Raw genomic sequence first — 140546 nt, 5'->3', positions numbered from 1 at the left:
GGGCACAAGAATCACAAAAGCATGCACAGAGCATGATTCCACTTACATAAAGCTAAAATAGGCAACGAGCAGTTGTGTGGAGGGATGTGTAGACAGGTGATGCAAACATACAAAGAAGCAGGGACAGGCTGTGTCTGAAAGCAGATTTGGTAGGTGACTCCTGGGAGACAGAAGGGCAGGCAGGGCCACCCAGCTGCTTTTAGGACCCAGATGACAGTCTATTTCTTGGTATGGATATGTTTTCTGTGTGTATGTGACATTTCACAGTTCTGAAGTCTGAAAAATAAAAAGCCTTGCCCCTCTGGGGTGTGAGAAAAGGGGGCACTGGGAAATGAGGAGATCAACAGGTGGAATATTGAATTTGGCCCCGTGCGGTGGGCATGCAAGACCACCATTAAACACAGCTCAGCTACCAGGTGGGTGGGTGGGGAGTGCTGTCCCTAATCCTGCCCGGGTTCTGCTGACTTCTGGACTTGGTCTCGGGAGTCTTGAGGGGAGCCCAGCTGGGCCATGAGCCCGCTGTGTGACTTTGGCCAGGTCTCCTCCCTCCTTGGGGCCTGCTGCTCACTTGTTCCCAGAGACAGTTGACTTGGACCGAGGGTTTGCAAGCAGCGCCCCCTGCACTCCTCTCCAAGGCTCGAGAAACAGAATCCACAAAGCAAGACCACAAGGCGGGGCTCCACTCCTGGAACCCAGCTCTGGCCCAGCCCTCTGCTCTCTGCTTCACAAACCGGACTTCACGTGCAGCCTTGCTGGAAGGGGAGATTTCGTTGCTAAAAAAACAAACGGAATCAAACAGGTTAACAGGCAACCGTCTAGATCTCGGCTCTGGCTCCTCAGAGGAGGTCACCCTCCAGTCACCTCTCTCTTCCTCATGTGTAAGGTGCAAGTAGCCACACCTGCTCCCTGGGGACAACATAGGGATGAAATGAGATGGTCTGGGTGCCGTGCCGTGTGTCAGAAAAGGGCGCACGTGACTGATAGATTTGCAGTCCTGGTAAAGGGAGAAGTTCAGGGCAGAAAACCCTTCCCGGGTTGATGGTGACAATAGCAGCGACACTTGTGAGGCCCTGCAGCCACCCTGCCCTCCTATTACAGAAGGGGAAACCTGAGGCTCAGACCCTTCACATGATTAGGTCAAGTTGCTGCCGCGGGTAAGTAGCAGGCGAGGCAGTGGGGGGGGGGGGGGGGGGGTGGTGGGGGGGGGAAGGAGGGGGGGGTCAGGCCCTGATCTCTGATATTTCCTGGCTCTCCTGTCGGCAACAGGTGCTCATGCACAGGTTTGTTAGTGTCTTGAAGCCTCAGTTTCCTCATCTCTAAATGCAGGTAACTGCTAATGCACAGGGCTGGCTTCTCTCATTCAGTCTTTGCACTATTACCATGGTGGTGTGCTTACCATTATTAGTTCCGCCAAGAGTCAGTGCTCAAGGGAATCTTCTCTAAAGCCTTGTTGCTCTAAGTGTGGTATACAGATCAGCAGCAGCAGCAGCATTTGGGAGTTAAAATGCAGAGTCCCAGGCCTCGTGCCAGACTTACTGACGTAAGATCTTCTTCTTCAGCAGGTCTCCAGGTAAGTCAATGCAGGTTAAAGTTTAAGAAGTTCTGCTTCAGGGCGCCTGGGTGGCTCAGTCAGTTGAGTGTCCGACTCTTGATTTCGGCTCAGGTCATGGTCTCACGGTTCATGAGATCAAGCCTCGAGCTGGGCTCTGTGCTGACAGCGGAAGAGCCTGCTTTGGAGTCTCTCTCTCCCTCTCTCTCTGCCCCTCCTTCCCACATACTCTCTCAAAATAAATAAACTTAAAAAAAATCAGCCTCAAAGCGTAGCAGTTATGCGGTATATAAACTCAGGCATATCTGTTAAACTGATTCTCATAATTATAAACCCAACCCATGTCCTCAACATCTCTCCCACTCGCTCACTGATGACACCAAAAACTCCCCTCTTAAGATCTCCTTACTCCGGCTTCAAGTGTTCTTTAAGGGAGGAAAAGCCTTAAGCCCTTTCCATCCTGCTAGAACATCGGCTCCACCCATGCAGGGATTTTCATCTGTTTTGTTCGATGATGTATCCTAAGTACCTAGATCAACACTTGGAATGTAGTGGGTGCCCAGTAAATAGTGGATGAATAAACGAGTTGGCCATTGATATATCCATTGGAATTAATGTATTACACGGCTCCGAAAATTTGGGAAGACAGGGAACTTAGGCCAGGGAAGTTTTGAAAGAGGCCTAGAGAAAGGGAAGAGACCAGGGTGTTGCGGGTTCCAGGGATTTGGGAGCTCATCACGGAGAAAGAAATGACCACAAGGTGGCAGCACACACGGGCTTTTACTGAGCCACTCTAGGACGGGTGTGCTTCCAGAGAAGCCTGTCCAGAGACTAGTCAGTAGTAAGTTGCTACTTAGGAAGAGAGGCAGGCATGGGGACTTGGGGGAGAGGGGACGCATGTGTCTGGGTGATGTCACTCGGCAGCACAGCGGGGAACTTCTGGGTCAGAGAGCTCCAAAGCACATCAGCAGCTTGGGGTCTTTACGGCCTGGGGCTTATCCATGGTTAGCAGATGTTGGGAACAGTTTTGTGGGGTATGCAAAGCAGGCAGGCTCTCACTGGCTAAAAATGTGCTTATTTGGGTGATGTTTAAAACTCTTAGTTGTGGAAACATTTGAGTTGGGCCTCAGGTGGGCTTTTAAGCTAATAGGTCTCAGCTACTGTGAAGAAATCAACTCCCTGGGGGCCAGTGAGCAGAGGCCACCGTTGGCTCATTTACGTGACACAGGGTCTGGGATGTGGCTCAGGAAAGGCCGGCCTGGGCAGCCTGTTAAGTGACAGTTTTGTGCAAGTAGGAGGCAGTCCCGGTGGCTGGGAGGTGGGGGGTTCGGGGTGGCGGGGGGGGGGGGGGGTGGAGTACAGAGCACAGGGAGGAAAGATGAACAAGCATCTGAGAGGAAGGGGACCTTTTCACGTTGAGGCCTGACTGGCCTGTAGGGCCGCAGCAGAGCAGAACAGCTAATTCGAAAATTCGAAACTGAATATACAGGCCTCCAGTCTTTAAGGCCTTCAAAGTCTAGCCAGAATCTCCCTACTAACTGGCTGGGTGACCTTGGCCACACGCCGTCTCCTCTCTGGGCCTCAGTGTTCTCACTTATAAGTGGACGGGATTAGACTAGGTCTGTGGTTCTCATTAGGCTCACCTGTGGAGCCTTACCAAAAAAATGATGGCAATGCCCAACCCCACCTCCAGCGACTGGTTTGGGGGTGGTCGGGGCATGCCCAGGTCAAGATCCCCTGGACCAGAAGGCTCCTGAGTTCAAGTAATCCGAGCGGCTCAGAAGGAACCCTGCCTAGTGGCATCTATAAATGCAAAGGAGAAATGGTCCTTAACTTCAGAGAAAGGCTCTTTACCAAGTCAGCACTGTATTTTGACTATATATATATATATATATATATATATATATATATATATATTTAAGAGAGAGAGAGAGAGAGAGAGAGAACCAGGGAGACGGGCAGAGGGAGAGAGTGAGAGAATCCTAAGCAGGTTCCATGCACAGCACAGAGCCTGATGTGGGGCTTGATCCTACAACCCTGGGATCACGACCTGAGTCGAAATCAGGAGTTGGGACGCTCAACCGACTGAACCACCCAAGTGCCCCTATTTTGACTATATTTTGAGTTGAAGGTAGGTTTTCTATCTTCTCAGTCTGGTTATGATCATCTTCAAACTTCATTTTTTTTTTTTTGGCATAAATTATGCCATAATAGGAGATGTTAAATTGAGGTAAAATTCTTGAAATCTTGGGGAAACCAAATAATTTTGTGTTTTCTCTTCATACAAGTGAAATCCCTAATCATAGTGGCAAATCTTAACATGCTTGATATTGAACCCAACTCTCAAAAAAGTTCGGAGATGGTGAAATATGTGTGTTATCTGCAAACCTGAGGGAGCCTAACTAGAGGGACGTTCAACTTGCAAAAGAATGTTTTGCCTCTGGGTCTTCTGTTCAATAAAGTATGTGGGGGTTAAAACAACATCAACAACAAAAAATCCAAATAAAAAAACAACCCAAGGAAGAGTTAAAAAAAAATGTCCACCAGAGGTCAGCATTTTACTGAAGATAATCCCACATGCCTGCCTGCCATCTCCACTCTGGAAAGAACCTCGAGATGATAAATAATTAGTTCAGTTCATGTGCTCAGGCTGGTGAAGGTCCACTCCTCAAAAACTCTCTAAGAAATAGCTGGGTTTTCATGCCAAGGGAAGTATATTCTCATTCAATCTATCAAACAAGCTGTAGGTCAGAACCCTGATAAGTATCCAACAAATGTCTATTTTTCCAAAGGGTGAGACTCAGGAAATTCTAAAGGTCCTCTTGTATCTGCTTGAAAATCCACATCCTGTGGTTCTGTTTCCAGCTGAGGGCCTGGTGGCCGGATGATCGGATGATCGATTGACATGTAGAATTAACCACCATGCCCCTGCCCCACTGGGGGGGAGGATACCCACCCAGCCCACCAGAACTCAACACAGGACCCCCGTTGACACTCTTTTTGTGCCGGAAAGGGGCTAATGGAGCTAACAAAAGACAGATAAACAAAAAAAGCCGGTGAGGAACGGATCCAGATCCCTAGAGGGAACAGCCCTGCCTTCATCCTCTCCCCAGGGAAAGCTGACCCAGAGTCAGAGGACCCGGGGTAGCAGCAGAGGTCACTGATCTTAGTGGTCAGTGACCTTAAACTGTGGCACCTGTTCTTCTACCTTCACTCGGAGGGTCTCCCTGCCAAGGGATGAGAATGTCTTGTTCTCAGAGTCAAGGCACCCTCTTCCTCGGGTCTTGATGGAGTCACTCTGGCATCTTCTTTTTTCTCCTTGGCACCATTCTTTATTAGTCATGGAAGTTTTCTTTCCTTTCACCGAAGGCCTGTGGCTGAAGCCCAGGGAGGGGGGGAGGTAGGCAGGGGCTAGATCCTGCCGGGCCTGGCCGTTCATGGAAAGGACCACAGTCTCTGTCCTAAGGCATGAACAGACCTTGGAAACTCAGCAGCTTACCCTGTCAGCACCCCATGTCCCATTTTGGGGCACACACTCTCTTCCTCAACACCACCGAATTCCTAGTCAACCTTCATATCCAGGTTCCTGGGCAACATTTTCCGTGAAGCCACGGAGGACCACGTGTAACCTATGTATAACCCTCAGTAACCCACTCTCTTGAAACCTCCGCAAGAGACTGGGGCTTAGACCCCTGGTCTGCATAGGACCGATGAGGCCTTTCCAAGTGTGCGTGTTTTAACCCTCCCCTGAACGCCTGAAGGCGGGGACTCAGCATTTTGTGACTTCCAGAACACTTAAGCCACTTACCTGAAACTGATGAAAATGCGTTGCAAACATGTCCGAAGTGTGTTAATTTCATAGGCGCTTCCCATTTATCTTTCCTCTTCTTAGACTACTCTACCCGGCTTGTTTCCTCTTCTTCCCTGAGGCCTCTGTACAAACGGCACCTTATCAGGTCTTTTCTGCCTGCCCCCTGCCCATCTCAAGTAGAATTCTACCCCCCAAAGCCACATGTATCTCCCTTACTTGCTATCTCTGTACCTTGTTTTATTTTTCTTTCTGGCAATGATTGCCTCTGACATGATCCATATTTTGCTTGTTTGCTTATTTAATCTATTGCCCTACTACATTTTAAGTTTCGTTAAGGCAGGGACATTTCCCCACATCAGTGCGCGATTATTAATTCAATAGTCTTCAGCAGCATCTACTCTATGCCAGTTCCTGGTGCTGGAGACAATACCCGGAGTGCTCCCTCATAAGCTTGGCCAGGACTAAAAACCAGTTCAAATATACACGCATAATTGGTAGTATTTTTACATGCTTAAAATTTGTATTCCAGTCCTTGTCTCCTTTCTTGTGGGCAGTGTTGTGAAACAACAACGCCTTTTCCTGGGGTAGCTATGGGGGCCCATGGATACCACTTGGGCATCTCTATGTCCTTATTGTGAGAGCCACGAAAATCTCAGAGATGTGACGGAATCATCTGGGAAGAAAAAGAAAGGCTTGAATCGTGAAAGAAGGGTCCCAGCAGAGACAGCGTGAGCCACAATGAGAACTGACTAGGAGACGCCATCGTCCTAAACATCCGCTGGCTTCCCCACCCCATAGTGCAGGATCCCAAGGTCCAGTCTAGCGCCTTGTTCTCGGCCCTTCTCTTTCCCTAAAGACCATTCCCCACCACTCTAGCTGCTGGCCCCCAGTGCACACCTTGCTGTTGCTGTCTCTGTAAAGGAGCTTGTATCTCCTGACCTCCCTCCACCCCAGGTAGGTCCAGAGCTCACCTATGCATTTCCAAACACATCCCAAAGAGCTCTGCTAAGCACAGGGCCCATGTGCTCCAGGAGGGCCAGAACTTTCGATTGATGGCTGTGTTTCACATCAAATTCTTGAGCCAGGGCTTCCAAACTTTCAGACCAGAACAAACTACCTGGTGAAAGTCCTTGTGTTTAGCCCTCTCTGAGGTGGTCAGGAGGACGTGTACTGCCGTCAGCAGAGGGGAGGGGAGCCAGCGGCACAGAGGGCTGGTGTCCAGGTGGGCCCTTTGCTGGTAGAGAAGGTGGCGTATCGATAGAAATCCCTGATTTGAAGCCAGAAGGCTCGGGGATAAGGTCCAGCTCCACCATTGAATAGCCAGAGGATTCTGAACAAGCCACTTACACTTCTTGAAGATCATTTTATTCATTTGGAAAAGCAAGATCATACTTCCCAGAGCCGTTTTGACGATTAAATAACATACGTAAACGTACTCCATATAAAAGCTCTCTGTAGAAAACCATTTTAGTAATGTTATAACCCAAGTATCTCCAGATGTCTCTAGGCTACAGAAACGAAGCAAATCCCACCATCTGCGGGTCTGGATCCCGTTCCAGCTTTCCCTTGAGCCCCTCACTGCCCCATGATGTGAAGCCACCCCACCCCCACCCCAGGACTTCTGGAGTGACCCAGTAAGGGGCCCTCACTCATTTGGTCACCACTTACTTCCCTCCTCACCCTATTCATCAATGTCTACACCAACGGCCATCTCTCTAGATAATCCCAGAGCCTCCAGTTCCCATGGTGCCCAAGTGGGTTCTGAGACAGAGAAAGGACATCTATTTCTCCAGCTCTTGTACCACTAGATGGCACTTGTCTCTCCAAAAAGCGCTCAGTGGCCCTTCCGTTCCCAGTGAAAAACCTGGTCTGTGATCATTTGATCCGATGAGACACACATTCCCAAGAAGCGGCAGCCAGTTTCCCAAAGTCTGATCCTGATTTGGGAAGGAAACCTACGGAAGCCATGCGCAGAGACGCCGTCCTGCCTCTCCTTCTCACACTGCCCAGAGAGCCTCGTCTTCGGAGGATGGTTTCTGCTTTGCAAATGCAAAATCCAACGATGCCATTCTTCACCCAGAGCGAAGGATCCATCTGCCCTCAATGCCTTTCCAAGCATTCATTTTTTTTTTCTCATGACAAAATCGCTCGCTGCTTTGCAACCACGGTTTCTCACTCAACGCAATGCTTTTGAGATTCATCCACGTGTTGTGAGCAATCGGATCACTTCTTTCTATTTGCTGAGCCCTATTCCAACTTAGGAATAGTTCGCAACTGTTCAGTCATGGCCTTTGGGGTTGTTTCCAGTTTTTGTATTTGATAAATGAAGCAGTTGTGAGTATCCTTTTGGATAAGTCTTCTCACTGACATTTATTTTTCATTCTCTTAGTAAACTGCTAGGAGTGGCATGTCTGAGGTCAATGGCAGATGTGTGTTTCGTTTTATAAGAAGTGGTCAAACTGCTTTCCGAAAAAGTTGCGCCTTTTTTCTACATCAGCAAAGTGACAGTTGTTTAACTTCCTTGCCAATAATTGGTATTATCAGTATTCGAATTTTAGCCATTCTTTTTGGGGGTGGGTGATGTGGTATCTCATTGTAGCTTTATTCAGCACGAATGATATGGAGCATCATTTCATGTGCTTTTTTGGCCATTTGCTTATCTTTCAGTGTAAAGTGTCTGTTCAAATCTATTGGCCTTTATTTTAATTGAGTGATGTGTCTTTTTATTGCTGATTTGTGGCACTTGATTTAACCTGGATACAATTCTTTCATCAGATATTTTCTCCCAATCTGGAATTTGCTTGTTCATTTTCCTAACAGGGTATTTTGGTGAACAGAATTTAAAAAGATTTAAGTCCAATTATTATTATAAGAAATCTTGGCAATCCCCTTACAAAGCTGCAAGAATTATCTCCTTGTTTTCTTCTAGATATTTTATAGTTCCAGCTTTTATAGTTAGGTCTATGATCTATTTTGAGTTCATTTTTATGTGTGACGAGAACTGAGGCACAAGGTTCTTTTTTTTTTTCTTTTGTGATAGCTTTGAGATATCATCATTCACATGGCATACAATTCAACCTTTAAAGCGTACAATCCAATGGTTTTTAGTACTGGGATGGTTAACTTTATGTGTTGGCAGAGCTAAGAGATGCCCAGGTAGCTGGTAAAACATTATTTTGGGGTGTGTCTGTCAGGGAGTTTCTGGAAGATGTTAGCATTAAATCGGTAGACTAAGTAAAGAAGATCGCCCTCACCAATGCTGGTGGACATCATCCAATCCATTGAAAAAAACCATAATGGCAGAGGAGGGGTGAATTTGCTCTCTTTGCTTGGCCTGGGATATCCGTCTTCTTCTCCTGCCCTTACATATCAGCTCCCCTGGCCTTTGGACTCAGACTGGGACTTACACCAACCGTGTTCCTGGTTCTCCAGCCTATAGATGGAGGATCAGGAGCCAATTCCTATAATAAACCTCCTGTTTCATGTAAGTCTTTCTCTATACCCTGTTGGCTCTACTTCTCCGGAGAACTCTCATATAAGCATTTGTGTAGCACTGTGCAACTATCGCCACAATGATTTTCATCCTTTTCTGTACCCCAGACACAAACCCCATATTTTTACCAGTGACTTACCGTTTCCCCTTTTCCCTAGTCCTAGGCAACCAAAAATCTATGGATTTGCCTATTCTGAACATTTTATATGAATGGCATCATGCAACGTGTGGTCTTTTGTGACGGAGTTCTTTCACTTAGCAAAATGCTTCTGAAATTAATCCATATTGTCGTATCACATATCTGATGGGCTGACTGATATTCCACTGTATATATATACTGCATTTGGTTTATTCGTTCATCAGTTGATTGACATGTGGGTTGTTCTACTTTTGGCGACTATGAATAATGTTGCTATAAACATTCCTGTACAAATTTTTGTATGGGTATATATTTTCACTTTTCTTGGGTATAAACCAAAAAGCATAATTGCTAGGTAATATGGTACTTCTAGTTCTAACCTTTGAGGGACTGCCCAACTGTTTTCCAAAGCTGCTAGATCATTTTATAATCCCACAAGCAGTATATAAGGGTTCTAGTTTGTCTACAGTCTCACCAACAGAGAGATTACCTTTTTTTTTCAATATGTAAAATTTATTGTCAAATTGGTTTCCATACCTGTCTTTTTTATTATAGTTAACCTAATGTGTGAAGTAGTCTCTCATGGTGGTTTTGATTTGCATTTCTCTGATGGCTAGTGATGTTGAACATCTTTTTTTTGTATGCTTATTAGCCATTTGTGTATCTTTCTTTGGAAAAATGTTTATTCAGACCCTTTGCCCGTTTTTTAGTTGGGTTGTCTTTTTGTTATTGTTTACTCTAGATACAAGTCCCAAGGTTCATTTTTTATCATAGGGATTTCTAGATGTTCCAGAACAATTTGTGGAAAGACTTTTCTTTCTCCATTGAATTACCTGGATGCCTTTGTCAGGAGGTGCCAATTGATCATATATGTGTGGATCTATATTTAGACAGTCTAATTCTGCTACATTAATCTGTTTGTCTGTCTTTATGCCATTTTGGTTTGAAGTGTTTCCTAATTTTCCCTGTGATGTCTTCTTTGACCCATGAGTTGTTTGGAGGTGTCTTGCTTGACGTGGCATTTTCTAGATAAAATACTGCTGTCGATTTGTAAATTAATTCCATTGCGATCGAGAAGATACCATCTATATGGGTCGACCTAATGAAATTTAGTGATTGTTTTATACCCAGTCTATATGGTCAGTCTTCATCCTTCTAGCCCAGAGTGCCTTGTCAATGCCTGACATACACGCAGCAGGTATGCGGTGAAAGTTTGTAGAGTGAACAAAAGAATTAATAAGTTGTAGGATTGCTGACCTGGCATCAGGCCCCCTGTAAAAAGCACCAAAGCATCAGCATTGCATGGTAATGTAGAGCATGGACCCTGGGTCCTTCTGACTTGGGCAGGTTACTTAACCTCAGTTTCCTCATTAAGTGAAAAGTTTCCTACCTCATAGGGGAGTTGCAAGGATTACATATGTTAAGACAGGTAGAGAGCTACTGCTCTCTAGTTAACACAGTATACATTAGCTGTTGTTCCTCGTGGAGAGCCTGGTCAACTCCATTTTAGGCAGCATCAGATAAAGAGGCAGTTTCTCCAGGTCGCCAGTCTCTACGAGAGTTAAGATATCACAGGCTATGTTGGAAGAATAGAATCACTTAACTCAGACTTTCACATATGGTGCCTTAATAGCTACAGAAATAGAAACTAGATCGTGCCATGAACTGGGATCCTGGAAAATAGAAGCTTCTTGCCAATGTCAACTTATGTCTGAGGATGTGTTTGCTAAAATATGCTCGTTTCAAAACACAACTATTTGCCATCATGCCACCAATTCCCAAACCAGCGAGCAGAAGTTCTCTGTAAGTGGACAGTCACAGCTGAAATTCTGGACTCCACTCAGACCGTTTTTTCCTGCCCCTGTGAAATACACACAAGCAGTGAGTTTGCAGGAATTCAGAGTAGCGCCCAGCTCGAGGCGTGCGCACATCTGGGTCTGGCCTCAGTTTCCGGTTTCTGGGCCCAGAGACCGAGCGGAGGGCTCCGCCGCGGGCAGCTCAGCGCCGGAGAGCGCAGGCGGGCGGCGTAGCCCGCGCCGCCGCCGTCAGACCAGTCGGACGGCTTCGCCCCCAGCCCGCCCCTCCCTGCCCGCGCCGCCGCCCTCCCTCCCGGAAACCCAGTCCCTCCCGCGAGCGCCCGAGCTGGACGCGCCCGGCCCCGCGCAGTCACCGCCCGCAGCCCTCGCGGTCCCGGCCCGCGCCTGGGCGCCGGGCCATGGGGCAGCCGGGCCGGCGGGAGAGGCCGGAGCAGGAGCCCGGCGGGAAGTGGGTAAGGGCACGTGGGGAGGCCGGGCGGGGGCGGCCCCGCCGCCCTCGACAGCGACAGTGTGCGGGACACGGGGCGCCGAGCCGGGGAGCACCTGCGCGGGGCTGTGGGGACTTGCGCTGAGGTCACCGGGGGTCTGCGGACCGGAAGAGCGGGAACAGGCCGCAGGAGGGTGGACAGTGAGCGCGGAGTGGGGGGGCGGGCTCTCAGAATCCAACCTGATCTGGTGATAGGGATGGCACACAGTGGCGACTGTGCCCCACTGGGACAGTCTGCCCGGGCCTGCCCTGCGGTGGCTCCACAGGCTCCTCCAGAGGGGCTGCATGGATCTCGGCTCCAGTATTAAAACTGGGTGACACGAGGGCTTTACTGCTAATTTCTATTGCCCTGTGCCTCCAGTGACCTCAGACCTCCTCCCTGCCCCCTTGGATGCCGGCCCCTCTCCTTGCCCTTCTGGGTGTCTGGCCAGAAAACATCAGAGATTTCTGGAAAGGTAAACAGTGTCTGCTCAGCTGACAAACTCATATCCCCACTCGGTTCCTTTCTGGTCTAGAATTTAGTCTGGCTTGTCCTTTTGGCAGGACGAGGGAGCCAGGATTGGGAGTTCTTTGCTGGTTTTTTCCATGCTGCAAGATGGATTTTGCTGCTCTGGTCAATGCGCTCACCCAGACCCCTGTGTCTGTGGCCTGCATGTCTAGGTCAGGAGGCCGGCATCAAAGTGAGGACCTGGGCAACTTGGGGCTCCACCTGCCCTTGAACCGCATTAGCCCAGCCCTTTCCCCAGCCCAGAGCTGATTGAATGTAATTAGCAACTAATTGAATGTCTATGAGTCCCTCTGCATAAGAAATACACCAAGGTCAAGGTTAGACGGGCGGATAGGGCTGAGTGATTCATTCTTTTCTTTCAGACCTTGTATATTCTCTATGTGGGGCCTATGAAGAAGAGTCATTCATTCATTCAACAGATTCATTCATTCATTCCACAGATATTTAGAGTGCCCACTACCAATCAGGCAATGGAAATAGGAGTTGTAGGAGAGAGGAGCAGGTGAATCACGTTATTTCAGAGACTGATAAATACTGTAAAACGAAAGAACCCGGCTGGTTGATGAGCATGGTGGTGAGACAGGTAAGAGCAATTGGCCGCTAGCTAGACAAGGAACTAGCTTTCTGAATGTCTTGGGAGGGTGGTACCATTTTCAGGCCCTCAAACTCTGGGGGCTCAGGATAGGATGTCCTCCGTTTCCATGAGCAGGGACTTGTGAGCTGCCTATGAGGGGGTCAGTGAGCGGCGGATGGGTAGTGAGTAGCTCCTCTCTGGAGCCCTCAGAGTATACTTGCTGGGGAGGGGATGGCTTATATCTAAGCTTCCCTAGAACACGTGCTCTGTTGGCTGGCTCGCTCATCTGTTCATTCAACAATTCCTTACAATATGTTCCAGGCACTATTCCAGGTGTTAAGGCTACATCAGTGAACAATACAGTCTTTCTTATCACAGAGCTTATTTTCTGGTGGGGAGAAATGGACAGTAAACCACAATAACAGTGATCTGAGTGTCTTGTCAGAGAAACGCTACGAAGAGAAGCAGAGCAACTTAAGGGGTTGAAGAAGATGATGGGGCTGTTGTGTTCAACAGAGTGGTCAGGACAAGCTGTACAGAGAAGATGAAATTGGAGTGGAGACCTGCATGTAGATAAGACATAGTTATGGGGCTATCTGAGGGAAGAACATTGCAGGCAGAGGGAAGAGCGAGTGCAAAGGCCCTGAGGCATAAGTAAGGCTTGAACATGCTGGGCATACTGACCATGCTGGAGGAGCGGGTAGGAGGCCAGTGTGGCTCTGGAAGGCCAGCAGGCATTCCAGAGGCTCTCTGAAATGGGGGCTTGGCCTGATGAGCAGAGGCATCCAGGAAGGAGATGATGCCTCCTGGCTGCTGTGGCAGGAAGATTCATAGGCTCCCCAGCAAACCCAGGGTCAAGCCTCGTGGTTTACACTGAGCAGAACAGGTGATCCCCAGACATGGAGAGTGTGTCTTTTGGCGGGAGAGGCATTGCTGGCTGTTCTTACGCCCAATATCTGTCTAAAAAAAAATCATCACGGGCCCACACTAAGAGAGCTAAAGTGGGAGGCAGATCCCAAGTTTTTCAGATCAGTAAAGACTCTGGAAACTGGATATAGGGAGAAAAAACTTGCCTTCTAGGAAGATTCCAGTAATCTTTCATTCTTTAATTAGGTGATCTCAATAGGTTTAAAAGGAAAACAGTATATAATCAGTGACATTTATTTATTTATAATATTTTTTAATGTTTATTATTGAGAGACAGAGCATGAGCATGAGCATGAGCATGAGCATGGGAGGGGCAGAGAGAGGAGACACAGAATCTGAAGCAGGCTCCAGGCTCTGAGCTGTCAGCACAGAGCCCCACGCGGTGCCCCAACTCAGGAACTTCGAGATCATGACCTGAGTGGAAGTCGGGCGCTTAACCGACTGAGCCACCCAGGTGCCCCATCTTTTGTTATTTTTAAGATAATATTTACAAGGGTTACAATTCTTTTAGAAAGTATTTTTAAAGGCACGACTTGCATGTGTTAGAACTTTTTATAAATGTTAATTCAAACAGCGCTTAAGGTGCACAGTGAAGAATCTCCCTCCCCCTCCTGTGCTCTGATCCTCTATTTTCCTCTTCAGAGGCAGTTTCTTGAGACTACTTCCAGAGAGATACATTCTGTTTGTAAAGGAGCATACAAGTATGTGTAACTTCTCTTTTTTTATGCAAATAGTACTAATACTCGGTTCTGCGCTTTCTCTCTTTTAAGATACTTGTTCTGATTCAGGACGCAGGGATGTACTTCACGCTTTTTAAATAAATGTGTAACGTCTCACTGAATGGATGTGCCATATTCATCTAGCCAGTCCTCTATGGCTTCTAGGTTGTTCTCATTTTTGTTTCTTTGCTTGCCATGCCAGACAATAATGTGTGAAGCGTACGTGTTCCTACATACCGGCTCACTTCTGTGACGATAGGAGAAAGTCATGAGCACAGAATGACTGGTTTGAAAGCCATGCGTAGTTTAGATTTCTGTTGATGGTGCCAGCCTGCTTTGCAGAGACACACACAGTATGACTGGGGGCTTCCGAGACAGCTTGTTTTTCCCGCCGATCTGCCAGCTTGGTGTGTTATCATCTCGCTGTTCTTGCCAATGTGACAGAGTAAAAAAAAAACAACAAAACTGGCATCACGTTGTAGTTTTAATAAGTATGCATAGCGAGTGGTGTTAGGAGTCTCATCTGTTTTTCGCTGTTTGTCTCTGTGAACTGTTCACGTCCTTGGCCTATGGTTTAAATTGGATTTTCATCCTTCTGTTGTTGTTTTGATTGCATTAGAAGGGGTCTTACGATTTCTTCTTCATGGCTCCTGTCTAGTCCCACCGACTGCCCCTCACTGTCTTCCCCTACCTACCCTGCTTGTAAACAGCGGCCATTCTGATAGATGTATGGTACGTTTATCCCGGGATCTGGATGTATTCTAGAGAAATATATGACGTTGATTTATATATGCATGTATTTTAAACCACATAAATTGTATTGTGCTACAAATCATGATCTTCTTACTTTTGAAACCTGACGCTGTTTTTTAAAAAGATTGATCTGGGGGCGCCTGGGTGGCTCAGTCAGTTAAGCCTCCAACTTCGGCTCAGGTCATGATCTCGCGGTCCGTGAGTTCGAGCCCCGTGTCGGGCTCTGTGCTGACAGCTCAGAGCCTGGAGCCTGTTTCAGATTCTGTGTCTCCCTCTCTCTCTGACCCTCCCCCGTTCATGCTCTGTCTCTCTCTGTCTCAAAAGTAAATAAACATTAAAAAAAAATTAAAAAAAAAAAAAAAAAAAAAAGATTGATCTGACTGCTGTGTGAACCTCGGTTCATTGCCCTGATTACTGGGCTGTGTTCCCTGGCTGGGATTATTGAATTTTCCTAATAGATGATTCTTTCATATTTTATTTATTTATTTTTGTTGATTTGAGAGAGAGAGAGAGAGAGAGAGAGAGAGAGCATAAGCAGGGGAGAAGGTCAGAGGGACAGAGAAAATCCCAAGCTGAGCGTGGAGCCCGACTCGGGTCTTGATCTCACAACCCTGGGTTCATGACCCCAGCCAAAATGGAGTCGGACACTCAACTGACTGGGCCACCCAGGCACCGCCTAACAGTTAATTCTTAGTGGCTTGGTCCACAGAGATTGGAGAAATGCTATTATGGGGATAGCCTCAGGGGAGGAGGAAGATTTGAGAGATGGAAAGGAGAGTGGGGAAGGGAACAGAGATGACCAAGAACACAGCGTGAGGGCACTGCGGTGCACAGAAGTACCAGGAACATTCAGGCAGAACATTCAGGTGGCGCTTCAGGCTGTGGATGTGTGGCCCAGGGAGAGGCTGGGGGTCTCAAATGCCGGTGTTGGACCTTCCCCGATGGCACCATGGGCGTAGGTCAGCAGGAAGTATTTTCAAAGGCAGGAGTGATCTGGAGGACGGGGGCCTTTTGTACACAAGAACCTGAGGGGCAGGGGGTCCCTGCGGTTCTCCTGGTGGCCGAGTGGGGAGAAGTGGCACCTGCTGGAGAGGGAGAAGCAGCAGAACTGGGTACCGGGGTCAGGAAGGGTCTGGGCTGGTGTCAGGGCTGTTAACCTGAGAAACCAGGTGGATGTGATGCCACAGACAGGACCCAGGAGGGGCAGGCGTGGGCACAGAGATGGGAAGGCATATTCACGGGCACATGGACGCACTGTTGGGCCTGCCACTAAATCGAAGCCCTGCTCATCCAGTAGAGGATTCCTGCTGGCAGTTAGGACTCTGGGCTTCAGTGAGTGAGGTCACCCTGGGCAAGAGAGGCCCGGGCAGAGCAGAGCCTGGGGCAGGCACTCTGGGAGAAGTGGATGGACAGGCTGAGCCAGACTAAGAGGCTGGGTGCACTCTCGAACTCTCCCTTTGCTGACTCCACGACTTTAGGAAGGCCTTCTCTCAGCATGGGAACCTGGGTGAGGTAGGAGGCCCTGCCTCCCCGATGTCTCCCGGTGCAGCCTTGGAGGAGGCATAGACACACAGAGGCAGACAGGAGGGAGACGGCCTCAGGCGGCGCGGGTCTGTGGGCTCTCTCTTCCCAGGGATGAGCCCTGAGGCCCTGGTGCTGTTCCCACGTGAAGCTGCCATGCCAGGCTGCCCCTCTGTCCCTGCAGGCAAGTGTGCATAGAGCATGGAAAGGTCCCTGCTAGCACCGAAAGAGCACCAAGAAGCCCAGGGCTTTGCTGCTATGGGCAGGGCTAAATCTGGGCACCCCCGGGGAAATCCGGGACCTTTCAGTGGCCCCGGGGAATGCCTTGCTCTAAGTTTTCTCACCCTCCTTCACGATGTCAGAGCATGCCCGTTCTCTGTTTTGTGTAACACCAGAGCCTTGCGCTCCTGCTAATTGTAAGCCTAAATTTCTATTCAGCAGTTAATGACTGATCAAGGCTAATTAGCGTTATAAGGAAGACTCCCAGTTCTTTCTCCAACAGAAATGCTTGAGAAGTTAGAGTCAGCGGTACACAGCGTCTACTCTTTTGTGTATCTTGTCATGATTTTTGACAGAAGAGTTTTCCACCTTCACTGTTTTAATATTTTTCCTTGACTACACACAATTTGAAAATAAAATAGGCATTATTTGCTTCCATGGGGTCCTAAGAAATAATATCTTATGCAATCATATGTCTGTTGCATCAGTTATATTTTTTAAATGCGTATTCAAATAAAATTTATTAAAAATGTTCATTATGTGTGCCACACACCTACTTAAGCGAGCCCAGCCTTAGATTCACAGAGTCATGGAGGAGGTAGGTAATCTTTGCCCTGTAGGAGAGGGAAAAAAAACTTTTCCTCTAGCGGCTTAGATTCAGGCCGCTGAGACAGGCAAATTAAACTGACAAAAGACAGATTAACAGTAGAAAGAGGTTGGGGCGCCTGGGTGGCTCAGTCAGTTAAGCCTCAGACTCTTGATTTTGGCTCAGGTCATGATCTCACGGTTCATGGACTGAGCCCCATGTTGGGCTCTGTGCTGACAGCGTGGAGCCTGCTTGGGATCCTCTCTCTCTAGAAATACTTTCTAAAACAAAACAGTATACAGAGGCTGATTGCCATGCCCAGGAAAGCCAACCAAAGAAGTAGGGGGCTTGTTAAGTGGTTAAAAGCTTACACACCTAACTTAGGGAGAGGGAGGCAAGGAGAAAAAGGCTTCTATGGGAAGAACAGATAGGTTTCTTTAGAAAGACAAATGGGTTTTTAGAACAAATGAAGGATGAGAAAGTTTGTGATAATGTCCGTCTCTAGGGTATGGGTGGTCTTTCAGTCTCCTTCGGGGGCCGTAATCTTTCCTAGAGAAGGGATTTGGGAAAGTTTTTATTTTCCCAAAAGAAGGAATTTATGGCACCCTTATTTTCCAGAAGTTGTTGCTTCCAGTCAGGTAAGGGGAGCTCTGAGAAGACTTCTTTTTGCACCTGTCAGACCTCAGATGTCTTCACCTTTAAACAATCCTCATAGCAACTCTGGAATTCCAAGCAGGTCCCCACAGCGACAGCAGAGAGGTCCCACTTGGCAGCCACTCAGGGTGTGGTGACAGTGCGGGGTCAAATACCGTAGACACCATCGTGGGCCTCCCCATTGTACCCTAGTTCCTGCCTCCCCTGGAAAGGAGGGATGAGGTTGGCAAAGAACCTCCCAGTCTTTAAAGTGTGCAGAAATATTCAATCATTATTTAATTCAGTGTATTTAATTGTCTAGTACCTTTGTTATTTTTGCTGATGGTAAACACAACACATATTTTTTAAAAATTAGATGCGTGCCAGAAAGAGCGTGAAGAGCTTAAAATCCTGTGTACTGTTGCCACGCACAGAAAGCCGCTGCCAACCCATGTTTTGGTATTCTGTGGCCTAAATACACACGGTCTCAAAACTCGAGATCATCAGGAATATATAACTGGTTTTCTTAATAATATGCCATGGGCATCTTTCCCCTGCATTAAATACTCTCTAAACATAAGATGGTTAAGGGTGGCCGAGGTTCACCATATGGCTCTGGGCTCTACCATAATCAATTATCCAATTCCCAATCGTGGGTGTTGAGTTTGGGAGCATTTTTGCCGTTAGAAAGAACTGCCTATCCCTGTACCGGAACAGATGTTTGTGAGTATCTGCTGGGTGCCAAGGGGGCTTGGAGACGGAGGTGACTAGCTAAAATCCCACTCACTGCTTACCTAAGGAGGGCAGACCCGTGACAAGTGGCTGCAAGGAAGGTGCCAGTCTACGAGCACAGAGCTGGAAGGGAGCCGAGGAGAGGAGCCTTGGAAGACAGAGTCCGGGGCCAGACTTTGGTCCCAAGGAAGAAGAGAGCCAGGGAGCGGTGGCCTGGGCGGCTGTCCGTGCATGTAGGGTCAGCCTCCCAAGGCTTCTGTGCTTACCACAGGATTGGGCAACCGAGTCCAAGAGGTAGAAGCTTGTCATCATCACTTCCTGCCCTTTGTCAGGAAACCAGGGGCAACACTGGTGCCCACATCTGTGTTGGGAGGTTGGTGGTAGCGTTCACCGCTGGACCAGACTCCCTTTCCTCATTGCCCTGCCTCTAAGAGATGTCTCCCTCGCATTCAAGAACTACAGGCATTAGGGAGGGAAGCCCTCACCCCACTCTGCCCCTCAGCTCTCCGCTCAGATCCCCAGGGGACCCATAGTCATGTGGGCCAGTGCAGCTATAACCATCTAACCTACCAGAGGAATGTCGAGAGAGGCAGGTGTCCTGTCTACACTCACTGAGGCCCCAGGCTTGTGGAGGCTGGAGAGCCGAGGGAATAGGGCCTTTACGGGAAGAAGGAGCGTGTGGCTTACTCCCAGGCCTCCCTAAAGGACAGAAGTATGTAACGCAGGCAGGCACGCAGGAGCCCACTGAGGTGCTCCTGGTTTCTGCTCTCACCCTGCCCAGTAGCTGGTGCACCGCCCCCAGTCCCCCCGGAAGGATGGGAGTGAGGTGTAGCAGCTCATGAGTTTCTAAAAGCTTTGAATTGGGAGAGTTCAGTAGCTCTGCTCGCTTGGAGAGAAGCCCAGCGCCTTGACACCTGCAGTATGCAGATGGTAACGGGGTGTAGCAGAAAGCGGATTGGCTTGGGTTTGGCAGTCCCGGGTTCAGATCCAGCCAGAGTAACCGCTCAGACCCACAGCATCCTCATGTGTTCTGCAGCATGGGGATAATAACACCCCATCCCCACCCCAGCCTCGTACGGATTGGAGGTGCCGCTTGTAAAGGGCCTGGTGAATGTCAGCACAGGGGGGCCCTTGGTGAGGGGCGGTCATAAGTCAGGTGCCCATTCCTTTCCCTGCTGCCCCCCTCCTCTCACAGCCTCTCAGGAGGGCAGGCTGTGTGCCGGAATCCCCAGAACCCCTGTCCTGGAAGGTGGGCCCCATTCCCTCATCTGTGCTCAGCTTGTAAGCTGCCACCTCCCTACCTGTGCCGAGCAGCTTCCTCTGCCGGCAAACAGGAAGTCACTCACCTCAAAGGAGGCAGGAAGGGGCTGCCTGGCAAGGCTGCGTGCCCAAGGGCTGTGGTCAGGTCAGGAGGCCGGCGTCCTCTGGGCCCTGGGGATGGGGGCGGTGGGCTGGGTAGGGATCCCCAGGCACGGGGAGGGGTTGCAGATCGAAGCTCCCGCTGGCATGGACTTGGGCCAGGAACCCGTTTCCCTCCGCCTGTCCTCATCCGAGCCACACAGCCACAGAGCCAGTGCCCTCCTGGGCTGTACCCAGGGATCCCCCATCCAGAATTTTGCGCCTGGCAGCCTTGGGAAGGAGATGAGCAGAGCTGGTGGCTGCTACAGTCAGGGAGTCTGTTCTTGGAGATAGCTGTGAGCAGGAACATCCCACACCCCCAGAGGCACGCCCCTTGCACACACCAGCCCCCTGGGAGGAAAGGGAGGGGCAGATTCCATCCCCTGTGGCAGCGTTGTCCTGAAGTGATTAAGGAGGAGATGATAGGTAGCCCTCGGGTGCTCTGGAGGTGAGTGGGTGGTCCTTGCCCTTGACAAGGTCACATCACAGGTAACGTGTGGACTCATAAACACATAGAGGAGGCAGATCACTGGTGCCCCACCTGACCAGCGGCATTGCAGCCACGGGGAACCATGTGTGTGCCAGGATCACTGGGGTGGCGGAGGGGCTGGACTGCAGGGGGCAGGCCCAGAGTCGGGGTGCAGGAGGTCCACCTCAGGTCCTCACCTCCTAATCAGTCCTCACTTTACGGCCACCTGGCTTCGGCCCCCATCGACCCCCCTGCTCCCCCAACCCCTGCTTGTCTATAACCTCCGTGTGGCCACGTTTCATGGTCATTTTGCTCCTGCCTTACCGTCCTAGACCTTCTAGTGGCATTTGACATAGCTGACCACTTCCTCCTTCTAAAGTTATCTCCTTCCTTATCTTCTGTGATGACACACTCTCATGTTTCTGTCCCCTCCTTGGTGCCCCCTCTCACTGTCCTTTGCCTACTTGTCCCTGTTAAAGCTCCGTCAGCCCCCAGAGGGGCCCCTTCCTGCTGCTCACACGTGGCTCACTTCTGCAGCCCAGTCCTCCCTTCCCGTCCCCTCCAGGCATGGTTTCAGTTGCTTGCTTGAGTTTCACAGGTGTCTTACACCTGATATTTTAAAAAGCAAACTCTGGATTTTCTCCCCAAAGCTTCATCTCCCTGATTGTGCCATTTTCGGAAGTGCCATTTGCACCCATCCAGGTGCTCTAGCCAGCAATCTAGAACTTGCTCCTGACTTGGCAGTGCCCTCCAAGCCACTGACCTGCCTCCCCTGGACCGCGGGAGCCCCCGGTGGTCTCCCTGTTGTCGGTGAGCCCTTGACTGTCTAGTGCCCATGCAACAGCAGATGATCTTAAAAACCAGTCTGGCAGTGCCCCCTGGCCTGTCATTTCTCCACTTAGCATGCACACTGGCTGACCACTGGGGACCCTGTGGGACCTGGTCCTGCCACGCCAGCCTTGTCTTCTCCCACCATCCCCTCAGCCAGGTGACCAGCTGGCTGCCTTGCTTTCCGTCCCCTTAACTCACGGAGAACTTTCCAGTCTCAGGCAAGGAATTAGACTGACTGGTTTTTCTTCCCCAGGGGATAATGGCCCCCATGAGCATTTCTGGTCTCCTGCCGCTGTCCCTGCTGTCGTCCCCCCCTTGCTCCCCACTCCTTCCTTCCTCGGCATCCATCACCACTTACAATCATGTGTTGATTACTTAGGCCACTTGTTTATTTTCTGTTTCTGTCACTAGATTGGAAGCTCCCTGAGGACAGAGTGTGTGTTTTATTCCTGAGGGGTCAGCAGCTTCTCGCATTGGGACCACTGAGGAAGGGGCGCTGGCTGGCCGGGGCCACATTCCGGAGAGGCCCTGTGAGGCTGGAGGCCCAGGGGGAAGGTTTGCATTCAGGCTGAGGTGACTGGGTTTGTGGCAGACACAGCTGGGCACAGCGCTGTAAAATCCCAAATACAGAAGGAGGGGCGCCTTGGGGGAGGTGATGAGCCAGGTTTGCACTGCGGGGAGTCCAAGGCACTCATGAGATAAGCCTGCCCCTAACATTTGCCAGCCCCAGGAAGTGAACAGTGGAGGGCCCCATCTGAGGTGTTCAGATATATAAAAATTATAACTGCGCCCGCCAAAGTGTTCTGTGAAATGTGTCCTCTCCTCTTACCTCCCAGCTTAATACTGACCTGGAGGTCCAGGTTTGAATGGGGATCCTCGGCCTCCTTCGAATGTGGCTGTTGCGGCAGAGCTCACGTCCAGCCTCCGACCCCTGCCCTGGACCGCCTCCCCTCCCTCTTCCCACCCTGCACCACAGGCGCATGCGGGGGAGCAGCCTGCTACAGGTCCAAGCCCTGTCCACCCGCCCCCGTCCCTCCCCGTCCTCCGCAGTCTAGGGCTGCACAGAGCAGTGATGCAATGCCTCATGGGAGGAACAGGCCATGGGGGCCCCCGAAGCCAAGAATTCCAGGCTCCTTGGGTGCTCTGAGTATGGTGGAGGAGGGCCTGGTAGGCCTGTCCTTGTGGAGGAGGGACACAGATGGCAGAGGGGTAGAGCTGGAGTGAGGCCCTCTAAACTGTGGGCCAGGGTGGCCTCGGTCAGAAGGTGCTCTCTTCATGGGACTTGCATGCAGTGGAATCTCCTGGGCCCTTGGAATTATGAGGGGCTCGGGTGGGGCGGGGGCTTTGGAGCCTCACCAGGGGAGGTGGTGGTTGTTGAGGCGGGAGGAGTAGCTTGTGCAGGGGGAGAAGAGAATGGTACAGGGACCATGGCTCCCCACCGGCCTTTGTCTCACGCTTGTGGACACCTGGGACCTGTGTCCTGCAGATGCATGTGGGGAACGCAGCAGTGGGGAACGGATGACAGTTCTCGTGGTCAGACACTCTGAGTTCCAATCTTAGCTCTGTGACTTCCCAGCTGTGCCACCCTAGGCAGAGGCGTAACCTCTCTGAGCCTGCCTCCAATCTGTAACGGGTATAGGGATGCTTCCTCAAGCAGGTGAGAAGAGCTGGCTGGGGTGCTATGGGGGGAGGGGGGGCGTTTCGTGACTGCAAGGCCTTTGTATCAGGCACCCCTGTTACCTACGTGAGAAGTAACGGCACACAGTTTGCAGTATCATTTGTGAAAAAACAGGCAAAGAAAAGCTGCAGGGCCCAGGGCCCTCTGTGTCCCACTGGGTGCCCTGCGAGGGACCGCCAGCTGGCGTAGAGATGAGAACCTGGTGACAGAACCACAGGGAGGAAGGGGGTGGGGCCTGTCCACAGTCCAGGGCACAGCACCTTCCCCTTTCTCTCCCGAGGCCCTTGACTGACAGTTCTCTCTGGGCCTGGTGGAGGGCCGGGGGGCCTCCAGCTAGCAGGGGCATGGGGAGGGGGGCCAGAGGCAGTGGGCCTGGGAATGGAGGCCCCTGTCTTGTGGGCAGGAAGTGTGAGGTGCAGAGCAGCTAGGGAGCCCTGGGGAGGTTGCGGGGTGGGAGGGTGAGAGTGTCGGTGAGGAGAGCGGAAGTCGGAAGCACCGGCAGCCACATTCTCCACTCACGGACAGACGGGTGTCCGGACCTTGCATCGGGAGGGCCCGCTTATCCTTTCCTGGGTCCTCTGGAGGTGAGCAGGGCAGACCTGCTTGGGGTGGCGGCTGGGACGGAGCCGGGGGCGGCAGAGGAGGTGGACAGTCCCGTGCGGGCCCTTGTGGTAGCTGCTGGGGCAGGTGGGCAGGAAGGAGGGCTCCGTGGGCCCACTGCGTGTGCACCTGCTGTGAGCCTGGCAGGGCGTCAACCCTCAGCTTCTCTCTCCTTTCTCTCTGTCCCCCTCCTCCCTCAACCTTCCCCTCCCAATCCGGCCCTGCCTCCGATCCCGGCTCTGGCTCCCACTCACCCTGGCTGGGGGTCTGCTGTTGTGAAGAGTTAAGGGGCAGAGCGAAACTCCTTCCTGAACCTCTTGTGGGCCTCCCCAGGCCTCTGGTGACCGCTATGGCTCGGGGCCCAGGGAGGACTTGTGTGGTCAGAGGTCCCAAGTGAGCCAGGAAGAGGCTGGAGAGAAGGAAGCCAGGCGAGCCTGGGCTTTGGGACAGCTTTGAGCGCAGTCGCTCAGAATCAGCCATTAGGGGGCTCCCAGCTGTACCTCGCCTTTCGGGCCCCACCCTGAAAGAGGCTGGGTTAGTGCCAGGGACCCTGGTTGCTGGCTTGCCTGGGCAGCCTTGGTTTAGGCCTGTTGACCTGACGTGCAGCCGCCACCATTTTACTCTGAGAAGCGTCCCTGTTGGGGACACTCTAAGGCCTTCTGCTCATAGTTGTGATCCTCGCGGTGAATGGAGTCTCCAGGAGGGAAGGTCCTTCCAGGGCCTCAGATCCTATGGCTGGTGTCACTCCTCTGCTAAAAAGCAGGGGAGAGTGACCTGTCAGCAGCAGGTAATAAATACCCCTCAGGACTGTTGGGCCTTAGCCAGGTTTGAAGCAATGTGCCTCAAAGGGGCACCGAGCACAGGGATTAGAACCTGGGCTGCTGGGAGACCCGAGAAGGGGTGAGGGTGCTCCGGCCTGGCCCTGAGCCCTCCTCCTGGTCCTTGTCCTTCTCAGGGAGCAGCTGCTCTGGAGACACATTGGTGTTCTGCTCTCATTCTCTCTGTCCCCCAACATCTCTGCCCCAACCCCTCTGCCCCCTATCTTCTCCATACCCCCATTCTCTCTTCCCCCTCCCATTTTTGCCCCCCCCGTTTCTCTGTACCCCATCCTGTCTGCCCCTCCCCCACCCTCCCTGCACACCCATTCCGTCTTTCTTCTCTGTTCTCCCTCTCTGCCTGAGCCCCAGCTGACCCCACCACAGGGTCCTCAGTACCACTGGAGCCTCTCTCTCTCTCTCTCTCTCTCTCTCTCTCTCTGCACATTTGCATGAAGGCTTCTTCCGTGTGGGCAGGATGTGGGGCTGCCCCTCGTCATGTCTCTCAGTGCTCTGGCCCCAGGTTCAGGCAGGAGCGTCTATCCTGCACCTCCAGACAAGGAACTCCTTTACTCCTCTGTTCTCCGGGGTGGCATCCCTAACCTGGCTCCTGCCTAGGGCTTCATGGGGACAGGCTACCTCCTAAATCCCTGGAGAGGCCAGGAGCCTTTGCTTTTTCCATAGGAAGGAAAAATTTCCAGGGCAAAAGGAAGGAATGTGTGCTGAGTCTGGAAGCTTAAAGGGAGTGAGAGACGGAGACATATAACCCAGATAGAAGGTTCAGGGCCTACTCCGGGAGGAGCTGAGAGCTGAGGGAGCCCACTGGGAGGGTTGTCTGTGTGCTCGTTTGTTTTGGCTTCTCTAAAAGGCCGGCAAAGCAGCAAAGGTCAACTGAGCGAGACATGCTATTTCCGAGCACCTACCGGGGGCCAGGCCAGCAGCAACTTTCAGACCCGTCCGGCTGTATCACAAATCTATAGAGTAGCTTTATTCCATCTTATTTCCTTGTTTTATAGCTAAGGAACCAGGTGAAGTTTCTTGACCAGAGTCATGCAGCTCTTTGGTCATAGTTAGGGCTTGAGTCTAGTCTGTGAGCCTCTGGACGCAGCTGGGGAGAGGTGCGGACCTTCAAGGCTTCCACCTGTCCCCTCAGGGCAGGCTCTCCCCCAGCCCCCTGCGGCCGCCCTGCACTTCAGGGTACAGGCTGTGTGCCCAAGCAGGGGGTGAAAAACAAGCCCAGCTCTCAAAAAGTACAATCCAGGTACCAACTGGTCTCCTTCTTGCCCCCAAGATCAAGGCAAAGTTGCACTGAAGCCCAGGGCGAGGTCAGGCAGGGGTGGAGGGACTCATGCCCCCTTGATTTCCTAGCGATCAGTGTCTGTGTCCCACACGCCCATCAGCCAGACCCAGCTTAGCCTCTGCAGGGCTCTCCATACAGGAGAGAGGGGGCACCACCCCTCTTCCCTCTGCCCCAGCCCCCTCCTGTTCCTTCCTCTCACTGTCTCCTGGAGCTCAAAGCATTTTGTTGGATTCTATAGAGCCATTCCACCAGAACTGAGCTTTAAATGTCCCAAGCCATTGAAGGGCCGCTTCATTTTGGAGGTAACAAAACCCACCTTAGGAAGCACCAGAGGCTTTCACCCTCCTTGGTTCTGGTTAGCATACCTGAGATGAGCGATCTCAGAAGAGATTTCACTAAACACCCGGGCTGAAAAATAAAATGAAATAAAAAGTAAAATAAGAAATTTCTAGGTGCAGGAGCCCTGGACTCTGCTCCCCAGTTCCTGGCCCACCTCTGCCTAAGAGGTGCTATCCTACCCCTGGGAAACAGGCCCTTGCTCCATTCTTGACCCTTGCCATGTCAGGCTGCCCTCACCCAGGTGATTGGCAGGACTCCTTGATGGCCATGGGAAGTGACCTCACCCCTGAGGTCATCCTACCCCTTCATTCAGGGAGGAGCAGTTCAAAAAAAGGAGGAGAGAAAGAGAGGGAGGAGAAGGGGAAGAGAAAGAGAAAGAGAAAGGAAGAAAGGGGTCAGGGGAAGAAGGACCTTCTTAAACTCTCAGTGACGTGGCTTGCACAGGTGGAGTACCAACAAGGTGCTTAAACATGTCTTCCTCAGGTCCTCTCTGTTGACTTGCTGCCTGCAAGCCAGGACCCTACCTCTGGGAAAGCTCTGCCCCAGGGCACTGGGCTTCCTGGGAGAAGGGAAGATATGATTGGTTCATGGGCAGAAGGAAGTTGTGAGGTCAAAACGATGCTACATATCATCCAAGCCTCAGTGTCTCCAGTCCTTTGGTAAGGTTGTTGAGGAAGGGCTTTCTGAGGATCTGTCCCTCCCACCCACTCATCCATCCATCCGTCCATCCATCCATCCACCCATCCCATCTGTCCATCCATCCACCCATCCATCCATCTATCCATCATCTATCCATCCATCATCCATCTGTTCCTCCCTTCCATCCATCCATCCATCCATCCATCCATCCATCCATCCATCCATCATCCATCCATCATCTATCCATCATCCATCCATCCATCCATCCATCCATCCATCTTTCATTTATCCATCCATCATCCATCCATCCCATCCATCCATCCATCTTTCCTCTCATTTCCACAAACATTTCTGGAGTACCACTTCTGAGTCAAGCAGGTACTGCACCAAACAGTGGGAAAACAGATGAATTCAAGAGACTCTGCTTCACAAGTAATTCATACTTCATTCAATTCATGAAGACCCAAGGGAAATAGATTTATGGGTGGGTAGATAGGGCGCCTGGGTGGCTCAATCGGTTAAGCATCTGACTCTTGACTTTGGCTCAGGTCATGGTCTCCCGGTTTGTGAGTTCAAGCCCCACATCAGGTTCTGTGCTGGCAATGTGGAACCTGCTAGGGATTCTGTCTCCCTCTCTCTCTGCCCCTCCCCTGCTTGCTCTCTCTCTCTCTCTCTCAAAATAAAATTAAAATTAAAAAACTTAAAAAAAAAGATTTATGGGTGGGAAGAGAGAATGATACTTAAGAGAGCCACAGACCTGGGATCGGACCCCAGTTCCCCCACTTACCAGCTGAGTTACCTGGGCATATTTCTGACACTGAGCCTTCACTCAGCCTTATAAGTAGTGGGGAAATGTTACCATTTGTCTTATTCTTGGGGTGGCTGGCAAGACAGATGAGCCTGTAAAGCACCAAACTGGATAACTGGCACCTTGCAAGGGCTTGGTACGTTCTTTTTGCCTCCCCCATGAGGTTGGGTTGCCAGATAAAATACAGAATGCCCAGTTAATTTGAATTTTTAGAGAGTAAATTTTTAGTATAAGTATGTCCCAAATATCGAGCATCCTGTATGCTTATTTGCTAAATGTGGCAACTCTAGCATGAAGTTGCATGCCACCCATTTGGAACTGCCAGCCTAGAACTGGGAACACCTCCCACTGGACTCTGTAACCCCAGGTGTCCCACAGGTGGTCCTGAACTTCTTGAGTCAACACTAACCTTTAACTAATCCACTTGAACCAAAGTATAAGGACATGCCCTCCGCCCTGAACTTTGTAGTTGGGAGTGGGCATAACACACACACTAGCAGGATTCTGTCCTTCAGCATTTCCATACTGAGACAGGTGAACAGAATCACAAAGAGCCTGACTTCTAGGTGCTTACATTCTGGGAACGGGAGGCAGATGAGAACCATGTGAGTAAACCACCCGCCATCACACAGTGGGGTAAATGTTCTGAAATAGAGAGTGAGGGGTGGGGTGTAACCAGGGTGAATTTAATTGATTCAGAGTCATGGCCTAGTCAAAGTGCATACCTCTTCCCCCATCAAATGCTTGATCTCTCAGTCTGTCTGTTTCCTCCCTCCATTTCCCAGTCTCCACCCCACCTCCCTCAGGCCCCAGAAATCTGCTCTCTTCTGTCTTTGGTCTCTGGAAAGCTGCTACAGCTTTTCTGATTTTTCTTTCCCCCCTCAAACCCATTGAGGAATGTCTGGTTTCTTCTGGGAAGGCAAATCCAATGATCATCTATGTCTAGCAGAGTCATGAACGTTTACCTGTATGGCTCCTTAATTCATATACATATTTATATAGAATTCTGTACATATTTGCCAAGAGGAGCATGGGGGATGTCCTTTCCACTGGCTGCTGCCAGCATTTCCCAGTCCAGTTATTGACATTTGAACGTTTCTTATCAAGTGAGTTCACTAATGGGAGTAGGAGAGTTGATGTCATCCAGGCAAAATACTCTCATGCCCACAGGGCCATGCTCTTGAGGCTGGCACGTGTTCACATACAATGTGTGGAGGAGTGAGGACTGGAGCAGAGGTGTGGGGAGGGGAGCCAGCTAAGCACAAATAGACCAGGTCCTGGTAGGGAGGGAAGGTCAGGGGAGGTCGGCCGCGGGGTCGGGGAAGTGAGCTGTAAACTGGGTGCTTCTTTCCACCTCTGCCCTAAATGGAACTTTCTGCCCGATGTTCCCTGTGCCCTGTGGGCTGCAGTGGTGGGATCTCACCTCCTCACTCATACTTGATCATTCTTCATACAGGCCTGGGGAGGGAGGTTTGGATCTGGCAGGTTGTCCAAGTATAAACAATGGGTTGTGAAGTTCACTCCTCCTTCTCCCTTGGAAGTAGGACTATGGCAGGTCTCTTACTCAGAGAGGACGGAGAGTAGAAAATGGACAGCCACCTAGGGGGAGCAAGGTAGTCCGATATCTCCTTTGGGGCCGGCCGAGGATTTAGGGAGCAAAGCATCTGAGTCCTCAGCCTATAACTGGGGCTGGTTGGGGGGAGGGGTGTGGGGTGGAGGCAAAGAACCAAGAAGGACCCAAGGCCGAGCTAAGAGACCCATAGAAGATCAAGGGGGAGACCAGTGCATATCAGTTTGATTCAGAGCATTGAATACAAGATTAAAAATAAGAAACAGCCCCATTTTGGGGGAAAGGTAGTCTGCACAGTCACCGCCAGAACTTGGTGGCCTCGAAGGCGGGACTGGGGGCCTTTCCCAGGGGCCACAACTTCAGGATCATGAGGCCCTAGTTCAGCAATGACAGATTCTTGCTCTGAGTGAGGGATGTGGCGGTTGGGGCAGAGAGGTAAAAGTCCAGAAGAGGATTCTGTTTTTGAGGGACTTTTAGGAGAATGCTCTTAAGAGGAACAAGAAACTGAAATTCATGGTGGTCCTGTGTCATTTCTGTTAGGTACCCTCCCAAAAGAGGGCACGGTGCCAAGCTGTGTTTCTAGGTGACCTTAAAGCAATAGGTTTAAACAAGAGGACCCCCACCTGACCCTGGTTTTCCAGCTCTGGGGGTTCCCATTTATTGAGCGTCTGATGGCAGGCTATAACATAGGCAACACGTGGTTACAAGTCAGGGGCAGGTGTGTGTTTATTTGTACCTTTGTTCCCCAAAATAGTTTAATACAGCACACAAGCACACACAAGACTTCACGATAGAAACACGCGAGTGAGGAAAGTGAGCCAAAGAGAGAACAAGAAAAGGTGGGATGAAGCCGGGGATGGGTTCAGTACTGGAAATCTGTGCTCCAAGGGCCTGTGCACTTGACCCCGTACTTCCTGAGAGCCAGTACCAAGAGCGGAACAGGTTATGAGTTTCATAGCGTCCACAGGATCAAAACCAGCCACTTGTTCTGAAGAAGCAGGGCCACCCAGAGAGCCACGTAGCTTGTCCACATGCAGAGCATGGAGACGCACGCTTCTGGAAAGTACCCTGGGGCATCCCTCAGCTGCACCCAACTGGCGCGAGTGTGGCCGATGCACCGGGCAGGTCTGATGTGGTGCAGCCCTTGGTGGTCACGGCCCTGTACCTCTCTCCTTCCCACGCAGCTAGGTAGGCCCGTGGGCTGCGGGTCCTCCATCAGGAGCCCAGGCTGGCTCTAGCCCAGCGCCCCCTCTGGCCTCCACCTGCACGGTGGAAGTGAGAAGCAGCCTCCTGGCCTAGCGAAGGATGAGGCCCCAAAGACAGGAGCCCAGGGAGGCAGAAATAAGGCAGCCTGCACCTTTCTCTCCTGGGTGCCTGCTTCCCCCCCCAGGTCTCCCCGCCTCTAGTGTTGTCTGTTTGGCTCCCACACGCTTTGGTTTACGTGTGTTTTGGCTTCCGTGGCTTGCGTGCCGTTTTGAGGCACATCCACCTTTGGTCCCTGCCAACCACTTCAGTCCTTCGGTTCTCCAGTCCCAATTCCCAAGTAAATCATCTGGTTTGTCCAGTTTATCTTTTCCAGCTAAGCCCCTGGGCCACCTTCAGCCGACAGACGGGGGTCTTGGAGCGAGCAGTTGAGACTGGGCGGGGGGGGGGGGGGGGGGGTTGACAGTGCCCTCCTCACCCCGCCGGCGGGGCTGTGGCTGGCAGCATCCCTTAGTCGGGAGCATGGATGCGGCAGGCACTCCAGACACATCTAATACACTAGACGTGTGTCTCCAGGGGCTCACAGCCTTTGCTAACCTGCATTTGCTCTGGGCGCTTACAGGGTAGATGTGGGTTCCCAGCGGCACCCCAGGCCAGCGCTCCCCCTCATCCACACGATGGGATTGTGAAGGCGGACATTTCTGGGGCCTCCTGAGCAGCTTGAGCTCCGGATGATGGGTGACGACAGCCTCTCTGAACACCCCAAACCCATGGAGTTTCTCAGCCTCTCCTTGGGAGACGACCTGCGGCCGTGCCTAGGAGCAGACCTGAGGGAGACGTGTGGCCATCCCGACCTTCCCGAACCTTGTGCGGAACAGACCTGGTCCTCTGAGCCTCCAGATCCCACGAAGCCAGATGCTCCTCCCGGGGCCTCCGGCGCAGAGCCTGTGCACCTGGGGAGCGGCTCTTCCCAGGGGGGGCCCAGGCACAAGGCCGCACCCCCCGGGTCACCCAGGAGCAGCCATCCTCTGGGGAGCCCCAGGCAGAGCCAGAGCACGTCCACCCAGGTGATGTTCTGGGCGGGCATCCTGCAGGCCCAGATGTGCGTCCTGGACCTGGAGGAGGAGCTGGAGAAGACAGAAGGGCTCAGGGCTGAGCTGAGGTGCTGCATCCCCACGGCCCCTGTGGAGCTCCCCGCCTTCCCCTCCAGCCCCGCAGGCCCCCGGGGCTCGGGCCTCCACCCCAGCTCGCCCACGGAGGAGGCCTCTGGGAGAGACAGCGGCGGGCCTGAGGGGGAGAATCCGAAGCCCGTGTGGCCGAGGGAGGAAAGGCCGGACTCTTCCCCGGAGTGGGGTGCCGAGGAGGAGAGCGTCTTCTTCGACAACCCCCTCTTTTTGGAGAGCCCTTGCTCAGACACCAGTGCTTCTGGAGCTGGCTTTTCCTGGGGGTTCTCAGACTCTCACACAGATGGGAAACCCGGGCCGCAGTATCCCCAGACCCTGGAGCCCCCGCTCCCAGGAGGCGGAGTGCCGTGGGAGCTGGGCAGTGAGCCGGATCTGGGGGTTGGCACGGCTGATTGCAGCGGACACACCACACCTCCATTCCCTGTGCCCATCTACAAACCTCACTTCTTCTCGTGGGCCGTGGCTGACACCACCGAGGGGACCCCTGAAGCACCTTCTGGCTGCGGGGAGAGTGAGGTAAGCCGAGCCCTGGGGACCGACCCAAGGCTGTGCATGGGGACCCGGAAGGAAAGGCCTTTCTCTGTGGTCACGGGGCCCAGAACACTCTTCAGATGCTAGGCCTTTTGCAATGCTGAAGTAATATAGCTGAAAAGCAGGTCCGGGGTGGCCTTCAGAATTAGGAGTCCTTCGTTCGTTTTATGAATGCTATGATGTCAACAGAACACGATGGCAATTAAATGCACAAATGTCTCCATCTCACCAGCTTCAGGGGGCTGTGTCTGGACACATTTGGAGAACAAACAGCTCCTCCAATTGCAGCATGTTCCAGGCCATTCTTCGTCTCCACCCCTCCCACCTCCAAGACCTTCCCAGCTGTAACAGGGCAGGGCTCAGCCTGCAAGATGACCTCTGCCCCTGGCCGGGAGATGTCTGTTTTAGGAGTCTTGTCCTCTCTTTTCTTGAGAGATTTTAGCATTTAGTTACTTTTAGTTCACCATCTTTCAACACCCCAACCCCCCCCCACCCCCGTGTTGATAGATCAGGCCCCTGCGACAATGGCAGAGGTCCTTGAGATCAACTAGGACAAGTTACAGGGACAAGTGATGTGAGACAGCAGGGAGCAGTTTTCCCAGGGAGACCTCTGCTTAAGAGATAAGGAAAGTCAAGATGGCAGAGCAGGGCTGTAACTTTCTAATCTCTGTTTGCAAAGAACAATGCAGAAGAGCCATTAACCCGAACTGCTCTTTCACCTGACCCCAAGATCAGAGATGCTGCTGGGGACTGTTGGAGTCCCCTCACCCGAAGGCTGGGGGTGCCCAGTGTGGGCCTTTATGGCTCTGTACGTGACCCTTGTTGCTCTAGCGCCCTTGGGGTCCTCAGAGGGAAGCCTGGGAGCCCCATCCTCACAGCAAGTGGCACTTGCTCTCATCCCAGTGCCTGGGTGCTGCCACTCTCCCTAGAATCCAGCCTGTCCTGGGGCCAGTGCTGCAGCCCATGGAGGGAGGAGGCTGGGGGCAGAGAAGGCAAGAAGTCAGTGAGCCTGGATGGGAGGCCCCGGAGGCCTTGTAGGGTGTGTTAAAGGCCCTAAGAACAGTTTCCCTCAGGTCAAACCTCTTGCCTCTCTTTTCTAAGACTTCTCTGGGAAACAGCTGTGACCCCACCGCGTCTGCAGCATCCTGTGTGGATAAAGCCTGGGACGCAGGACCTAGCCCCGCCATACATCCTTCATTACCTTGGGCAAGTCATTTCCCCTCTCTTGGCCTCCCCTGCCCCATCCGTATGGAGGAACATGAGCCCTGTGATACTAGGGCCCGGCACCAGCACTTCTGGGATGTGGGTCTTTTCCCATCCAGGATTCCTCTTCCGAACTGAGGACCCAGACTAGACTGGACTGGGGCCATGTTGTCTGGGTGGGAAGACAGCAGGGAGGGAGGGGCCCTGTTTACTCAAGTTATTCTCCCTTCCCCACCTTCCCCTCAGTGCCTCCAGGGCTCATGGAGATCCTGTGCCTCTCTCAACAGGCCCTGCCCAGCCCTGAAGGCTGGCAGACAGAAGAGGGTCCTTCCTGGCCCCGGGGGCCTCTTCTCTCCCAGGACAGAGGTGAGACCTATTATGGGCTCTGGGAAATTGGGTGATGGGAGGCTTTGGATCCAGGTGGGGACAGAGATCATCCTTGGATTCACAGGTGTCATTGAGAAGTCTCATTATATTTTCTTGGAGCCAGACAGACTTGGGGTTTAATCCTGCTTCTGCCTCTGTGACTTCATCAGGACCATGGGTTTGAAAATGCTCATTTCATAAAATAAATGAAGAAATGGACAAAAGACCCAGCGTTTCTGATGCCTGGGTCCTAGTCGTTTAGGAAGTCCTGAACCCCAGGTTGCCTCGGGACTGGAGTCTCCTGGGAGCTCTCTGGCCACTGCCTCTGCATGTGGGAGGTCACTGCCCGAAGGAGGGACAGAACGTGCTGCCCAGCTCCAGGGGAGGAGCCCCGGGGAGGGAGCTCGTGGAGGTGGCTTCCCAGGCTGTTTTCCTGGCTCTGCCGCACGCCTTTGCCCTCAGTCTGCCTCTCGCCCCGTGTCAGCTTCACTCCATGCTCTTCCTCAGGTGACAGTGATGCTGAGTATCCCCAGGGATCTGCTCCCTGCACCTTGGCTCCTGGCTCCCCAGGGAGCCCAGTGTCTTCACCGGAACCTAGCAGCCCTGAGTCTGAGAGCAGAGGCCCTGGCCCCAGGCCCAGCCCTGTGTCCTCCCAGGAAGGCAGCCCGCGGCTCTGGGGCCCCCACCAGGGCAGCAGTTTTCCCGAGTGGACACTAGATGCTTCACGCCCTTCACTCCTGGAGACAGATGGGGCAAAGCCAAGTTTCCTGGAGAAAGAGGAGGCCAGAGACGCTCCAAACCCAGGGACGGAAGTAAAGAGTGAAGGCCCAGCCAGGACTCCAGAGGCTGGAGCCGTCGTCCAGCCTGGGCCTCACTTGACTTCTACAGAAGGGTAAGTGTTAGACTAACCAGCTCTCTAATTGTGGATACATTTAGGAATGCCCTGGTCTGGACAGAGCGAGAGAAATGCACAGTGGGATTTAACACACTAATATCTATTAAGCCAGGAGTATAGGACTGGGTGCCAGAAGCTTTGGGAAATACTGAAGGGTTTGAAAGCACGAGAAACCAAGAAGCAGACAGTTACACACGTGGGGTGGGATTTGTGTGTGCTGAGGCAATGCCCTGAGAGTCTGGGCACCGGGAGAGGAGGAAGGGGAAGTGTTCGGGGAACCTGACTGGGGCCATGTGCCCAGAAAAATAGGAGTCATGCTAGGCAGGGCTGGGGAGTGTGAAGGTCAGAGCTTGTGATGTGGGGATTACACACCGCTTTGAATTTGAGATGTCTAGGAGAAATCCATCCGTGAGCCTAGGTCCAGGGTGCTGGCTAAGATCTCAGGGGAAGCCGGAACACCAAGGGGAAGTTTGACTGGAATCAAGGGGGTGGATGTTGGGGCCCATGGCAGGATTGAATAGCCCCAAAACTGTGGCCGGAGGCAGGAACAGGACACGTGGGAAGCCAGCCTAGATGTCTGCCTGCCCCGGGAGGCCGCATGAGGACTGTCAGCACCTGGGGTCTCCACCCAGGAAAGAGGTTTTGTTCTCTGGCTGGCTGAGTAGGGACATACTGAAGAGACCAGGAGACACTGGTGACAGTTCTGGTCGCACCAACTGGAAGTTTGGCCCCACTCCTAGCTCAGTGTTACTGGATGATGGGGACTGAGCCTCAGGCAGCGCCAGAAACCAAAGCATCTTCCTCATGCATCTGGAAAACTCCACTCTGGAGTCTCTGGAGGTGTTTGGAGGCTAGGTAATCAGGGGAGTCTCTCAGAATCTGAGAAGACAGGGCTTGTCATACCAAAACTCCAGTCAATTCAACCCAAAATAAAAGTAAGTAAATCTGCTTAAAATGAGAAGCATACTTTCATAGTAAATAATGAAACAAAGGCTTGATCGGGGCTTTCTTGCTATGATGTTAAATATTACATAAATAAATAAGTTTAATCTTATTTTTAGCACAATATAGGATTAATGTTCCTGGCCTGAGTCTGCTGGCCCCACAAGATGTCTCCTTTGGGCCTGTCACAGTGAGGTCACAGAGGTTATTTTTATTATATTTTATTTTACTTTTCATTTCATTTCAATTCATTTGTTTTAATGTTTATTTTTGAGAGAGAGAGACAGAGTGTGAGTAGGGGAGGAGCAAAGAGAGGGAGACACAGAATCTGAAGCAGGCTCCAGGCTCTGAGCTGTCAGCACAGAGCTGGAGGCGGGGCTCGAATTCAGGAACTGTGAGATCATGACCTGAGCCGAAGTCAGACACTTAACTGACTGAACCACCTAGCACGCCCCTCAATTAATTTATTTTAATAACAGCTTTTTTGAGAAAGAATTCACATACCATACAATTCACCCATTTAAAGTGTCCAATTTAAGTGCAAGCAGGATGCATTGCCCCATGTCAATCCTGTGACAGTTCATATTTGCCTTATTTTTTCTACCCCCAAAGTAACTCCCCATTGTAACAACGCTAATCGACTAGGTCGTTCCTATAAACGTATTTTAGGGCTTGCTCAGCTGGGTATTCACATAGTTCCGTTTAGATGTGACAAATGTGTCATTATTTTTCTTCTCTTCAGTTGTCCAGTGGACTAAATCCTCCAGTTCCTTGTTTGTCAGTGGCTTTCCATGTGATTCCTGGAACCTTCTGGCATCACTTACACGGACTTCATGAAATTAAACGTTTTTTTGGCGAGATTTGTAATTTCACTTTTCAGTGGGTCTCTGTTATGCTGGCCCCGCCTTGCTGGTTGCGTTAGAAGCCTCAGGAAGCAGTGAGGAATGAGCAGCAAAGACATGCCCCGGGAAGGGGGGTGGGCAGCCGGAGATGGACGTTTGTGTTAAGGAGAGAGTGCTGTCGAGTACAGCCTAATTTTATAAGTGGCCGGCTGATCAGTGAACATTTTCACGTTCTGATGAGTTTTGCTTACCCGTACAGCCCCCTAACCATGGTCACGTGGATAATGAGTGGGCATATCACGAGATACTCGCCCCCCCTCCCCTCCCCGGTTGTCATACTGCAGGGAACCGGAGGAGTCAGGGAGAGGCTGGGCTCGGTGACTTCCAGGGTTCTAGCTGCCAGGCTCGGAGTGTTCCCTGAGTCTGTCGGGGTTGCCTGGGCCCCTGTAAGCTCACCATCTGGGCTCCTGTGGTGACGGCTTCCTTTATCGCAGGACTGCCGGTGTGAGAAGGGAGAGGTCGGAAGCCGCCTCTTTGACTCCCGAGCTGTAGCTGTGCCTGAAGCCGGGCTGGCTTCCTGTGCTTCCCTCCTCCTTGCACCTTCCGTGGCTCCAGCTCTAGGAGTGAAGCCTGGGGCTGGGGCTGGCAGGGGGAAGAGGGCACGGAGGCGACACGGGCAGGGCAGGACAGGTGAGGGAGATGAGTGGCTGGTGGGGTTTGGAGAGACAAATGCCATCCCTCCTGGGGATGGATTAAATACCACTGATGTCTTCAAAGGGGACACCTGCCACCTCAGATGAACTAGGCTCAGAACATCCTGGTGGTTTGCCTGAGAAAGTGCCGGGTGCTAAGCTTGGCTCCAGCCCTTGCAGGCTGGATTCTCCTGGTGCCCAGGCCAGGCCAGGCCAAGCAGGCTGTGATGCTGCCTCTTTCCCCGGTGAGGCCCTGGTCCAGCTTCCCTCGGCCCCCACCGCTCAAGGCCCTGGAGCTCTAGCTCGCCTGATGAGCTCTGGGCAGGGACTCTGAATATCCCTTCCAGGACTGACCTGTAGGGACACTTGCCCCATACGCCTTCCTGTCCAGCCCCCGTGGTAGTCTGAGCACACTGTTGGACTTTTGCAGGCTTCCTGAGAGCCCCATGCCCCAAGCACAGTCCCCAGAGGAAGGCCAAAGGCCACAGGCTGGAGACAAGCTGGCGAATGGTGTCAGGACCGACAAGGTGGCCTGGAACTTGGCGTCTCGCCTCTATCACCTGGAAGGCTTCCGGAAGTCTGAAGTGGCTGCCTACCTACAGAAGAAGTAAGGGGCTTTGAGCCTGAGCAAGGCTGGAGGCCAAGTCAGGGGAGGGAGGAGTGGTTGGTAGACTCCATCCGCCGGTCGCCCCTCCTGTCCCTGTGTCCCTGCTGCCCTACTGCTGACCTTCATCCCGTCATTCCTGTCCCAATCCATGCCTCCCCCCATCCCCTTGCCCTGCCTGCCTCTTCCTCTTCATCACGCGTGTCACCGCTTGTCCATACTCTTGAGCCCTGCTTAGAGCCAGTGGACCGGCCCCCTTGTCTCCCCTACCCAACTCCTCGTGTCCTCCCCACTCGATGTTGGATGGTGCCAGTGGCAGACCAGAACCCTGCTGCCCCCTTGCCCCCTCGTCCTCTTGGGACGTGTGCAGGCCCTGGGGCCCCGACCCCCAGTGCAGGCTTCATGCCCATTTCCTGTCCACAGCAATGACTTCAGCAGGGCTGTGGCTGAGGAGTACTTGTCCTTCTTCCAGTTTGGAGGCCAGAGCCTGGACCGCGCCCTCCGGTAAGACCCCCGGGCCCTCTCTGGGGTGGAGGGATGGCTGGGAGGTGGCGGCACTGGCGAGGGCTGGAATCTTGATCGCCCCCCGGCTCTGGCGCCTGCTGGCTGCCCCAGCCTGGGCTCCATCCTGGACTCTGGCCCTCCTTCCAGGGTCTTCCTGCAGGCCCTGGTGCTCAGTGGGGAGACTCAGGAGCGGGAGCGAATCCTCTACCAGTTCTCCAAACGCTTCCATTACTGCAATCCTGGGGTCTTCTCCTCTGCAGGTAGGAAGGGGCTGGCCCTGAAGGCAGGGCAGGGGGGTCCTGGGGTGCCTGGGAGGGGGTTGCATAGAAATGTCCCCTGGTCCACTCAGGAGCTCACTGGGTAGCTGCTGGTGGGAGTGTCTGGGGGACTGTGGAGAACCAGAGAAGCATTTGGGGGTCACCCCACCCAGCACGGGCAGGTGGAAACGTGGGAGTCCCGGTTCCAATGAGCTTTCTCTGCACTCACCTCCCTCTGGAGCAGATTCTGTACACACCTTGACCTGTGCCATCATGCTCCTTAACACGGACCTGCATGGACAGGTGAGAGGGCGGGGGTGCAGGAAGAGAGGGGTTGAGGCCAGAGGCCTGGGGTGGAGTCATGGAAGGGCCCCGGGGGAGGTAGGTCTGGAGAACTGGAGAAGGTTCCAGAGTGTCCGCCTGGGGGGGTTATTCTGTTGGGGTGGGGAGTGTGTGCCAGCAGTCCCCCTCCTCTGCATGGGCCACAGAACATTGGGAAGAGCATGACTTGCCAAGAATTCATAACCAACCTGAACGGCCTGTGTGACGGCGGGAACTTCCCCAAGGAGCTGCTGAAGGTATGGTGGGGAGGGAGGGTGCCGGGGTCGGGGGGGCGCTCCCTGGTCTCACGGTGCCAGGGGCTCCCAGCCTGGGCCTGCCTCTGCTGCATTATCTTTGGGAGGACAGGCTTGTGTATGGAAGGTCCCAAAGCGTGGGTCCTAGCCAGCCGCATCAGCACCACCTTGGTATTTGTCGGCTTGTGGAAATTCACAGGCTCCCTGCCTCAGACCTACTAAATTAGAATCTCTGGGGCTGGGGCCCCTAAAATGTTCTCTTAGGCTTCCCGGCGATTCTGAGGCTTGGGGAATGCAAGGAGCACTGGTTTCTTGGTCCTCTGAATGAACAAAGGGCAGTTTGAAGTCTAAGACTTAGGAACCAGAGGTTCTAGGGTTTGAATTGTTGTCCCTTGGCCCACTTGGGCTCCTCCTGGGGTAGCAACTACTTTATGGTGTGGTTATCACAGTGAAATAAAGGTTGTCAGGTGCTCAGAGCGGGGCGAGGCACACAGCATGCTTTTCATAAGCAGTGTTGGCCCTGGTTCTTTTGTCTGTGGGGTGAACATTTCTTGCACCCTTGCTGTGTGCTAGGCATTGCCAGGGCTCCAGAGGCATGCAAGCAGGATGCATCGACACGAATACTCTTTGTTATATCATTTCAATGTTCTGGCACCTCATTTATTCATTCGTTCACCGTATATTTATTGCCCCCGTCAGTCAGCCGTTCCTGCTGTGTCCCATGGGCGGGATGGTATGTGGATGATTCATCTTCTCAGGAGAACTAGCTCAGGCCTCACTAAGCTCAGGTAGGGACTAGGATTGCTTTGCTCACCTTGTCTCCAGCATCTGGCATGGTGCCTGGCACACGGTGAAGGCTCCGTAAATGGTTGCACGCCTGCATGGGTACGTGGATGCATGAATGAGCTTCCCGCTCAAGGAAGGGCAGCTGTGTTGGGGGTGGATGAGGCCGACTGCGGCCTGCCCTTGTCCTACCGATGCCAGGTGGAGTTTGGGCCCCACAGGCCGAGGCTCCCTGCCCACTGTGTGCCTTCTCTTCTAGGCCTTCTACTGGTCTATCCGAAGTGAGAAGCTTGAATGGGCTGTGTAAGTGACAGCCCCCTTCCCCCCACTCCCCACCCCTTCCCCGTCTCTGGGCCTGTCCTCCCTCCACCTGCCCACCTGAGAGTTGGAGGAGCCCCAAGGCCCCGGACAGTGCTCCCCCACTGAGTGAGGGCCAGTTTCAAAGCAGGTGGAGGAACCTAGGTCACATCTGGAGGTGGGGCTGGGGATGACAGGAACGGATGAGCTGGCTTGGAAGGACTGACTCCTCTTGGGAGGTCCTGGGTGATCTGGCTCCCCAGTGAGAGAGAGGGTGGAGGGTGCTGAGGCTATGGGTACCTCCCGGTGGCCTTTGCCCGGCCAGTACCCCCAGCCTGATTCTCTGATGTCCAGGGACGAAGAAGACGCAGCCAGACCAGAGAAGGCCCAGCTGTCTCCTGCTGCGGGCAAGATGAACAAGCCCTTCCTGCAGTTGGCCCAGAACCCCATGGCACCCACCTACAAGCAGGGCATCCTGGCCCGGAAGATGCATCATGATGCAGATGGCAAGAAGAGTGAGTGCTGCCCTGTCGCTGTGCGGGGCTTACGTCTGCCATTGAACCAGAGTGTGTGCGTGCGTGCGTACTACAGTGGCTATGTACGGGTGTGCGGAGAGATCACACAGGTCAGGGACCGGCGCCTGTGTTCTTTCCTTGCTGGTGACCGTGTGCTGGGCGCTATGTAAGATGCCAGGGGGTGGGGGCGCAGGGACAACACAGACCCTGCCCTCCAGGGTCCCTGTGGTGAGGGGAAGTCAGACGGTCGCATCGGTGTCTGGGATAAAAGGTAGAGATTGGTAAGTGGTGTAGGGAGGGTAAGATCAAATACGGGGGGGTGTGGAGAAGGGCTAGGTTTTGGTTTTGTTTGGGGGATGAGATGTGGGGGACAGGGACGGGTCAGGCTTCTGGGACATGATGGTATCTGAGCTGAACCTTGGAGGAACGGAGGGCAAGAGGGCATTCCCTGTAGACAAAGGAGTAGACGCAGTTTGCTCTGAATGGGGGTGTGTGTGACAGAGAACAGAAGGAGGTGCATTTGGCCTCATCCCTCAGACAGGTGAAGGCTTTAGAGCAGGCCAGCAACAGGACCGGAGCCAGGCTGGGAGGGGACTCTAGGGAAGGAGGCCTTCTTCTGCTTGAGGACTAAGTCCCTGTGCCTCTCTGGATGAGACCAGAACGATGTCTAGTGGGACTGTGCTCGTGGGTGGGAGTGTTCGGAGAGGGGGCGGCCGGCGTGGACATCGCTTTTGTTGTTTGTTGATTGCCTGGGTGTGAGGCATGGCGCGTGCTTGCTTGTGACTGTGTTTTGTTGTGTTGCTATGCTGCGTGTTTCCGTGGACCCTGGGCAGGGACTGAGTTGGTGGGGGAGGGGGCCGTGTGTGTCTACGTGTCTGGATGGGGCGCCCACCTTTGTGTACTCCTGGGGCAGCGCCGTGGGGCAAGCGCGGCTGGAAGATGTTCCACACCTTGCTTCGGGGAATGGTTCTCTACTTCCTGAAGGTAGGAACGGGGTGCACACCCCTGACGGGCAGGGTGGGGGAACAGGGAAAGGCCCAGGATGGTTCGGAGGGTGGGCAACAGATGATAACCTCTTTTCTGGGCCCCTGGGCCCCGTGGCAGGGAGAGGACCACTGCCCTGCAGAGGAGAGTTTGGTGGGGCAGATGGTGGACGAGCCCGTGGGGGTGCACCACTCGCTGGCCACCCCGGCCATCCATTACACCAAGAAGCCGCACGTCTTCCAGCTGCGGACTGCCGACTGGCGGCTCTACCTCTTCCAGGCACCGTAAGTCCTCCCGGGGTGACAGCAGCAAAGCCCCCGCTCTCCTCTCCCCATCTCTTGCTCACCCTCTGATGGCTGCTGGCCTCTCCTCTCCCCATCCCTTGCTCACCCTCTGATGGCTGCTGGCCGGGGCCCGGCGGGAGTGGCCTTCTTCACCAGGAAGCCTGAGAATGCTGGAGCCTTTGGAAGGGGTCCTAGGGCGGCCCCAGAGGCTGGTGCTGCCTGCTGGCCTTCCCTGACCCCGGCTGCTTCCCCAGTGCATCTGCCTCCCGCGTGTAAGTCCCGGTCAAGCCTCCCAATTCCGAGCGGAGGATTCCAGGAAGCCTCTAGCAACTGAGCACTGGCTTGGACATTTGGTCTACAATCTATTGCTTTCCCAGATTTTCCTCTTTGAAGGATGACTAACACCACCAGCAGAGGTCAGCCACCTCGATCAGTGGCAGCGCTTCTGGCTTTTTGAGGCGCTGGGTCCTGAAGCAGACCTGGAAGACTGTGCAGACCAGACCGCAGGAAGCTGGGGGCGAGGGGAGGGGCGGGACCGACCCTGTGACCTTGGGGACCCACGGCCTCCTCTGCCCGCAGCACTGCTAAGGAGATGAGTTCCTGGATCGCGCGCATCAACCTGGCCGCCGCCACGCACTCGGCGCCGCCCTTCCCCGCAGCGGTGGGCTCCCAGCGCAGATTCGTCAGGCCCATCCTGCCTGTGGGCCCCGCGCAAAGCTCCCTGGTACAGCCCCCGGAAGGGCCGGGTGCGGCGGGGAAGGGCGCTGCACGGGACGCGGGACGAGAGGGGAGATGGGAGGGAGGGGCTGCGCACCTGGGCCCGGGAACGAAGTGGGGTTTGCGATGGGCTGTGCACCTGGGCTCGGGAACGGAGGGGAGCAGAGAAACAGCTTCCCCCTCTGCCTCCCGCTCCCAGGAGGAGCAGCATCGATCCCACGAGAACTGCCTGGACGCTGCCTCCGATGACCTGTTGGATCTGCAGAGGAACTTACCGGAGCGGCGCGGCCGCAGCCGAGAGTTGGAAGAGTACCGCTTGCGGAAGGAGTACCTGGAGTATGAGGTCAGGCGCCGAGTCTCCGCCCGCCAGGCTCGCTCCCGCTCCCTCGGTTGGGCCCTCTGCCGCCCTCTCGTGGCCGCATCCGTCCTTGCAGCCTTAGTTTCCCCGGCTGCCCTGGCGGAGAGAGGCCCTTTAGGCACCCGCGCGGGCAGGGGCTTGCGCGAAGTGTGCGTGTCCTTGTGCCCTCAGACCTCTTCACTTCTTGTCGTGGGGGCACCCAGCAGCTGCTTGGCTGTCCGCAAACACTCACAGGGGACGTTCTTTTTATAACTTTCTTTCACCCAAGAGTATACTGTATTTGGCTTTCCCTAAATAGAAGGAAAAACGATTTCAGTTGAATGATCTCCCCTAATACCTACCTAATACTAATAAGCAGTATTTATGGAGCTTGTATTACTTGCCTCTATTATCTTGTTTAGTTGTCTGACAACTCTGAGGTAGGGACTGTTGTCCTGACTTTACAGATGAGGAAACTGAGGCAAAGAGAGATTAAACAACTTGACCGAAAAGGATGAATTCACATGCCGCTCCAGTCAGGGCCGAGCCTCATTTATATTAGCCCAATGATCGATGCCAAAATGGCTTATCCCTGACTCCCGCCCCACCTTACACCCAGATTCTGCTATGGTCTCTCATCCGTGCACCTTCTGGGACCCTATGCCCGAGGGGTAGGTGAGGGGCACTGCTGTGCACACTGGGCCTCACGCTGCCCTCTCCCTGCCTGTGACCAGCTGCAACCCGTAGCCAAGCCCCTGGCCCTCCCCAGACCTCACTCCCCTCTGTAGAGAGCAGAGACAATGCTGCGTGGGCCCCCCAGCCACCCAGGGCTGGGCTGAGGGTCCAGCGGGGTGGAAGACAGGAACGCGCTTAGTACGCTGGGACCTGTATCCCAACGCTGCTAGTTACGGAGGCCTCAGGAGTGTTAAACAGATGAAGGGTAGTTAGCATCTCTCTCTCCAGATGCCAATTGTTAAAATGCTATTCAGACTCAATTAGGCTTCAGTACAGATGTGAGCTGTTTGTGCGCTTTGCTGCACAGATCAGGCCTAGCGGGTTATGGGTCTTTTAGTGTCTCAGAGATGTAGCACGTTCTGGAGACGTTAGTTACAGCCCTACAAGGCGGTGGCGGTTAGAATAGGGCTGGGCTGGCGGGGGTCCGGATGATACTATCCAGGTAACCCCAGGGCTCGGACGCGAGGCTGCCGTGTTCTGCAGTCTGGTTGCTGGAGCGTGGGACAGACATTGGCTGTTGGTCTAGCCCTCTTCCTCACACGTGTGAGCCGTCTGCCCCTCGAGATTCCAGCTTCCTCCTACCCTGCAGCCAGGGAAGCGCTAAGGTGGCGGGGCCCGTGTGTTGCAGAAAACCCGCTACGAGACGTACGTGCAGCTGCTGGTGGCCCGTCTTCACTACCCCTCCGATGACCTGGACCTGTGGGAAGAGCAGCTGGGGAGGGAAGCCGGAGGCACTCAGGAGCCCAAGCCCAGCCTGAAGAAATCCCACTCGAGCCCGTCCCTGCACCAGGACGAGGCCCCCACCACGGCCAAGGTGAAGCGCAACATCTCAGAGCGCAGAACTTACCGGAAGATCATCCCCAAGAGGAACCGCAATCAGCTGTGAAGCCGACGCCACCTCCCAGACTCTGGCCCCTGCTCGGGGTGGACCTGAGACCCCACGGAGGAGGCTTGTTTCAGTGGGTCCGTGGTGGGGGACGAGGCCTACCCCTTTCCCACGGAAGGACAACCCCCGTTCCCTTGTGGTCCTCGCTCCTTCCTGCGTTCACTGGAGCTTTCCCAAACTGCTGCGCCCACCCACACGGCAGCCCCCAGCTGCCCTGGTCCCCGGTCACTTCCGAGGGAGGAGGGAGGTCCGGGGTTTGGCTGCACTCCCGTGTCACTCTCTACCCTTCCACAATCCAGAGTGGCCACATTTCTTGGGCCTGGGGGCAGCTTAGCACTCATTTGAGCATCGGAGTACCCCTGGGCTTCCAGAGAGAAGCTGGGGCAGAGGAAGCCTCTGGGCAGTCAAGTTAGGGGAGCCATAGTCCTGAGGAAGATCTTGCTCTGGGGATCAGGTGACCTGCTGTGAGAGGTCCTGGGAGAACCCAGCCAGCCCCCGGTGACAGAGAGCAGGGTTGCTCAGTGCCACCCCCTGACAGGTAGGCTTTTCGGGCAGGGACTCAGCTCAGTGAGGCTGACTCTGGGGCCCTGGGCCTTTGTCTCCTTCCCCCCCGATAAGCATCCGTGCACCAGGGGCAAATGAGACAGGCCCACGTCACACACACAATTGCTAATCATCGGAGCAGAGCCAATGGTGGGCAGTGAGGGCCAGAAGGGGTTGGGGCCTCCAGAGCTCTGTGGAGAGGCCTGGGAACAAGGGGCCTTTGTTTCACCAGAGCAGGGAAGGAGGTTCTCCAGGTTGGGACCCTGAGAGAGGCTGAGGGGCAAGAGGTGGTGTTGTACCCCTTGGGGGCTCTCTCGGAAGGAGCTTGTCTGAGAGCTGTGAGGGCCAGTGGAAGCCTGGCTCCCTCCCACACACCCCATTCCTTGCATTTCATTCCCGAGGAGGGGCCCCAGGGTCCCTTCCGGGCCCCTCCCCCTCCTGCACCCTCTGCCCCCCTGCCAGCTCACAGGGGGCTTTGCTGCCCTCCCTGGGAAGTCCCCTTGTGCTGCCCTCTGGCTGCCTCCCAGCTGGGCTCTGGGGGAGGTTCCGGACACTCAGGGACCTCGGGCTCTGCCTGCGGGAAGGAGGCTGGGCTGGAGGAGCGGGCCACCATTGTCTCTGTTCAGCCAAGTGTGCGAGCAGGCCGCCGGCCAAGAGGGGCCTCTGCTGCCTGTCTGCCGCCTGCTGGCTGACGCACTGCCTCTCCAGCCTTCCCGCCGGGGGGGCCCCCCTCCTCCCGTCCACGCTTGTCACCAGCCCCAGGACCTGAACTCTACCAAGTGGGGCTGGCCCTTGGGGACTGTGAGGGGTGTCTGGCCAGGGCCCAGGGCTGGGCCAGGTACCCAGTGGGCACACACTAAACGCAGGCCAGTAAAGAAGCAGGTGTGCATGCATATGTGAGGAAGGGGAGGGCCATCCTAGGACACACCTGTGCCTAAGCGTGTCTGCATGTGAATGCGTAGGTCTGCGTGCATGTGTGTGGGACGGAGTCACACATTTATAGGCTGTCAGCGCTGGGGGGACCTCAGAATCATCTGTTCATTCCACTCATTCATGCATTCATTTCACAAATACTATTGACCATTTCTTATGGGCCAGTACTAGCAGATTCCAAAATCACTTGAACACGTCTCTGGCCTCAGGAGGTAACAGTCCTGTGGTCTTGTTCCCTGCTGTCCATACAGAACCACACTTTATCTTGCTGGTAAAGACCCATTCCCACCCTTTGCTCAGGGATTCAGATTCAGTAGGTCTGGGTCAGGGTCACGGATACGTATTTTTAAAGCAGCCTGGGTCACTGATGTGCAGCTAATAGGTGAAAACCTAGCATCAGGTGGATGTGACTTGCCCTGGGACTGATGCTTACAAGCTTGGCCTTGAGTGGATTATTTGACCTCACTGAACGTGTATCCTTATTTCTAAAACCAGAATAAAAGGCAGAGGCGTGCCTGCGTTTGTGCATACGTGTGGCCCTTCTATGCACCTTCGCTCATGTAGAACCGGTGCCTCTCTTTCACCCCGGGGAACATGAAGCCTTCAGAGAGATGGGGACTGCAGGGCCCTGCCTGGTCAATGCTGTGTAGGCTTGGCTTGGCCTGGAGGCCTGGGGAGGTGGAGACCAGGTGGTTAGGCTGCAGTTCTGACATGTGGCCACGAGAGGGCGGGCTTGCGTCTTTCAAGCTTCTGGAGCCCAGGGGCCCAGCTGCAGAGCACTGCTCCTTGAAGAAGAGGAAGTTAGTCTGTATGTCCCCGGGGCCATCACCAGAACCAGGACCTCCCACTTCCCTACACGCACAGTGGTCCAGGCCGGGCCTCCCACCTTGTGGAGAAGTTGGCCAAGCAAGGATTGGGACTCTGACATCTTCCTGCAGATGGAGAGGGAAAGGGTTTCTGGAGCTGTGTGGACGCGGCCTGGAGTTCCCTACACAGCTGTCCCTACAAAAGTGAAAACTGAGTGAGCTCCAAGTCCCAATCCTGAGGTGTGGGGCAGATCCAACGCACGGGCCTCTGTCTGACCTTGTGTCCACCCTCACTTCCTTTCCCACCTGGGAAGTGGGTTTGGTGGGTCTCTGCAGAAAAGACAGGTTCGTGGTGATGAGCTCGGGCTCCGTGAGGCTGGCTGAAGTTTGGTTCCTCTCCCTTCTAGGGGGAGCTCAGCCTCCGGGGCCTGCAGCGACCCAGGTGCTACCCCAGATGTGATCTCTTCCTCGTGTCCCAGCATCTCTGTGTGGCTTTCTACTGATAACCTTCATTTGTTGGTTGTTTGCCGGGCACCGGGAAAGAGTGAAAGGCCACTGAGGTCCAAGGCTTGGGTCCTTTCCTTTGGCGGCCAGAGTCAGATGGAGACGACAGGTGGGCTATGTTGGAAGGAGCTGGGCTGGAGGACTGGGATTAGCCAGGGTGAGGGAAACATGGCCGTAAGGGTGGGCCCAGGCCGGGTCATACGGGACCTTGCATGCGGCCGAGGAGTGTGCTTTACCAGCAGAAGAGGCAAAGGCTCGTGGCTTGGGGGGCAGCCAGCCTGGGAAAAGGCTTTAAGAAAATGAAATGACTTGAGTGAATACGGCTGATAAGTAGGGTCAGAATATGGCCTGGGGACATTCTCTATAACTATGCAACTTTTCTGTGAGTTTAAAAAAGAAAAAGAAAAGGCCTGGAAACTTAGGACAGCCTGGCAGTCCCACATCTGGTCCTTCTCCCTCCCTTGTCCCCCACCCCCACATGCACGCTGGCACGCACTTGCACGTACTTCTGGGTCTCCTCAATGCCACACTCTCCATAACCACTCCTCTGCCAACTTTTCTGGATGCCTCTGCCCGCTTGCTCACACCTTTATCTGTTTGCCTTGCGAACAACTTCCAACATCCTCTGTACCCTTCCGTGAAATGGGGACACACCAGAAGGACCACTGATGACACTCAGTCGTCAAATCCAATGTCTTCTCAGCCTTCATCCCCCTCACCTCTCAGCGACCTCTGACCCACAGACCTGTCTGACCCTGCACGATGCCCAACGCAATCTGGTCTCAGCAACCGGGACCTGGAGTCGGACTGCCCGGGGTTGAGTCCCAGCTGTCCCTTTTGTGGCTCTCTGACCACATGCCAGTTACTTGGCCTCATATGCTTTGGTTTGCTTCTCTATCAAATGCGGATAATGACACCATGTACCTCACAGGGTCCTTGTGAGGAATAAGTATAATTATGCACATAAACATCTCAGAACAATGCCTGGCACAGAAGGAAAGCTTAGCAAGTTAGCTATTAGTACGCGGCCTTGCCAGTCTTACCACATGAGCCCTCCCCTCCTTGGGGCCCTGCTTAGGTTCTGCTCTTACAATTCAAGGCCTTGACTTTCCCTCTGCCTGGAAGTTGCAAACAACAAATCTTAACTCCAATAGGCTTTAGCAAAAAAAGGACATTTAATGGCTCCCATAAAGGGACAGTCTCTATCCAGGTCAGATGACGCTCGAGCTAGGGCTCCACGCGGAGCAGGCCCCCCACTGCCCTCTGTTCTTCTGAGCTCCATCTCCCAGGCTAGGAGGCAGGAGCAGCACTCACGGTAGCAAGATGGCCCTCGTAGCTACCACCTTCTTGGTGCAAGCCTAGCACATAGAAACTATCTGCTCCTTGGAAAGTTCAAACTCAAGTCCAGGAACAGAGTCCCTCTGAGCTGCCCACTTTGAGCCATGTGCCCATCTCTGAGCCAATCACTAGGGTCAGGGGCCTAGGGTAATCAGAGTCCACCTTCTGAGATGGGGGTGGTGGTGAGGTAGTGTCACCCCAAAAGATGGGGACTGGGACCAGCGGCTGAGAAATTCTGAGTACTGCTAGTCCCAGGAAGGGGAGGAAACCAACGATCCGGAGGCCTTCTCCTCCAGGACCTTCCTTGAGCCCTGCTCCCACAGTTCAGTCTGTCTCCCTTCCCCTGTCCTCCTCTTATCCCCTGCCCTCTTCTTTCTGTCTCCGCTCCCAGTAGAACATAGGCTCCCCAAGGGTAGAAGCAGGGCATGTTGGTTTCCATTGCTCTGAGCCCAACTCGTACAGTCAAGAAGTGTAAATCTCGAAACTGTATCCTCCCTGGGCTTCCAGCCTCCGTGTTCTCCTGGCTCTCCTACTTTCTTACATGGTCTTTTACTGTCTTTCTTCCACTTGCTTCTCCCACCCCCGAAGTCAGCCTTCCCCAAAGGCGCAACCTTCTGGAGGCCTTCAGGATAGCTTCTGGGAAAGCCTCGTGATGTCGGCTTTCAGCTCTGATCTCTGTTCTGCTTTTCAGACCCGGGGGTCTAACTGTGCAGGACGCGGCCCTCAATCTTCCTGGAGATGGTAAGTTTCCATACAGATGTACTCCCCTGTTTCTAGTGATGATTCTGTGACAGTTCTGTGACAGTTCTGTGACAGCTGATTTGAGAGGCAACGTACCAGGATTATGAGGATATTTGAGCCAAATGGGCTTCTGCCTCACCGGCAGTGTCAGGTAGACGTTTCTGGTTTCCTGATGTCTTTGTCTCCGTCTGGTGAGACAAGGACAGGGTCTGGAGGAAGTACGTGGACAGAAAAGCGATGACTCTTTCATTCAGCGAACGAGGACAGGTGAGAGTGAAAGTCCTTCCACTTGGCCACCAAGGGGCTCGAGGCTCATTTACAGATCAACTGCGGTGGCCCAGGACCACTTTTTGTATATTTCCCGTGGGCCTGATGCTTTATTTCTTATTTGTATTTTCCTAATTTATTACATGCATTTCCTGTGAGCTGTCTCAAATCCTCTCTGGAACAAGGTGAGGAATACATTAATATTTAAAATAAAATAAACAAAATGTCAGTGTGTGTGTGTGTGTGTGTGTGTGTGTGTGTGTGTATGTGTCTTAGGTTGGAAATTCCTTAAGGGCAGGGACCATGTCTGTTTATACAGCACCTGGCACAGTGTCAAATTGAAGCTTAACAAATGCATTTTGATGAAGAGGGAGAAAGAAGCTGTCTGCAGGAAGATAGGGAGATTTAGACTGCACCCTCCAGCTACCCTTCCACCAAAGCCCCTTTTTCGCAAGGGGTGCCCTTCATACTCTCTGTTCCTGACCATCCAGGTTCCCTCCTGTCATCCCTACCCTGTCCCCACTCCTCATGACCAACCCTGTCCTCATCCACACCTGCTCTCTTACAGACGTGCCCCTTCCCCACACAAACACAGCTCCAGACACACCTCGCTCGGGGCTTCCCCCCAAAACACCCCGCCCACCCTTTCACCCGCTGCCCCAGCCCCACAGGCTCAGCCAAGGCTGGGCAGCAGCGTGTGGTGCTAGGAAATGCCACCGGCGGAGCCGTTGGAGGTGCTGTCCCTACTCGTGCCTTGGCCCCGTGGGGGCCTCCAGCCAGGCGGGGACCTGGCAGAGGGAGGGAGAGGATAAGCCGCTTCAAAACTCCAGATGCAGCAGTTAAAAAGAGGACAGAGGCAATGATCCTTCAAATTGCCACATCTGTATAATCTGCCTTTTATTTTCTGCTTCATGAAGTTTTATTTCCTATTATTTATTCACCTCCCCGCCCTCCCCTCCCCCGCCTCCGCTCCTCCTTAGCAGGCGACATGCTCAGATGGGCCCTGAGCCTTGGCCTGGGTCTCAGCCCACCCCCCACCCAACCCCCACCCTGGGCCGGCTGCTGGGAGAAGGCACCTGCTCCCCCCTTCTATGGCGCCCCCCCATCCTTGTGCTGCGGCCCCTACAGGCCCCTCCCTCCACCCTCCAAGGGGAGCTTGGCTGCAGTGTGATGGGGGGAAGGGATCAGGGATGTGAGGCCTGTCCCCCAAGACGGCTGACACTGCCACCACCACTTAGCAGGAGCTTATGGGAAAGAAGAACCCAAGGCCCTGGAACCCACAGCCAGGGGGTCTCCATCCCTATGTACCCTCTCCCCGCCCTCCTCTCCTGTGCCTCATTTCCCACCCTCAAGGCCTCTTCCTTCTGCTCTTCCAGGCTGTGATCAGAGAGCTGGGTGGGGGGCGGCCTGCTGAGCAGGGGCGTATTGAGATGGGAAGAAGGGGGACCAGCCAAGCCTGCACTGGGAGGGACAGCTGCCCAGCTGTTTAGGACCTGAGCCCCCTTGTCCTGCAGGAACAAAGAAGCCGCTCTGAGAAAGACCCAGGTCTTCTGGTCCCCAGCTCCTGCTAGTGGCAGGCCAGGCTGGAGTGCAGGGAGAGGGTGTTTGGGAAAGATCGTCTACATTTTGCATTCCCCTCACCTAGCACCCTCCTTATCCCTCCTGGGGACACACAAGCACAGGAGAACAGCCCTTTTCTGGAAAGAGAGGTTTGGCTTTTAGGCCCTGTGGGTTCAGGGTTTGCAGTTGGTGTTCCTAGTGGCTGCTTCCTGGAGAAGACAGGGATGCCAGAGAAAGGCCTGGCAGGGGCAGGGAGGATTTCGCAAATATCTGAAACCTGAAGGCACTTCACATCACCTCTCTCAAGGCCTTCATCACCTTCCCGCCTTGTTCTGTCATAGTGGCTTTCAGTAAAATCTCAGTTCTAAGTTCGGAGGGAGGTGGGGTGGGGTGGGGTGGGGGATGGTGTAATCCAATCGGATTCATCTTGTTTTCCAGTAGATGCCTGTCACAGTCTGGCACATAGTAGGTGGGTCGGGAAAGACTCCCAAATGAATGAATGAATCAATGGATGGGAGGGCTCAGCAGACTTTCCCTGCCCCAGCCTCTGTTAACTGTGGCTTATTAGTCTCACTCTGGTTTCTGCCCCAGCCCTGGAATCCTTTTGAAGCCTGGCTTAGTTCCTCCAGCTGAGACGGGGCCCCTGGGTGAGTAGGGCACCAAAAGCCACCCCGTCCCCACCCAACAGAGACGCAATTCCAAATACGGCAATATGGTGCTTCCTATGGGGTTCAGTGGAAAATTACCTGGGGAATTTGGAAGAAAGAGGGCTTCATACCTGAACCAGTCAGATGAGGCCGGTAATGCCTTTCACTGACCCAGGCAACCACTGAATCACAATGTTAGGGCCGGACATCATCTCGGCCCAAGCCACACATTTTACAGCTGAGGAAACTGGCCTCCCCTGGGGTCTCCAATGGGGAGGAGATGGGGAGGGGCCAGAGCCCCGCACCCCAGCTCTGGGCTCCTTAGCTCCATCACTGGCCACTCGCTCTGGGGGAAGGGTGGGAGAAACAGAGGTGATGGCCAGGGGCCCCGTTATGATGACAAGAACTAGCAGGTTCCAGTACGCCCCAGAGTCAGTCTCTACACTGGCAGGCGGAGCAGCCCTTTTCCTTGGCATCGGCAGCTAGTTTCACCAGCCCTTCTTTCTTTCTTAAGCTTTTCTCTTTCTCTTCCTTTCTTTCCGTTGGTGGGGAAATGAGTTTCCATTCAGACCAAGCTCACCCCTTCAGGGACAATTTCTTTCCCCGCGGGGGCATCAGATCCCCTGGAGGCCGATCGATAGATCGGGCCCAAGGAACTTTCTGGCCACACTCCTTGGGCTGGGGCCGCGGGGTGCTCTCATCTCCCCAGGGGGGCCTATGTTGGGGAGCCGAGGCCTCCCAGGAGATGGGGTGGGGGGCGGGGGATGGAAGGGTGGAGGGGTGGGGGGAGGCACAGGCTTGGAGGTGGTGGGAAGATAGGAGACCCGAACGTGACTTCCCGGTCCAAGCTCCGGGCAAGGCCCGGGGCGTAAGTTAAGCTTGCTAACAATGCCCCCCTCCCCAAGGCAAACAAACGAAAACCAAACAAAAAAAGATTTATTTGCAAATGAACAGCGGCTCCCGTAGGAGGCCTGGGCGGCGGGCTGTGGGCCCGTGTGCGTGACTGTGAGCGCCCGGTGGGCCCGGCTCCCTCACGCGGGGGAGGGTGCCTTGGCTGTGGGGGAGGAGGACGTGGAAGTGGGGGGTCTCGGAGCGGGTGGGGGCCGGAGGCGCGGCGGGGGGAGGGTGTTGGCTTCACGCTGGTACTAGTTTGATTTATCCCTAATGAGTTCTCAGCACATGGCTGCTCCCGGCGCACTCCGGGGGCCAGCGCGGCCTCCCGCGGGCCCCAGCCCGCCCCGACTCCAGAACAGCCGCCGCTCGCTCAGAAAAGAGCCAATTTCCACACTGCACAGTCCGCTTCACTCAAGGGGAAATCACATTTCCCTGGGAGAGCCGCAGGCAGTCACTCCACAGCCTGGCCAGCTGCCACCAGGCACAGATGCGGGGGAGCAGGGCCCCGCTTCCCCTCTCCCCTCGCCCAAAGCCCCGCTTCCCGCCGCCCGCGGGCCCCGAGCCCCTGCCCCAAATCTCCGGGCAGCCTCTCAGCGGCCTCTGCTGCTTTGCAAGACCAGGAGAGAGGGTGCCGTCCAGGGGAGGATGCTGGCCCGGAGGGGACCCGCCTTGCCCGCTTCCTCCGGCTTCTTAGAAGGCCAGGCGTCTGGTTCCGTCCAGGAGCTGGGGCACGTGGAGGCGGGGTTGAATGTGGTGGGTCTGCCTTCAGGAGACAAGGCCTCCGTGCCTGTGTCCCACGGTCCCCCAAACAGCCAGGGTAACAGAAGAAGGTAATGAGAAGAACAAGAAGCCAAAAGATAAGCAGATGGAGAGAAGAGACGCACGTCCTGGCATTTGTGGAGCAGGACGCAGGACCTCTAAGCCCTTCCCGAGCGGTCACTTCCTCTCTCACGTGTCCACACCCCTGCGGGACGCAAATGGGGGCGGAAGGAATCCTTTGCTCCAGACCCAGCGGAGGAGGAACTGGAATAAGAAACTAAGAGATGAAAAATGTCAGGACAAAGAGGTGAGAGAGGTTGAGGGACGGGGTTCTCCACAAGAATCACAGCTATGGTCACTCAGCTTGGTCACTCCCTGTGGAGGGTGACGCATGAATTGCGGGCAGAGGAACAGTTAGATCCCCTATAGATGGAAGTGCTTTGTGACCCTAAAGGTAGGACAGCAGCTGCCAAGGGATGGCCGGCAGAGAAACTCACGGCCAAGGACTGTGGAAACGGGGTCAACCCTGGTGCTCCTGGGCCCAGTCCTACCACCTCCGCCTGTAGCCTGACCTCTGGACCTTCCATCCAGCACTGTTTGCCCTGTCAGGAGAGCATGGAAGTGCCCTGGGTGCTCACGTGCCTGCCATCCCTCCCCACAAAGTAAAAGCCGCCTGAGGTCTCTGCAGAAGCCTGGCCACATCCAGGTATCAAGGCCCTAGATTAGGATGCAGAGTTGGCCTTAGATTAGGGGTTGGGCTGTGGTCCCTGCTCCTCTGAATGGCCTTGAAAAAGTCAAGTAATCGTTTGCTCTCAGTTTCTCCACGTGCAAAATGGGGCCGATGTTCAGAATCAGAGACAAAAGTTGATATGAATGAGCTTTATAAACAAAGACTAAGCCTATGTGGAGGATTAGGACGTCTTCTGAGGATGAGGGAAGATGGGGGTGGGGGTGGGGGGACAGTTAAGTAGGGAGTGAAGGGGGACCGGACAGGGACCTCCAATCCCCCTTGGCCTCCCTCTGCTCCTGAAGCTCAGTCCCACCGACCAGGGGGTATTGTGACCTCCAGACCCCTCCTCCTGCACCCACCCCAAAGGACAAGGACATCAGGAGTCTCCTAAAGAGGACCTAGGTGGGTACACGTGTGCATTGGGGGAGGGAAGCAGGAGGATGACGCGGGCCGGCAGGAAAGCAGCAGCCCTAGCAAGTGCCTCGACTTCCCTGGTCTCCTACTTCCTGTCTGAAAACTATGGCCACTGACTGCTCTTGCCTGAGCTTGTTGCCAGGGTGAAGCGCGTGCCCGCACGTGAGGGACAGAAAATTCACTTTCTTTGCTAACAACTCGTGGCAAGGATATTGGAGAAGGGAGAGAGGGGTTGGAACCCGCCTGGGGCTGGCCTTGGAGGCAAGACTCGCAGCCGCCCCTGTCCTCACCCCTGCAGGCTGTGGGGTCAGACTGGAGCGTCCACACAGCTCCAACCCACCTTAGAAAGGGGGGGGGGGTTCTGTCTGCTCCACCTGGTGGCCCCGGGGGGTTTGAGCCGCTCTGTGTCTTAGCTGGAAGCTGTTCAGCTGCCTGCAGGGGCTGCCTGGCCCACTCAGACCTCTCGGAGCTTCTGGTACCCTGGGCTGGCCCCCCTGCGCTAGGAGGGGCAGAGGGGGTGTGGGGAGGTGTGGTGGGCGGTGGGGGTCACTGAAGGGGATGGAGTGAAGACGAAATGATGGAACAGGAGCTGGGAGAGCTGCCTGGAAAGCTGAGGAGGCCTCCCCACACCGGCTGTGACTGGGATTGCTTTGGTTGTGAGGCAGGTGGGTGCCTCTCTCGCCCGCTCAGGCCCAAGCCTCACCTCAAATCCTCCTCCGCACACGCTCTACTCCCACAAGTCTTCGCAGAAACCAGGGCCTGACCTTGCTCCCCGGCAAACCGACCCCCTCACATGCAGCTACTCACGGGTGCTTCCCACATTCCCGCGTCTCCTCCCTCCTCACAATCCTTTACCCCCGCCGGGGCCACCCCAACTTCTCCCAACACTGCCCCCAGTGCTGGGGCACCTCCAGTCGTCGCTTTCCCCCAATACAGAAACGACTCTGTTTTCTGAGACCCAAAGGGGGGACCATGGTTTGACTGTGGATCGAACGTCTGGACAGGCACCGTCTAGTAGGACACATGGCCGTTGGCCCACACCACACACTAGCCAACACCCGCTTTGAGCACAGTGCCCTGAGACGCTCAGCTCACCTCAGAGAAAGGGAGGGGAGTTCAGAACCACGGTTACCTGCAGCAAAAAAGCACAGCCCAAGTCCCTTTGTCATTTGGGGGTTGGAGAGGTCCTGCCCGGAGCACCAAGTGTTCCCAGAGAGGGTTCTGTCTGCAAATGCAAAATCGCTCTGCAGGCTCCTTGGGGCGCCATGCATCTCAAAGTGATCTTGGAACCAGGGCGGGAGGGGGGGGGCACTGTCTTAGGGCACTCAGGGACCCAGAGGTTCGAGATGATGAGGAGCCTCAGATACGACGGGATTCAGTCCTGCTTCCATGCTCATAGCTAGAGGCAAGTGCTATTCTTGGAAAATGAGCCTCATCTCAGATCCCCTCAGAAAAGGAGACGGGTTTTCTCTGGGGGAGGGTCCCGTGGCTCTACTCTCGTACCATCCTTGGCGAGCATCCCTGGCCTCTCTTTAGGGAGGATGGTGGGGCAAGAGGCCTATCTCTCTGCCTCAGCCCTCCTAGTCTTGGAGTCCCTGGTGGGTGAGGAGTTTCCTCTCCATCTGACAACCTCCCTTTGCTGCCCTGTCGTCAGCATTCACCTGGGCACCATGCTACACAGAGCCCTGCCCCTAGTTCCAGCTGTGTCCCCGGTGGAGAGGGTCCCCACAGGCCAAGCACCCTCGTGGGGGCACAGCCTTTGCAGTCACCATTTTATGTGACCCTTGTTCTCCAAAACTTCTTAGAAAGGGATTGTCTGCCCTGCGGGCTCCCTCACCCCCTCCTGGCCCTGCATGCCCAGGGCCACCCATTGCTCGGTCTTTCCAAGAGGACTTGATTGAACCCCACCCCCCACCCCCACTTCCCACCTGGGGCAAGTTATTTCATTTTGCCGGAGCCTCAGTTTCCTCAAATCTCGAATGGGGCTAATCCCAGCTTAATTTATGGGAGGCCCTCCACACGGAGCCTTGCACACAGTAGAGCCCGGGAAATGTCTTCTCCCTCCTGTCACACCGCAGGGCGCATGGGAGCGGTTACCTGGGCTCCGGTTTACAGTGTTCCCAGAACCTTCACCAACCCTCCCCGCTGATTCTCTGGCTTCCTGTGAATAACAGGAGCAGCTGCTTGTGGGGAGTCTACGATTGGCCCGGCATCGTGCCATGTGCTCATTTTAATCTCACATTCACTCACAGTGGAAATCAAAGCTTAGGATAAGTGGCTGCCCGGAGTTAAACATCTATTAACAGAGGGAGAGGGAGAATGCCAAGTCAGGGCTCCTGGGCATCAGACGGTCTTTCAACCCCCGCCCCCCACCCCCCACCCAACATGAGTTCATTGTCCACAGGGCTCTGGGGTTCTCTGGAGAAAGCCCAGACCCAGGGTGCTTCCTTCCCCAGCTGACCCCAAAGCCTGAGACCAAGAGTAATGGTTTATTGAGTTATGTGGTAATGGTGGGTTGTCTTTAAAAAAAAGAAAGAAGCGTCAAGGAGAGAAAGCCCAACATGGCAGGGAGACAATTCACTGAGAGGCCAAAGTCTAGGGGTGGACAGAGGGAAGCTTGACCCAAACAGAGCTTCATTTACAGTATTTACAGTCAGGCTTCTGGGGCAAGGGCTGCGAGGGGGCCAGAGGGGAACCTCCATTGCTGGCTTCAGGGGGTCGCCTCAGGGTCTTTTCCGTTGCTGTGGGCTTGGGCTGTAGGCTGCATACCTGGCTTGGTAGGGGCAGTGGGGAGAGGGAAGCGGTCCCCGGCAATTCTGCCTCATTCTGCCCCCCGGGAAGGGCTGCAGCTCACTCCCCAGGAGCCGGGGCCCTGGGGAATGTCTGTCTCAAGCTGTAATAGGCCGACTGGCTGGCAAGGAATGATCCACCGGAGGAGAACCTGGGGCGTGCTCACACATTCTCAGCAGCAGGCGAAAGGCAGGCCCTTGACCGCCAGGTGGAGCTTCCGGCTGACTCCACCCGGCCCTCAGCCCGTGGCCGGGAGGGAGGCGCGGAAAGAGCCAAGCAAGCCGAGTGGAGGAGGTGGACGGCCAGAGCCTCGGCTGTGGGGCAGGCTGCAGGTGACGATCAGCGGGGCTGTGGGGGGACAGCCTCCGCGCCCGGCTGTGGTGTGCGGGCTGGACAGAAGTGCTTACAGCCCAGGACCGCCAGAGCGCGTTGATGGAGCCACAGACGCCTTTGCGGCCCTAAGCCCCTCGTGGGGCGCGAGCCGTCCCTCTCAAGCTCCTCGGCGGTTCCCTCCTCTCTGCACATTTCTCCTCCAATTCTGTCTCTTTTGGAATGGGGCAGTGCTCTCTCCCTGGAACTCCTGCCCCTCATTGCGGAGTCTTTAGAGGACAGTTTGGCCTTCTCCAAAGTCATCCTGTCTTTCATGGTTCATTAAATCAACCACACAGGGAGTGAGCCGCAATGCTGGACTTGTGGTTATTTTTCATGTAATAAATAAAGATTCCTTTGTGTGACTCTCTGGGGCCTGTCCCAGGCCAAGTCCTCCTGTTGCTCAGTTGCTCCCACTGTCCCCATGGCAACTACAGGTGGTCAAAGGCCGTGGCAGTGGTGGGCGGTGCGCTTGGCCTTGATGTGGAACTGTAATAATATGGGGAACCTGGACGTGTTTTAAAAAAAAAACAACAACAACAACACTGCTGGTCAGAAGGGGAAATTGCACCACAGCCTTCCCCTGCATCTGCTAACCTTTAAGACAACACAAGTTAATCATCTACCCCTCCGGCCTATCTGATCATCAAAGATTAACTCCTCTCTGGGCCTATTTCCTCCTTCCCTGGCCTCACCTTTGGGTTTCTGGCCAGAATGAGAACTGTTGGCTTCTTGCCCCTCCCCCCACGATGGCTTTGACCTTCAACACCCTCCTTTTCAGGGAGAGGGCAACTGAGAGCAGTTACATCTGGAACCTTGAAGAACCAAGCGCACCTGGGGATCACTGGGGCCTTCCCCAACCTTGCATACACAGTGCGAGGTCAGAGAATCTTCTCCGTAGGGCCCATTCTAGTCAGAAGGACTAGAATCCTGACTGGCCATGGGGGATGTGTGTTTGAGGATCTCCACAGGGAGGCTCCCTACACCTGCAGGATGCGCAGCCCAGGAAGGCTTGGCGGGGAGGTGCCCTGCCCCTGGCCCATCTCAGCACCCTCATCCTTTCTGGCTAAATTGTACGGAAAGGTGAGTTGGAGTTGACCCCTTGTGGCAAACAGAGCCCAGGTTAACCACCCTCCCAGTCATTTTTGGAATGCCAGAAGGTAATGGGAAGAAAGGGGGTTCTTGGGGGATGGCTGGTCCTGCCAGGCCCTTGGGGTGGGCCACACTTGCTCCACTGCTCCTCTTGGGCTCAGGTTTGTTCTGAGACCCTCAAGGTCATCACTCAGGGAAACTCTAGTGGGATTCTTCACGCCACTTATGGGGCTTGGTTTCCTAAAAAGCTTCCTTACCCAGCCCATGGCCCCAGGGCAAGAGAGGGGTGAACAGGAGCCCATAGCTCACTCTCTGGACCTCCATCCTGAAGGGTGTCCACATCTCAAGCCAAATATCAGGAAGGTACTGAACAAAGGGTCCCCGTATGAGGGTTCTGGTGCTGGATAATGAGTACCAGTGCGCCACTTAGATGGTTAATGTGTGTGACAGGACAGCCTTATTTGCACTCCTGTAGGGCGTCCTTGCCTCAGTGTCCCTGCTGCTGCGCTGTGAGCCCCTGAAGGCAGGAAGTCCACTCTTAGACTTTGCTGGAGTCCACCTTTGCCTTTCCAAGGCCTGAGCCCTGAATCTCACACAGAACCAAGATTTCAGAGACATGGCCTCAGGCAGTAGGAGGGAGAATGATGCCGAGAAGTCTCTTGCTTGTGTGCTCTCCCTCCAAACACCTAGGTACTTGGCCTTCCCTCTACCTGCTTGGACTGCCAAGAACACCTGTCTCCCAGAAGCCCTCCATCTAACCTGGGCCTCCGGGCTGCCTTTCAGGCAGACTTTTGGCCCAGTCTTGTACCCCAACCCTGCCCCACACAGCAGAGGGCCTGGGCGGCCCCGAGGGGACTTACTCAGCAAGCTGGAGTTGGGGAAGCGCCAGGCCTCGCCGTAGGAGGAGTAGGGGGTGTGGCCGTAGGCATTGCCAGAGTATTCACTTCCTGTTGGAGGCACACAGGTGAGAGGCCTGTGAGGTGGACGTACCAATGTAGGCTTGGGGGTGGGGGAGAAGGGTCTTCAGGGCTGGCACTGGGCCAGCCCTGGGGGCATGGACAGCCAGGGCAGAGACCATGTGAGCTCAGATGTCCCTCAATCCACCCTTTGGGGGCCCCTCAGCCTGCATCAATTTGGACAGGTACCAGAGGCGCCGCCCTGACAAGCTCAGTCCTCCCAGGTAGCCCAGGAGGGACGTGATATTATTGTGCCCATTTTTCAGGTAAAGAAGCTAAGGCTTGGAGACCTCTAGAAGCTCACACAGCTGAAGGGTTTGGTGATGTTTGGAAGCTGAACTGTGTCTCCGGCGCCCAGGTTCTACCACTTTTTCTGGGCCTGGACCTTCAACAGAAGACCTTTCCAGGAGGGGCAGAAGGGAGTGAGCGGGGTCACAGAAGCAGCCATAGAAAGAATTAGCACGTACAAACTTTTTAGCCTCCCTAGCTCTGAGTTTGTTAGGCACGGGTGTGGGGTGTGTGTGAGGCTGTGGTGGTGGGGGAAGGGGGCTGCTGAGGATTAGAGGAAGGAGCCCAGGGAGGAGCCCTGCAAGGCACCAACCTCTTGGGGACTTGCTCTGAGGACGTGGGGGTCCCATCCTAAGTGGGCCACTTGAAGCAAACTCAGTGCATGACTTCCAACACAGCAAATCAGATCACCTCTTTCTGTGAGTGGATTCTTGGCTTTACCAAAAAGGAATGACTTACCAAAGAAATGACATAAGGATTCCCTTAAGTAACAACAAACCCAAGCAGACCGCACCATTACCATGGGGACTTGGTGGGGAGCTTAAAGTCTGCAAAACATGTTCCCATACACTATGCTCCTTTGTCCTCATCAGCATCCTATGCAGCACCCATTAATATGGCCAATTGAGAGAAGAGGAAATTGGAGTGCCGCAGGATTAAGCAGTTTGCCTCACATCAAATGGCAGAGCAGAACTTGGCCTCAGGGCTCTTAACTCTGAATTTCGGATAATCCCTTTATGTGCTTCTGAGACAGCTTCATCTGAAAGCCAGGTTCCTGCCAATCCTGCCAAACCATGAATATCTGCACCGCCTTTCAGAACCTCATCTGCTATTGGGAGCTAAGAGCCTTCGGTGGCTTTTGGTCTCCTTCACCGACACTGGAAGGGAAGCCTGAAACTGCCTGGCTCTGGAGCCGGCCTGCCTGGAATCAAATCTCTGCTCCCAAATCTCCCACTTCCTAGCTGTATAACCTTGGGCAAATCACTTAACCTCTCTGAGCCTTGCTGTCCTCATCCGTAAAATGGGACGAATTATTGTCTCTATCTCATGGTGTTTTAGGGAGGATTAAATCGGATAATATACGTTAAACGTTTAGCCCCACTCTTGGTATATAAAAAGCACTCAAGAAATGCTAGCTTTTACTATTTTCCCATCAAGCAGGCGCTAGAATAAAGCTCAACCGAGGATCACGAGTGAAGAAACTGCTCCCCAGAGAGGGAAAGACATTTACCCCAGATCCCCTGTTCAGTTAGAGCCTGCACTAATCATGCGCCCTAGCTCCTACCCCAGGGCTCTTTCTTGTATCCCACAATGGAAACTGTTCCCCATTAACCGCTGTTGTATCCTCGATTTGCCTGGTTTCAGAACACCCTAGAAGGAAGCTGATTCTACGTGGGCTACACAGCCGGGGCCTCTAACCACTACCCCCACTCACCCCACCCCCTGCCCAGTGCCAAACACTACTGGCTTCGAAGGACAAGGAAGAGAGGTGGAAAATACAATGTGTTTCCTCTCTCATTTTGTCACTTATTCATGCATTCACTCACACGCTTACTCATATACTGAACACACATTCACCAAATACCTATGTGCTTCGATCACACGGAAGCTGGCGGAGGGGTTGGGGCACAGGAGGCGGCACGCACCTGGGTGCCGCGTCTTCCCACCACCAGACCCGTCAACCTGCATGCAACCCCAGTGGATGAAATGTTTCCGCATCCGTGAAAGGCCAACCCGTCGTCTTTGCTCCGCATCCCACCCCTCTCACCTTTCCAAGGACTTTCCCCCTACAATCTATCCCCTTTTTTCCTGCTTCATCAATCCCTCCCTTTCTAATTCACCACTTCTTCCAGGCAGCAAACATGCTCTGCCATCTTCTGTTTTAAAAAATTCTCTTCCTGCCGCGTATCCAGCTACCAGCCCCTTTCTGTGCTCCCTGGTCTCTGCCCTCACCTCCTCATTCCCCTCCAAACAGGCCAGTGCTGATCCCCTGAAATCCCCACAGCCTCCATCCTGATCATTCCAATGGTCACTTCGATGCCCACCCCACCCCCTCAACCTCCTAGCCAACCTTGATTCAGGTCATTGCTCCCTCTTTGCCTTTGGGTTTCACGATGCCTTTGCCATTAGATCCACTGTTCCCTCCCACTCACTCTCCTTGCTGGTGTCTTCTCTGCTCAAGCTCTAAGTGCTGAAGGCTTGGTCTGTGAGCCTTCTGTGATTTTCCATCCACATTCTCTTTCTAGTGATCTTGTCAAATCACTTGGCATTAAATAACAGCTTGGTACAATGGCTGAAATTTATGTCCTAGCCAGAATTCGTTCCTTCAGACATATATCAAGTGCCTACTAACTTATTAAACCGGGTATTTGGAGGTGTCTCAATCCTATTATGGCCCAGTAGAACTCTTGATTTCCACCTGCCACACATTCTATCCCTTCCTCTCCTGGTCTCCCATATATATACTCGCCAGCACCACCATCCACGCATTTTCCCAAGCTTCAAGCCTAGGAGTCATTCTTGCTTCCTCTGTTTTGGAACCCCCACAGCCAATTCACCAAGTGTTGTTGGCTGTACGGCTAAAATACCTTCAATGTCTCTTTTCTCCTCCCTCACTGCTTACCCCTCCGCCCAGCCCAAGCCACCAAGGTCTTGCAGGAACTATTACAGTTGTCCGTCCCCTAACTGGTCTCTGTGCTTCTTCTTTTGACTGTCTACCTTCCAGTCCCACTAAGCTCCTCCCAAGAATGAAAGAGCAGTCTGTTTCCCCGGCAGTTGTCTTAAAATTCGACCCAGCCACTACCAACATCCCCTCCTTTTGTAGTGCCTTCCCCATTTACTCGTTGTTCTTGGATATACTCACCAACTCCTTTTTAAGTGTGATCGCGCTAAACTAGTTCCTGCCTTGGGGCCTTTGCACTTGCTGTTCTTTTGGGCTGGGGGTGGTTTGCTCTAGTTTATCACTTGGCTGATCACTTTGAAAACCGTCTCAAAGAGGTCTCCCCTGTTCACCCAATCTAAAGTGGTTATCTCCTCTCCCCGTGGCTCTTTAATACATCATCCAACTTTACTGTCTTCACAGCACTTGCCACTATCTGAAATGATCTTGTTTACTCATGTGTTGACTTGTTTACTGTACTTTTTTCTTCATGATTAGGTTGTAAGCTCCATGAATAGAGGGGCCTCCTGCCTTCTTCACTGCTATATCCTCAGCATCCTATACCATAGATATTCAACCAGTATTTGTCAAGTGAAAAAGAGATGAATGGATGAAAGGACGCAAGAATGGTTTAAAGGCTGGAAACTGGATGATGGATGATGGAAAGGTAGACAGATGAAATGATGGATGTATAGAGGGATATATGGATGGATGGATGAATGGATGGATGGGTGGATGGGTGGATAGAAGGATAGATGGATCAATGAAAGGATGGATGTAAGAAAGGATGGATAGATGAACGGATAGAAGGAACTATCAATGGAAGGAAGAAATGGAAAGATGGATGATGGATGGATGGAAAAATGTGTATAAAGATGCATGGATGGAAAAGTGAGTAGATGGATGGACGGATCCATCTATCTGGAGTTGTCAGTTCAGCTCTAGAACTGGTGTGAGGGTCATCAACTCTGTTAATGGGGCAGGAAAAACAACAACAACCATGAGAAGGCAAAACAGATGATGAGTGGACAGGAGAAGTCTGTGTCCTGGTCCTGTTCTTGTGTCATTTTGCTATAGCTTGCGTTGTTATTTCTAGTATTGGGGGAGGCAGTATGGTGTAGTAGAAAGAACCCTAGATTTGAAATCAAAAGACCTGGGTTTGAACAACTCAGTCACAGGGTATAGTTAATTAAGGCCCTGAGCACACTCCTTTGCTTTTCTAAGCTCGTTTCCTCATCTATATTAAACTAGAATGATACCAGCTTCCTAATTTTATGGTGAGGATTCAAAAGGAAAGTTATATCTATAAATGGCCAGGCACACAGGAATTAATGATCTTTTCCTTCCTTCCACAAATGATTGAAGAATGCCCACTGGCATGCCTTGTTTTAAGCATGTATTATGCATCTAACACACAGTCGGCACTCAGTGAAGTTTTTATTAATTTTAATAGAAGGAATCACCGTTTAGTCAACTGGGAGATTGCGGCTACTATAGAGATGGACAAATAATTTTTGTGCAAAAAAATTCCTTAAGGATTAATTTGTACCACGGAGTTCCTAGGAACCAGAGGATACATTTAAATAGTATTGCATTTTCTGAAACCTGATTTACATATGACTTACTGGAAAGTCCATGCACTGCGCAAGGCAAGGCCCACCCCTTTTGTAATTCACTTGAAGTTGATGTTGTAGTTGTGCTATTTTTTTTTTTTTTTTCCACAACACTCACTCAGGATGAGATCCTTCTGGAAACACCTGCGGGCCTTTGATGAGAGGCCCAAACCTTCCAGCTACCTCACGGGTCATACTCTGGGCCCCAGGACCCCCTTGCCCTGGGCCTGGCCTTGGGGAATGATTCATAATTAAGAGAAAAGCCCTGTGCTTTCTGTTTCCTCCTCCTCCTCTAAGCAGGCGGCAGGGAAAGGTGGAGAGGTTGGAAGGGGGATGGGGGGAGCCGACTGAAGCCTGGGATTTTGATTGAGAGGCCCCATTATCCACACTCTTAAAAAAATAACCGAATCTTTTCCTTTTTTATCTTGACCAATCTCATTTCACGCTCCAGAAGAGGAAGGGAGGGAGGGAGGGAGTCCAGGGCCAGGAGGGAGAGAGGAGTCAGTATTCTGTATTTTCAACGCTGCATTAAGCACATCGCCACGGTAACCAGGCAGCAACAAGTGCCAGCTCAGCAGGTTCCCAGGGAGCGCAGAGCCTCCTTGCCTCCTCTCTTCTCCCTCCCCTCCCTCTGCCCTGGAGAGCCCAGCCCACCTGCTTCAGCACAGGGCACCCAGAGTGGGTGGCTGGCAGAGAACAGCCCCTGCCAGGGAGGGAGGGAGGGAAGCAGCCTGGGTGAATGTAATGTGTTAAGTCTCTGGGGTCAGGGGCGTCTGCATGGGGGTCACAGATGTCCTGATTCAGAGCTCGTTCCAAAAGCTCCACGTCCTGGGGCCTCTTGGGGCAGTAGATATGACTCGATTCTGCCCTGTCCTCCCTTGGGTCCTTTCTATACGGTTCCTAAAAGAGTGAGTGAGATTCGCCCAGAAAAACTCCTTGTCCTCACTTGTCTAGACCTTGACACCCTGGGTCACTATTGGGTGATGATCACGCCGGTGGATAAAGAAATCCACATGACTGGCAGGCAGTATTCCAGGACAATGCCAGTGATGATGGAGAAATCCTTCCAGCTCATGTCCCTGCAGTACCTTTGGAGTACCTAGAACACGGGTCCTGCCCATGCAGGGTTGAGTGCGTGTGGGGTGTGAAGGAAGGTATATTTCAACCATCTTCATCATCATCATCATCATCACCGACCCCATTCATATTCAAGTTTTACAGAAAGGGTGTACAAATGCATCAGAGTGAAAAAACTGGGAGACAATGGGTTGCTCAAGGGCCAGGCTCGTGTTTAGCTCACACTGTCCTGCGGACCCCTAAGGCACCCTCCATCAAGCCTCACTGAGTCAACGGAAGAAGTGGCAGAGTTTGGGTTTGAACACTGGCCAGTCTCAGCCCTGCCCATTTCATCACAGGGAATCTGGGAGCAGGTGGGAAGAAGGAAGCTGAGCCGGGGAGAGTTAAGGAGCCAGGACTGCAGTGAAATCTTTGCTCCAAGCGTTTCCAAGAAGATGCACCCTTTGGTGGGTCTTTCAATGCCTTTTGGGAAATCTGTGCATGGGACGCACCCTGCCTCTTGGCCCCTCTTGCTCTACCTTTGGCCAACACTTCCTGTTTGCAGTACTCCCCTCCTGCCCAGCCCCTCCCCTTACCTGCCACCATGCCTGCGATGGCAGAAGAGGCATAGCTGCCCTGTCCGCTGGTGGGGATGTGGGGTGGGTATCCGGGCAGCGTGGGCCCCACCATCTCTCTCCCTGGAAAAATACAGCAAGGAGTCATTAGTTAGGCCACTGTGGGCTTCTGCGCTTTCTGTCTTGCTTCCCTGAGGCTCAGCGAGTCTTCCCTCATGCCACCACCACTCCTCAAAGCCAGTCTCCAAACCCACTCCCCCTCCTCCCTTCTCTGAGCTCAAGCTTCTCCCTCTGTCTGGCCGACAGGACACAGGCTCCACTGTGCAGGGAGCACTTGCTATTGCAGTCCTGTATTGTGGCCCATCCTCCAGTGATTTTATTGGTGTGCATCTTATTTACCCATAACAATGTCATGGTTTTGAAGGCAGGGCGGGGGCTATCTCTTCTGGGTCTTTGTTATCCCCCCCAGCATCCAGCGTAGCAGTGTGTGTAGCTGGCCTAAGTAATACATTAGGGGCCACTGGACTCAGAGCTCACCTCCTTTCAGCTCCGCTTTGAGGATCAAGAACGAGGTCCTACAAGGGATGGCAAAGGCCTTTGGGCCACTACCTTTCACTATGCTTTTTTGGACCCGTGGCAGACATCGCTAATCAATCACTGAACTGTTTTCCAATGGGCCAGGGAGGGTGGTTCCTATTCCTCAACGTGGTCTTCCAGGTGGATACAACCTATCAGAATTGTAAAGGACACAAAACCTACAGGCTATCCCTGACCTAGAAAGGAGACACAGGCTGAGAGATATTTGGTGTTAACACCTGAACATGAACCACACGTCTGTCAATTCCATTCCTGGAAAAAAAAAACCAAACAAAAACCAAAAAACAACCCACATTCAGCAAAACAGACATCCAGCTCTCTCTTTATAATCTACGGGTAATGCCCTTGTCTTGGTGGCACGTGGAGACAGCCCTAGTGACCTGATTTCCCTGGCTCTACCTCTCCTCTACATCAGAAAGTTTGAACCTTCCCATTCTGGAGGCCCCGTCTGACTCGGTGAGTTTCTTCCACTTCTCTCATGTCCCACAGGCCCAGATCAGACTCTCCCTCACCCAAGGATTCTTGGCAATTCATCCTGCTTTGGCCGCATCTGTCCAGGTAATGACCGCTGTCATTACCACTCAGCGTATTTATTAATAACATCTATTTTACTCTCAAATGCCCCATTTGGAATGATGTGTTATTTGGTCATTCCATTTCTTAGTGATGTTTACAGGGTTTCTCAACTTCAGCACTATTGACATTTGGGGCCAGATGATTTTTGTGTGGGGGTCATCCTCGGCATCGCAGGATGTTCCACAGCATCCCTGGCGTCTACTCGTTCGGTACTGGAAGCACTTCCCACCCCACAGGACAACCAAAAATGTCTCCAGATATTGTCATATGTCCCCAGGGGGCAAAATCACCCTGGGGTGAGAAACGCTGTGTTCGGTTATGACCATTTTACCCAAGCGCCTCTGCCTCCTTCACATGGGGGGCTGCTTTTTCTCCCGGGACTCACAGGGACCCCCTGTGAATCGGTCAACCAACTTACCAGGGCCGTCCCCTCTGCACCACTGCCTGTCCAACTTTTCTGCCTGACATCCCCCGAGGTCCAACATGCTTTGAACTCTTCAGGGGGTGGCTAGTAATGATGAAAGGGAAGGCACGTCCCATGGAACCCCATGAGTCGTCAGTACTGCAGCGACTAAGTCTTACCTCTATTTTTAGAGATTTCCTGAAGACAAGTTGTGCATTCAATAAAGATTTATTGAGAAAGTATGAGGTCCCAGGCACTTTTCCGAATACTGGGGATACAGCAGTGAGTAAGAATGCTAAATTAGCAAGGCCAGCCACTAAAGCAAGATTGGGCATGAGCTGGGATAAGCGTGTGGAGCCAAGTTTAGGGGGTCAACAAACGAGACCAGGCCTTCTGGACTTCTGTCTTTCCTCTGAAGAAAGGATTTAGGAACCAGAGGACCTTGGTCCTTATCCTGCTTCTGCAACTAATTTTCCAAGTGTCCTTAGACCAGCCACCTATGTGCCCAAGCTTGTTTCTTCATGTGCAAAATGGGTGGGGGAGGGGGGAAATAAGAGTACCTTATATACCTTATTACTATTACTGTGATGTTATCAGTATAACTCACAGCCAGGGTTTCATGTTATAGGTGGACATCGATTAGTGCAGTGGACACATTCTATAAGTTGTTACATCATGGGAACCCTTATAGAATAAACCCTATTTGAAATGAGCCATCAGTGTTCATTATTTAAAACTATGTGAATGTTTTCATAAAAATGAACACCATAGGTGCCGGAGCAAACAGGGTGGAATCCACTGGAATTCTATAGGTGGGTTCAGTTCACTTGACCCAAGGTCTGAATAAAGGAGGGATTGGAAACTCAGGTGAGGCAAGGAAATTTTAGTGCATTTAGAAGTAGAGGAAGGACTATGCAGAAAATACACCAAGGTAAAATCTGATCCTTCTTTGAAGAAGGACTGCAATACAATCAGCTATCGGACTCAGCCCCCTCGGCTCTCAGATGAACATTTAGCCAAAGACTGAAGGCTCTGAGAGGAAGGGGCGGCCATGAAGTCTGTGAGGGCAGCAGGCGTACAGGGGGTGGACAGATGCATGAGTAGGAGAGTGATGGAAGAGGGTTGGTGGCCAATTCAGGCCCAATGCCATTTCTTTCCTTTTCCTGCTTCCTCTTCCCTGAGAGAGAGAAAGAGAGAGAGAGAGAGAGAGAGAGCGCTCTAGATCCAAGCCAGGGTGTGGATGAGGGACAAACTAATTTCTCTGAATCACATCTTCCCATCTGTCTCATGAGCTAGGTTAGATTAGAGATAGTAAATTAGGTTCACCTTATCACTTACTTCATTGGTAGGGGCTTCCTGGTACCCTGTGTTGAGAAGGATTCTGAGGCTGCATCTGTGTCCACCATGACTGGGGCTGGAGGTGAGGAGGTAACTCTTGGCTTTTAGGCCTCCTCTTTGCTGGTGCTGGTCTAGGTATTCTCCAGGTCTCCTTTGACCCTGGAGCCCTGTGGTTCCACACTCCCCTTTCTACTGCCTTCGACCCATCCCTTTCCATCACCTGGCCCTACTGTTTCTTGAGCTCCACAGCTCAGTGGGCAGAGCACGAGGACACATGCTCCCCCGAAGCTGCAATTTAGTCACAATTGCCCCGTAGGACTCCATCCCATGAGAGCTAGCCCCTAGACTGCTCTTAGAAATAAATTCATTAACCTCACTCCCTTATATTCTGAGATTTTAATCTTCATCTCTCCTTGACCGCCAAATTTTCTCCCAGGGGAGCAGACGTTTCTGGATCAAGTGCTGGAGCAGACCCCAAAGTCTTCCATGAAACTTGGCCCTCCTGGAAAGCCTAGTAAGACTTTCTACAGGATGGCCCTCATCCAGCCTATGGTACCTTAAACTCCCCTGTCAATCCTTCAAAACTCTGCTTCAGTCCCTTGAATATGTGGTTTCTTCCAAAAAGCCAAGAACCTTGCGACCTTCTCAGAAATGTAACCACAGAAGCCATGAGGTAGATGCACTCCAACATGGCCTAACCACGAGCTTTTACTGAATTACTTATTTTTGAAGGGTCTTCATCATTAGTTTCTTTGATTTGTTATTATTTATTTATTTATTTATTTATTTATTTATATTTTGAGAGAGAGTGTGTGCGCATGTGTGCATGCATGAGTGAGGGAGGAGCAGAAGGAGAGAGAGAGAGAGAGAGGATCGTAAGCAGGCTCCATGCTCAGTGCAAAGCCTAACTCAGGGCTCAATCCCATGACCCTGGGATCATGATCTGAGCTGAAATCAAGAGGAACGCTTTACCAACTGAGCCACCCAGGTGCCCTTAGGTTCTTTGATTTGCAATTCCTCTGCACTCAAATATACTTTCTACATGGCCCTATTTTTCAGAAGGTGATGTAGACACAGGTTGATGTTCACTGGCTGCAAAGTGGGGTTCTATAAAAAAAAACACTAGCAGCCCAGAACTATTGGCAAGTGTTCTAAATATTGGTAGCGTCCAGGAGGAATTTAGAGGGTAGAGGTGATTTCAGACAATTTTATTTGCCCACTTTGATGTCTGCCCTCTATTTGACCCCTTTTCAATTCCTTATCTTGTTCTGATAGCAAAGAAAATTTATAGCAATCCAGAAATCTCTTTGGCAGGACTAAATATAATTTTGCACAAAAGAATGGAGGCGGGTAATGGACTCTTTGATGATAAAACCAAACTCAGGGCTCTCTGATCAGCTGAGCTGGAATCAGCCCTGGAACACCCAGGACAAGGATGCCTTTGCTATCACTCTTGCAAATGTGTTGGGACCCAGACTGGGGCATCTGAAGGGAAATGGCAGGAATATTAGGGACAATCCTATTGTTCCCCAAACTCTGATCCTTCTTTTTTAAAAAGCTGATTAGGGAGAAGCTGAGACGCAGAGGGACAGTCACCCTGGAGACCGCACTATCAGAGACACTGGGTGAGGAGAGGAAGTGACCCCAGGAGGAGACTGTGAAGCAGCAGGGAGGGTCCTTAGGAAGCCACTCAGAGGAGGTGAGCTGGGAAGGCTCTGGTAGGTGAGGGCCAAGCTGATTCTGGAATGAAAACTCCTCTGGTCCTGCCTCTTTCCTCTTGTCTGCAGCACTACCTCGGCATAATTGAGTCTTGGCTCCCTTCTTTCTTTCAAGTTCACCTCTTCCTCTCTTGGATGGCTTTCTAGCCCCCGCCCCCCTCCGACTCTTGAGATCCTTCCTTCCTTCCAGCCTTCCTTCTCCCTGCATGTCCTCCCAGCCCGCTCACCGTGGCTCGGCCCCATGGTAGGTATTTTAGGTCCATTCTTGACCATAGTCTGCAGGTGGACAGTCTTCGAGGAGCCGCAGGTCAACACCCTGGGCTCCACATGGACACCAGCCATCCTGTACCTTGTGCCCAAGCCACAGGGCTGGCCCGGCTCTGTGAACTGCATCCCTGACTTGCTTCCTGCTCTTGGCAACCTGCCTGGACCCGGTGCCTCCAAGCCTGGGCGTTCCTTGACAGAGGAAGAGTCCCTGACTCTGGTGCTGCATCTTCAGCCCTCGGGCTGGGCCCTACAGCCAGCCATTGGCTTCCACAGGGGCCGCACTCTATACCCTGGTGTCTCCTGACTGCTTCTTTGCTCCATGGGGTGCATGACCTTCCAGTTCTGCTGCTGGTCTGGAATGTGGGCATGTCCACTAAACTGAGAGCTGACAGAGGTTGGAAGTGGCCCGCTGCTTTGACTGCATATCGACAGGGGGTGCGTGAAGCCCTAACAGGGTGACAGGGAAGGGAGAAAGTTGGGGGCAGGGAGTTTGCCACGGACCACTGTCCAAGACCGCTTCCCAATGCCATGCGTCCACTGCCTTGACCTCTCGAATGGTCCTGCCAGGTACCTGGGCAACTCACGCAGTAACTAAAGAACTACGCCCCATCGTTACGTGCTCCATCCACACCTCATCCCCTGCCTGGCTTATCGCAGCCCTCCTGGTTGGGGCCCACCATTCACACGAAGCAGGAGGTCTCACCCAGTGCTTGGGCCTCTCCATCCTGCGGCGGATGTGAGCCCCTTTACTCCCTGGCTCCCCTCCCACCCTCCCATCCCATTTTCTCTGGCTGACATCACTCCACTCAGCTCACAGATTTTTCTCCTTTAATCACTTTGGTCAAAACAAATGACCCATCTCCGCTGACTTCACCCGCTTTTGAAATTTTGAACTCTGAGTCAACATGTGCTCCCGTGCCCCGTACCCTGAAACACTGCCTCTCTGCCCACACATTGGGCTTCCTTCATGAACCCTTTACCTCTGTGCCCACCTCTTTCAAGAGGTCCTCCCACACTAGACGTGGGGATGCACAGAGAAAAACATCCCAGGTCCAGCCAGACTGTGCACTTGAGTAAGATGACCTTGTGGTCCCTCTGGGCAGGTAGAGGCCTTGTTCTTCTGGTGTGGTGGTTTTCGAGTCCAGGGGTTTTCAGGGGGGCAGAGTCCCTACTTCAAACAGAGTAGCTCTTCATTTGTCTGATTTGGATACCTGGCTTCTGTAAAAGCTGTCATTTTAACAGCGTGTTTTGAGGCCCAGCAAGGTGAAAAACACTGGTCCAGAAGGGCTAGTCCACTTCTGGCTTCCTCCATGGGTTCTGGTTCAGTGCCTTGGGCCCACATCTAACACAGTCCCATCTCCGTGGAAGCCCTTCGGAGAGCTGAAGGCTATCATGGGTCCCTCCCTGCTCCCCATTCTCGCTCCATCTCAGGTCTTCTCCTGCCCAAGCCAGACACCCTCTTTCAGCTGCTGCCCAGGCCCTGGCTGGTGGGCTGATGTCCTACTTCCAGGGAGACCCACTTCTGCTGAGGTCTGACCCACAGGCCGCATGCAGGCCGAGCCCTCACTCTGCCAGACAACCACACGCTTACGCAGGGGCCCTGGCCAGGCCCAATCCTTCCTGGGCCTCTTTCCCATCAATATAAGGAGAGATTTGCTCTAGATGCCCCTAAGGCACTTCCAGCTTTACTGTTTTGAGGCCAGTGAAGTTCCTGATGGGAGGTCCCCTGCTCCCTCATCTCTCAAGTTTCTCCGAGGGTGACCCTGTTAAGCTGGATACAAGGAGTGCTACACTGTGGAGACCCAACTGGGACGGACCCTCTGTCTTCTTTAGAAATTTGATCCGGAAATCGTCTCCAAAAGCCAATGACTTCTTCCCTCCAAAGTTTTCTTCTTTTCCTTCTTTTTTACTTTTCACCCAGACCAAGGGTTCACTGCTTTATACTGCCTAGCTCCTGGCCTTAAGGCCCCCGCTCTTCCACGGGTCTTTGGGGGGAGGTTCTGGAAATGTGCCGCGCACCCCACTTCCTGGCATCCCCAGAGTGCCTGCCCCTCCCACGGCCTGACTTGGCCAGCACCGAGCGCCACATCTTGGCACGTCCAAAAGCTGCGGGTAGATTTAGGGAATAGGGTGACGGTGGACAGGACTGAGGGCCAGAGACGGGGCTGCACCCAAAGCAGGGGACTGGTGGCCGGCCCTGAGGACCTCCCCCTCCCCCACCCGCGATAGCTGCACGGCCCGGGACCTCCCTGTCGTACCTGAGAGGAGGGCCTGGCCCGTGAACTGCCCGTACACGGAGGCAGCATGGGGAAAGGCATTGAAGGGCGGGACCGAGGCACCGGCTGGGACCCCGGAGCCGACTTGCTGCAGATCCAAAAAGGCGGAGCTAGATAAAGAGGAAGGGGTGGAGCTAGAACTGGACACCTCGGGGGTTTCCTGCTTTATGGCGAAGGGTGAATGAGGATCTGCCGGAGGGAGGGAGACAACAAGGAGAGAGGGGTGTGAGATGATGGGGTGGGCACATGCACAGACCCAGCCATGAGATGCGGGAGGGGTGCGGGCGGGGCGCGGGGGCAGGCGGCTCCTCTCTGAGTCTGGGGGTGGCGGGAGGGCTGCACGTGTTCCTCGGGGTGAGTGAGGGCTGGAGAGAAGCTCTGCCTCCCTGCTGTGCCTCTGCTAGCATAGGAGTGTTGTGTGTGCCGCCTCCCCTCCCCTCCCCCGCAGCGGTGGGGGAGCGAGGAGGCACGGAGGGGGGCCTGGGATACGAGGCTAGACCCTCTGGACCCACCTGGAGGCCCAGCCAGCACAGCCCACCTCTCCTCTGCAGGCCCAAGGTCCTAGCACCCTCCTCCTCAGGGCCGGCCGCGCTCTGCCTTCCAGCCCATCTGTGCAGCTGGGGCCACGTGGCCCAGGACATTCTGGGCGTCGTACCTGCCACCACTGGGTAGGTCTGATGAGTCGAGAGGTTGCGCCCCAAGGGTGTATTGGAAGGGGTCAGGGTGGCCTTGCCGTCGTCCAGGGCGCTGTTGAGCAAGGGCAGCGGGTAGAGGCCCTGGGGAACAAAGAGAAGTCAGCGCACAGAGGCCCCTGGCAGGCGGCCTACCTAGAGACCCTGAAGCCTGATCTCCGGGTTTCCTCTCCTGCGGCCCTGGAATTCAAAGCCGGCTGGTCTCCCTCCCTGTCTCCCCACACGGTCTGGACCCACAGAGAGCAGGATGCAGGGCTGGAGCGGTCTGCCTCTGGCCTGGCTCGGAGTGCTTCGCTCCATTCATTAGTTTATTCCTCTCCGGATAGGAAATGCAAGCACAGGGAAGCCAAGAAGCTCGTCATACTCCCATGTGGGGCAGAGCCAGGACCGAAACCCAAGGGGCCTGGCTCTCGTGTGCATGCTCTCAAACGTTGCCCTAAACTGGAAGACACGATGACCGCTTCTGTTTGCAAAGAGGACACGTTAGAGCTTTGCCAATGCCATCCTGACCCACTGAGCCCCATGGCCCTGTGATGTGGGCAAGCAGTATTTTGTATGTTTTGTACGTGGAGAGCCCGAAGCCCAGAGAGGCAAGTGTCCCCGGTAAGTATGAAACTGGTACCAAACAGAGGGCCCCGGATCCTGCCTCGTGTGCTCTTTCCTTCAATAAAGTGGCAGACAAGACACCCACCAGAACAGGTGGTTGTCTTCTTTCTCTTTTCTACGTCCGAGTAAACATTAACTCGCAGGTTCAGCTGGACGATGATACTTGGGGTCAATTTTGTTTAAAAATCTCTTTATCAAGTACCTGGGGGAGTTTTCTTTGTTAAGGCCTCATTTTAGATGCCATCCGGCCTCCCTGGACATGAGTAGGGTTATGTACGATTAAGGCAAGCATGCATTACCCCTCACCGGGACTCCCTCCCTTGAGGGGACAAGACAGCGCAAACAGGCGCACACCCGATCCCCCGGGCAGGTCACACACATCACAAACACACTAGGTGGAGCCGTGTGCATATTAAAATCGAGGAACGTTCTGTGGTTACATAACAGCTCCACTAAAGGCAATCACTTCCATGGAGCCGTGTTCTCCAAGGGGCCACAGCACTTTCTGGTTGCATGCTGGGCACGTTTGGAAACTGCAGTCAATTCTGAAGGCCACCAGGGCACCATTACCATGTAGCAGCAATTACTGACTGAATGGTGCTCTGGTTCCATGCCTTCCGAGGGGGGACTGCTGCAGGGTAGGGTAGAGTTGCCTGGAGCCTGGCTTAATGAAATTGAACAAAATACCCAATTTCTAGAGAGTGTAAGAAAAGTTTAAAATGCCTTATGGATGTGTTGATTTGATAACAAATATCTACTCAAAATCCTATAGCTTTCCAGAATTCAGGCAATTCAGTGAAGGGGAAAAAAAAAAATCCCCAAATCTCTAGAGTCAGACATCTTGGTGATGTTGCATTGAATGGCGGCGATATCCCAGTGATGGGATAAACTGGGATGGAGCCTGAATTGGAGTGCAGAGGGGCACAGTGCTTTCGTTTCCTGGGCCAGTTTGAGCCCTGGCTCTGCAATGACCAGCCAAGTAGCTTTAATCTCCTTGACCTCTCTGAGCCTTGATTTTTTTTTTTTTCTCCTACATAACAAGGATAATAGAATCTGATGTACGGATTGAATGAGATTTTATATACATATACTAAATGCTTGGCACAGAATGCCCAATAAATTGCTATCATAGGTATTATTATTTCAGAATTATGTGAAGAGTTGTAAGCTGCCAAATTCTTGCTGTCTGTCCTAATAGTCACATTCTGTTGATCTGCTTTTTATTGCACTTATAAAATAGAGGAAAAATACCTGTTCCTAAGCGTGACATCTAACTGTGCCTGATCGTGAAAGAATAATGAGAAGTAAGGCCACCGTCTTACTTTCCCCTTGTTGATTTTACAGAACCTGAGGTCAGGTGTGAGGACCTGTAAGCCTCTCTCTCTCCCTCTCTCTCTCTCTCTCTTTCTCGGCTCCCCAGGCCAGAGGGCCTTCCTGTGCCCAGATGAGAGAACACGGAGTGTCCTTTGATGGCACAGAGTCACCAAGGGCGGGAAAGGCAGGGGCTCAGATGCAAAGAGCCCTCGGGACAGGCTGGATTCTCCCTGCCCCCACCACCAACCCAGGTGAATGAATGAGCGAGCAGAAGACTGGCTGAGGGAGGGAATGAATCACGGGTGGACATGGCTGAGCCTCAGTTTCCTCCTGTACAGGATGAGAGGTTGGAGGAGTTCCATGGTTTTCAAACTCTGTTTTTCCGGTCTTCACATAATAATGGACATAGAAGCACCATATCTAAAACAGGTATCAGTGGGCAAGTCTGAATGAAACCAGGGCGGCAGGCCTGAGCTCCACAGCTGTTTGCTCCCCCAGGCTCCGTCGACCCTCCCTGGCCCTGGGTTATCTCCACGCAAATGGAAAGACTGGACTCAGTGGTCCCCGAGGTCCCTGCGGCTCGGAGACTCTCTGATAACCATAATTCCCCATGTAGAACATAGGCCGGCTTGGTGTGGGGTCTCGGGGCTTCCTTGTAATCAAGGAATCAGCCAGGTTAATGGAGCCAGGAGATGGCTCTGTGACCCAGAGGGCGCCTGGGGTCTCAGCAGCAGGGTTTCTTTACCAGGATGGCTGCTGTTTGCACACTGGGGTTACGCAGGCTCCTTCCCACAGAGCAGGGTCCCCGTGGGCCCACGGCTGCGGCCCCATTTCCCTCAGGGAGCCATGTGCTGACTCTCCGATGAGCAGCCGCACCCTCTCCCCAGGTCTGCTGATGGCCAGCTTTCTCTGCACCCCCTCGTGGGGTGCAGAGCCCGGCCTGATAAAATCGCTGACGCAGATTGCCGGCCCAGCTGCGGTGCTGGCATGGACCCAGCAGCCCAGACGGTCACTGGCAGTGGTTCAGCTGGTTATTGGCATCGGCGACATTGTCCTGCTCAGACTTTAAAGGCGTAAGGCTTGCCTCATTCCTGGGTCAAACGCTAGCAGGAGCAAAGTGGGATGCGTGGACCCACCCTAAGGGAATTCCTCAGCTGGTTGATCCCGTGGGGGAGGGGGTGGAGGTCACGGCTACTGCGGACAGATACAGATGAACTGAGGGCCAGCGGCCCTGGAGTTTCTGTCAGACTTGTGGAGTCTCTTTTGGGCTCATGGGAGACCCGTGACATCTCTGCTACCTTGTCCCGGAAGCTGACCCACTATAAACCATCTCACCTGTCCTGAGCACGAGAAATAAAAAAAACAAACAAAAACAAAAACAAAACAAAAAACTCCCCTGTAACTTGCGATTTATCTTTCCGGATTTCTCAGCTCACTCACCCATACGTCTTCACTGGGTATCTATTCTAAAAGGGGCACAACATTAGGTGCTGGAGATTAAAAAAAAAAAAAAAAAAAGATGCTTCAAGACGCCGCCCTGCCTTATGAAATCCACTGTCCACACCTCTGTCCACTAGACGGTTCCAGCACAATGTGAGAAGTTACCCGAGGGGCACGTTGGATATGCGGAAGCACAGACGAGGGAGAGACGGAGCATGTCTGAGGGGCAGGGCATACTTCATGGACAAGTGATGCTTGAGCTGAGTCATAATGGCCAAGCGGTACTTTTCCAGGCAGAAAGGTGGGAGGCGAGGCGCTGTGCGGGGAGGGCGTGCACTGTGCCAGTGCAGAGAGGTGTGAACGAGAGCGGTGTGCTCGGGAGCGTGAGTCATGCAGGGTCGTAGGGTGTGCGGGTGTGAGTGGCCAGAGGTAGGCTGCAGGTGCTGGCTGAGGTCATGGCGTAGGGCTTGGAGGAGCTGCTCTGGAGCTGTAGGACCCGACCCCTGCGGTCTGGGAAAGCCACGGGGCAACGGAGGGATGGTTGTGTTGCTCTTCCCAAAAAGGCAGAGCTCAGAGGCTATAGGTGAGGAGAGACGAGAGTGCTGGGGGCAGGGGTGGGGGGAGGGGAGGAGACGCCAGCATCTGGGAAAATAAAGTCTGTGAGGCTTGGAACTGCATGAAGCATGCGCCCTGAGCCCGTCGGAGCAAGTTCTAGTTGCTCTGGCGGCTGGACTGCAGGCTGACTGGGAGTCTTTGAGAGACGGCGCTTTGCTGCGGCCCCTGCCCGCCGCCGCTCACCTGCTCACCCGGCTGCTCACCTGCTCGCCTTTGGTGTGGCTGGGGGAGGCATAGGCCTCCGGGTAGTGCTGCCGCTCGAATGGGCACTCGAGCGGCTCAAGGTGGTGCTGGCTGAAGGCGTCCGTGCGAAGGTGCTTGCGGGGCCCGCTGCTGCTGCTCTGGGAGTCGATGCTCAGCCGGCAGCTGTCCTGGTCACCTGGCATCCCCAGGCAGGGAGAGAGCTTTCAGGGGACCCATCTACCACACCCCAGGCCAGAGTGGAAGGGCAGACTCGGGCTACAGAGTGATGGGAAGGACCTGGCTCCGGGCTGCGGGACTGTGGCCAGCTTGGGGGGTGGGCCACGTGCTGTAGGCGGGAGTTGCAAAGTCTGGGGCCACCGGTCCCCGTGGAGCCTGAGCAGACTGCCCTCCTGCACCCCCCACCCCCGACCTGCCCTCTGGCTCCCCAACACTCACTGTCGTCCATTTTCCTCTTGCTGTCGCTGCCAGGCTGAGCAATCCCCAGGAGCCCGTTGATGGAGTAGGTGGAGCCCAGAGAGTCTGACTGGGGTGACTCTGGGGGCGTTACAGCTGAGCTGGGGACTGCAGTGGGGGGGAGAGGGAGAGGGTCAGCACATGCGGGTGACACCCCTGGGAGCCCCCGCTGCCACCATGGGGGACACAGGGGCCCACGGGAGTGGGGGTTCTTGGATCAAGGCTGCCAGAAATGTTTCCACCCCTAAGTATGTCAGTGCATCTTCCCCGGGACCCAGCAACGCTTTGTCGGTGGAAGGGCTCAGTCCGCACAGGCGGGTGTGTGTGTGTGTGTGTGTGTGTGTGTGTGTGTGTGTGTGTGTGTGACTGTTTTTGCTGATGGGTATGGGAGTGCGAGGCCGAGTGTGCCTGCAGGTCAGCACTCACTCAGCGTGTGTCCCGGGCTCAGGGACTTGGTGGCCACGCAGCTGTCCATGGGGAGGTTGAATGGTTGCTGCACTTTGGTCCGGATGATCCTGTAAGGAAGACAAGAAAGGCTATTAGAGAGAAGAGGAGGAAACAGGACTCACGCTGCCCTGGATCTGTGCCTTTTTGAGAGCCCACCTGGGTATCTTAAAGGCACCTCGATTACAACCTGCTACAATCAAATGCATGGCCTTACTCCTCACACCTGGTCCTTCCCAGTTTTCCCGTTTCATGATCAGTTCCATTGGTCACTCAAGGCAGAGATACAGGCAGAGTTCACGTCTGCCTCCTTCCCTCTTCTCTCAAGCCCATCATGAGCTTCAGTGGGTTTGACCTTGTAAACCTCTCTGCTGTTGACCCCTCTCTGCATCTCACTGTCAGCAACTTAGTGCATGCCACTACCAAGTCTCTCCCTCCAGGATCGCTCCCTGGCCTGCCCCTATCTGCTCTTGACCCCTTTCTACTCGATTCTCCCGATTGTAGCTAGAGTGGACTTTTTGAGATGCCGGTCAGCCTCCTGCTTAAAGTCTGCCAAGTTTCTTATAGGTCACAGGTAAGAATATGTGACATGGCCACCCGCCTCTAAAGGGCAGTCTTTGCTGACCTTTCCACCTCAGCCTACCCCATGTTCCCCGTCTATCTGCTGGCTTTCTTTCGGCTTCTTGTCTAAGATCTATGAGCCACAGGTCCTTTGCATGTGCTGCCTCAAGGCTCCTTTGGCTCCCCTTTTCACTTATTTAACTCTTATTCATCGTTCTTACTCAGGGACATCTTTTCATACCTTCCTAAACCAAGTCGCTTTATGCTAGCTCACATACCCACATGTTTCTCTCCTTAGGAGGACTTACAGTTGCTCTCATACAATTGTTTGTGTGGGCACTTGATTAGTACGTGATTAGTGTCTGTCTTCCCCCTAGACTGTAAGCTCCACAAGGGCAAGGATTGTGTGTTTCCAGGGCTTAGCACATAAATCGAGTGAATCACACATACATGAATGAGCGAGTGAGGAACTGATTGACTGAGGTAGTGAGTGAATAATTGAATGACGAAACAATGGGGTGAATGCTTGAATGAGGGCCGGGTTAGGGGTCATGTGGCCCGAGAAAGTATCAATTCAAGATTCTTTCATTGACCAAAAAAGGATGTAGCGTGTGAGGAAGGAAACTGTGGAAAGTACAACCCAGGGTGGGGTGGGGTGGGGGCAGAAATGTCTCCTAGCAGTGGGGAGGTGTGATATCTGCCCGGAGCCTGGGGTGCTTCCTGCTTAATTCTTCAGCAGTAGGCCCCTCCTCAGGCTCCCCTCTAGCCAAGCCAGGCCCTTCTTCGGGTCTCTGTCATGATTCCCCCAAAGCCCAGGTGCCTTGGCCCCCGGCTGCTGTGTCCCTCTTACCTATTGATGGAGCTGACACTGGGCACAGTGTCATTGTCACAGACCCCCTCAGCCAGGAGCCGGTCTCGGATCTCCCAAGCAAACATGGTAGGGTTCTGACGCTTGTAGTCTCCAATCTTCTCCACCACCTTGGGGGTGGCCACCTTGGGCTTGGAGCCTCCTATCACTCCAGGCCGGATGCTGCCAGTCTCGTAGTACCTACTCCAATAGAGAACCCCAAAGAATTACCCAATAAGCAGGTGGGGTCTTCCGGCCGGGACTTAGCCAGAGACTCTCATTCCTCTCCAAAGCTTCTGGGGAGGGGTTTGGGGGCTAAAACGCACCCCCCCCCCCCGGGCTGGCCTCAAACACTTGATGTTCCTGGCACTATCTGTTTCCCTTGCATGGGTAGGTTTATGCTGCTGCCGAACTCTGCTAAAGACCTCACCCTGGACACCTGGCTTCTCTCTCTTTCCCTCAGGCCAGTGTCTTGTGTCTGAGCTCCTGCAAGAGCCACCTGTGGAGAACAAAAGATTTCCCTTCTTAGAAAGGAAATTGTGATGCACATGCTGCGTGTGTACAAGTTCACAGTGGTGGGTTTCTCTATCCGGCTTTTCTTTCTTTCTTTTTAATGTTTTTATTTATTTTTGAGAGGGAGAAAGAGAGACGGAGCACAAGTGGGGGTGGGGGCAGAGAGAGAGGGAGACACAGAGCAGGGCCCTGTGAGCTGTCAGCACAGAGCCCGATGCGGGGCTCCAACTCACGAGCCATGAGATCATGACCTGAGCCGAAGGCAGACGCTCAACAGACTGACCCACCCAGGTGCTCCTCTATCCAGCTTTTCTTAGTTAAAGCATGACTCGCTGTTCTTGGCCATCCCGGCTTTACCCTCCCCAGGAAGCCAGCTTGGATCATTGGGCCATCTGCCTCGGTCTGGCTGGTTCACCTTTGCTCCCCTCCCTTCCCCCCTGGCTGGCCACTGGTTTTCTACCAGGTTACATGGTTCAGGTTGAAGCTGCTTCTCATGGACTCTGGAATGCCAGCCTGTCCTGGATCCCTGGCTACGTCCAGCCCCATAAGCCAAGCTCACTCTCCCAGGCTGTCCACTTCTCCTCTCCTCTGAGCACCCAACTAGCTGCTTTGGCGGATCAGAGACTTAGGTCAGGATAGCTTGTTGTGGAAACTCTGTGGTCTCTTCTACAATGAAATAAAATCTGGTTCTTTAAAACTCTGCTTGCCTGTCACAGCCTTCCAGGGCTCATCTCTCTGGGGCACCCCAGCCCACCCTGGGAAGCCCTCTCCTGACCCTAGCCACAGAGCACATGTTACCCTGACACCTTCGGTAGGAAGCCAGGGCTCTCCACAGTTCAGTTACAGTTCAGGGCTCTTTGCCTCTTTAAACCAGAATTCCACTTGAATCCGTTAAAAAAAAATTTTTTTTTAATGTTTCTTCATTTTTGAAAGACAGAGAGAGACAGAGCACAAGCAGGGATGGGGCGGAGAGAGAGGGGGACACAGAACCTGAAGCAGGCTCCAGGCTCTGAGCTGTCAGCACGGAGCCCAACGCAGGGCTCGAACTCATGAACTACAAGATCATGACCTGAGCCGAAGTCAGACACTTAACTGACTGAGTCACTCAGGTGACCTTCTTCTTGAATCCACTCATCAGTTGGGTGAGGGAGACAGGTACATTGAACTGATGCAAAGCCCCAAGTCCCCCAGTGCAGGGGCATTTTGGGAGTGGCTCTCCAGACTGTGCTATGTCAATCCAGAAGCAGGGCTTTGCTGTTCCTGGTTCCACCTGAACCTTTGGGTCATTGGTCCTCAATTCTGGCTGCAGAAAGTTGGAATCACTTGATGGAGCCTTAGCACTGTACGAAAACTTGGGCTCATTCTCCTAAAGTTCTGCTTTAATTGGTGTGGGCTGGGGCCAAGACATATATATATATATATATATATATATTTTTTTTTTTTTTTTTTTTTTTTTTTAAATTACTTTTCTCCAGGTGACTCTAATGTGCAGCTGGGGCTGTGAGCCACTGCTCTGTGGTTAGTGTTCATACGTGTTACCTGGTCATCTCATAAAAATCACAGCACCCAGGACTGGCTTCCAGAGTGGATGCTGTGATTTATATGTAGGTCTGGACCAGGCCTTAGCTGCCTCTCATCAGGACCCCCTGATGCTTCTGCTGCCGATGCTCTGGGAGTTACCAGTTTGAGAAGCACACTCAGACATCCCTCATGCAGGGCTTAGGCCGCAGGAGCCACCTCTAATCATGTGCCCCTCCCTGGTGGCTCCATTTCCTTTGGTCTCGGCGGTTGGCGGGGGTGGGGGTGGGGTGCTTTGGGGAAGATGCTCCTGCTTTAGGAGTAGAGAAGCCTATAAAAATAAGACATGAGACAAAGGAGAAAAGTGGGAGGGGAAAAAAAAGGAAGGAGAAGTGGACAAAGAAGAAGAAAGGGCAGGAAAATAACAGAAGAAGAGCAGTGCATAAGGGGGAGGTCCAGAAGTGCCATCACACTGTTCAGGTCCCCGGGACCAAGGTTGGACATCGGGAATGGACCCGAGTCCCCTGGGGGAAGGGAGGGTGGCTGCGAGGTGGGCCGCAGAAGGCAAGCCCTGCAGGGACGGTGGCGTGTGGTGAATTTTGTGCTTACCTGCCAAGGATCTTGCTGACACAGCCATGGCTGACTCGGAGCTGGCGGGAAATGTCGCAGGGCCTCACGCCCTGGTGGGCCAGGTCCACGATGCGCTGACGCACCACTTCAGGCAGGGGTCTGCCGTTCACAAAGGCCCCTCCTAGCTGATTCAGCCCTCCGTGGCCTAAGAAGACAGTAGTCCCAGGAACAGCTGTCAGGGGCCAGGCAGGGCGGGTGGGTAGGAATTAGCCCGGGCGTGGGTGCTTGTGTGCATGAGAGACCGTGCACGTGAACTCTAACCATCGTGCCCTCTGGTTCTCCTGATGCAATGCCCCCGGTTTCCCATTGCAGAGGGAGGCCAGCTGCCATTGGGGGGCGGTGTATGATGCCACAGAGGGGCGCGCTGCAGTCTGGGCACCTCTTGGACCTGCACAGGCTCCTCTGAGACCCTCAGCCCTCCTCTCTGAATGCCAACCCCACCACCCTCTTCCCTCCCTCTGAAAGGGGTTGGAGATGCAGAGTCTTCCTACTCTGACACCGAGCTGTGTGATGTTGGAGCAGGTCCCCTCTCCTCTCTGGCTCCCCGTTCCTTATCTATCAGATGAGGGCATTCAGTGGTCTTTACATTTGTCAGAGCCAGATTTTGTAAGCACAATTGCACTGAGAAACACAAACGCAAATGAACCGAAGCAGAGCTTCTCTGCTTGAGCCGGGGCAGAGCGGGCCCAGGCCCTGTGTATGGGCTCCTGGCCCGAGTGAGTGACCCCGTGGTTTCTTCTTTATGGGCCAGAGGACTAACAGGACTGGCAGAGAACTCCCTGCCATCCATTCCCGGGGGCCCAGGACTATGTCAGGCTGCAGGCAGTTGTGCAGAACGTGGACAAGCCGTGGATGCGTGTGCATGTTTCCTTAGCTGCCTTCCCGACTTGCCCTCTGCCCTCTGGCCCCAGCCTGTGTTTCATTCTGAGCCCTTCTACCTGTTCCAATGTATTTATTGAGTGCCTACTATGTGCCAGGCCCTGCAGATGCCCAGGTGAATAAGACAGATGTGATCTCTGTTCTTGTCTCACGGGGTTTACTAAAGTGAGGGCCCAGACCAACAAATAGCCAATTACCAGACCACGTGACCACTGCTGGGACGGGGCCCAAGTAGGGAGTTATGGGAACCACTGAAGGGGACCAAGCCCAGGCTTAGGGGACCATAGAAGGGTTCCTGGAGAAGTCTGAACTTTGACTGAACATAAAGAGGTGTTAGCCAAGTGAAGGAGTGAAGGGAGAAAACTGTTCCAGGCAGTGGGAACAGCATGTGCAAAGGCTTAGAGGTAAGAAAGTGCTTGTCTATTAGACTTACCAACCTTCTCAACTCTCTAAAATCCCTAGACCAGCTTGGACTAATTCCAGGGCTGAAATATCCCTTTTGCTGATGAAGAGACTGGGGCTTGGAGAATTTTAGTGACCTAATTTATGACTTAGGTGACTCAGCCCGTTTGAGGAGCAACCAGCCTCTAGCTAAAGATTAAGGCTCCCATCAGTGCTTCTTGGGTTGAGTCCTGCACTTGCATTGAGTCCAGGACCGACCGTGGAAGCTTGGCACTGCCCCTGCGGGCCTGCACTGAAGGTGCCATGGTCTGGGCATGAAGGAGATCTTTCCACACCGGGGCATGATTTGGTGATCTGGCTGGGATGGTGGAGCTTGAGGGGTGGGCGTCAGGGGGAGCGAGCAGACAAGGAGGAAGAGCCAGTGCCAAGCCTTCTGTGTGAGCCCGTTAAGGACTATTTATGGCCAAGGGTGGGAAGCGCCTCTCAGAGCACACAGTGCCCATTATCGCCCACTGACTTAGCACATTCAGAACTGCCTTGCAATGTCCCCTCAGGGGCCCAAGCTGGCTTCAGCAAAATAGTCAATTTCTCTTAAAAGAAAAAAAAAAGAGGCTATAAGCCTCTGGCCTGGGCAATAAGTCAGGAGGAAAAAGCCTGCTGGCCAAATACCCAGCAGGAGGGACACAGTGATCCATCTCCCTGGTGGAGGCAACTGGGTGAGCTGGAGCACAGTTTCCACCTGTGCTCTGCTAGGCAGCTTGTCCCAGCGAGTGCTTTGCCACCAGGGCTGGGAGGACATCCCAGATGACCCTCTCCTGAGCCTTCTCATGGCTACAGGCCATTCTTGGAGAATGGCTTAGCCACTTGATCCTCATTCGTCCATCCTTATGGTCTTTTGGCTCGTTTGGGTCCAGACACTGAACACAAGGGGGCGCCAGACAGCCACCCAAACGCAGACAAGACCGTGAACTGTCCAGCTTTGTCCCCATTTTCCCCCTTCGATCTGCCACGTCATCTACCAAGGCTCAGGTGTTTGGGGGTGGGGGCTAGAGCCTCTATATCTGGAAGCAAGTTTTCCTGCAGGTGGAGTTCTTCACCCCTAGAAAGGTAGAAGTTGAAAAAACCAAGCGCCATTTTGGGGGTGACCTGAATTGGATATGGTGCCTTAAAAAAATATCAACCCTATCTGTTTCTCTGTTGAAGCTGTATGGGCTATTGTCCTAAATCTTCCTGAAGGGCTGATCAGGATTCTTAGAGACCTAAGCCCTCAGGAACCTTCCCGAAGGCTTATTTATTGGATCATCCAGCATCAGTGTGAAATGGAAGGTGTTCTCATACCTCTGGCCCCTAAACTATAAATGCTCTGGTGCTTTATTTTATTTTAGTGGCTTCTGAGTGACTTTGTGTTGCTGTACAAGGAGCTCTGGGCCAGAGTCTTGCATCGACTCTGTCTGTTTTTACTTTTATCATTTGAGAAAGTTGGTAGGTTTGTTTTTTTTTTTTTTTCCAGCCCTACTGTTCTCATCCATTGAATGAAACTTTTTCCTGTGTCTAATGTTATGTCTCAAGCTTGGACCTAGGACTGGGGCAGTGGTTCACACACTTAAGCTTGCATCAGAATCACTTCGGGAACTTTTAAAAACACAGGCTGATGAGCCCAGTGCCCTGAGTTTCTGAAGCAACAGGTCGAGGATGGAACCATGAATTTGTTTCTACGAAGTTCCCAGATGCTGCCGATACTGCTTGTCTGGGACCACACGTTGCAAACCACTGGTTTAGGTTGGACAATGGCAGGGAAAGAAAACTGAGAGGAACTAAATATTTGTACATCTACCACCTCAGCCCTACCTTCTAAGAATAATAATTCATATTATTTGTATGTTAAAATTTTCATTTCTTTTTATCTCAACGCGTACGTATGAAGTGCCTACCACGGCTCAGGTACAGAGCACTGAGGATGCCATCTTGAATAGGACAGGAAACCGGGCCCTCAAGGAACTTACAATCTTTGGGGGATGCAGTCACATAAACTGGGAATCACGATGGTGAGGGAGAAGTTTCTTGAAAAAGGTAAGTTCAGGTGTTAGGGGAGCCCATAAGTGGTCAGATGGAAGTTGCAGGGAGGAATGACCAGGAGGTAACCAGGTGAAGAAGTATCCACAGGAAAATACATCCATGCACAAGGTCTTGGCGCTCTCAAGGCACTGGAAGACATTTACTGTGGTGTAGGACAGGCAGGTAGCAGGCAGGTAACAGAAGATGGAGATGGCCCTTATGGTTTGAGGCATTGAGCTGAGTCCCCATAATGGAAGGACTTTTGTCCTTCCTATGTCCGGTGTGGGGGAGTGGAGTCCTTTGGGTGAGTCACCACCAAATGCCCAGAGGTGGGTGCAGCCTTCCTTCCTGCACCGGGATGGGCTGGGCCGCCCACCGTGCTGACCGCCTTTCCATGCAGCTGTGGATGAGGTGGGCTTTGAGGCCGGAAGCCGGGAATGAGTGGGAGCTCCTGGTTGGACTAGTGGGAAGGTGTGAACCCGAAAGAGGTTGGAAGCTTCCTAAGCAAAGGCCCTTTGCATGGTCTGGAGCATCATGGGTGGGTATGGTAGAGGAAGACAAGACTGCTTGGCCGGACACAAGCAGGTTCTGAGTGCGGAGGCCCTCAGACAAGGGGATGCCGACTTTCCCAGGGCCACAGAAGGAAACTGAGGGGTTTCGACACTGAGGGGTTTTGATCCTTGCAAAACCCCAGATGAAGCCTGCTGTCCGGAAGTGTTTACTATGGAAAAGTGCCATTCAGGAAGGCATTAGGATTTTCTTTGGTAATTTCTTCACTCCGTATAGAGCTCCAAGGAACAGGAATGGTAGGAGGAAAAGAGAGACGCTCATCGCTTAAAATTCTTGTTACGTGTACCAATCCCAAACCTTTAAGACACATGGAGAATTTTCCTGGGCCCACAGTCCTTTATACAAGTCTCTGTCATGTCACTGAGGGCACTGATAAGTCTCTTTATTTATATTCCAAAGGGCCCTCCTCAAGGGCAGGACCTTTGCTGTCTTTCTCTACCTGGCACCTGTCATAAAAGTCGAATTAATGCTTCAGCATATACATGAGACAGAAAAATGCTTTCCAAACGTGTGGGGCTGTTGTGATGGTCACATCACACTGACTCTCCACTGTGGGATCTCTAAGTGGCAGACTCCAATACTCTCCTCTTTCTTTCTGCCTCATTCCTCATGCCTCTGCCCAGTCCCAGAGTGACACTGGTGCAATGTGCTGTTCTGGGAGAATTTCCATGTAACTCCCTGGGGATTTTTGCTTTATCTCCAAAGGGTGTCGAGGTGGAAGTTTGACCCTTGGTAGGACTATAGTGGGAGGGGCTTGTGGTCACCCACTGCAGCCTCCCAGCTGCTCCCCTTGGCCTGGTGCCTTTCTGGAATAAAGGCCAGGGCCTCAAACCATTCCTAAAGGAAGTGTTCCAGGACCACAGAAACCTAGTGTTCCAACCTCTTGTTCCATCTTGCACCCCAAGTCTGCATGTCGGATTGCACTGGCATCCATGGTTATGGGTTCCCTGGGCACATTAGGACTTAGACTAGCACAATAGGGGTGGGCATGCCGAGAGACAGCCTTCCGCATCTGGCTTTAGCCCCGTCTTGCTGCGTGGCCTTGGTGTCTGTGCCTTGCACTTCTCTCCCCAAGGCTGACTGACTGGGGCAGAGACAGTAGCTAGGCAAAGCTATTGCCTCTACTTCTCATTCATTTCGCATCGATGCCTCGCCCTTCTACCAGTTCTGGAACCCTACTCCATAAATTAGCCTCACATTTCTTTTTTTTTTTTTTTCAAGTTTATTTATTTTGAGAGACGGGGGGGAGGGGCAGAGAGAGAGGGAGAGAGAGAATCCCAAGCAGGCTCCGCACTGTCAGCACAGAGCCCGATGTGGGACTCGAACTCGCAAACCACGAGATCATGACCTGAGCCGAAATCGAGTTGGATGGTTAACCGACTGAGCCACCCAGGCTCCCCTCCTCACTTTTCTTTTGTGTTACTTACCTCTCCCTTTCTACTAGGTCTTTCCCTGGACCTACAAACTCAAGTACATTCTTCTATGCCGCTTCCCCAACCCCTCCCCGTCCCCGCAATATTCCCCCGTTGACTATGAAATGTTTTCTGATGATTGTTTTCAACCAGACTTCTCGAGAAGTAGTCATGCTTGCTGTTCTTATTTCTTTCATTTCCTTCCTTGCTATTCGGTGGTCAACTCACTGTGTGCCTCCAGCTTAGCGTGTGCTCAAACTCGGTACTGGATGGATGGTGGGTGGTTCCGTGCTAGGTTCTCCTCCTTAAAGAAGTTTCTGTGACAATGCTGTCTCCTGGTTTCTTATACCTTCAGAGCTGCTTTTGTTTCTCTTTACTGGGCTCTCTTCTCTCATTTGTTCTATTATATATGTATATATATATATTTTTTTTTTTTTCAGGCTTTTCTCAAACCCCAGTGCTGCACCCACTTTACACCATCATCCTTGGTGATCACACACCCACTCTCATTGTACCTATGTACTGATGGCCCCATGGGCACCCCTGGAATCTCCAGCCCAGAACTTTCCCCTTCCTTTTATATCCAGTTTCCTATTGGAAATCTCCTGTTGGGTGATAAAGAGCCTCCTCTCTTGTGTTGTCTTGGTCAGTAAAAGCACCAGCTGCCACGCAAGCACAGAGCCTGCCTTTGGCTTCATCTCCCACCACCCTCAACCACAATGTGCACTGTGCCCTCCCTCATTGGCTTCAGCGTGACCTTAGAGCTACCAGTGCGTCCTTCTGCCTTGGGGCTTTTGCACACACGGTTCCCTCTGCCTGAACTCGTCTTCCCCTCTTATCTGGTTAACTCCTGCCCATCCTGTATAGGTTAGCACAAAGTCACTTCATCCAGGTGGCTTTGCTTTACCCTGCAGAGTAGGTTAGGGCCTGTGGTTAGACACCGTCCATGACATCGTTTATCTTTCTTGCAATGCAGTCATTCAAATTTTAATTTCACATTCATTTGCATGATTATATACAGGAGTAGTGACTGTCGTCTCCCACCAGATCGAAAGCTCCATGAGGGCAGGACCGTGTCTGTTTTGTTCATTATTAAATTGTATTAGGTGTTCAATTAATATGTGCCACATGAAAGAACGAATGGTCTTTACTTTCTTCCCTTCTGCTCATAGGGAGGACTCACTCAGCCATGACACTTTTACCTCTTAAATATTTACCTAACCAGTACCTTCCTAGCCATCCCCAGTGTTCACACATCCAAATATTCATTTATCCATTCAACGTGTATTCATTGAGTACCTACCACATGCCAGGCACTTTACTGGGACTGATCATATTGAATTGATGCCTGATCTCATGGAGCCCCTAGTCTAGAAATAGGTAGATATTTAAAAAGTAAACGCATAAATAAATGGATAATTCTTGCTAGGATAGTGCTAAGAAGGACACAATAGGGTGCAGTATTAAAGAATAAGGGGGTGGAGGGTGAGACATAGAATTAGTTCCAGGCGACCAAAGACAATCTCTCTAAGTGATGTATAATCTGAGACAAAGGTAGGGGTTAACCAGTCCCCTGGACTCACTGGTCTTTGCTCTCAGTGTGCACACATGGCCTTTTGTGGGGAGCAACCCATCTAAAACCCGAGTCTGACCGTGTGCCCCCCGGTATTGAAGAAACCCGCTGGGGTGTGGTCCCATCTCCTATGGGTGACGTCTAAGCTACTAAATCTGGAGGACAAGGTCCATGTGAGCTGACTCTGGCTCACCTCTCCTCTCCAGCCTCGATTCCTACCTGCCTGAGCCTTATTTCTGATGACCCAGCAGTGCGGAATTGAGTGCTGTTCTTTCATAGCATCCAAATCCTCCCCTGTGTCCTTGTTTGTGCTGTCCTCCATGCCTGGAGTGGCCTTTCCTAACCGTCTCCTGATTGATTTGTACGCATACCTTGAGTCACTTCAGGAAGCTACCTCCTCCAAGAAGTCTCCCTGCCTTTCCTGCCTGTTGTCTCTGGTCCTTCCTTTTAAACATGCCAGGGCATAGTCTCTACCACTACATGTGGCAGAATATGCATCTATTTATACTGGCTGTGTCCTGCTACATAGACTGTGCCCCATGAGGGATGATTTTTTTATATCTCTGAAGCACTAATATCTAGTATAAGGCTTGGTGCACAGTAGGCACTCAATAAATGCTGGCTAATTATTGGAAGAAAGGAAGGAAAGAGGGAGGGAAGGAAGAAACAAAGGAAAGAGAGGGAAGAAGGAGGGAAGGAAGGAAAGAAAGAAGGAGGGGAGAGAGAGATGAAAGGAAGGAGGGTGGAAGGGAGGAAGGGAAGGAAGGAAGGAAGGGAGGGAAGGACAGAGGGACAGAGGGACAGGAAGGAAAGTAAACAGGCCCCAAACAAGCTTAGTGAAGCCCACACATTCTTTGCGCTAAGCAGAATTCTGTCTTCCAAAGTCATATTCTCTTAGACACGAGCTATTTTAAAAGGGGTCCAGATATCACAGTCCAGGAAAAGAGAAATTTGCCCTCCTGTAGGAGCCATGGGATGAACACAGAGGCCTTCCTTTACATCAAGCTTTTGACGTCAGCATGAAATGTGTGGGCACTTGTCATGGCTCACTTATAGCCTATTTGGTCTGCAGGGGCTCCCTGTCACTCCCATGGGAGACTGTCACCAAGGCGGGCCTGCAGGCTTCAAGGTGAGAAGCCTTTTCCTTCTAACCCTGGCCTTGGAGGGCCTATGGAGAAAGATGCGGGGACACCTACACAGAGTGACCCTCACGGGGTTTACGGCTCTGGTGGGGAGACTTCAGTGCCCACCGAGGGAAGGAGCCACAAGAGAGAGAGCTTGGGCTAGGGATGACCGCTGTGTCGTGTCAACAGCTACCCCTCCTGGGACCTGGACACCCCAGAGTCAGAGGCACACTTGAGGAGAAGTTTCTGGCTCAGCGCTGCTGGGCAGTGATGCCCTTTTACGTCTAACAGGATCCAGTTGTTAAAAAAGAAACTGCTGTCCCAGGTCTCAGTGCCAAGAAACTCAGCACTGTGCTCTGTGTTCAAGGCCAAGGACACGACCAAGCCAGTCCTGGAATCCTGTTTCCTCAGACCTCTCTGACATTAAGTAGCATTATCAGTCAGTGTCTAGTCAGAAAACCTGTCCTTAGGTATTTCCGCAGAGATGCTTCAATGTAGGAGCTTGCTTATCTGGCTGCTGGAGGGCTGTAAACAGAGCACAAAGAAACACTGAGGTAACCCTGACGTGGTAACTGCAGGAAGGACCCACTGCTCTTAGGGGAAAGAAAGGGAAGAGGCCTATTCTGGCCTGGTCATTATCTTGCTCTTGGAAGTTTCTGGAATGCCCTAAGGGACAGGCAATAATCCCAGCTCCGGCTTCCCTGCTCCTGGAGCCCCTGCTGAGATGGTTATTCATAGATTCTTGGGCTTGTCCATGTTGATTTATTCTCCTGGTCCATTGGGCTCTGTCCCTCTTGTGCCTCTGTGCACTTTAACGAAGCCCAAGAGGTCTCCAGGTTGGGAGGCCATGAGGACAAGCTCCAGCTCCCAGCTTCTCTCATCCCGTCATTCCGGTAAATTTGAGGGTCCCCGCAGGCCCTTAGGAACAATAGGATAAGAAGTTTGGCTCCCTTAGAAGCTCTGCCTTAGATCAGCCCAGAGGGTGGGAGGGTTTAGCACTATTCTTTCCTCCTCAACAGGGAGAGAGGGCTGGGAGGGGCAGAGGGAGGGAGACAAAGGGTGGGGAAAGAGGTCTCCCCTGGATTAGTCTCCAGCTGGGAAAGAGACAAATTTGGTATCTCGCCAGTGTTGGACTTAAAGAAGAGGAAAGAGGGGAAGGAGGAAGGAAGCAAGGGCTATTTTCAGGATTCAACCTCCTTCCCCCATTAGTCAATGCTTAGGAATAATACTAAGAGCCCATCTACAGGAGGTACTTACTCTAAGTGCATCTTTTCATTAGTTCCCATGACAACCCTTTGAGGTAGGTAGCACACTGTCCCCATTCTACAGATGAGGAGATGAGGAGCAGAGGCCCTGTGGAACTTGCCCAAGGCTGCATCATTACAAAGGGGCAGAACTGAGACTTGGGCATAGGGCCTCCAGGTTCGGCCCATCCACCCCCAGCCCCACCCCTGGCAGCACGGGGTGGTTCCAGAACAGTCAGCCCCTTCTCTAAGAGCCACAGTGTCTTCACATCACCTACCAAACAGGGGTACGTTCCGAAACCCACTTCAGGATCCTCCTCAGGTTTTCATTTTGTTGAGGCCCTAATCTTTCCTTTTTTATAATTTTCTTTAGTCATAAATTTGGTTCTTTTTAAAAAAATTTTTTTTTAAAGTTTATTTATTTATTTTGAGAGAGACAGGGACAGCATGAGTGGGGGAGGCGAAGAGAGAGAGGAGAGAGAGAGAGAGAGAGAGAGAGAGAGAGAGGGAGAATGCCAAACAGGTTCCACACTGCCAGTACGGAGCCCCACGTGGGGCTTGAACCCATGAAACCATGAGATCGTGACCTGAGCCGAAACCAAGAGTTGGATGTTTAACCGACTGAGCCACCCAGGCGCCCCTAACCTAATTCAGTTCTATTTCCCTGTACCCTTCATGTTAATCCTGCACTCTATTTCCATGCTTCGCCACTGCCTTTGTGCCCAGTCTTTCCTGCTCTGGGTTTGATCCTTCTGCCCCTTCTTTTGATTGCCTTCCTTTCCTTTATTTCCAGCCCTTGCCGACTGCCCCTGCGCCTCCCATTCTCGTTTCCTCCCAGCCCTTTCCCTGCCCCAGTCCCTTGGTCCCGTCAAAGATGACAGAGCCCTCCCACCACCTCTCCCCTGCCCATTCACCCTGAGTGTTCCCTTCTTTCTGCCTCTGCGCTCCTTTGGCCGACCCCCTCCCTGCATCATCTTTATTGCCTGCATGACTGCTCAGGTTCTTTATCCCATCTTCCCCTCAAAGGCATTCGCAGCTCGGCTGTTATTCTTGTATTAGCATTGAACCCATTAAAGCTAATTTGTTTGCCCTAATCTCCATTTATTTTTCCCTAGTTGATATTAGATTTCCCTTTCTATTGCTCCAGCATGATTTTCTCTTTGTCTTCCTAATGGTCTACCCCCCTCTCTCTTCCTCTATTAATCTGGTTGGCTTCACCGTGTGTTTCAAGGCCTTTCTCCGCCTCCCCCAGCCCTTAGATTAACCCTGTCACCTCCCTCCCAGGAAGGGCCCCAGTGCATGGATTTCCGAGGATGGAGCTGCTGTAAATGTCCATAGACCCTTAAGCTTCCTAAGAAAAGTCCCACTTGACGTGAGGCCCTGCCCTGTCCTGAAGGCAGTCAGGATGCCTGGAACTCAGGGGCTGGGGAGCTGGAGGCACGTGGGAAAACACGGGCTGTTCTAAAGGGTCGCCAAACCTGAGGCTTCCCTGGCTAGGCTCCTTGCTGGGGCTGTCTCAGAGATTTCTGGAAGCCTCTGCAAGCTTTCTCAGATCCACACATTACATCGGTAAGCCACACAGTGGATGGGCCACTTTGTCGCTGTGATTAAGATTGGGTACCATTTCTCCTCCTTCCTTGGTTCTCCAGCTAGAGACACGCTGCCTCCTCTCCCAGAAGAGGTGAAGCCTCCTCTCTGAGGATGTGAATTTGGGGTGGCTAATCTTCACCTTGCACTCACGTTCCCCCAGATAGAAGCCTTCCTGGACCAGCTGTCAGGGACAGCTGTCAGGGACCTCCACTATCCCCTACCTTCCCCCATCCCCGACTGCCCCTGTCCATGGCCCCCTATCTGAATCTCATTAGGCCTCTCTCGGGGTCAATGCTTTGTCTGCATAGCTAGATGCCTAGCTCCTTGAAGGCAGGTGCAGTGTCCTATCTGGCCATATAAGCTTGCCTTGTAGGGGGACAGCCATGCTCCCACCTGTTTGCATGTTGGAATCACCTAGGGCATTTGCAAACTTTCTACTTCTGGTCAGTTCAACCAGACTCTCTTGCCATGGTGTCCTTAAATCTGTATTTTAAAAAGTTCCTCTGGTGATTGCCCAGAGTTTATATCCACTCATTAGATGCTCAATACATGTTTATTGAAAGCATTAATTAATTGATTGAACATAAAGTTCTGGTCAGAGGCTTCAGTGGACCTCCAGTGCTGGCTGGAGGTTGATTAGAGGTCATTCTTCTCGGCCCCTTCTCACTGAGTTTAGATGTCTCCAGACTCTCCGGAAGTGACACACCAGGGGCTATAGGAGAAAGGGCTCGGGCCTCTGCATCTCGGCGGGGGGGGGGGGGGGGGGGGGGGGGGGGGAGGGAGACCTGAGAGGTGACAATGCCAGCACGCCCTGGACACGTACTTAGAAGCCCAGCAGCCACACAAATCACTGTGCCCCACCTTTCTATCACCCTCCCTGGGGTCAGAGTCCTGGGGATATTAATGTTGTTTTTTAAAATATGGGTCTATGTTAAAGCAATTTTCAGTTCGTTATATTTCAATTCAATGAGTACCCCCTCTAAGTCTAATAATATTCCAGGCTGGATGTGTGTGGGGAGATGGTTTCTGCATAGAAGACACAGTTCTTGCCCTTGAGAAACTTACAAGTTAATAATCCCTGACACGTTATAGAACCTTAAAATTTTAAAATCCGTTCACATGCACATCTCCTTCAATTCTTTCGACAAGCCTGTGGAATATCTATGGTGGGGGGTGTGCACGTGTGTGTGTGTGTGTGTGTGTGTGTGTGTGTGTATGAGGATGAATCATCAATAATTCACATCCTGAGGACATATGTTATGTAACGTTCGGCCAGGTTCTATAGCTCAAAGTTATAATGTTATAAATGTGGGTGTTGTAGACATTGACTTAAAAATCACCCAGAGGTGGGGAGGGGAGGAAGAGGCCAGGTAGCTTGAAGGACCCCTGGTGAACAAGGGAGGACTTGGTGGAAGAGGGAGAGGGAGAGGCAGAAGGAGGAGGGAAGGAAGCAGCGGCCGGCAGGTGGGGTAGCTGCAGTGACTGAGAGGCCAGAGGTTCGAAGGACATCTTGAATAGAAGTGAAATCACGTGAAGAGGAGAAGCGGGAAATTTTGCCTCACCTAGAGGGTTGAACTAAATGACCTTGGAGATTCTCTCTAACGGGGATTCTATGCTTCTGAGGTCTTAATTAAGATAAGAGGTGGCTGACAAGCTCAGCAAGGAGGTGGCTGGAAAGGGTGAGCTTTGGTCTGAACTTGAGGCAGTTGGAAGGGTTGTGTGTGTGTGTGTGTGTGTGTGTGTGTGTGCACGCGCGCATGCAGGTGCAGAGCCCTCAGGGCTGGGGTGGGAGGGGGAAGAAGGGGAGCCTGGCCGTCCTGTGGAGCAAAACAGGTAGGAACAAATGAAGAGGAACCGTGTTTTTGAGCCCGACACACCGAGCAAAATGTGTGACAAAACCGCGTATCTGTGTTTTCCACACCTGACGGCAGCTGGGCCCCCAGAACCTGGCCCCCCTGGCACCATAGCGAAGTGGATTACACACTCTAGAAGCCACACTCACGGCTGCATAAGGAACCAGGAGGGGACAGGCAGAGGTAGACTCAGCCTGCAGGTTATGGTTTCAGGGGAGGGAACAGGGGTGCTGAGACCTGGGTTCCACCCACTCTGTGACCCTACCTGGCTGTGCCTCAGTTTCCTCATCTGGTCTGAAGGCAGCAAATGATCTTTATTGTCCTCCCGATCCAACAGCTGCCACTCCAGGAATGCCCTCAGGCCTGGGAGCAGAGGTCAGACACCCCCAGGAGGGTGTGCACAGAGAGCTCTGTGGTGGGACGTTGGGCAACTTTTCCACACAGGAAGCTACCAGTGGGTGGCCCTGAGGCCACCTGTAGGAAGATGAGGGAAAGTGGCACACAGTGGGCCCCCTGGGCTGCCACGTGACCTGCATGATGACAGAGAGAAACGCTCTGGCTGACTGACTATGGAGGTGGCCATGGGCAGTATCTTAGTGCCAGAGTTGTGGGCCCTTCTAGAGCGTTCTTGGCCAGGAAGGGGAGGTGACCCGTCTAATGTCATAGACTCACTTCATGGCACAGTCAAGACTCAGGTTTTCTGACCCAAATCCCTGTTGGTTCCACCCTCCAGGAGGCCCTTTTGGACCTGGGCACCACCTTGGCTGGGGCCAACTTGGCAGACAGAGAAGAAAGAAAAGTGTGGGGATTGGGCAGAATGTGTTCTGAATCTCAGCATACCCTGAAAAACATTTCTGCTCCTCTTACCAGCTTATTCATTTGTCATTTTTATTTGCTTATGTGGTGAACCCAGACTCAAGGGTCTTGTCTGCAGGTTCCGGGTTTATGAAGCAGAGTCCTCTCCTCTGTGGGAGCACTGGGGTGGACACCACAAGAAAAGTTCTAGAGAACCCATATTGGTTTTTCCTCCTCTTCTGTCAGTCCCAACAGATGCTTCTACAGCTGGTGTCATTTGGACCTAAAGCAGCCAAGGGTCCATTCAGGGCTGGGTGGAGGGCTGACCCAGATCACCAACCTGCAACACTCAGATTGTTATGTGTTGAACTGTGTCCCCTCAAAACTCATATGTTGAAGTCCTAACCCCCAGTACCTCAGAATGTGACCTTATTTGGAAATAAGGTCTTTGCAAATGATCAGCATGAGGTCATTAGGGTGGGTCCTAATCCAACACGACTGCGTCCTTAAGAAAAGGGAAATTTGGACACACAGTGATGACGCAGGGAGAATGCCATGCGAAGACTGAAGTTATGTTGCCACAAGCCAAAGAACACCAAAGATGGCCAGCAAGCCACGGGAAGCTGGGGGAGGGGCATGAAAAACAGACTCCCCCTCACAGCCCTCAGAAGGAACCAATCCTGCCAGCATCTTGATCTCAGACTTCCAGCCTCCAGAGCCGTGAGACAACAACTTTCTGTTATTTCAGCCCCCCAGTTTGTGGTACTTTGTTATGGCAGCCCCAGCAAACGAATGCACAGATCAACAGGGTTCTAGCTCTGAACTGGATCCAGCAGGTTTAGGGAGGCGTCCTTGGGCTACTCTCCTGGGATATTTGGCTGCCTCTCCAAGTGACTTCACAGTATAAGGCAGGCTCAGTCAGGCAGAGAGCACTTTCTAACATCTGATCCTCTCTATGTGCCCCTCTCCTCTTGCCTTGGCTATGGTTCCTACAGAGCCACCATTGTGGTCTCCATTCCTGATCCTTCTATCATGTGGCAAATTCTTCTTTAATGTCAACATCAGCATAACAAAGCCTCCATGTAGGTGTCAATCACTCTTACCCAGCCAGGCTGGGTACACCCCCCCGCCCAGCCCCCAGTCAATCAGGACCTCCAGGCTTCTCCTGCTTTCAAGAACTTTCCGGATTGACTTTAAGGGTTGGTTATGGACTCACCTAACATTTGCAGCACCCTTTCAAAGTGTTGGCAAATAAGTGATTCTTAAATTTAATTAAATTTAATAAATATCAATCGGGCCTTGGTTTTTATCGGAGATGGGTTTTTATAACTCTGTGAGAGAGGTGGGGCTAGCGTGTGCACTGGCTTGTGCACAGCCAGCTAAGAGCAGACTTGAGACCGTATGTCAGTCTGATCCACTCTTGCCCACAGCCAGATGGGAAATCTCAGTGAGGCAGGGCTGCTGTGCAGGAAGAAGGGCTGTCTCCCCAGCAGGCTGGCTTGACAGTCTCTACCTGTGAAAGACCTCTGGCTGGGCCTTGATGGGCTGACTATGGATCTGTGGTTCTCAAAAGCTGATCCACAGCAGAATCACTGGGCACCTGTGATGGGTGCAGACTCCAGGGCCCTACATCTGTTAGTAGAGCCCCGGGAGCTTCTGATGCTGGAGTGAAGACCACACTTGAGAAACACTTGTATAAAGCAGATTTTTAAAATGGTCATTTCACTTAGTGAATATTTACTAAGCATCTAGCATATATCTCCTATGTGCCAGAGGGGTTTGGGGCACTTAATTCATAGCCTAGAGAATCTTGTAAGCTTTGGTCCTTACAGATGGCCCTAAATCTGGCCATCTGCCCTGCCAAGCGGGTGCCCAACATCCACGAGGAAGGACCCCTGTTGGGCCAGTCTTGCCCAGGCCTGCCAATACTTGCTATTTCCAGGGGTCACTGCGGCCCAACCTCAACAGCCCCCATCGGGGGCCTGCGGCAATATCGTGTGAAAGGGCCAAGTGTGCTTCATGTTGGGAAAGCTTTATTCGCTAAGTTCAAATGTACGAGGTAGGTCAACTCCAAAACAAAAACATGCTGTTGGAGGATTATGTCAAAATTACCATCATCGGGGTGCCTGGGTGGCTCAGCTGGCTAAGCATCTGACTCTTGATTTCAGCTCAGGTCATGATCTCATGGTTTGTGAGATAGAGTCATGTCAGGCTCTGTGATGACTTCTTGGAGCCTGCTTGGGATTCTCTCTCTCCCTCTGTCTCTGTCCCTCCCCCACTCGTTCTCTCTCTCTCTCTCTCTCAAAATACATAAATAAGCTTAAAAAAAAAAAACTACCATCATAGGCATTTTCAGAGCCCTCGTTTGATACAGGATTTTATGTCCAAGTGCTAGGGATGTAGAGAGAACAAAGAGTTCTCGCTCTTGCCTAGCTCGGAGGCGAGTGCAGTGGGGAGACAGACCAGAGGGTCACTAAAGCTGAGGGGAGCAGAAAGGGTCGGGTTAGGGAAGTAGAATGTGGGCGGGACCTTGTCTAAAGGGTAGGAGTAGGGATGATGTTCCAGGCAGCTGCCGTCGCATGGGCAAATGCGCAGAGGTGGGGCTGCACACGATGTGTTTTGGAAACAAAGACTAGTTGGCTGGAACATGGGTTTGCATATGGAAGTTGTGGGAAACAGTGTCAGGGAAGTGGGATAGAATGTTCTCAAACTGTATACCAGCGGTTTGCCCACAAATGCCTGTTAATGATTGGATGAAAAGGAAGTGCCAACAGGACTCTAAGATTATTTTGGAAAATCACCAGGCTAAGATACTCTAGAACAGGGATGGGAGAGGAGAGAAATCAGAACATTTTGATAATGCGAATCATCTAGCTATCACAGATTATTGCCAAGCTGTTCCCCTTAATAAAAATACCACAAAGCCCAAAGAGGATAAAATAGGTACGCGGCTCCAGCAAGAGAGCTAAAGGGACTATGAAAATCAACAAGGGAAGTGTGAAGTCAAGCCAGGAGAGGATGCAAGTTTTCATGCACGGTGAGTAAAACACTCCCAAACATGTACATGGAGTGCACTTGGCCCAGGCTTCCTGACCCTGAAAGCAGGGTTGTATCAACAACACGTTAGCCTGGTCTCTCTGGTCAAAGCCCCCTATAAATCCCAGCTGACGTTCTGTTGCTGTATCCTTTGCCCAGAGCTGACTCTGGTCCCTGCCGGCTGCACACACACCTAAGACTCCACATCTCTGCTCCTGCTGGTCCCTCCCAGAGTCCTCTGATGGAATCCTGCCCCTGCCTCGGCACAGGCTCCCACCCCTGCCCCGATCATTGCCCCGTATATCCTCCTCTCCCACGGGCTCAGCATTTTGTGTCTATCTGGACTGAGGTTTTTCCTTTCTCTCCTGGCTTGTGGCTGAAAGTCCAATTTGTTTCCATTCTCTCTAGAATGTCAGCAAGAAGGCGGAGGCCGGGTGTCTTGAGTTCTGCAACCCCAAAGCCCAGAACCTACTGAAGGGTTCCATGCATGTTCACTCATTAAACTTTAAAGATAGAGTACAAATGTCCTTTGAGACAATTTGGAGTTAGAGCTCAAGGCTTATGTGGCCAGGGGATGAATGATTGGGTGAGAGGGCGAGGGTGTGTCACAGGACCCCGGAGTAGCTAAGCGTGGGCTACGGGGGGAGGGGGGAGGGTGTGCAGTCAGAGACCTGTGCAGGGCACTGCCAGGCAAGTGCAGGCATGCAGGGAGTCAGAGGCAGAGAGTAGAGGGACCCTGGATCCTTCTTTAGGAGCTAGAGTATACCCTCAGGTGATCCAGGCCCAGGGGCCAGACTGAGCACCCACTTAGGAGAGAAATAGGCCAGGAGGAGAGGGGACAGTCTCAGGGCATTAGAGGTTGGGAAGAGAAGCATCTCTAGAGAGTGGTGGGCCATGTGGTTTGTGAACCTGAGAAAGAGGAAAAAGTAGATGATGATTTCTATGGCTGGTGTCATGGGTTAAATGTTGTGTCCCTCCCCCCTGCTCAAATTCATACGTTGAAGCCTTAATCCCCAGTGTGATGGTATTTTGAGGTGGGGCCTTCGGGAGGTAATTAGGGTTAGATGAGGTCATGTGGGTGGACCCTTATTTTTTTTTTTTAATTTTTCAATGTTTATTTTTGATAGAGAGAGACAGAGCATGAGTGAGGGAGGGACAGAGAGAGAGGGAGACACAGAATCTGAAGCAGGCTCCAGGCCCTGAGCTGTCAGCATGGAGCCTGACGTGGGACTCAAGCTCTGAATGGCGAGATCATGACCTCAGTCACCCAACCAACGGAGCCACCCAGGCATCCCACGGGTGGACCCTTAAGATGGGATCTGTGCTTATAATTCGAGCTTATAATAACGCTTATTCTTACAAGAAAAGACACCAGATCCTTCTCTCTCCAAGCACAGGAACCAAGTAAAGGCCATGTGAGGATACAGTGTGACGTCCCAGTCTACAAGCCAGAAAGAGCATCCTCACCAGACTCCACCATGTTGGTATTCTGATCTCATACTCTCAGCCTCCAGAACTGTGAGAAATAAATATCTGTTGTTTCGGCACCCAGTGCATGGCACTGTATTGTAACAGCCTGAGCTGACGAAGACAAGCGGCTGGGATGGAAGGTGTAGGGGTGATGGGAGCTTCTGAAGAAATCTCAAGGAGAGGTGTCACAGCCCTAGGGATGCTCCAGGGCAGCAGAGAGCGAGACAGAGGGGCAACTCGAAAAAGCTGTGTGGGCAAGTGTCCTTACTCTGGCGCAAAGCCACTGGGTCCCTTAAATGACTGGCACATGTGTGCCAAATATCATATTCCTGGAGAGCAGGGGGCTTGTTGAGAAAGTAAAAGGGAGAGGTGGGGGCCCAGGGACATGGCTTCTTCCTTCCTTCCTTCCTTCCTTCCTTCCTTCCTTCCTTCCTCCCTTCCTTCCTTTTGATGTTTTTTTTTTTTTTTTGAGACAGTGTGGGGGGGAGGGGCAGACAGGGGGACAGAGGATGCACTGACAGTGAGAAGGATGCAGGGCTCGAACTCATGAACCACGAGATCATGACCCGAGCCAAAGTCAGACACTCAACCGACTGAGCCACCCAGGTGCTCCCACAGGGCTCCTTCCTTGATGGTGGCGGTGCAAATCCTCTGTGATGGAAATGCCTTCCCACACAGGAATGTGCATCTTTCGATTTCACGGAATTGGGGTGCTGCACCCACCACGCGGACATCAGGCAACTCCAGCCTCACATCAACACTAGCTGTTCTGATACTTGTCAGGAGACAGGGCACCTGGAAGGTCACGCACACGTCCACCGAGAGCGTGACCACACGGCAAGCTCCACGTAGCAAAAAGTATAGTGTGCTGCGAACTCAATCCCAGATCCTAAGGAACGTACGACGTTGTGCCACTAAACGGAAAAAAAATTACACCTTGAACTCGAAGGTGGTTTGTCCACCAATGCACTTTCTCCTGCCACCCTTGCTCAGTTGCATTATATCAGTGAGCGCGTCTGCCTGCTCTGCAGGGAAACATTGTTTGAGAATCACTGATTTATGAAGGTTATACAAATATTTGTGGATCAAATGTACAAAGCATTCATGATGACGCCATATTGTTTGTGATAATCAGTTCATGCAGGTGCTGCAGTAGGCGTTGTGCGTCCGTGAGATTGAGGTGCACACTCACGTGGCCCCTGCACATTTTAGTGAACAGGGGCATGTGTGTTCATAGGGTTGCAGGGCCAGGACTGAGCGGCTCAGAGGACCGAGCGGCTCAGGGCACCGAGCTGCCAGGGAGTTCTGATCGGGGCAGAAGATTCGACAGGATATTCCTCATGGTCTGAGCAGAGGTCGGAGCCCTCCAGTGACAGTGCTCAGCCACCAGGGGACCAAGAGCCCAGATCTCTAGAATAAGCAAGTCCTGCTGCTGTTGCCCACCTGCTCAGTAACTCTGTCCTCATCTGGGAAGAGCCACCATGAATCCCAGGGACAGAGCACTGCTAGTGGCTCTGACATTGGCCCAACGAGTGGCCCATGTGAATGACTGTCTTTTGGTCTCATTTGAAAATAAGGTCTCTGCGGGGTCCCCATGACCACCTATGTCCCGTCACTTAAGTGGGGGCCCAGGCAGGAGGGCGTGGCTGGACAGTGGAGTTCCTCTGCTCAGATCTCAAACCATAGGTTACAAGAACGGGGAGGTCACAGGTCCATGACCTCATGTCTAAATTGTCCAGAGCTGACCCACCACACAGAGCAGATTCTCTGGATATCTTGGACCTCACTTTCCCTACCACGTCTATTATCGGTGCTTCTCAGCAATTGTGGACTCAGTCGGGACTCAGCAATGGTGCCTGTATTTCCTTGGGGTGTCTGAGAGCAAGGGCTTCCTATGTGTATGTGTGGGAGCATATGTCGCCCACATGTGTACGGGTGTATGTGGGTGTGTGAATCATATATAGGGGACTAGGGCAGGATGGCCAGGCACCCAGGGGATAAAAAATTTTTTTTAATTTTTTTCAACTTTTTATTTATTATTGAGAGACAGAGAGAGACACAGCATGAGCACTGGAGAGGCAGAGAGAGGGGAGACACAGAATCCGAAGCAGGCTCCAGGCTCCAAGCTGTCAGCACAGAGCCCGACTCGGGGCTCAAACTCAACAAACCCACAAACCAAGATGATGACCTGAGCCTAAGGGGGACGCTCAACCAGGAGATAAAATTTAAGGAGGCACTCACTCTCAGGGCCAGCCTTGCCCTTTCGTGCACCTGAGAGTGAGCGCTTCCTTAAATTTTGCCCTCTGGATGCCTTTGTGCCTCACCCCTAGTGGCCACCCTGGTGGGGTGTATGTGTGTGCATTTGCGTGTCTGTGTGTGTTAGTGTCTCTGGCTTCAGCGGTCCCTGCCAGCAGGCGTGGGAGCCCCTCTTCCCAGTCCCCTGGGTCAGTGCTCGCTTAGAACAGGCCATAGCCAGTACTCCCTGGACCTGAGTCAGCCCTCACTCCTCTGCAGCACACTCTGAAGGCAGCCGGGTGTCACAGAGAGAGCGCTGGAGCCTCTGCTGTGTCACTAAGCAACTGGGGTCTGGGGCAAGGCACGGCCCTATGAGTCTCCATTTCCTCGTCCATAAAATGTGGCCACAGGGCCCCGCCTGAGAACCCCTCCTCTGGGGTCTAGGTAGATTATTTGACGTAACAAAATCCTATGACGTTCCTGTGATATGAGAGGCCTACCCACTCACAGGTGTTCAGGTAGGTCAAATCTAGAAGGCATGAGTCACAGAGAGAAATCTTTCTTTACAAAGCAGACTGTAAAACATACCATAAAAGTAAAGGTCTAGGGGGCCCTGGGAAAGGGGTGGAGAAGAGGGAAGGCTTTAGGGGCGGGTGGCGTTGGAGCTGGGCTGGTGGAGGATGGCTGGGATGTGGGGAACCCCCGACTAAGTGCTTCGCCAGCCCGAGGTCAGCCAGTCCCCACAGCAGCCTGCCGAGACAGGAACCTTGAGTCTACCTTTCTGCAGGTGTAAGAGGTTGAAAGGGGGACTCAAAATCCCCAAGGCCAGTTCCTTTGGGGCTCCCTTCTGCCTTCCAGCAAGGAGAGACATGGGCTCCCTGGCCTCAAGATGGGCGCCGTCTTCGTGGGGCAGATTGGCGAACTCACACAAAACTGTCTGCAAACAATAGAAGGCTGTGCGCAATTGTGTGCGTGCTGCGGTACAGACAGTGACTTCCAGGGAGGTGGGGACAGAGAGCAGAGTGGGCAGGGGCACGAAGCGCTCCTGGCCTCAGACCTCTCAGGGAGATGGAGACCTTCCAACCAACAGGATCCAGCCAGCCAGGAATGCAACTGTGAGAAAGCAATCAGGACAGCACCCGTGTCACTACCATCAGGACTCTCGAGAGCAGGTCTCACCTGCCAGAGGGTGAGCCCTGAGGTCCGGGCGGGCTTGTCACAGTTAGGGACACCTGTCCAGACAGCTCTGTGGCCAGCAGGAGAGGGGACGCTTGGGGGGCACAGGGATCTCCCTGGTGTGGGGCACTGTCATAAGGTCACAGAATACAGGGACACTGTCCCTACTTGTCCTGTCACACTGTCACACTGTCACACCTTGTCACACTGTCAACGAGATGGGAGGCCTAGAAGGGAAATCCTTTGAAGTCTGCACATCTCTGAAGGTGTGGGGGATACGCGTCAGAAGTGTCTGGCAAGCATTTTGATTTAGCAGAAGTGGGCACATCTCCATGGCATTTGCACCTGCAGAAGGGCGACGTTTTGCCATGAGCCAGCCAGTCACCCCACTCCAGAGTCCTAGGGCAGACCCCCATGGAGCTGGTTGAGCCGCCACAGGCTCACGTGCTGCCTCTCTGGAACATGTGCTCCGGGGACCAACTAGACTCAAGAAGGCCAGATGAGGTTTATCTGTTGTCGGCAGTGACGTGGACAGGGAATCACAAGACTCCAGCTGCCCACTGGAGTGAGGATCACCCCTGTATTTACCGTCACTACTGAGGCAGTGAATGCCACCATTGCTGGCCTGGTGCCCTGCACGTGTCAGGGGGCCCTCCACCAGGGCTTGTTAAATTGAATTAAAAGGCTGACCCTTGGGTTCCCGTTGGCTCCTAGCTTGACTCTAGCACCTTTCCTGCCCTGACATTCTCCCTCCCATCTTCATCTCCCCCCCCCACCCCGCCTTGTTTCCACCTCAAAGTCACAGCCAGATGCCCAAGGACCTGTCAAGAGGTTGCCCCATTCTTGCCACCTCCATTTCGACAGTGCTCTGACATGATCTCAGTGTCAGAGGAGACGACCAACCAGAGCTGGCATCAGTGATTTTGGTGCTCAGCTAATTTCAAATGTCAACCAGGGTCGGGCGCCTGGGTGGCTCAGTAGGTTATTCATCCGACTTCGGCTCAGGTCATGATCTCACAGTCCACGAGTTCGAGCCCCGCCTCAGTTCGAGCCCCGGGTGGGACTCTGTGCTGACAGCTGAGAGCCTGGAGCCTGCTTCGGATTCTGTCTCTCCTTCTCTCTCTGCCCCTCCCCCACTTGTGCTCTGTCTCTCTCTGTGTGTCTGTCAAAAATACATAAACATTAAAAAATCTTTTTTTAAAAAAAGCTGTTTCTAAGTTCCTTGCTTACAAACATGCTTGTCTCATCATACTAAAATTAAAAATCAATCAATCAATCAATGTCAACCAGGGTTTGCTTTTGTGACAAAGCTGGATGATTATTATACAAAGCAGGAAAATATAAGATGGGGGTGGGGTGGAGGGAGGGAGAGAGAAAGAGAGATTAGTGAATTTTAACTTTTTGAAGATAAATGTATGGCTTTGTGTCCGTCAAGAACAAGTACCAAGACATGTCCTCCCGTGGTCCTCTCTTACTACACACACAGGATAGCTGGACACCACTTCGGCTCATCTTCCCTCTAAGACTCTAAATTCTATGAAAACTCTAGAACGTTCTGGATTCGGACATGAAGTCCACGGATAGCCCATTCTAGCGTTTCCGCCATGACTGGGTTTTCTGGTAAAATGAATTAAAGAATCGTTTTCCAGAGTGAGTGGCGGTCACCGTTGATAATGGCCACGGGGGTCTGAGTCAGTGCTTCCCATGTGTCTTTTCATTTAATCCAACACCCCTGGGTCGTAGGCCTCTTATTTTGTCCACCTGGAATTCGTGAAAGATCTGTCCTAAATTTTAACAGGAACAAAGTTTAAAGGCTGGGTATCAAGTTACTCACGGAGAGTTTCACAGGAAATACTAAAACAATGTCATGTTTGGGCATCTGCCCTGGAGAATTTTTGGAGACTCTCTTCCCTGGTGACCACTGTATGAAGCAGGAAAAAAAAAAAATTCGGGGTGTCTGGGTGGCTCAGTGGGTTGAGCGTCTGACTTCAACTCAGGTCATGATCTCGCGATCTGTGAGTTCGAGCCCTGCATCGGGCTCTGTGCTGACAGCTCAGAGCCTGGAGCCTGCTTCGGATTCTGTGTTTCCCTCTCTCTCTCTGCCCCTCCCCCGCTCATGCTCTGTCTCTCTCTCTGTCAAAAATAAATAAACATTAAAAAAATTTTTTTTAATTAAAAAAAGGGGCGCCTGGGTGGCTCAGTCGGTTAAGCGTCCGACTTCAGCTCAGGTCATCATCTTGCGGTCCGTGAGTTCGAGCCCCACGTCGGGCTCTGTGCTGACAGTTCAGAACCTGGAGCCTGTTTCAGATTCTGTGTCTCCCTCTTTCTCTGACCCTCCCCCGTTCATGCTCTGTCTCAAAAATAAATAAACGTTAAAAAAAAATTAAAAAAAAATTCTTCAGTAGTTGCTATGTGCCAGGTGGGGATACTGGTTTTACTTTCAGAACTTTCTAGAAGCCCCACAACATCTTTTTATTTTATACACATGAGGAAACTCAAGCCCAGAGAGACAACTGACTTGCCTAAGATCACACAGGAAGAAAACAGCAAGGTGAGGACAGGCAAAGCCTCCAAGGCATAGCCCCTTCTGCTGCCTGTAGAGACGGGGAGGCTGCCACAGGGCCCTAGCCTCACAGTGATTTCAAACTCCCTCGCCCTCTTGACACCTCCTGGCCCTGGAGTTTATTCTAAGAATAATAGTTCTGCTGTCCTCCTGGGGCAGCTGAGGGATCAAAAAAGCAGCACACACAGAGGGCCCTGGGTGTGCAAACATGCAGTTCACATGATGACAGCAGATTAAGCTATTTCTTAGATGTGTCACCCAACCAGCTCCCGACCTCTCCGCTGTGCTGGTCTGACAGCGACAATATGTCCCAGTGGACTAATTAGCACTAACTACTCAGGTCACTCCAAGGCCACTTAGGAGAACAAGTGCAGGAGAAAAACTGATGGGCATCGTGGCTGAAGACGGGAGGAGAAAGAAAAGAGTTAAAAGAAGGGAGAGAAAACAATGCTTTTTTTCTTTCTCAATCTCTCTGCTTAAACTACAGATGGGTTTTCATCCAAGAAAGGCAACCAGCTCAGGAGCTGGGCAGCTGTTCTCACAGCGAAGAGTGAAAACGTTAAAATTAAACCAGGTACTGGCTAATGTTACAAGTTGAACCACGGAGGTGGCTCTGAAGGAGCAGACGATATGGTTTTGAACCCCTGAGTGAGAGGGACCCAGCAGAGGGAATGAACCTAAACTTGGGAAAATGAGACGGGGCACCTCAAGTGCTCAGCACTGGCTGCCTGTGGATGGGGCACCAGCGGTGTCCCCTGACTCTAAAACTCCCATCACACCCGCTAACTCATTAGTCTCTACAGTGGACCCACGTTGGGAGGCCAAGTGTGGTTTGGGATGCCAAGGGACTAAGTTCCTTGTTGGCCTATGATTTATTGAGATGCCAGAGTATAGCTGTCCCCTTTTTTGGTGCAGGTGGAAATGTGGGAGCCTTGGGGGCATGCGTTAAAAGAATGCCCCCTCTTTCTGCCTTTCCTAGTGGACGATCATTTCCTTCCTCCTCACAGCGACCTCCAGGAGGGACATCCAGTTCGACGCCACTTCTCCCATTGTGCAGATGGGAAGATTGAGGACTGCACTGAAAAAGGATCTATCCTAACTGAGCTGGAGAATTAGGGACTCTGATGAGGAGAACAAGCTGGTAGACTGAAGGCCCTGCCTGTCACCATCACTGTTGCTATCGTACAGGCCCTGTATTTTCTCACCAGGGGACCTGGCCGAAGATCCAGGCAGAGCTGCGGGCACGAACCATCCAATGCCACAGGGAGTTTGGATGAGCTGGACTTTGGGAAAGGGGTGCGGGGGAAAAGGGGGGCATGGAGTCAGATCAGCCTCTCTCAGGTCCCTTCTCTTCTGAAAAATGTCAATAACAATAAGTACCTGGCAGAGTCCTGGGAATTAAACTGGAGGATGATGTGCCCTCTCCAGTGGAACACCATACCAATGACAGCCCTCGAAGATACTAACACAGCTCTCATTTACTGAGGGCTCACTAAGTGCCAGGGTGTGCTGAGCTCTTTGCGTATTACTTCTCTTTCTTTGAATATGAGAGTGGCACTTGCAGAGCTGAAGCAGCTACGGGCTGGCTGGCTGTGCTGAGGCTTAGCAAGACAGGGCATCTTCTGCGGCATTCAGGACTAGGGGTGGATCCTGGGAATGAACACAGAAACAGGACCCACATGCAACTGGGGGCAACTCTGCTGAGCTTCTGGCCCCTTGATCTTGGATATGCCTTAGTAAGGAGGTGCTGATTTCTGCCCAGGCCCATTCCTGGGGAAGGAGCCCCGGTCAAGGTAAAGCCCAGACTCAGTGACATGAATTGTGGGTTTAATAGAAAGATTCCTGTGAAGATTTTTCTGGCCCATCGCCCGTGTAAGAGACATGTGCTCATCGTGTCCCCACCTGGCCAAGGGTGAGATCGAGAGGGGCTTTCAAAAAACCGAAAGAGGCTTGTCAGCCCTAACTCTGGACTTGAGGAAATAGTTAAGACCCTCAAAGATCCACTTAAGAGAGTGCCATGACCACAGATAAATAAGGAAGAGTGGATGCCTCTGCCTACCCAACCCTGACCCAGAGATTCCATCCGAATCACCGAGATGGACTGAAAGAACTGGGATTGGCCTGGGATAGTGGAGCTTCTGGGAACCAGGAGACCCCTGGATTGTTGTTCTCTATTTCTTCCCCCAAAGAGAAATATCTAGCACCCCTGCAGAAAGCAGTCACCACACAGATTTCCTAGGCAGAATATCTTGTAGCCCCTTCTCAAAAGAACCCCAGGCTGAAGTATTCTCATCTGAACCCAGAAAGAATCACTCCCCCAAAGAATTCTTAGTATGTGGGTGCATTCTCCCCGCTTTTACAGGGTGTTTTACATCCCCAGGTTCTATCTCTGAAGGGAGTGGGGGCTGGTGGGGGCCAGTGACTCAGCTGTTCCCCGAGTTTCAACTAAAACAAAAGCAAACTGCAGTCTTGAATAGGGGTGCATTCTCTTGTCCTCTCCTTTTACAATCATCTTTTTTTTTCTTAAATGAAATCGTTTCTTTTATCTTTTGGCTCCTTGTGTACTCAGAACCACAGAGCTCAAAGCTTTCTCAGCGCAACTGAGAACTCGGCACCTCTTGGACTGATAAATAGAGCAGCTTTAAAATGCTTAGAACTGAAGACAGACCAACTGTGGCGAGAGAAAGTAAACACATCCGTGCACCAGTCAACCCTAGCAAGCTCCTCGCTGAGATTACGAACTGCAGTTCCTGCCTGAGCTGGCAAGGATGCTGGAGCAGGCTGGGGAGGGTGGGGGGCACAGCCACAAAGCAGCCTCCTCTGCCTGCCTGGGTTAGTCCTGCCCCAGGGGAGATGGGTCACCTGGGAGTCTGCTCAGGACCAGGTTTGGATGTGTCTAAGCATAACAGCCCCTGCCAATGTGTTTTCTCATTGGTTTCACACTTGGAAATGTCCCAAGAGAAGAGGGGACCAGCTTCATTCTTCTGATTTAAAGGGGCTCATCTCCCTCATCCCAGACTCTTTGTGTGCAGGTGAAATTCACCAGTGATAGAATTGGGATTTTTCACAAAAGAGAATGTGATCACTACATAATTTGATAGGAATAGTTGAAGAACTTTTCCTATGAAAAAGAAATACTTTAAATATCTACCCCCCCCCTGAAACACGCACACAAATTGTTTTTATGAGAACCAATTAATAAATGCTAATTCATTCAGGCATATCTCTACTAAATTACTGTTTCATTTAATTGCAGGGGAATTTTCCATTACTAAACTCTCCCTTGCTGATTTTTTTTTTTGCATTATTTATATATTTTTTCAGTTTCACTAATAGTGAGATTGGTATGTGATATTATCTAATGTTTGTACGTCTTAAATTTCTTTTTTCATTTAAAATGTTTCCTCATTCTTGCAGCTCCACGTAATCTGGGAGAAACATCGTTAAAAGCAGACAAGATTTTATACATAAATGGTTGAAAAAGGCACTGGCTGAAATTAACCTGACAGGAGCGCATCTTGTCTGATTGAGTTTCTTTCATTTCAGCTGTGCGTGAGTGTGGGCAAGAGTGTGTCTCCACTTTGGGTTTGTGTGAAAACGTTTTCCTATGTCAGTGAGTCACAAGTCTATCTATGGAGAGCTTATGGGTATACAGCTAGGAGTGGAGATCACAGGGGCTTTAATAATAAAAATAAACAACACTCAAATCTCTTTATAAGCCCCCCCCCGCCCCCCCGCCACCGTGCCCTAGCACAGTGCGTATTTTCTGGCTTCCTTTTTATGGACATCACATCAAGACTTTTGCATCTAGACACCCAAGAGCCAGACCAGCTGGCTCCTGAAAACCCTGCTTCGTTTTATGCATAGAAAAGTGGGGAGTTTCCAGTGGTGTTTAGGGGTAACTTAGGGAATATGGTAGAGATCCCTGTTCAAAAGGATGTGTTTTGAAGTAGAATTTCCATTTTCTTATATTGAATGACCAAGGTCCTGTGCACCTGGCTATCTTCACTCCTGAAATAACTTCTTTCATTTTTATTCTCCCCAGCCACCTTCTCCCTCTCTCTCTCCTCCCCCTCCCCCCTTGCCTCCTTTCAGTGCCTTTTTCTCTTGATTCTTTCCTTTCTTTCCCTTCTTTCTCTTTCAGAGTAAGTATTCTGGATGATGTGAATGATTAAACTGTTTACTCCGAGGTTCAAGTATGAAAAGGCATGTCACCGAAGCAAAGTTTCACCTTCATACCCAACTCTATCAATAATTACAAAACAGGGATGACGATTAGTAAATCTTTCTTACAATTATCTCTTACGAAAATGATGCCATGTAATCTGAGCATACTGAGTTCTACTGATTTTACCGTTCACAAAAATTAATTACAAAGCACAGTAACCTCCAAAATGAAGTCAGCATATACAAGGATTGTGAAGATACCCATGGGAAAATATATACCCATTAAACATGTGCCCTGTTAAAATCCAAGGCTTGAAGCCATAAATAGAAAGTTTTGACATATTATTATATTGGTAGATGCTCTCCTTGGAATAAAAATTGTGCAATCATTAATATTTCGTGAGACTGACTTTTTTGTTGTGGTTTCTTTCACTTCCTTTGTCCTCTTCAGCAAAATTAGGCACAGTCTTTTGGGTATCGACTGATAAAATTAATTAACTTTTCTTCCACCCCAAAAAGGTCCCAAATAAATGCTTCCAATAGACATCAAAAAAATGTCAATTAGAAATAATTACTTCTTATCAATCAGCGGAGCAATTAAAGTGACAAAAGCTTGAAAAGATACTTATCTTAAAACTAATTCACAAGGTAGCTAAATTATCTCCTAATTAACTTGCATTGAGGAGGGCGGGAGGATGGAACATCTTGAAACAAAGATGAATTGAGGAACCCCAATACCTCTTTATGTTCCTAGAGACTGTTTTCCATCCGGAGACCTTGTTTTCAACCCAGGCAAGAAACCTGGGAAGAAAATAGATCCTTCCCAAATGCATTTGGTCCCCTTTCCTCCTTTCGAAAACCTAGAGGAATAGGGCTTTGCATCTCAGATCTAGGAAGTCAGAGGCACGTTCTTCCTGGATCTTAAGTCTCATTTTACCACTTGAATAACCTATTTTCAGCAGCTGGGGTAGAGGGTTGCTGCAAATTAATTGCACATAACTTTTAATCAAACTTGCTTGCTTTTACTGAACTCTTTTCCTCGCTGATATAGTATTATTTTCATTTTAATATTTATGTGGCACTTATCTTAAAACAGTTTTAAAAAACGGTTTTGCTTTACAGGATCTTTGTTCCCTGATGCTACAAAATTCCCAGTAGATTTTACAAAACGTTCAGCCCATTGCTGTCCAGCGCGCATCAGAATAACTCCCTATGCGCTCTCCACATCTTTTCAGAATAAAGCTGTAGAAAAAAAATTAAGACCTCTCTCCACAGCAAGATCAGCCAAGAGTGAGGAGAGCGAGCCGAGGGTGAGCTGCAGCGGCCAGGTGGGCAGAGGCCGCGCAGAAAACTTTCCTGGGGCGTCTCCGGTTTTTGGAAACGGTGCGCTGGGCCTCGCTCCCGCGAAAAGCCCCGTGGCCGCCTGCACCTCGGGATTCTGTTCTACGGAAAACTTAAATGGAAGCTTTCCAGGCAAAGCCGAAATCAGAAAGGAAGTGTCCCGGGCAAGGAGGGAAGCTGCTAAAGTATGAGGGAAATGGGCTTATAAAAACAGGAGGCGTCAGCTTATGAATTTATCTTTTAATATAAGCAACAGTGTTAAGTGAACTGATTAGAGAGACGCAGGTCTCTGGCTCAGGTTTTCCAGAGAGGATTTAGAAAAGAAACGGGATAGCCTCGAAATGTTTGAGCTATGTTTTAGGCAGTTTTCTTCTGTTCAATTAGCATTAAATTAAACTAAAGGAGAAAGGCTCATTATCCTTCCTGGCAGCTTTATCTCTTTATTTGTTTGGGGGAAGGTTTAGAAGAAGTCCCTCTGCCTTCCTTAAACGGAAAAATACCTCTGCCCTGGCCCTGCCAGGGAGTGGATGGCTCTCTCACCAAACCCAAGGACAATTTGCATCTGAGCTAGTGGAGAAGGGGCCTCTCTCATCTTCTGGGCCTGTTGCTGATTAAAAACAAAGTAAAAATAAATGGTGTCCTTTTATTTCTTTCCTTCTTTTAGTCCCATTTATTCTAATGAGTGCTTCTAGAATGAAAATAAGTAGCGAGAACAAAATCAAGCCAACATAAGGGACCGTGACATCGTCTTATTTCTAGCAGCGACAGAAGGACAGGGGTCTGGCGCAGCAAGGTAAATTCGAGGTCCAAGAGCACCCACTCCTACCGGAGCCTGAAAGGTCAGGGGAAGGTCGGGCTGCGGGCGGGGGAGATGGAATCGGGAACCGAGCGGAAGGGGCCGGGACCAGGCTGGTACCGGTTGGGGCACTAGGCGCTGAGCGCTCGGCCTCGGAGACTGTCTTGATCCCGAGGCAGGGGCGACGTCCGGTATTGTACCCCGGTTTGGCTAATGACTGAGGGGCTAAAGCCTGGTTCCAGCCTCAGAAAGTGGTCAAGAAGCGCGCGGCGCCCGGGCATGGCTAGGCAAGGGGTGCCAGGCAGCTCCGCTCGGTTCCCTGGCTTGCTGACCCCGCCGCTCCCGGAAAGGGCCGCGAGGTCTCGGCTCGGTGCCCCGAAAGCGGCCCCGCGCTCGCAGAGGGCGGCCGGGATGGCTGTGGCCCCGCTCTCCCAGGGGGACCAGGGTGGGGAGGCAGGGTACCGCCGACTCCGTCTCCCAACCCGGGGCAAACCAGGACGAGCAACCTTCCGGCGCCCTGCGGGGTTCCCCGCACCCCATGTCGTGCAGCCTCGGCCCCGGGACCCGAGGCTGCGCGGCGAAGCTCGCGCTCTCGGCTAAATAGAGATCTCAGCCGCGCGCCGCGCCCGATCCGACCCTGCTTATTATAACAAATGTCCCGTTTGCCGAGCGGGACTTCATATTCGCCGAGAATTCATCTGAAATATTGATTTCCTCTCACTTCGCCGGCCCAAATCGATAGCGCTGCGCCCTGGCCCCATAAATCGCCTTCCCCGCGGCCGGCCCGGCTCCATCCATCACCGCGGGCCGGGCCGCGCCTCTGCCCGCCGTCCACACTTGCTGCGCGCCGGGGCGGCGGTGCCCACCGCGCCCGCCCGCCCGCCCCGATCCCGGGCCTCCGTCTCCGTACACACCTCCCCCCCTCCCCCGCACCCTCCAACCCGGGGCCTGGGTCAGGAGGCAGGGGAGAGCAGGCGCCGCGGCCGAGGACCCCGAGCGCTTTGGAAGGCCCTGGGCCGGGACGCCGCCGGAGAGGGGGTTCGGCCCCGCGGGCAGCCCAGTGCTCGCAGGCCGGACGCCCCGCGCGCGGCTCCCCGCCTGCCCCAGGGTCGGCCAGGAGGAGTCCGAGAGCAGCCGAGGGCACTCAGAGGCCCCCAGGCCCCTGACCGCGGGCTCCTTTCCCGCTGGCTTGAGGGGTGCGCGGGGCTCACGGTCCCGCCGGGGCAGCCACCGGCAAGAGCAGCGCACACCCGGAACAAGGGCTTAGAGGTCGGGGGCGGCGCGGGGCCTGAGAGCGCACAGGGTGTCCATTCTAATGGGCCGTGCAAGACGGGGGTGGGGCGCGAGGGACAGACACCCCTCTGACCCGCACGGAGAGCTCCTCACCGCTCCGTGTGGTCCGCAGAAACCAAGGCCTGGGGAGGGCGGCTCGCCGGGCCGAGGGGGACCTCGGGGCCTGAGAACGGCGCGATGGCCGCAGCGGAGAGCTAGGCCGGCGGCGCCCCCAGCTGCGTCCCCACGCAGGTGGGTCCCACGAGCGCGGAGCGTAAGCTCTCCAGCCCCACCGACCCGAGCGCACGCACGGACGCACGGCGACGCGGGGGCTCCGGGGTCCCGGCAACGCCGCGTCCTTACCGGATCTGATGGAGTTGTGAGGCATCGCCGGGGAGTCGCTCGCAGCCCGCCGAGGGCTCAGGGCTTCCTCACGCCGGTCCCCGCCGCGCCCGCCGCCACGCAGCTGCCCTGTACAGACCCAGGGGAAGGGGCGTAAGATTCGCTGTCCCCTGCTTATGCCTCCTCCCCAGGCCCTGTCCCTTAGGCTCTCATCATGTGGCAGGAGTCGGAGGATTTTTAGGCGAAGGGTGGCCCACCTCAGCCCGGCTACCTAACACACGTTTGCCCGGAGGATCAGGGATTGGGTGTTCGCCGGGGAAGCCCCAAACTCCAGCCTGGGTGCCCTCCTCCTCTGTGGCCTCGGCCTTATCCAGTTTAACTTAGGAGAGGAAAGGCTGCCAGCCTTCCTGGGACCCTCTCCCTTCTCGAATCACCGCTCTCCCCGTCAGCTTTCAGCCAACCCCTGGACAGCATACCTGGCCAGCCGGCCGCAGGCCCTCAACGCCTGGGTCCGCTCGCGAGGGTGCCCTGGGCCCTGCGTCTCTCCTCCTTCTGAAGTTTGTTCCCATCCACCCGGCATCGCCGCCCGGTTTTATCCCGCCAGGGCCCTGAGAGATGGGTCTGGAGAGGCTCGCAGGCCTCGGATTGGCTGGCTGGGTGCAGGGGGGTGCGGGAAGGGGAGGATTTTGCAAGGGGGACATGGCTGAGTGGACTCAGGAGTTAGAAACATTCGCCGGAGCTTCTGTTTCCAGCGGAGAGGGGAGAGGGAGGCAGCTGAGCCCGAACTCAGCGGGCCTGGAAATATTAGAGGAGTGGGGACATGGAGGCCTCAGAGCCTGACGATGAGGAGCTCTGGGTCCTCCTGGGGTCACTGACCGTCAGAGTGGGAGAAACAGTTTCTCTGTGATCCCCTGCAACCTTCCTCTCACCCCTGCTCCGCTGTAGGGAAGCAGCCTTTTCTTTCATAGATGGGGAACTGTTGTTTTTAAGCCTGTTTCTTAAGGTAGAAGCCTGCAAATAGGGCTGGAGATATGAGGGTCCCACCTTGTCACCACTGGTGTGGACTCCTTCCCTGAACAGCCCCTGAACCCATTCCCTCCATATCACGGAGCCGGGAACCACACCCTCACATTATGAGGCTAATGAAAATGGTCCCATAGCCTATTCAACAGGGATTCCCCTCCTGCCAAACACACATGGCCACCAGCCAGGCTTCCTTCTTGCTCCTTAAGGAGTTTGAACTTGGTAGAAGAGTTCAGAGGGCGGGCAGTGAGGGTCTAGGTCTCACTTCAACATGGGTGTCAGAAAGGGACAGGACTGAGCTGACCTCTGGCCTTGTCTGTGGGGATCAGCGGCCTTGGGAGTTGGGGGCCTGGGTGTAGATAGGAAGGGGTGTTTTGGTGGGGAATGAGCAGCCCTCTCTTTCTTCACAGGTTTTCTTTTCTGTCCAAGAGGCTGGGCCCAGGGAAGATTGTGTGGGCAGACAAATGTCTTGGCACATCTGTAGGCTGGGAGGGCAGGGCCTGGATGCTCCCCAGTTTCAGACCAGATGGCCAGACTCAGGAGCACAACTCCCTGGCCTGGAGGGACTGCTCTGGGACACAGAGGCCAGAGATGCCAGAGTGAGAGAGGAAGGAAGGGGCAGAGGAAGGGAGTTATTCACGGGGACGTGTGTGTGTGTGCATGCACAAGTGTATGTGTGCCTGTGTGTAAAAAACCACATGATTTTTGTTAATGAAAAAAAAAATCTTTCATGTTAATCTGCTTCCTCCTCCCACCCAGACTTGCTCGATTTAGTAGAATTTAATCATTTTGTGAAAAGAGGAAGAACACGCATGTCCCTAAATGAATCCTCCACATCTGTAAGTCAAGCTGTAAACAAAAACAACAGGTGCTTTATTGTCTTAAAGCTTTCTCCAAAATTGTTATTTAAAATTGCTCCGTGGTTTCCAAATGTCCAGATGCAGCGCTTCTCTGGTCAGATCCCCTGGAGAGAGAAGACCAAGGAAGGGTGTTGGGATGGATGTGGAACTCAGCACGGGTCCCACTGATGACACTGTGGGCCAGTGGGCTATTCTAGTGCCCGCCCTGCTTCTGTAGGGAGCTGTGGGGCAGGGCAATAGAGGCAAAGGCAGAGACTGTCTGCTCAAGCTTCTTCCCACCAAGGAGGCAGTGCTCCGGGTGAACCTAAAAAAGTTCTTACCTAAAAAAGTTCCACAGACCTCAGAAGGTCTTCCCAAGCCAAGGGGCTGATAGGTACTAATCAGGGAAACTCCTTCATCCATTCTTGCCAGTGCTTTGCTCCTGGTGGGCAAAACAAATCCTCCCTCCCCCCTGCCGCCCACTTTTTTTGGCAGAGGCTCTCAAAGGACAAAAACAGCAACTTATCAAAACATTCCTGTCTCCTTTGTGAGCTCATTTAAAAAATTCATTTAAATATGACAACTAAAGGTGCAAAAAAGCCATTCACATGCCTGGAGAGCGTGCTTCCCCAGACTGTAGGTGACCAGATGGCCAGGAGGAGACTCAGCAGAGAAGTTCTAGATCCAGCAAGCTATAAGAATGCAGTGAGCCCTGCTGAAGAGACAAACACAGGCGTCATGGTGCTATCTAATTAGCCAGAAATCAGTTCCGGGTTCCTTACTACTTTTGAATTTCCCTACCACCGAGGTCAAGAAAATGGTTATTAATCAGCACCGCAATTCAATCTCTTTATTCAATCTCTTTGACGGCAGTCTCCTTCTCTGCAAAATGAAGAGGTTGAAATAGGTATATATTTCAATATTTAAGTTGGATAGATTAAGATATATTAAATATATTATGTCTATTTAAATTAAAGTATGTATTTTTAAAATCCATATCTATGATCATTTTAGTTATGCATAAAAACTTAAGCCTTCCTCTGATGTTACTTGACATTTCAAAAAAAAATTTAGCATCATGACCGAGAGACTCAGATCAATGGTACATTTAGAACACACTTTTTATTATTTTTTAAGTTTATTTATTTATCTTGAGAGAGAGAGAGAGAGAGAGCATGAGCAGGGGAGGGGCAGAGAGAGAGGGAGAGAGAGAGATTCCCAAGGCTCCCTGATGTCCGTGCAGAGCCTGAAGCAGGGCTCGACCCCACAAACCATGAGATCGTGACCTGAACTGAAATCAAGAGTCTGAGCCACCAGGTATCCCTAGAACACACTTTTTATTAAAAACATTTTTTTTCCAATGTTTGTTTGTTTTTGAGAGAGAGTGAGACAGAGCAGGGGAAGGGCAGGCAGAGAGGAAGACACAGAATCTGAAGCAGGCTCCAGGCTCCGTGCTGTCAGCACAGAGCCCAATGAGGGGCTCAAACGCATGAGCCGTGAGATCATGTTCCGAGCCAAAGTTGGATGCTTAACTGACTGAGCCACCCAGGTGCCCCCCACTTGTAATTTTTTTAAAAGTATATCTGCCTCGAGTTTGTTTGTTTGTTTATTTGTTTATTTTGAAAGAGAGAAAGAGTGCATGCACGGGAGAAGGGCAGAGAGAGTGGAAGAGAGAGAACCCCAAGCAGGCTCTGCACTGTCAGTATGGAGCCTGATGTGGGGCACGAACTAACGAACCATGTGATCATGACCTGAGCTGAAATCAAGAGTCAAACACTAGCCCACACTTTTTAAAACCAACACTTTCTTCTCCAGCTTCTCTTAGATTTGACACCCATTAGGTTTTCATGCTGAGATTATCAACTGGCAACCTGTGATTCAAACCCAGTTACAATTTTTTTTAACTCAGTGTTTTTCCAAGAAAATGTAATTAATTACCAACATGAAGATCGAAAGAATAGTTCTGGCTTGCCTTTAAAAATTGGACAGATCTGGCCATAGATCTGAGTGTTTCTTTGTGGGAATGAATGTTCTTTCAGGTTTAACGTTCAAAGAGTTTAATATCCATACCAGGTATAGCTGCCTAACTCCAAGGAGTATTCTGTGATTTTTTAAATATTCTAAGTTGATCTGCGGAGGCTTCCAAAGATGGTCTTTCTTTCCAGGATTCAGCTGACATTGGCAGAGCTGGTGGTAGGGTTTGCCAGGGATGAAACTGAGGATATTCCCTAGATGTGGGATTTCTGGTACTAAAACCAAACTGCCCTAAGCAAACCAGGATGAGTTGGCCATCATAGCTGACAGAATTGGGAAGAAGGGTGGTTTAGGGTTTTCATAAGCAGCTCACAGTTTGCACTGACTACTGGTGTGGCTGTGTAATCGCACACGTGGCATCCTATCACCTTCTTGGCCCCTTGAACTCCAGCATGGACCATGGGCCTTACCTCTTAATCCTAGGAGAGGGAGAGAACCTCCCTCTCTCCTCCCCCTGTCCCACTTTGACATGCAATCTCAGAAGTTTCTCTGTGCAGACCACCCAGAAGCCAGCCTTGAAGGAAACCCTCGTCCCCCCAAACCCTGAGTGCTTACCTGTCATACCCCCTTTCCCTACAAGGGAAACAATCCTGGGGATGAAAGTTCGTTCTTAGGGAAGAAAACAGCAGCTCTGTGCTAAGAGTTAGAAGGTAAGCAGTTTAGCCCTGGCTGTGTGAAATAGGACCATTTCTTTTCTCTGAGCCTCACTTGCTCCTTCCATAGGATGTGGGTGCAGGTGGGGAGTGAGGAGGTTAAGACCCGCCTCCCAGATTTGTTGCGAGGATGAACAGAATTATGAATGTGGAAACCCTTTGAAAGTTACAGCTCTGTACAAAAGTTAATTATTATTCGGCCACAAAGGCTGGGCAATACTTCCAAGGGTAGAAAGAAAACTTCTCTAAAACATTGCTGTAGAAGTCAGTCCCTTTAATCCCCTCCCCAAAGTACTGGGGAGTTTATCAAGCAGCCATGTGAACCACTGGGTGATGGGCAGGTGAGAGGGGGAGGAAAGGGCCAGTGAGCCTGCACTGGGGGTGCAGGGTGGGCTGTGGAAGGGGGGAGGGGGAAGGAAGAAGGGGAGAAGGGGGAAGAGGGGGCGAGGGAGGGTGTCTCTGAGGGGAGCTGGGCATAAGGGTGTCAGAGCAGAGCTCCCAGCCTTGCTAACTTCACCATTTCACAGAGGGCAGAAGTGTTAAGGGCACCTGCCACCTTTGCCCCACCCTCTCCCCTCACAGACTTGCCCAGTGGAGCCGCAGCCACCTGGGATTTCTACCCCGTCCCCACACCTCAGGAAATGGCTGACAGCCTGCCCGGAGGCCTCCTCGTTGCCCAGCCAGAGAATCAATCATTAATTAGCCCGTGTGCCACCCCTCCCCCTCAGGCTCTCCAAACACAGAAATAGAAATACAGGTCCTGGCAGGTGAAAGGAAAGGCCCCGCTTGTGGAAGGCAGTTTGGAAAAAGCCACCAGTGGCATTTGTCCAGTTTGTTTTGGGCTGGAGATGCATCCTGGGCACGCATCTCTCAAGCTCTTTGCCTACCCCGCAGCCTTCGGTGGCTGTGTCTGGGGGGTCTGTAGGCCACCTGAGTAGGAAAGAGCCTCCTTGGGGAAGCAGAGAGGAGGGTGACAGGAGAAGACGGGAACAATAGACGGAGGGGATACCAGCTGTCAACTTTTTTCTAGTTTTAAGAGCTTTTTAAAAGTTACAAATAATAAACCAGGCCTTTTTGGCAACCCATTTTGCAGATGAGAAAACTGAGCCCCCGAGAAGGTAGGTAGCATGTCCAAGTTTACCCGGCTGGTAGGTGGCTGACTCGATGACCGAATAAGCACTCGTGATCCAGGCCCTGCCTTCTCAGTGTTGGAAATTCTGCTTACCCCATCCTAGTTGCTCCCTCTCCCGAGTGCCTATTCACCCACCAGTCAGGAAGGAAGGTTCTGGAACCCAAGGAGTGGCCAGAGTGAGGTCAGACCCTCATGGCCAGAAAACTTTCCTGTCCCAGGAGAGGAGAGCTGCTCACTCAGCAGGAATGCCCTCCTCTTGGCTAGGCCCCTGGTCCAGCCCAGAACAGCAAGAGTCAGGGCACAAGAATCTTCTCAGGCCTATGCCAGGGCCCTGGAGTGGTCTGTCTTCCTGACAGCTGTTTTTGGGGAGGCACCAAGGAAAAAACCCAGACTCAGGGCTCTTCATCAGACTCCAGGCTGGCTTTGTTCTCTGTGGCCTTGGAATGCCAGAGGTTCCTGTGGTTCACACAAACCACAGAACAGAGCATGGCCTCCCCTACCCCTCAGCAGTGCCCGGAGCCCTGATGAAAGGACCAGGAGACCCTGGTGGTTGGGGAGCAGGGTTGGGGGAGAGGTTGACGGATAGAGAGGATTCAGGAGATCTAATCTGTCTTTTGTCTCTACCCTTCACTACTGCCTCGCTCCCGGAAGGCTTCCCGCATGCTGAGCAGAGTGATCCTGGACACTTTGCCAGACTTTGGGCCTCCTCCGAACTCAGGACCTCTTGCATTCTTCTGGAGAGCCCCTGCCTTCCCTGCATTTGGAGGAGCAGCCTTGAGGGTTTACCACTTTGGAGCCCGAATTTTGTATCTGTGACTCAGTGCCCCAGCAATATGTCCATCCTGGCTGTTCTACGTCCCCCACGTGAGGGTGGACACAGCATCACCTTGAGGGAATGCTAAGCATGGCATTTCTTTCCGATAACAACTATTATTTACTATGTATTATTAAATACTAGGGACTGTTGAGTACCTTATAGACACCCAGTGAAGCCAAGTTTTGAGGCAACTGGGACATAGAGGTTGCTCTGGGTCACCTCATTGCCGAGCAGTAGAGCCAGGATCCGAACCGAGGCTCATCTAAGACCTGAGCCCGCATTCTCTCCACTGCCCCACGAGGTGTTTCCAGGGCACGGAGGGCCAGGGAGCCCCAGGGGAACAAATTAGAAGACAAACTAGAAAATGAGTCTCGTTTGTCAGTTTCAGGGGCCACCCGTGGCCGACTGGGAAGAAGCTTGACCCTTAGTAATGAGACCGAGGCTTCCTCGGCCCTCCGAGAGGCCAGGTAAAGGAAAGAATAAAAAACAAGGCAAAGGTTGGGGTCACCGTGCATTCCACCTCGCCCTCGCGAAATTCCCATGCACTTGGCAAAGCGCAGGCACAGAACTCATTTGTGGCAAGAATGAGTGAGTCGGATACATTTTTCTTTTTCTTTTGTCTTCAGCTTTATTGAGATATAACTCACAAATTAAATTGTAAGATATTTCAGGTGTACATCATGGTGAATATCTGTATACATCGTGAAAGGATCCCCACTATCTAGTTAATGAACACATCCATCACCTCACAGATCTCTCTCTCTCTCTCTCTTTGGTGAGAACGTTTTCCTAGCAAATGTTAACAATGTGTTCTCTCAGCAAGTGTTAATCATGACAGTCACAGTGTTTTACGTTAGATCCTCAGACCTTAAACCTATACACTTTGGTAAGCTTTGTTTAAATTTTTTCCCCTCATTTTTAGGCATGTCATCTAAGGTAGCATTTTCCTTTTGCTCGTCCTAAGCTCTTCTCCTCTGAACCTCATAGAGTATGCTGTGGTCTTGCTGCTTTCCCTGTCGTGTTACAGGCTTTGAGCATGTCTGCTCAAGAGACTTCATTTTTCCAAGTGGAATCACTTCCCTCAGGCTCACCGCAGAGTAGAGAGAGCCCGGAGCCCTGAGGAAGGATCTTTTTCCCGCTTGCACCATGACACTGCCCTCCACGATGCAGGGACAGTGTAGGTAAGAGTCAGGACCACAGAGCTGGCGGTCCGGCAGCCAAAGCTGGGATCCTGGCACATTCCTGCACTGGCTGTGTGACTTTCTCCCAATTGCCCGATCACATTTCTCTGAGCCGCAGTTTCTGAGTCTGAGAAGTGAGACGACTAAGGGTACTTCTCTTTTATTATATTGTGGTGATTAAGTCAGACAAAGTGCTTGGAACGCAACGGGTGCTCAGTAAGTATTAGTGACTGACAGTAAAACTAGCCACGGTAAAGCTTGTAGAGACCACGATTCGTAGACCTTGGGGAATGTCACTGTCTCCATACTCAACACCGGCAGACTCTGGAGGTTCTAAAGGTGGTAATGGAGTGAGGGGGCTGGGGAGAAAGAGGATGGAACATGGATGTTTTGTTTGTTTGTTGGTTTGTTTATTTATAGATTATACACATAACATATCATAAATAATTCAAACAGTCATGATAAATGTCTCCCTTCCTCCAGCCTTTAGCCTGAGGTAACCGCATTATCTATTTGATGTTTGTCCTTCCAGAACTTTGCTATTCATACCTATGTTTGTGGCCCGTAGAAAGTCTGACCTTTGTTTTAGGAGTGTGTGTTTCAGCATCCATAGTAGCATACTGGATGTAAATCTCACTCTGCAAGTTGCTTTTTTTTTTTTTTTGCTTAGCAATGTCTTGAACATCTTTGCATCTTAGGACATAGCTCTACCTTGTTCTTTTGAACTTCTCAATCACAGTCCAAAATATGGATATAATGCATATATAATATATGCATATATATTGCATATAAGTCTCCCCCTTTCCATGTATTTTTCTCTCTCACTTTTTTTCTCATTAAAATGTTCTGCAATGAACTCTTTGTGCACATGTGTGAATATTTTCCTGGTGAGACGGAAAATGAGAAACGGAATTGTGGGGCTCCTTTAAAATAGGCGGGATTCATTGGCTGTCCAGTAGTTTAGTCTGGCTTCTTTTTTCATTACTCTTGAATATGCCTTTAAAGATTGAAGGTAAGCAGGTTGGGCAGAGGAAGAAGTGAGGTACCTGTAAGGTTTCCTTATCCAAGGTCATGGTCATCCTCTAGACAATGACCAAGATGTACAGAAGTCAGGGTGGGTGTCGTGACTGGGGGATGCTCTTCATCCTGAGAACATTCCTGACTGCTCACAACTAATCGGGGAATGGAAAGAGGGTGTACCCCAGCCCCCTGGGATCCCAAGGCCACTTCCATAGATCAAACTGGGTGGCTGTGTTACGTTCCCTCCTTCAGAATTCAAGAGACAGATGGCCCCTCAAGCTTGAGACCCAGTGTCTCCATTCCAGAGCCTCAGGAGTTGTGAGCTCAGAATCAGAGAGCCCTGGGTCTGTGACACAGCCCTACTCTGAGCTATGTGAACTTGGAAAAGCCACTCACTCACTCTGATTCTCAGGTCTGTCATGCTTAGTATAAAAAAAAAAACATATATATTCACGTCCTATCAATAGGGTGCTGTGAAAGTGGTTTGTAAACTGTTAAGAAATGGAGAAATGTGAAGGATAATGAACTTGAAGCAGTTATGGTGATGAATATAACACCAGGGTGACCTCACCAGGAGAGCCTTTCTCCTTCCTTCCCTCTCTCTCTCCTTCCCTCTCTTTCCATGAATTCAGTTGCACAGATATTTACTGAGCACCTACCAAGTCCTGGGCACCCTGCTAGGACCTGGGAACACAGTGGAAACTGTGCAAAACAAGAATCACATCCTCGTGGAATAAATAGGCAGGTTCTTGCAGGGAGGTGTGCTACGTGCCATGACAGAGCAGGAGTGGAGAGGGGAGGTGTGAGGAGCATAGAGCAGGGCACCTCGCAGAGTCTTAGCTGTTCAGAAGGGACCTCTCAGCAGATATTGGAAGAAAGAAATGCAACCAGCCAGGCAAACAGAGGAATGGGAGAAAGTGAAGATCAAATATTCTGGTATGGGCCAAAAAATAGTTCACAATGTGAAGAAGGTCCAGGAGGCACCAGGCACATTTAGGGACATTTCTCACTGTAGTGAGAAATCAAGTACAATTATAGTGTGTGTGTGCGTGTGTGTGTGTGTGTGTGTGTGTGTATGCAGGTATGGTAGGGGCTGAGAGATGGGACTGGGACAGTGTACAGGGTTAGATCACTGATGTCCTTATAGACTTGTTAATGGAATTAGACTTTATTCTAAATGCAAGGCGAATGTCTGAAAGGATTTTAGCAGGGGAAAAGGAATGGCCAGACTTATGTTTTATTATTATTATTATTATTATTATATTTAAAGCTTAAAGTTTATTTATTCTGAGAGAGAGAGCAGGAGAGGGGCAGAAAGAGAGGGAGAGACAGAATCCTAAGCAGTGTCTGCACTGTCAGCACAGAGCCCGATGTGGGGCTCAAACTCACGAACCGTGAGATCATGACCTGGGCAGAAGTCAGATGCTTAACTGACTGAGCCACCCAGGTGCCCCTAGACTTATGTTTTAGAAAGTTCTTCCTTGCTGCAATGTGGACAATGGGTTGGAGGAAGCCACATGACAGGCTGGAAGAGGCTGTGTGACCATGGTTCTCTGAGTGGTGACAGAAGCAGTGGGGCTGGAGAGAAGCAATGTTGGGGATGGGGTAGTGGAAATATTGCCCTACTTAGCTGTTGACTCTTGATTTCATCCTTGTTCTGGTGGTGACAGGCTGCAGCCCCGTGAAGACCAGATTGAATGTAAGTGATAGTCCTGTCCTATCTTCCTATATCCCCTGGAGGGCTCAGACCTTGGGTCTCCCCCAGATTGTAGCCACTGCAGGTCAGTCTGGTTCTTCTCACCTCAAAACCTCAATGGCCAAGGGGAAGTTTCTGTCTGATGACAGATCCGACAAGAGAGGATAGAGATCTTGGTTCAGGACCCAGATTGTCATAGACCAGCTGATGGGATAGGGAGGAGGCATGTGCCTCAAGTTGCCCAAGGTTTATGGATTTCAAACCCTACCCCAACCTTGACACCAATAACACCCTTGGGGCTGAACAACAGACAAATGCTGAATGGGATGGAGGGGGTGAAAAGGTATGCAAAGGGTGTTTGCTTCTACACAGGGCAGTGAAAAAAGAGAATTGGCTGACAGGAAGTTAGGGTCCCAGGCTTGGGACTGAGTTACAGACCTTGGGGACGTCACTCAGCTTCTCGGACCTTGGTGTCCCCATCTTCATAAAGAAGGAGAGTGTGGGAGCTGGCACGTGTACTGGCTCCCAAGTAATAACATAGAGGAGTATTTCTTAGAGTGATTCCTTGAGCAAAAAACACTCTACACACTATCTCTAAACCCAAGTTTTCTCGTTTTCAATACAAAGTGCTTAAGGATAGCTTCTTGTTTAATCTCATTGGGTTGGTTCTTGGGAGCCACTGTGTGTGAAAGCACTTTGAAAACTCTTAAGCTGTAATAATACTATAGCCTGATATCACTCTTTATGGTGAACAAATGCTGTCATACCCATGATTTCGTTTAATACATTTGTCAGTACATACGTGTATTACTGTTGCTATGTGTATCTACTATATAATAACGTGTAATGCTACATATAATATACATCAAATATGCTGGCATGATTTCTAATATGTTCCAATGCATATTCAGTTGGACTCTCACTCAGAGAAAATGACAAAGCTCTGACAGTGGCCTCCCAAGTCCTCCTCCATCAGGGCATGTCACCTGTCACTTCCCTCATACATCTCCTCTCCTCGCTCCCTCTTTTATTCTGTTCCAGCCACACTGGCCTCTTGGCCTTCCTCAAATATGCCAGGCTTGCTCTCATCCCATTAGCCTGATGCTTGTCCCTCACCTCCAAGTCTTGGCCCAAATCACCTTCTCAGTGAATCCCTCTCCAGTCCCCCTTATTGCAACCCTCTCCCTGACTCTTTATCCCTGTTCCTCTGCTTTATTTCTCTCCACCACTGACATATTATATTTATCACTTATTTATTTGTTTGTCACCTGTTCTCTCCCTCCCCCGCCCCCTGTAACAGATAAGTGGCATGAGGGCAAGGAGTGCTCATCACTTTTGTTCCCCATGCCTGTTATAGTGCCTGGTACATAGGAGGGGCTCAGTAAACATTGGTGCTTGCGTGCGTGTTCGCTGGAATGAATGGTAGCAGCAAGGATAACACAATGACTTTATTGTGACCAAGTGGTGCTGGGCACTGGACACACAGCAGTTAACAAGACAAACACTGGGCCAAAGTCTCAGCCGTGTGTGCCCCCCATTGGTTCTTGGCAGCTGGCGGTAGAAGCAGAAACTCAGTAGCCCTTAACTTTTTACCTGGGAATGCCGCCTGCCTGCTGCTTTTTTGTTACAGGCAGCTGAGGATGCTCTGAGTACAATCCGGGTGGAAGTCGGGCTCAGGCCCTGGCCAGGGTCAATGAGAGGTGTACAGGGAGCAGCCTCCCCCAGACCCCAAGGGCAGTGGGAGACAGCTAGATCAGCCTCTTCCTCTCTGGCACTCAGCCCTGCCACCAAGGGCTCCAAATCTCTGGGCAAAGGTCACAGCACCTGATGCCCAGAGGACATGTGACCAGAGTGCTGCTGAGTCGGAACAAGCCACACAATCAGGTCATTGTGTTAAACGCGCAGGTCCCCTTGCCAAGACGCACCCCATTCCATCAATGCCAGGATTTTCTGGGGCCCTGATCTACAGGGACCCTAAACTGGGGAGGGTGTTGTCTCAAAGGTCTTAAGGGGAGGAGGGATCTCTTCTGGGAGACCCATTGTCCCTGGTCTGTTCTGAGAGCCAGGAACAAGTGGGTAAAGGAGAAAGAAGCATTAAGCCCAGCCTGGCTCTGTGCCTCGCGAGGAGTGGCAGACACTGGCAAGATCGTTACTCTTTGACTCTCGGTGCACTTTGGCTTTAACCATTGTCTTCCAAATTTGCTTTGGGTGGTGAAGACTGCTGATCACTAACTTTGATATTTTAGAAATCCAAAGATTTTCCTTCTGTTATGACTGGGTCCAAGGATTCGCAGGAAGTCCACTCTTGAAAGGAGATCTTCCTTCACAGAACCGGCAGGCCACTAGGCAAGGATTTGGGGCTACTGAACTCGGGGTGAATCTGCCAGACTAAGAGCATTGTGGGGTGGGCCTCTGGAGAACCAGATCAAGCTGTCAGAGAGTACATCCCCCCTTTTCCACTTTTAAGCTGAATGGCCTTGGGCAAACTACCTAACCTCTCTGAGACTTAGTTTCCTCATTTATAAAATGGGGGATGATGATGCTTGTCATATATGATTGTAGATGATCTTAAATGAAATGAGGTCTGTAAAATATTGACCTGCACAACAAGAATGCATTTGTTACTGTCCCTGGAGGAGTGAGGGGTCAGAGGAGGCTTTGCACCCTGTAGACGCTCAGGCAAAGCTTACTGGTAGGTTTCACTCCACAGACCATTCAGTGACTTTAAGAGAGTCCCACCCTGCATGGGTTATTTACTTTTTTCATCATAGGTGACCCTAAGGAAGCTGGCACGATGCGGTAGCCTTCAGCTGGGTGGACACAGCAACCTTGATTTTAACAGACAGGAGAATAAGGAATTTGCTTCTTACACTGCAAGATTCTTGAGCACCTGGTGTGTAGTGAGTAAAACAGAAGTGAATCTGCACTTGATCTGAGCCAGAAGACTGAGAAGTTATAAGAGGTGAATCTGAGTCAGGGAGCTTGCGGTCAACCAGGACCACCTTGGGTCCTAGTTACTCATGGGTTCAGAGATCCCAGTTCTCAGCACACCTTTCCACAAGAGAGAGGGAGAGGCAGTAAACAGCACTCGCCCTTCTCCATGTTACCGTGCAGGAAACAGATTGGTCTAGAGGCTGGGATCTAGGTACCTGAGATGCCCTTGTCCATAAACCTGGCTCTTGGGGGCTAGTAGATGATTTTTGTGTTCTATATTTTATCTCTCCATAGTCATCCTCCAGGGCAACATCCACCCTCCCTGTCCCCCCACCCCCCGACATATGAAGGAAGGTCTGGGCAAGGGAAGAGGAGCATTACAATTATTAGAGGTTAATTTTTTTTGGCATATGTGTGTCCATTCTCCCACATCATTTGTTGAATAGACTTTATTCCCCCATTGAACTGCTTTTGCACTTTTGTCAAAAATCCACTGGACATATTTGTATGACTGCATTTCTGGACTCCTATGACCCATTAATCTATGTGTCTGTCCATCTGCCAATACTATAGATTATCTTCATTACAGTAGCTTTACAGTAATTCTTAAAATTGAGTGCTGTGAATCCTACAACTTTTTTCTTTATCCACAATTTATTTTGACTATTCAAGTTTTCTTTTCCTTGCCTTTCCATATAAATTCTTTTACTTTTAGTTTTCAAATTCATTTAATGGCAAGTGGTAATTAGCAAATTGGCAACGGTTATCCTGAAGTTACTACACTAGCTGTGTTGTTATTTCTTAGGCTTGATCAGATAACCTAGGATCAGACATGCCCCCTCATAAGACGAGTCAGAGTTGGTTGATCACCAGCACTTATCAAACCAGACCTAGACAAAGGACTAGGTCTGGGGACATGTCCCTGGTCTTAATATAGTGAATGATTAGCCTGGGAGGAGCATTACAATTATTGAGCACCTACTTGGTAAGCATCAACTACGTGGGGGATGCTGTCCAAGGTGCTGTCTGCTGCCATTCCCACCATTCTGGGTGCTCTTACTCCTAAAGAAAAGGGCCCTGAGACCTTGAATTTTGGAGCTGGATAGTCTTGGAGGCTTTGGTCTGCCACTTACTGGAGGACCTTAAGATGTGACTTAGCCTCTTTAGACTTCAGTTGCCTCCCCTGTGAGATGGGGATAATTAGAACGCCCACATTTTGAGTGTTGTTGATGATTAAATGAGATGAGATACGCAAAGCACATGGCACAGGGCTTGCTAAATGCTCTGAAGTTTTTAGGGATGATGATGATGATAAAATAGAGCTGGATCCGAAAACCTTCCCCAGATGTGATCCTTGGTCTTAGTGCTACCTGGAATTTCCAGCTGCGCAGCAGAGAGGTCTTGACTCTGGCAGTTCTGGGAGTACAACTCTATTTCTCACTTGCCTGGTCACTCGGTGTCATTTATTTCCTCCAGAATATTTCCATTCTGGGGTCTGAGAGTTGGGTCCCAGGGCGCTGGGCCAGCGGTGCAATGTCAGAGCTGTTCCAAAGGACAGAAAGGTCCCTTGCCTCCTCCAGGTGCCCTCCTCTGCATGGGGAGAAGCGGGGGGGGGGGGGGGGGGGGGGGGCGGTGCGCGATGAGGATGAGCCCCGCGTGGGCCGGGCTGGCTCTCTCCCAACCCGCCCAGCGGTGGCCGACTTGCTCTAGTTACCTCCTCCCACCGGCTGGGTCTCCAGGTGCCTTCTTTTAATTAAAAGTCTTTAGCCTTCCGCGACACGGGCCTTCATTTGCATGGGATCCCTCCCTTTATGCAGCCTCGATATCAGAGCGAGCCAGGAGGTTAACGGAGCGTCGTCGCGCCTTGTCCCGGGACAGCCGGCTGAGCCCAGCGCCTAGTCCCCGCCAGGGCCCCCGGGGACTCCGCATGCCGCGGGGCGGGGACCTGCCAGGTTTGCAGCCGCTCTGCCGGCCCGCCTGGCTGGCCTGGCTCGAACCTGGCCGGAGCAGAGGCGTCCCGGCTCCGCTCCAGCGCCGGCGTGCCCTAGCCTCCCGCCTCCCCGCGTTTGCAGCCCGAGTGGCCCGCGGTCCTTGAAGCCTGGGCGAGGTCCTCTGCGTCTCTGCAGCCTTCGGAGCTGATCTGGACGCATGGGAATCCAGGAGGAAGGCGGGTGTTTTCCAATCATCTGTGTTTGCCGGTCCTTGGACTGAGTTCCAGGGGTATTACAGGGCAAGTCATGACTCCCTCCCCAACGAACCAAGAGCTGATCAGGAGAAATTGGTATTGGAGATTACGCAAAGCACTGTGCTATCAAGGTAGGAAGTGGTTAAAAACTGCAGGAGGGTTTCACCTCAAGGGGCACTGGAGTTCAGAGGAAAGCAGGAAGTGAACTGCCAGTCAAGGCCAGCGCCTCTTGGAGGAGGAGGAGGAGGAGGAGGAGGAGGAGGAGGAGGAGGAGGAAGGAGAGATAAGAGGAGATTCTGATGCTTAGAAAAATCAGGCACATTCACCAGGGTCATATAGATGCCCAGTTCAGCTGGCCTCCTAGACCGGTCTTTTCCCACTCAGAAGAAAAGGAAGCATCTACCCTGGAGTGACCGGACTCCTTCTTTCCCAGATGCTCATGCTGAGTGGAGAAGATAGACACAGACCTGGGAGACTCTAGGTCAAGGTCTTTGCTTCTGACGCCACATTGGGCTCTAACCTCATGGTTTTAGTTTCCTCAGCAGACCTAAAGTTTTCTGTGTAACCTCCCCCAATCTGTTCAGTGTTACTGGAGTCAGTCCCTCCATCACCAGCAGCCCCAATGTCTCAAGGCCAGGGAGACAAGAGTGGTCAACCTTTTTTTTTTTATGTGGCAGGCCCAAATTCTTAGAGATAAGGAAGAGGAGATACAGTGAGGGTTGCTTTATCTTTGCTTATTTGCTTTTTACTCCTTTTCCCAGATTGATTCTGAAGACCCCCCTTCCCCCAAATCTTATGAACTAGTTTAAATCTTCCTTTCTACAAGTCCCTTTTTCCATTTTCATTTCCTTGGCCTAGGAAAGAACACCTTCCTCAAAATGGCCTCCAACAGGTCTCTCCTCTAACTCAGACACTGTGACTATAAAGATATATTAAAACACAAACATTTTTGTGGAGAAGAGCGTGACAATATGAGTCCTAAGGCCCAACAGACAGCAGTAAACACTGGGCCATTCGATTAGCTTGCTGTCACGTAGAAGGTAGAGTATGACCCTCAGAGGATGGATCTTTGGGGACAGGCACAACTTGAAAGAGGTGCTGGAGGACTGGAGATGAGGAGGGAGGAAGACAAGGGTGTGAGCAGTGAGCCACGAGAGCGGAAGTGTTAAGAGAGGGGGTAATGAGGGCTAGAAAAAAGGCATCCATGCAGGCTCCGAGGCAGGATCCTGAGACTGCCTTGTTCCCTCTGGGTCTTCACTGCCTTGCGCAACCTTTGGATGTCGGTTCTCAATAAATATTGAAAGTAGTCGGGATTAAATGACTGTACCAAGTAGAAGTCCTCGAGGGAGAAGATATGGGAGCAGGAGAGGAGCCTGGAAGGCAGGTCTTGTGCAGACGAATTCTATTTTCAGATTGCATCTTCGCGAGAGGGGGAGTGGGGTGGAGGGCACACATGTCAACATGAACTGAAGCCCTCGTTTTCTCCTAGTGCCTCCTTGGCCTCATGAAAAGAGAGACATTTCCTAAAAGGTGTAAATAAGTTTAATTGAGTTTACTGGTGAATAGCCAATTAGGCTTGTCCTGGGAGGAGGTTAGGGGGCTGGCTTAGTAGTATGTAGACACCTCACTGATGAGGTGAAAGGAAAGGTCTAGGTAGGTCTAGGGGCTCAAGGAATGTTCATCCCGCGGGAGGGAGGCTTGTCTCCACCTGGCACAGACATAATAGCATCAGTAGTGCCAAAGGTCTTCCTGGATAGTAGAGTCATTGAAACTCTTTAGGTGCAAGTAAAGGCATCCAGTGTGGATCAATTAGAGAGAATATTTTCATTGCTAAAGCAAAAAAGTAGAATTTCTTCTCTTCCCCCTCTTGCCCTTCCTTTCCCTGGCCTCCTCCTCCCCCTTCTCCTCCTCTCTTCCCCCCTCCCCCACTCCTCCTCCTCCTCCTCCTCCTCCTCCTCCTTCCTTCCTTCTAAATTGACTTCTTTGGGTTTTAAACCTGCCTCTAGTCCTAACATGGGCATTTGGTAAATGAACACATGAATTCGTTCTTGGCATTTATTTTATTTTATTTCTTTTTAGTTTAGAGAGAGAGAGAGAAATCGAACAAGCAGAGGCTGGGACAGGGGGAGAGAGAGAATGTGCAGTCTGCACTGAGTGATGCGGGGCTCGATCCCACGACCCTGGGATCATGACCTGAGCAGAAATCAATAGTCGGACATGCAACTGACTGAGACACCCAGGTGCCCCCATTCTTGGCATTATAGATGCAACTGTGGGATCTCCAGAGGGGATCCTTCCAGCAGCTAGTCTGGAGACATCTGGGATGCTTCTTGGATTCCAGTAGATGCTTTATTCTGTTTTGGTTGGACATTCGGCTGGAACAAGGGGTCATCCTCGAGAAAAGTCACATGGCCTCTCCGATAGACAAGTCAGGAAAAATGGTGGAGGTGGGGGGCAGCGGTTGAAGTTGGTGAGACTCACTTTTCAGAGTCAAAGAGAGAGAGAGAAGCCCCATCAGGCAGAGTCTTGGTCCTCGTGTTTCATATCTGTGTGTGCATGTATAAGGGTGTTCCTTCCAATTACCATCTTGGAGGTCTTCAAAGAATTAGAGGTTAGGACCAGCACTGGCCAAAGTTCATAAGTTTTGTTTGTTTCTCTCCTAGTTCTTATTTCCTTTTGCAGGAAAGGGAGCAACGAGGTGGGGTGGAGATGCAGAGTGGGGCTGGGGGAGAGAAGGGGCAGCAAACATGATGAGTCCCTGAGGACTAAGGCAAAGGAAGAAACAAGTCCACGAGAAGCTGATCTGGGTCTGTGAAGAAAGTCCGAGCACTTAAAATGTCCTTCTGGGATTCCCAGACAGAGTTCTTGGTGGTTTCTTTCTTTTTTTTTTTTTTTAACGTTTTATTTATTTTTGAGACAGAGAGAGACAGAGCATGAACAGGGGAGGGTCAGCGAGAGGGAGACACAGAATCTGAAACAGGCTCCAGGCCCTGAGCTGTCAGCACAGAGCCTGATGTGGGGCTCGAACTCACGGACCGCGAGATCATGACCTGAGCCGAAGTCGGCCGCCCAACCGACTGAGCCACCCAGGCGCCCCATGGTGGTTTCTTTCCATTGGCTAGACTGCCTGTAAATCAGGTAGGTGCCACCAGGTGGAGGAGTGTCTGGATTACAGCCTCATGACTCACATTATTTCCCATGAGTGTGGGAAACTGAGAAGATACAGGGTTTTAATCACCATGCTTAAAACTGTTCCTAAACACACACACACACACACACACACACACACACACACACTGCTAATTATTGAGAAAGGACTCCTCCACTAGTAAGTATTATAAATTCATGGAAGTTATTTATCACTAATCCTCTCCAGAACTTTGTTGCTTTTTCTTGCAGTGATTTCTAAGTCCAGCCCTGAAATTCTAGGAGTCCATAACATAACATTTACAACAAGACTTATTGTACTTCATTTTTCCTAGCTCTTTACAGCTTTGGGGTCTCAACTGCATTCCCCATCTGTTCCTTTCTTACGGTTTACTTGAGCTCTGTCTCTTTTAACATCAATAACCATTCCACGTCAATTTCCTCAACTTCTTTCCTCTCTGTTTAAAAGACGTCTCTGTCTCTCCACTCATCCATTCTCCCCTCTTCTCTGGTGTGCTAGACACAAACGGTGTGTACTTTCTTGGATTCCTGCAACTACCTTCTTTCTCTTGTTTGGAGCCCATCGCATCTTCTACTTCAAGACTTGATCACTCTGTGAGATTTGGCACTTGGGTGGACAAAGACTGAATGAGGCAATCTGGAAGGTCAGGGGCATGGGCTCACTGTTGGGTAAATCTTGACTGGTAGGAAATGAGACACTAGAAGAGGATGGTCACATAAATTCCCCATCTCCTTTCAGTGGGTACCTCACCTAAGGTATGGTTCTCTTCTTGCAGAGAAGAGAGAGAACATGTCTTGTGAGTGAGCTGCTGTATGTCTTCCCAGCTTGTTGTGAAGTTTCCAGCAGCACAGTAATGCATTTCAGCACCGTGCTTCACACCTTCTCCTGCCTTGCTTCCATTTTTTCCCTAACCTTCACTGTCCTGAGGGCTTGCACCTTTCCCCCAGGCAAAGTGTCAGCACTTCAATCCTTGCCTCAGGCTCTGCTTTCCATAGGCTAAAGGCTGAGATACTTGGCCTCAGAAGACAGTGTCCCCTTCCTTTTAAGGACAATTTTCTCACTTGGGTTCTCATTTCAATCTCTTTCTGCCACCTCTGTGCTTCATTAACCTTTCTTCAGTTTCTTTTTTGTGATATAATCAACATATAAATTTTTCCATTGTTTTCAGTTTTTAACTCCTCCCTCTTTATGGATTCCTTTCTCTCTTTTTAAAAATTTTTTTAATGTTTATTTCTTTATTGAGAGAGAGAGAGAGAGAGAGTGAGAGAGAGAGAATCCCAAGCAGGCTCCGCATGCTGTCAGCATATAGTCCAATGTGGGACTCAAACTCACGAAAGGGGAGATCATGACCTGAGCCAAAACGAAGAGTCAGACACTTAACTGACTGAGCCACCCTATGGGCACCCCAGGCGCACCTATGGATTCCTTTCTCGTAATCTACGGACATATTCAAGTATTTCCATGAAAAATAAACATTCCCTTTACTAAAAGTGTTTAATTTCATCTCTTCGCAAACAGATTTCTTATAAAGTTATACTTACTGCCTTTATTAGTTTTCTAGGGCTGCCATAACAATGTAGCACACATTGGATGGCTTAAGGCAACAGAAATTCACTTTCCAATGGTCCCGGAGGCTAGAAGCCTGAAAGCAAAGTGTTGGCAGGGCTATGCTTCCTCTGAAGGAACATCTTCCTTTGCCTCTTTCAGCTTCTGGTTGCTCCGGGCGATCCTTGGCTTATAGCAGGGTAACTCCAATGTCTACCTTCCTCTTCGCAGGGCTGTCTTCCCTCTGTGTGTCTGTGTCTTTACAGGGCATTCTCCTCTCTCTTATGAGAACATCAATCATACTGGATTAAAGGCCCATCCTCATGACCTCGACTTAATGACATCTGCAAATACCCTATTTCCAAATAAGGTGCCAGGGATTAGGACTTCAATATCTCTTTTAGGGGGACACAATTTAGCCTGTAACACCGCCTAAAGGTTGTTACTGCCAACACAGTCCTTGGCTTCTTATAACTAGGTTTCTTTCCATACCTTGCTACTCACATAGTTCCCATAAAGGTCACCAATGCCAAATTCAGTGGCTTTTCTCAGTCCCTCTCCTTGTGACCACCCTGCAGTATTTGTCACGGTTACCTTTTTCCCTCCTTCCTGAAGCCCTCTGCCCACCTGATATTCAGGTCATTGTGCGCATCTATGGCCCGTTCTGTCTTCCGTACTGTTCCACATGTGCCTTTTATGACTTTTCCTTCTTGCCCCATCTCCAATTCAAGATGTGTTTTAACGTTGGGGCCTTGGTCGTATTCTTCTCTTTCAACACACTCTCTCCTCTGGCCTACTCCCAACCTTCACGCTTCAGTGGTCTCTTCTAAGTAGATAACAAATATATCTCTCTGGTCCGACTGTCTCCCAAGCTCAGGGCGAGCATTACCGCTTGGAAATCACTGAAGGGCCTCAAAGGTAATATATCCCAAGCACAACAGATTATCTTTACACACACATACACACACACACACACACACAGGCACACACACACACACACCCTGATCAAAGAAACAACTTGTTTCCCTTCTTGGCTTTCCTATCGCTAGCAACAACCACAACACCCTCCCATTCTTTGTTTTCCCGGCATCCATGTCTGTCTTCATGAAATCGTTCTGAGACCAGACCAGCGAGATGTGCCTTATTGCCATTATTGTGAACCCAGCTTTAGACACAGGCTGTTGAGGCCTGGGGAAGTCTGGTCTACACCTGATTCTGTGGGCTAAGACTCCCACGGCAATGCTAGCAAAAGGATATGTAGCAGCTCATTTGGGAATAAGGTAACCCTGGGCCTGGTTTCAAGCCCGATGAGGCCCAGGGGCACCCTCTCACTCACATGCTGTTGGTTTGGGGACATATGACTTCCACATTAATTGTACATTTTTTTCAGAGCCTCTGGTGGAGAATCTCACACGTAGCTAGCTTCCCATAAATGTGGTTGAATGATCGAATTTTCCTGGGTGCTTATCTCAGCCATAAAACCCAATACACTTGCACTCAAGGATCTGTAAATAAGCAGTGGATACTGCTTCTCTGTAACTCAACTCCCCAGAACCTTCCTTCCCAGCACAGCCAGAGAGCATGATAATGACCATGTTTAAGATTCAGGGCCGGAGTGGACTGTAGAGATGAACCTGCTCCAATGCCTTCATTCCACGGACACTCTGAGACACCGAGGAACTTCCCCAGGGCCCTGTGTGGTCCCCTTCCATGCTACCTGCATTATTTACTTTCTCCATAGAATGGACAGCATCAGGCAGAGGGGTCCTTCTACCCCCTCACCTGCCTGCGGTGTCATTGGTGGGGGTGCGGTCCCGTTGCCCATTTTCATCCTGTGGGTGACAGCCACCCACAGCACCGTGGGAAGTCTGCTTGGCAGCAAAGCATCTTGGGATAACTTAGAGATATTGTCCTGCGGTGGATCCTTGGGGGTCCGGAAGTCTCAGCAGAGGGAGCAGGGAAGAGAAGGACGGTTCAGAGGCTGTCATGTATCAGGGAACGTAAAGGGTACCTCTGTGTTCATATGTAGCCCAAGTGTATGTTCTGGTCTCAAAAACTCTCTTGGGACCTTATAGCCTCTTTTCATAAAGGAGGCCTTGCTGGACAGCTGAAGACTGGGATCAGTCACGTATTTAACACCTCTTCACGGAGGGCCTGATACTGTGCCTTGTCTGGACGCGGCAGTTTATACACAGCAGGACAGACTAGGGAATGCAGGTTTATTTTATCTTACATTTAACTTAACTTATTGTATTCGTAAGTGTGTTGGGGTGGGGTGAGCATGTGATGGGTGCCCAGACACGGCCTGAGGTCCAGGCTGGGTACAGGGAGCTGGCTGCTCCAGGAGGTGCTGCACAGTCAGGGAAGGTCTTTGGAATCCGGGCCCCCATGAAGAGGCTCCAGGCTCCAGGCCCCAGGTGGGGTCCGGGCAAGTGGGAAGCAGGCTGCAGGTGTCACAGAGGGCTGGGGACCCCCATCTCCCTAACACTCAGGTGTCCCCTGTTACATGAAGTCTTCTTGGCCTCGGTGTCCTGTTCTTTGACACTTTGAGCCTAGGGGCTCATTGGGCAATTGTCACGTGGCTCCGGGCTCAGAGGGACCTTAAGCATACAGCTGGAAGAAGTAGAAGGTCAATGAGGAGTCACCCACACAAGGTCCTGGTAGGATTGTGGTTGCGGCAGAGCCAGGATGGGCACCAGGCTCCCCAAGCCCAGCTCCTCCCCAGGGCTGCCTTGTCACCCCTCTTAGCCTGCTGGCTGTCTCCGCACCTTGGAGAGCAGTGCCCCGCGGTGGCTTGGGCTCTCCATTTCCTCCAGCTCTGGGCTGAAGATGCAGTGAGCAGTGAGCCTGCTCCATGCCAGGCCCCTGCTGGGCACTGACTCATCTGTCCTCTCAATCACCCTAGGAGATGAGCACTGGCTGCTTCTTCTTCTTCTTCTTCTAGCCCATTTCCTCCAGCTCTGGGCTGAAGATGCAGTGAGCAGTGAGCCTGCTCCATGCCAGGCCCCTGCTGGGCACTGACTCATCTGTCCTCTCAATCACCCTAGGAGATGAGCACTGGCTGCTTCTTCTTCTTCTTCTTCTTTTTTTAAATCTTTTTAAATGTTTATTTATTTTTGAGAGAGAGAGAGAGAGAGACAGAGAAAGAGAGAGAGCCATCCAAAGCAGGCTCCATGCTCTGAGCAGTCATCACAGAGCCGGATGTGGGGCTCGAACTCACCAGCTGCGAGGTCATGACCTGAACTTTGAGGTCATGACCTGAGCTGAAGTCAAACGCTCAATGGACTGAGCCACCCAGGCGCCCCGAGAGGCACTGGTTTCTTTTTTTTTTTTTAATTTTTTTTTCACGTTTATTTATTTTTGAGACAGAGAGAGACAGAGCATGAACGGGGGAGGGGCAGAGAGAGAGGGAGACACAGAATTGGAAGCAGGCTCCAGGCTCTGAGCCATCAGCCCAGAGCCCGACGCGGGGCTCGAACTCACGGACCGCGAGATCGTGACCTGAGTTGAAGTCGGACGCTTAACCGACTGAGCCACCCAGGCGCCCCGAGGCACTGGTTTCTTAATGTTGCAGTTAAGGAGCCTCAACTCAGAGGGTTGGAGAGTGTCCTCAAGGCACCCAGATACTTGCTGGCTTCTGGAGGAGCCCAAGGAGGGCCGCCCCAGGCACTGCACGCCCGCCCCTGCCCTCCGCAGCCCACCTCGGGCTGAGCTCTCTGTGCCAGGCCCTCCACCCCGACCAGCTCACCTGGGCAGGCGAGTGGAGATTGCACGGCTGGCGAGTGATACATGGCAAGCGTCACCTCCTGCCTGACAGGCAGAAGATAAACAGCTCCCCGTTAAATCTCACTTAATGCTGATATTTATAAATTTATTCAGCTTGTGTTTACTGAATCGAGAGAATGCCTAATAACATAGCGTGCTTCATCTCACATGTTTCTACTAATGAGAATGCAAGTATTGCTTAATTTTTTTTTTTAACATTTCATTTGCTTTCCACTCTCACCCCCCCCCCCCCCACCACCTCCACCTCCTCCTGTTGTTGTTGGTTCGGATTTTAAGCTGTGGCCAAACTCTGGAAAGTTTGGGCTTCTTGGATGTCAGCGAGGAGAGGAGCAAAGTGGGCGTGGGTCTGTGGTTGCAGGGAGCCCCGTTCCCCCCACGCAGTTCACCCCATAACGTCCATGCTCAAGGAGTCGGGGTGCTGAATGCCGGGTCACGCTGAGGGGAGACAGAAGCCTGCTGCACTTTGGGGGGCTGCGGGCTTTGAGTCAGAGTTGGCAGTGTCGTGAAGCTTCAGGACGGGGAATTTAGGGCAGAGAGCAGGGGACAGTGCCCTAAGCTTTAGAGAGACAAGGAGGATGGCTAGAATGAGCAGAAGAGTAGAGGCAACACCTGCGGGGCTGCGATGCAGCTGTGTGTGAATGTGTGTGTATGAGCATGTGTGTGAGTGTGTGTATGTGTAAAAGGTGTGAGTGTGTGTGAATGTGTGTGTATATGCACGAACCTGTGTGAGTAAGAGAGAGGGAGAGGGAGAGACTCGGCTTTTACCTTGGTTTGAGCTGCTTACCATGGGTGTGTTAAGGTGAATGCCTTCCCCTGACTGTTGATGGCCCTGAGGGGGCCGGTGGTGGCTGCTGCAGGGTGGTTATGGGGCATGCCAGGCCAACAGACTGCACCGGGCCAGGGAGTGTGCCAGGAGCAGGGCAGGAGAGGTGACAGAGATCAGCAGAGCTCAGGAGGACGCTCACAAATGCATTCTGGCAGAGGGCCGAGGGTAGGGAGAGCTGTGCTGTGCTGTGCTTCCTTGGCGGGGAGAGAAAGGAGTGGGGTGGCAAGCCGCCAGGCCTGGGTGGCCTGGTCGACAGGGAGTCAAGAGGAGGGAGGACACCATGGAAAATTCTGGAATCAGGGTGGGGTTGCAGAGAGCTGGAGCCCGGGAGGAGGAAGGCAGAGGCATGCTGCCCAGGGGACAGGACTGGGAGGGGCTGGGGCAGGTGCACAGGGACAGGGGGAGGGACAGGAGTCTACTCCAGAGGGACAGAAACAGGATCTGCGATGAGGAAGTGGGAGAGGAGATCGGTACAGGCCTGCCCGGGACCCCGTCCCCACGCCAGTCCCGACCAGTGGCTGCTGTTCATCCTCCCCCAGCCCCGCGTGGAACCTGCACGCTGTCCAACGTGTCTCTTTCCCTTGTAGGGTTTTCCTTCTCTCTTCCAAGCAACCATTCTTACCATGGAACTGAAACATTTTTAATTTGAAAAACTGTATATAACTTTGAATATAAAAGTCACGTGGAATAATTTATACTTTCCTGTCCAGACCCCCTACACGTGGAAACTTACCGATAGCTGTAGACACTTCTCTTACAGTTCAGCCAGTGGCCCCCTGCCCCCTCCCTGTGCATTGGCTGGAGGAGAGGCTGTAATGAAGGAGACCGGCGTTCTGGCCCTGACCCCTGTGACCTTGGACGAGCCACGGGCCCCTTTGAGCCTCATGACCTGAAGCTCCCGGCCTTCTGGTCCTACTCCGGGTGACCGATTCTGGTCTGGGCATCACCTTCTGCTGGACCAGCAGAACCAGAGGGCCTGGCATGGCCTGGGGCAGCTCTGGGAGAGTATTTTCT

The 140546-nt window shown here is 52.1% G+C and overlaps 2 protein-coding genes and 1 pseudogene across 7 annotated transcripts; 1 reads left to right on the top strand and 2 right to left on the bottom strand.

Annotated features, from left to right (window-relative positions):
- Positions 1 to 11101: 11101 nt before the first annotated feature.
- PSD4 (pleckstrin and Sec7 domain containing 4) lies at positions 11102 to 46257 on the top strand. Of its 6 annotated transcripts, XM_042932976.1 has the most exons (18): positions 11102 to 11261; positions 12245 to 12387; positions 30741 to 31818; positions 32935 to 33039; positions 33324 to 33402; positions 33910 to 34294; positions 37204 to 37380; positions 37801 to 37881; positions 38029 to 38141; positions 38383 to 38441; positions 38627 to 38716; positions 39756 to 39799; positions 40148 to 40308; positions 41222 to 41292; positions 41413 to 41576; positions 42156 to 42300; positions 42493 to 42636; positions 43994 to 46257. In XM_042932976.1, exons 3-18 carry the CDS (start codon positions 30850 to 30852, stop codon positions 44249 to 44251), a joined length of 3045 nt encoding a protein of 1014 aa, XP_042788910.1. In that variant the 5' UTR covers positions 11102 to 11261; positions 12245 to 12387; positions 30741 to 30849; the 3' UTR covers positions 44252 to 46257. The 6 variants fall into 6 exon arrangements, with proteins under 6 accessions (XP_042788910.1, XP_042788912.1, XP_042788911.1 ...); XM_042932978.1 differs by lacking the exon at positions 12245 to 12387; XM_042932977.1 differs by lacking the exon at positions 11102 to 11261 and having other exon boundaries at positions 11370 to 12387.
- A 10604-nt stretch (positions 46258 to 56861) lies between these two features.
- Positions 56862 to 119150, bottom strand: PAX8 (paired box 8). The gene is made up of 12 exons (XM_042930331.1): positions 119144 to 119150; positions 114714 to 114821; positions 82777 to 82969; positions 80140 to 80337; positions 78711 to 78799; positions 78267 to 78392; positions 77831 to 78006; positions 73616 to 73736; positions 72943 to 73149; positions 65807 to 65908; positions 59499 to 59585; positions 56862 to 58054 (listed from the first exon to the last, which is right to left on the bottom strand). The coding sequence occupies exons 1-12, from the start codon at positions 119148 to 119150 to the stop codon at positions 57978 to 57980; spliced, it is 1491 nt and encodes a 496-aa protein (XP_042786265.1). The 3' UTR covers positions 56862 to 57977.
- Positions 119151 to 128882: 9732 nt separating this feature from the next.
- Positions 128883 to 128988, bottom strand: LOC122216736 (annotated as a pseudogene).
- Positions 128989 to 140546: the final 11558 nt, after the last annotated feature.

The sequence above is a fragment of the Panthera leo genome, chromosome A3, assembly GCF_018350215.1.
Source record: "Panthera leo isolate Ple1 chromosome A3, P.leo_Ple1_pat1.1, whole genome shotgun sequence".
In the NCBI taxonomy this organism is placed as follows: domain Eukaryota; kingdom Metazoa; phylum Chordata; class Mammalia; order Carnivora; family Felidae; genus Panthera; species Panthera leo.
This window is presented reverse-complemented; position numbering and strand designations above follow the sequence as displayed.

What these genes read in the sequence shown, in the direction of transcription:
- PSD4 (XM_042932978.1), top strand. Translation starts at nt 30,850, where the DNA reads ATGATGGGTGACGACAGCCTCTCTGAACACCCCAAACCCATGGAGTTT. An exon ending in TGGGGTCTTCTCCTCTGCAG is followed by an intron (nt 38,142 to 38,382) that starts GTAGGAAGGGGC and finishes CCTCTGGAGCAG; the next exon opens with ATTCTGTACACACCTTGACC. An exon ending in CTCTACCTCTTCCAGGCACC is followed by an intron (nt 41,577 to 42,155) that starts GTAAGTCCTCCC and finishes CTCTGCCCGCAG; the next exon opens with CACTGCTAAGGAGATGAGTT.
- PAX8 (XM_042930331.1), bottom strand. An exon ending in GTCAGCAAGATCCTTGGCAG is followed by an intron (nt 80,338 to 82,776) that starts GTAAGCACAAAA and finishes CTATTGGAGTAG; the next exon opens with GTACTACGAGACTGGCAGCA. An exon ending in CCCCAACTCCAGCTTGCTGA is followed by an intron (nt 58,055 to 59,498) that starts GTAAGTCCCCTC and finishes AAACACGTCCAG; the next exon opens with GTTCCCCATATTATTACAGT.